At 45.0% G+C, this 107,147-nt stretch overlaps 4 protein-coding genes across 8 annotated transcripts; all 4 read left to right on the top strand.

Annotated features, from left to right (window-relative positions):
• The first annotated feature begins 1,283 nt into the window (after positions 1 to 1,283).
• On the top strand, positions 1,284 to 16,488 carry PYCR1 (pyrroline-5-carboxylate reductase 1). 2 transcript variants are annotated; one of them, XM_054977432.1, is made up of 8 exons: positions 1,284 to 1,367; positions 1,633 to 1,736; positions 2,703 to 2,773; positions 3,830 to 4,009; positions 6,400 to 6,621; positions 7,122 to 7,214; positions 7,650 to 7,813; positions 8,365 to 16,488. In XM_054977432.1, exons 2-8 carry the CDS (start codon positions 1,670 to 1,672, stop codon positions 8,504 to 8,506), a joined length of 939 nt encoding a protein of 312 aa, XP_054833407.1. In that variant the 5' UTR covers positions 1,284 to 1,367; positions 1,633 to 1,669; the 3' UTR covers positions 8,507 to 16,488. The 2 variants fall into 2 exon arrangements, with proteins under 2 accessions (XP_054833407.1, XP_054833406.1); XM_054977431.1 differs by lacking the exon at positions 1,284 to 1,367 and adding an exon at positions 1,383 to 1,466.
• A 7,479-nt stretch (positions 16,489 to 23,967) lies between these two features.
• On the top strand, positions 23,968 to 37,574 carry MAFG (MAF bZIP transcription factor G). Its single transcript, XM_054977346.1, has 3 exons — positions 23,968 to 24,050; positions 30,859 to 30,920; positions 31,004 to 37,574. The coding sequence occupies exons 2-3, from the start codon at positions 30,885 to 30,887 to the stop codon at positions 31,454 to 31,456; spliced, it is 489 nt and encodes a 162-aa protein (XP_054833321.1). The 5' UTR covers positions 23,968 to 24,050; positions 30,859 to 30,884; the 3' UTR covers positions 31,457 to 37,574.
• A 3,419-nt stretch (positions 37,575 to 40,993) lies between these two features.
• On the top strand, positions 40,994 to 58,240 carry SIRT7 (sirtuin 7). The gene is made up of 10 exons (XM_054977304.1): positions 40,994 to 41,123; positions 41,210 to 41,347; positions 43,768 to 43,872; positions 48,495 to 48,565; positions 48,697 to 48,769; positions 52,394 to 52,492; positions 52,579 to 52,815; positions 55,856 to 55,936; positions 57,231 to 57,337; positions 57,744 to 58,240. Exons 1-10 carry the CDS (start codon positions 41,028 to 41,030, stop codon positions 57,943 to 57,945), a joined length of 1,209 nt encoding a protein of 402 aa, XP_054833279.1. The 5' UTR covers positions 40,994 to 41,027; the 3' UTR covers positions 57,946 to 58,240.
• Positions 58,241 to 60,974: 2,734 nt separating this feature from the next.
• PCYT2 (phosphate cytidylyltransferase 2, ethanolamine) lies at positions 60,975 to 85,820 on the top strand. 4 transcript variants are annotated; one of them, XM_054975718.1, is made up of 14 exons: positions 60,975 to 61,107; positions 69,412 to 69,500; positions 70,631 to 70,792; positions 70,913 to 70,979; positions 71,319 to 71,403; positions 72,167 to 72,211; positions 75,941 to 75,982; positions 77,833 to 77,971; positions 79,088 to 79,170; positions 79,608 to 79,685; positions 81,506 to 81,571; positions 82,457 to 82,522; positions 83,270 to 83,358; positions 84,644 to 85,820. In XM_054975718.1, the coding sequence occupies exons 1-14, from the start codon at positions 61,025 to 61,027 to the stop codon at positions 84,768 to 84,770; spliced, it is 1,221 nt and encodes a 406-aa protein (XP_054831693.1). In that variant the 5' UTR covers positions 60,975 to 61,024; the 3' UTR covers positions 84,771 to 85,820. The 4 variants fall into 4 exon arrangements, with proteins under 4 accessions (XP_054831693.1, XP_054831696.1, XP_054831697.1 ...); XM_054975722.1 differs by lacking the exon at positions 60,975 to 61,107 and adding an exon at positions 61,417 to 61,436; XM_054975720.1 differs by lacking the exon at positions 60,975 to 61,107 and adding an exon at positions 64,449 to 64,538.
• The last annotated feature ends 21,327 nt before the right edge of the window (positions 85,821 to 107,147 follow it).

Raw genomic sequence — 107,147 nt, 5'->3', positions numbered from 1 at the left:
AGCTTTTGGTCCCCCTACCTAAAAATCATGAAGATCCACTAGGACCCATACTTTGGATCCACATTTTTGTGCCATGGTGGTGCTATGAAGTGGTGTACGCGTTTAGTGTGTGAGTGTTTACTATAGTCTGTGGTCATGGACATGATGAGCTATTTGATGAATTTTGGGTGTATCTCCATATATATCATGAAGACCCTTGGTCTGGATCAATATTTTTGCACCATGAAGCAGTGGAAGTGTGTTTTTTGTGTTTCATTCTGTGGCCATGGCCACATGGTGAATGTTGGGTGACTTAATGAAAAAATCATAAAGATCCATGTGGATCTGTGTTTTGGATCCATGTTTTTGTGCCATGGCAGTTCCATGAAGCAGTGGATCCCTTTTTTAAAATGTTGCTTCCTGTTGAGCACGATGTGATGATGGTTATGTTTTGTGGCAGTGAAAAACAGCTTAAGAATTCATGAGGATCCATACCTCAGGTCCAGGTGCTGTTGCTGGGCTGCAAATTGTTTTTTATGGTTCAGTCTGTGGACCTGGCTTTGATATGTTATTGGATTTTGGATTTTAGGGGGATTTTTAAAAAAAAAAAACCTAAAGGACCCGTGTAGATGCAGCTTTTATCTTTTTCCCCACAGGGCTGTTGTGAGAATAAAACATATAGTGTGCCTTGCGCTCCTTGAAGAAAGGGTGGGATAAACAGGTACTAAATAAATCAGTAGAAAACAGCAAGAGTCCAGTAGCTCATCCTCTACCACAAATTTTGTTAGTCTTATAGATGCTACTATACTTTTGTTCTTTTCTGCTGCTACAGACAGACTAACACGGCTACCCGTCTTGATCTAAATAAATCAGTCAAGGCAAAGTGCCTCAAAACTCCTGTTCTTTTTTCTATCTGACGTCTAGACAGCCTCCAGTCTTACCACCTCCTCTCCCCCTTGCATCTTCTCACAGTTTCTGCTCCCTCCACAGCTACTTAGAGGCGATCACACGCTGCTCCCTCAAGACTACAATTCCCAAGAGGGGGAGCGGCTCCGGGTCTACCTTGCCACCGGCTGTCGGAAACACCCGGGTGACGGCAGCCATTGCCGTCTGAGAACTCGGGATGAAAAAAGAAGCGATGGAAACGACCCCTCACGGCCTCCGTTCAGGTACCGAATGATGCAACCACAAACAAAGATTGCACCAATTGCTAGCTAGCATTGCGGCAGGGACCCGGTTCCCTAGCATCCGATTGGACGAGATGAGAGCGAGGTCGCACCCCCTAGCGTTCGGATTGGCTGAGTTGCTATCGCTCTGCTGCTTGGCCACGCGATCCCACGCTTGATAGTTTCCCCCACCTGCCGGCGGAGCCACGTGGGCAGCATCAGGTTTGTACTCAAGGGAATCGCTTGGTCCGAAGGGAAGGGGCAGTGCAAGTGGATCATAAAAGTGTCACCCCAAAGACAAGAGCTGCTGAAGAAGAAGAGGTAGGGTGGGGCCTTTAGCATCCTTCAGGGAAGGACGGAAGAGACAATGGGAGCAAAATGGGGCAGGAAAGAGGTGGGAAGTAGTGAGCGTCTGAACTGTGGTGACACGTTAAAATTGAGTCGGATCTTAATCTTGTATTTCTTCTCTTGTTCTCTCCACCCCCAGGAACTCGCCAAGTTCCTCCTTGGCAGTTGTTGAAATCATGAGTGTGGGATTCATTGGTGCTGGGCAGCTTGCCTTTTCCCTGGCTAGGGGTTTCACTGCAGCAGGTAGGCAAGTCCCAGAGTGCTCACAAGAATGGATATGAAACACTCATTGCAAAGCTCAATTTCAGTGGTTGGGTTTTTTTTTTTGCAGAAGAAAGAATATTAAACGATTAAAACTCGCTCTGGGTGTTAGTAAAATGTTGCCAATTATGTACGATGCCCAGTATTGCTAACTTACGCCCTTCTGCCTATCAGCCAGCATGACTTTTGGAGTGTTTTGAATACCACATTAAAGAGAAGAGCTTGACTCTGAATCTTATGCTTAATTTTAAATGGTACATACGTATGCTAAGTTGGTGTGTAATGAAATCCCACCCTCTCCAGAATAACTTGTTCCAACGTGAAGTATATGCATTGCTGCCAAAATGCTAATTGCTGAGAAACAGAGATGGGAGATATGCATTGTGTTTTTATTGTATTTAATTTTCTTTTGAAGTTAAATGTTCTGGTTGTAGCAACCTTGACCTGCGTGCAAGAGCTTGAGAAAAGCCTAAGATATGAGCGCACAGGTGCCATCTCACAGCAATCATTTTTCCCACTTTGGTGCACATAATCTCCTCATCTGGACATTCACATGAAATGAAGCAATACAGCCCAAATGCAAAAGACTCCATCTCTGAGTACAAAAAACCCACAAATATTGCAAAAGACAGCATGTGTCATCTCACAGAGAAGTATAAAGATCTTGCGGGTTAAAAGTTACGGCGTTTTCTCCGGGCATTTGCTGATTGGCATGCCCCCCTCCTTTATAGTAATGTAACCATTCTTGAGTTGCAAAGATGCAAGGGCAGAAAGCCACCCCCAGAATTAGCTGTCTGTTAAGGTGAGGGGTAACAAGGATCAATGTTCTTGTGTAAGGGAGGTGCTGAGAAGAGAGAGTGCAGATTAAGGAGGTGATACCACCATTAGAATAACTTGGCTGACTGTTGCCAAGTGTTAAACCAAAACTGAAGATTTGTGTTTTTCCAGGGATTTTGGCTGCTCACAAGATCACAGCAAGTTCTCCAGACACTGATCTTCCGACAGTGGCAGGACTGAGGGTAGGTTCTGGGTCCTGCAAAATCTAAAATATCTCTTATTCCCCCTTCCCCTGGATATTCAATACATGTCTCATTTCATTTGCACCAGGTCAGCAGCTGTCACTATCTGTGTTTTAGGAGTTGAAATTCCCACCAAGGTGGCCATTGGTATGGGTAGGGAGGGACTATGGCTCAGTGGTACAGCATTTGCTTTGAAGTCACAGGTTCAGTCCCTGATACGTCCAGTTTAAAAGGACCAGGCAGTAGGCGATGTGAAAGAACTCTGCTTGAGAATATGGAGAGCCACTGCCTGAATAGGTAATACTGACCTTGACAGACCAATACTGTGATTTCTATATAAGGCAGCTTTGAGTGTTTGTGTATGCAAATTCATTTCTCCATTGCCTATGGATAGAACAAGAAAAACTGAGAAATGAGCTAAACTACAAATTATATGCAAATGTGTATAACTGTAGCCCAGGGTCCTTTTTAGCTTTAAAGAGGCTTTGGGAGTGGGCTATTGATAGCTTGAAACAATGGGTGGGAGAGAGTATGTAGTCCTTCTTCCACCTTCTGTTTCCCTGCTTACCCCAAGTGGTTTTTCCCCCTGGGGAATTGGAGGAAAAGATTACACACATCCTCCTTTAACCCACTGCTTATCAATGCCAAATTGACCCTTCCCGAAGCAGCTTTTCAAGCTAAAAAGAGCTTCGGGTATTCATGTTTCTGGATGCTATGTGGGAATTGGTCCTAACCTTGAGAGAGTGAATAGTTTGCACCGGAAAGCGAATTGGGGTCATCCAGTCTCCAAAGTCCTAAGTTGCTGAGTTTGTAACCTCCAACGCTGCCTCCTGCATGCTGAGCCCATTTAATAGATAAAGGATAAAGTCCAGTGACCTCAATGGCCACTGACATACTGTGTGTTGAGATTGCCCTGTTTTCTGCAGTACCAAGTAAACAATATTGTACCCAACTCTTGGCTGAAGTCACGTATCTAACGTCTCGTGTCTGTGCTGTTTAAACTAGTTCAAGGAACATTTCACTTGTATTCAGTGGTGTGTGTGTGTTTTTTTCCAGAAAATGGGTGTGAATTTCACCATAAGCAACAAAGAGACAGTTAAAAACAGCGATGTCCTGTTTTTGGCTGTGAAACCTCCCATAATTCCATTCATCCTGGATGAAATTGGCACGGACATAGAGGATCGGCACATTGTGGTGTCATGTGCTGCTGGTGTCACTATCAGCTCTATTGAGAAGGTGAGAATCAATCAGGCCTGACAAATGCATTCAAGTTACATTGCTTATGGACAAGAGGAAACCAACAAACTGGCCAAGGAGATACGGTGACAGCAGTTCTATGTTTAAACATAGAAAAGAAGGGGTTTGTGTGTTTGGTTGTAGGAGCAAAAGGGAATACGTGGGAGAGGAGTGCAGAATTCTTCACCAAACCCAAATCATATCCATGGTTGGAGTTTAGGGGAGGAAAGGAACTCCAGAGGGTAATGGCAGCGGAAGAACGTTGTGCTGCTCTCTCTTCCATTCATCTTGCTTCAAAAATCGGCCCCTATCCCCTTGCGTGTCATGATTGGGACAGTTCTGTGTTAAAATACAGCCACTGTTGCATCTAGTCACCAGTCATGCGGTTTGCTTTCATTTCCAAGAAACTTTCAAATCTGTACAGCTTTTAAGAAAAAACTTAATGGCACTATACCTAAAAGGTAATCAAACTGGGAAGCTTAATAAGATGATCCCAATATTTCTTTATCTATAGCATGTGAGCACACGATGTCTTTCACATCACCCGCTACTGGTTCCTTTTAACTGGAGATCGAACCTGGGACCTTCTGCCTGCCAAGCAGATGCTCTGCTACTGAGCCACAGCCCGTTCACAACACCCCCAATCCCAACTCCTTAAAAGTAATTTCACTATCCAGCCACCTAAATGCTTAAGAACTTTGTAGTAATTCCTTCATGTCAGGAATGGTTTCTTGAACATGGAAGAGTGCAGAGTCCGAGATTCAGCCTTACAGAAGTAATGCAACGCATGCCCCAGCTCTTGCCTGGAATCCGCTGTGTTAGGGAAAATGTCGTGTCAATCATGTATGCGTAAAATGTGGGAACTTCTCCCCGGCAAAGTTCACAAGCTGCTGTCCTGCACAAGGCTCTCCATAAGTCTGCAGTTGTTTGCAGTTAATGCCTTGAAACCAATGGAGTCTGTTTCTGGATACCTTGGTGCTGGCGAGCTACCCCATGCTTTTCAGTGAGGCACTCTCAAATCTTTCCTGTACTTCCTCTGATATTGTGGATACCATTTCGCGCCCCCCACCACCACCACCCCAATAGAAATAAAGCTAATTTAGAGAGCGTATGCTGGGCATCAGACTTTTTTCTGCTACTGGCTACAGAAGCTTCTTTCCTAGTTTAACCTCAAATGTACGGCTCTCACATACCGCTCCACAGACATCTGATTCATTTGCCATGGGATGATTTTAGCAGTTTTTCACTGACTTTACAACATTGTCCTCCTGGTGTCTAGTCCTTCTGCATAGTCAGGGAGAAAACATATTCCCAGACGAGAGTAAGCTGTAGATCTGTGGTGTTCCTGTTGGCTTCCCAGGCTGGCATCTGATCTCCCGCTTTGTGATACAAAGTGGACTAATATTTCATAGAATCATAGAGTTGGAAGGGGCCATACAGACCATCTAGTCCAACCCCCTGCCCAGTGCACGATCAGCCTAAAGCATCTCTGACAAGTATATAGAATCATAGAAAGTATTTACAAGGACTTGGCTCATAAACGTGTCACTGGTGAAGGGAAGCTTTGGGTAATGGGTCTGGGAATTGTTCTGCCGTGAATTGGATCTTTCCTGAGGGTGTGTTCGCACAACTCATTCACATGTTGAAACATAGGATGCAATATCACTTGCTAGTTCTTTCAGTAAGAGATTATCAATGCGCAGCTGTTTGGCTGACTGGAGGTCTGAAGTTTCTTCCTCGTTTTTTCTTTCCCATTTGACTCTCTTTATCTTAATAACTTTCCAGAGGAGTCAGAGGTATTCAGTTCTTGAGTCTCTGAGCAGGCAACTGCTTTGTTATCCAAGCCAGCTGCTCAGTCACAGATTCAGATGCCGTAATGACATTAAAAAACATAAAAGGTTCAGTTATCCTGGTTGTAACCAGACAAAGAGGAACTTAAACTTCTAACTTAATTAAGAGGCAGTTAAAAGCTAGAGAGCAACTAATAGGGCTGTTTACTCATCGCCATCTTGCCTGCAATTTTTAAAGGTTGATTTGCAGAATTCACCAACCACATGTTGAATTTTGCAGAAGCTTGATGTGTATCCTCTTCCCTCTCTCTTTTTTTTTTTGGCTGTTGCTCGATTACAGTGAAAAGGCCACACTGGAAACAAATATGCTAGAAATATCAAACAGGCTAGTCCATAATATTTGCAATCAACAAATAAAGGCATAGTTCTGTGCATCGAGTCTGAGTTGATGGGGGTTCTATACTGCATCATTGCAGCGGGTGGGACTTATCCCCCCCTTGCATTTTCTCTGCCTCTTGGGAGCTTGCGGTACAAGAATTCATTTTGGCTGCAAGTTGTATGTAAAACGTTAATTTGCCTTTCCCGTTTTTGCATCTCAAGAAACTTTCTGCCTTCTGCCCCACCCCGAAAGTAATCAGATGCATGACCAACACGCCGGTGATCGTCCGGGAAGGGGCCACGGTTTACGCTACGGGGACTCATGCCGAAGTGGAAGATGGAAAGCTCTTAGAACAGCTAATGGCCAGCGTGGGCTACTGCACTGAAGTGGAAGAAGACTTGATTGATGCTGTCACTGGACTCAGTGGCAGTGGACCTGCTTACGTACGTGCCCTTTGTTTCCTCTTGTGAGGCAGAGAGTGCCTGGTAAAAATGCACAAAGCATGCTAGCGGGACTAGATGGTCACAGGAGATGGATCAAGCTGCCGTAGTTCTGCACTGGGGCTTCATCAGATCTCCAGAATGCCCTCAGAGCCAATGACTCCTAGATTGCTTGTTCAAATCCATCACAGGTCAACAAGTAGAATCCATTTTCAGCTGGTGTTTGGGAGGCTCTGCGTGGTAGTTTATGGCTGCCTTTTGGGTGGAAACAGGCTACAGGATGAAACTGCTTATTTGGGGCTGGGCATGTATGTGCAGCTGCTATTGGAGAAGATGATATTTTTGTTCTTTAGGGTGCCTATCCTGGCTCTTTTTGCAGAGAAATGACACTTAGCTAGTGTTTGTCCCAATAATCAAACGGGATAGCATCTCTTTGATTGGGAACTTCTCGCTTCCAGAGATTCTGGCCTTATTCCCCTATGATTCTTGTTCTGATTTCCTAGGCATTCACAGCCCTGGATGCCCTGGCAGACGGAGGGGTGAAGATGGGCCTTCCTCGCAGGCTAGCTGTCCGGCTGGGAGCTCAAGCTTTGCTGGTTAGTATCTTATTTATTGTTCGAGGCATGTTTGTTCTGCCTCTTGGTCCGCAATATACCGGTTAAAAATATTGTTCCAGCATTTTCATCTGAAAGAACTAATCTGAGGATACAGGTACTTTTTCATAATCTTCAAAACATGCAGTTTATCTAAGTGATTGTCTCGCTGCAGCATCGAGGGTGGAAGAAGGCACTGCAGGAAGGCCCAATTGAATGTAGTAGGTCGTGATTCAGACATGTGTGGTGCAAAACAGACTTCCTCCCAGTCCTTCAGATATCTCGCACACTGGATGCTCTTGCCTAGCGTGGCTGAATCACCTTGAGTGGTTTTCGTAGAAAGGCGCTTAACTAGTTCAGATGGCACGGAATACAGGCTAAAGCTGTCGCTGCGATTTCCCGTGAGCTTTTTTTTAATGCCTCTTTCCAAAACTGCAGGGAGCTGCCAAGATGCTGTTGGATTCTGAACAGCATCCCGGACAGCTGAAGGACAATGTGTGCTCTCCCGGGGGCGCTACCATCTATGCCCTGCACTTCTTGGAGAGTGGCGGTTTCCGATCGCTGCTCATCAATGCTGTGGAGGCGTCCTGCATCAGAACGAGGTATGCAGATACATGGGAGGCGAGGAGCCAGGGCTCATTTCGAGGGGGAACTCACAGGAACGTAGTTCTGGCAGTTCCCCAAAGAGGTCACATGTCAGGTGGCCCTGCCCACCTGACTCTTGGCCATTTTGGGCTTGTTTCAGCCTGGATTGGGGCCAAAATGGCCCGGATTGGACCTCTGACGGGTGGTGGATCACTCTCCTACTCAGCAGCGGCCCGATCCTGACCATTTTGGGCCCCTTTTCAGCCATTTTCAGCCCCTTTTTGCCATTTTGGGCCCAATTTCAGCCCTGAATGGCCAGGATTGGGTCCAAAACAGCCAGGACAGGTGATGTCAGGGGGTGTGTCATATGTAAATCAGTCATGCCAATTACACACTTCCGGTGATGGCAAGGGGTGTGGCATATGCTAATGCTTATGCTACTGGCTTATGCTAATGGCTTATGCTAATGAGTTCCTCCGGCTCTTTTTCTATGAAATGAGCCCTGCGAGGAGCAGTCCGCCTTTCAGCTCTGCCTTCCTATCTGCTAACTGAGTGTTTGCGCCAACAGGGAGCTGCAGTGCTTGGCTGACCAGGAGACGGTCTCCCCAGCTGCTGTGAAGAAGACTTTAATGGACAAAGTGAAACTAGAATCTTCTGCTAGCAAGGTCAGCCTGTTCAGCAACAAGAATCCTGGCAACAAGAAGTACTGAGGAGACTTCGGGCCTTCCGTAGCTGTGCTTTTTTCCTCTCTCTCTCTCTCTCTCTAGGGAATCTAGTTCTAGCCATTTGCGGGGAGCCCTTGGCCTGGATTCAGGGTTGCAGAAATGTGATTATCCAAGGCTAGTAGGGACCAACATTTCTGCCGGTGAGGGGCAGGCGACATCGCCAACACTTTCCACTGTTGGGGCGGGGGGTGAACATGTGCTTCTCTTTGTAGCAGTCACTACAGAGTAGTTCACATTTTTATCCTCCTCTTTCTCTGGGTATCCCAGAGGCAATCCATGTAGTTGTCCTTCTTCCATTTATGCTCACCACAAACTTGTGAGGTAGGTTAGAGATACAGTGGCTAGGCGGGTCACCTAATGAACTTCATGGCTAAATGGGGATTTAAATCCAGATCTCCTGGTCCCAGATTGATACTGTCTTTTACACTGTGCTCGGTTAGGCTGGGGAGCAAAAACTAGTGTTTAAGAAATCAGAAACTGGAACCCAAGCAGAAACCTGCAAGAGTTGGTTGCTGGTTATTGACTGTCTCGTTTTCATCACAGAACGGCTGTTGTCCAATCTGCACGTCATTCTGGAGCCTTGTGTGTAATCCTTATTGTACTTTGGCTGTTCCCTGTGCATCTCTAATCCAGCACCTACTATGCTCACTACAACAGTACAGGAAAAGGTTGCAGTATTGCTGTCTCTGCTCCCCTCCATCTTCCCCTACTCCATGTTGGCTAGATAGAGAAATTCTTGTGTTACAAGTGCATGCCCTATGAGATTACAAGACCGGAGTTGGCAAAGGCACAGCTCCAGTCTGTCACCGTAAGGCTGGTTAGGGAGTCATCCATTTTTAAATTGTTCCAGTTCATGCCAATAACAGTTGGATAACTGATTCAGCACACCTCTGGAACGGATTCAGTCGAGTCCTCGGGGGAGAAAAAACAATGAATAAAACAGTTCTGAATTGCAAGTTGCGATGGAGCAAATGGGTCAGCTGTTACCACTGTACCCATGAGTACTACAAACCTTGTCTGAAATAAAAATAACTAGATGCTTCACCTGTTAAATTTCATTCAGTTTTCCTGTAGTGTTCTCATTTCATTAAGTCAGGCTGCTCGAAGCACGTACTGAGTCCATATGGTTGAATGTGAAGGCGACGCAGGTTTGGCCGAGCGTGGAGTGCCTTTCCCTGAGCACCTTCCAACCAGGATCCGACTCCTCCTTGCACTGGGAGAGCTTGAATGAAATCTTAAGTACTAGTAGGGTAGACCAAAGGCAAATCCCTGCTTCTTGCTGTTAATGGCAGGTGTGCCTCTTGTATCTGTCAGCTCCACCTGAGCAGGGCCGGATCGAGGGGGGGCAGGGGGGGTAGTCTGCCCCCGGCGCCCCCAGGGAGGGGGCGCCGGGAGCAGCTGCCAGCTGCCAGAGGGCGCAGGCAAAAGGCAGCGCGGGGGGCTGCGGGGCCGCCCGCACCATTTGCCTGCCCCACAGGACAGGGGGCAGCCGGCCGCCCCCTGTCCTGCAGTGCAGAATGGTGCGGGTGGCAGCGCTGCCTTTTGCCTGCCCTGCAGGGCAGGGGGTGCGTGGCAAGCCGGCCACACCCTGTCCTGTGGGGCAAGCTAATGGTACAGGCAGCCTCGCAGCCCCCCGTGCTGCTTTTGCCTGCCCTGCAGGACAGGGGGTGCGCGGCAAGCCGGCCGCCCTGTCCTGCGGGGCAGGCGAAAGCAGCGCGGGGGGCTGCAAGGCCGCCCACGCCATTCGTCTGCAGGGAGGCGAATGGCACAGGCGGCTTCCCAGCCCCACACGCTGCCTCCGTTCCGCCCAGCATGATGATGTCACCGAAGTGACATCATCACACAGTGCGGGGAGCGCGCGCGCTGTGCACGTGTGCAAAGTAGCCAGCCAAGGGTTGCCCCGGGCGTGGGCAACCCTAGATCCGGCGCTGCACCTGAGGTATACTTCTGTGTTTCACCATCCTCCCAGAGCGAAGCCCCGCCTCTTTCCCCTCTCTCTCTAGAAATGTTAAGAGTCTATAGGAGGCCACTGGTACTGGGCTTTCTCAAGTTTTGGGAGTTTGGGCTTTATCAATGAACTGGAACAATTGCTGATGCCCTAGATGGGGCTAGAGCTTCCCTTGTGTAGGGCTCAGTAACAGAGATGGGCAACCGTCAGCCCCATTTCTTGCCTAATGCGTCACTTTTCTATTTACTGGCTCCAGTGTGTGTGTTTTCCTACTTCTTATCCCTGCCCATTCTTTCAGAGGTGCTATCTCTTGTACACAGAAAAGAGAAAAAAAATCTGCTATAGGCATGTGCTGTGACTGCGGATACTTTAGCTCTGGGAAGTTTTATGTGGAATACCCCGGAATCAGTCTTTCCGGACGATTCCTGTCGCATTCCGCAACTGATCTCAAGGTGCTTGGTAGCGGAATGGTGAAACTTCCTTTTGCCTTCTCAAGGAGAAATCCTGCCCTTCATCCTGGACCATGCCTCTCCCACCTCCCTGTATGCAGGTACTTAATTGAAAATCTGGCAGGGAGGAGGAGCAGGGAAGGGAGGCAATACAAGGGCCCAGAACCTAGAGGCTGCTGCCCTCTACAAGGGAGGAATGCCTACCCAAGAGAAGTAAGGCAGGTAGTAGTTCGACAAAGGTCCAGTTGCATTGACAAGGATAGCTTTGATTCAGAGTATACCAGCCACCAAAGCTATTTAAGATATTCAGAACATAACCCAGGTTGTCTTGGGTCACTAATGGAAGCTAATTGCAAGGTCATTGTTGGGTTGTGATAAACTGGGAATGTGGGGTTGGATCCAGCTTTTTCACTGAATCTTGGCCATTTCTCCTCCTTACTGTAGATCAGTCCTAACTGCCATTCATCCATGCAGGTCCCCATGATTCCCAGAATAGATATTTTGGGTGGTCAGCGGGGACCCCCCCTTCTTTCTCACCAGGAGAAAAGCTAGTTGGATCCAACTCATAGTACATTGCACTATGCTGTAGGGCTGTTCCTGGGACACTTGCTGGATTTCCTAGTCTCTATGCAGAGAGCAGTCCTATTCTGTGTCATATTCCTCTCTGGAGAATAAATTCTGTAGCCTCAGACTGATATGTGGACTATGTTTATTTTATTTCTTGCCATTGGCCATGGTTTTTTTTTTTAAGACTGGATAAGAGATTCCTCTTGCTTATACATGGAAACTCCATGACTATCTACAGCACAGAGTATCGTTGACTTTAAGTTTCTGATTTTTATTGTGTGAGGAAACCACATAACACCATAACAATACTTTTTAAAACCAGGGATGCCCACCGGTAGCTGCTTCTAAACCATGTAATCTTTATGAGCAATATATCCAGTCAGATTCATTATATTTAGAAATGTATTCATATCTGAAGGACCTATGTTCCTGTGTACCAGCTACAGCCTTTAGTTTGGCAGTTTTGGGGTGTTCTGCCACGAAATGTAGCCTATCTCCTATTGATGATGGTCTCTGCTTTTTCTGTGGTGCTCCCACTTTATGGAACTGGCTCCAAGGAGGTGGGTGAGGGACATCCACCTTGGCAATTTTAGGAGGTTCTGTAAGGCTATTTTATTCACCACAGCTTTTAATAGAGTGTAAGTTGCTTTCATTTTATTTGGTAACTAGTAACAAAGCCCATTGTGGGAAAAATTCAACGGGCTCTAGAAAGGAGAGAGTGGGCAGGCGGGCATTACCTCCTCTCCATGACTAATCCCAGCTGGGTAAAGGAGGGGGGCAGGCATTGCCACCTGCTCCGCTCCTGATCCCAGCTGGGTGAAAGGAGGGTGGGCATTGCCTCCTGCTCTGTGCCTGATCCCGGCCGGGTGAATGGGGGGCAAGCATTACCTCCTGCTCTGCACCTGATCCCAACTGGGTGAAGGGAGCGGGCATCGCCAACTGCTCCTCTCCTGATCCCGGGTGGGTGAAGGCGCAGGTCTTGCCACCAGCTCCACGCCTGATCCCAGCCTGGGCTTCTTGCCATGGCATGTTCTCTGGAGGTCTGGTTGCCCCATCTGGGCTTCTCTCCACAGCAGCGCCCTCTGGAGGCACATCAGGGTTGGAAGTGAGTTGTCTTGAATACGCTTAGTCTTTTATATAGTAGGATGGTGGGAAATGGGTGGTCTGTTTGTGTTTATATTTTAAATTATGTATTGTAAGTCATCTTGAGCCATGGAAAAGGACAGAATATAAATGATTAATTTATATAAATGTTTATATATTATATAAATATATATATCAAATATATAAATGTTTAAATAAAATAAATACCCTTTTTCATTCTACCCAATAAGGGCATCTGGGAAACTAGTAATTTTGCTATGCCCCTTCTGCTACAGCTTGGTCCAGTCAAAGATATCTCCTTACTTATTGTAGAGTCTTAAACATGTCTTTAGAGGTGTGAGAAGTTAGAGGAACTCAGCATACATGAGGTCAAAACTATGAATCTCTGCAACTTGAAATCATTCACTTAAACCTGCTGAAATCAGTAGGATCACTGCGTTGGGTCGGTAGCCTGTGTTTTTAAATATCTCTTACCTTGGTTAACATTGGAGTCATTTTTTGGCAATTTTGGTGTTTGTGTAAATTCAGTCGCCTAGTTGCAGAAATTTTTAAATAAAATTTTTGTACTGCTTTAAAATTTGTGCAATTACCTCTAAGGCCAGCTGTTAAAATTCCAGTAATTTTTAACCCTGAAACAACCATGTACACTAATCATAATTGGGAATGCTAAAGTGTTCTGTGTTTGAATTCTAAACATGGTATATGAGAAACTCCACCAGAGGGAGGGCTTTCATAATTTGGAAGTGTAGTATTTTAAGTCACTGCAAGGCTGAAATTCTAAGTATGCTTACTAAATACCACTGATCTCTGGCAGGATGTACTTAGCTTCATACTGCTTAAGTTTCATCAACACTGGTCGGTGGACAGGGCTTTGGGGCAAGGGTTTTCGGGGAGGCTGTGAGCAAGCATCAAATGGTTCTGCAGACTTTTTCTGTATTACTACAGCATTTGTGAAATAACAATACCAGAAGAACCTTCATTCTCTTCACCAGTAATCCCCAGAGAACCTTTTTGTATACCTTTTTCAGGTGGGAGTCCTTTCTCCTATAGTCCTTTTTATTATTGTTTGTAATACTATGTATAAATGCTGTGTTTGTCCTTCAGTAAACAGTAAGGATGAGATGTAGGTGTTTTCCACATAGTTATCTTCAATGGTTTTGGGGAAGTGGGTTTTTTATTTCCTCAAAGTGGGTTTTTTCTTATTTCCCCACAGCATCATCGTACATTTGTGCATCTCGGGGGGTTTCCCCAGCTTTCCCTCAATACTTCTCAAACCTGCTTTGCTCTGAAGTTTTGGGAAAGATCACTGTAAAACATGGATGGCTGCTCTGTGGGGGTGGGGAAAATTCAGATTTTCTTACCAAAATGGAAGCCATTTTCTGTGATTCTGTCCCCATGGTAGCCATTTCCTTCCCCTGTCATGGAGTGGCTTTTGATTTTTTAAATAATTGGAACTAGAATTCCATTGTATTGATATACTGTTGTACTAACATGTCTAGCAGTTTCTCTGAAGTCCCAGCTTTCTTCTTCTTTTAAAAAAAGTAACTCTCTAGCCCTTTCCCCTGTGGAGATATAAGGAAGAAGCCATATCTCCATAAGGGAAGGAGCTAGAGACTTTTTTCTTTTAAAACTGGAATTTTAAAGAAACTGCTAAACCTATTGGTACAGCTGTATATCGATACATCGGTATTCTGGTGCTGTTAAAAAACCCCTCAAAAGCCCTGGTAGTCAGGAGCAGGGGGTAGTCATTTCTGGGGGATTGGAACAGAGAAATTTGGAGAAGCCTGTCATGTGGAAGACCCATTTGCTACTATACTTTACCTATAACTGCACGAGCAATGGGGAAACTACAAAATCATGTCCCTGTGTGGAAGACACTAGTTATCAAGTCTTGAACCCACTGAGCGTCAGGTTTATTTCTGCTCTGCCTGACATCCTGATATAATTTCCCTCAGACTTCTGATTTTTGTGTTTCCTTGTATTTTTTTATATTCACATTTTTAAGCCTAAGGATCTTATGGGTTAACAAAGTTCTTACATAAAAATTACATAGTTAGCAAAATAATAGCTGCTTTTGAACACTGAAGTTTGAGTGGCAGGTAGTTGGTGGAAAATGCCATCAAGTTGTAGCCAACTTACAGCAACCTCTGTTGGGGTTTTCAACAGATGTGGTTTGCCATTGCCTGTCTCTGGGGCACCACCCTGGTCTTCCTTGGACGTCTCCCATGCAATTACTAACCAAGGGTGACCCTGTTTAGCTTCCAAGATCTGACGTGATTGGACTTGGTTGAGTTATCCAGGACAAGGAAGGTAGTTATGTAGGTTGAAATGTGGCAGGCTGGGGAGGAGAGAGAATTAGGATTTGAGTAGATGTTACAGAAACTTGGAAGTATTTGTGCATCTGTGAGTGCAGCAGCTAAGGGTATTTGTGCTGGTGTAAGGAAGGACAGATTATATAAGAGAAAATTGTGCTTGAGGGGAAGAGAGCTCTGGAGCACAGAGAAAGGGTATATAAAAAAGACCTGCGGAATGTACGAGTGTCCATTGATAGCCCTCTTCTTGCTCAAGATCTGTTCTCGAACTTTTCTCCAGCCTTCTCTTCCTGTCTGTCCTCCCCAAGGCCAGGACAGTGTTACTGCACCCAGTCATTGTTCTCTGTACAGTACAGAGAAAGTCAGCTTGATTTCCGCCATTACTATTTTTGTTGGTGTGGGTCTTGATAACTTGTCAGAATTCTATGGAATGCAGTTCTCATATTGTTTGGCAAAATCATTTGGCAAGGCCAAATTATGGGGCTATTCCTAAAGATTCCCTTAAACATCTTTTTAACCACTCCACCCCATCTTTCCATATTATGTCCCATTTTAACCAACAGCCAAATCTTTCTTTTATTATGTCTACCAAGTTTACATCTACAAAGTCTTTGCTATCCCTCTGAAGCAAAAATTCATACTGAACAGTTGTTCAATCCAGGTTATTCAGCCAGGTCGTATTATTTGGTTAAATCATAGCAAGCAAACCTAGTACAAATGCCTAGGCAGAATTAGTAGATTTGACAACAGTGAAATGTGCAAAACAGTGCAGTTTTAAATGGTTACATCCTTCTGAGTGCATAGAAACCAGCGGATTTCGAAGGTGTAACTGGTTAAGACTGTGTGCTTTAAGGATCTTGCACAAATCAGTAATAGCTCACTGGAAGTTCACTTGTAGGCACATTGTTAACTATGGGGGAAGCAGCATGTGCTTTGGACCCACACTGTGTGTCATCACAGACTGAATAAAATTTGAGAGCAAATAACCCAGCTACAAATGAAAATAAGTCACCTACCTCCATGATCAAGAGAGCCGCTCTTTGTTACAGCTGCAGCCTACCTTCTCCAGAATGTGCAACGTATGGCCATCAGCTCCTGAGCAAAGGTCAGGGGTTCTTTCCCTGGAAAAAGGACAAAGTACACTTTTCCGATCATCTTGGCTTAATTGGAGGAGCAGCTCAGTGGTATGCTCTACGGAAATGCTGATTACAAAACAGAACAGTTTTATCGTGAAGCTGTAGATATGCTGAGCTGGTATTTTCTCTAGAAGAGAGTGATTGCCACCTGTCCATAATGAGCACAATGTCTGCATGAATTTGGTGCGTTTTCATTTCACAGAACATTATTGCTTTGAAGGTTTCCCGCAGGAAGGAGTGCACCTAGGGGCTTAGTTGCCGAAGTTTCTTCCTCCTTTTGCACATACATATAAAAGTGCTTCTCAGTTCTACCCTTTCCTCTTACTGTGTTTGCTTTGTGGAGCAGAACATTTGTCTTTAAACAATAGAGTTGCTAGTCTTGAAGATGTCACTTTGTTACTTTTTCCTATGAGTACTTTTCTACTTCTAAAATAAAGGCATTTACATTTCATGCTTCCTTCAGTGACAATAATTTCCTATCGTTTAATTAGCTTCTAAAACTTTCACACATGCATGTGCAAAGTAAAATGGCATGACCTTCTCTTCCATGTCTGCTGTTGGAATGGATCCTGGGGAGAAAGAAATATGAAAACGTTACATCACAACTGTGCACGCTGATTTGGTTAGAGCAGGGGTGGGCAAATTGCGGCCCGCGGGCCACATGCGGCCCGCTACAGAGTTTTTTTGTGGCCCGCCAGGACAGTCAGAAAAATCCGCCTTGAACCGAGATTTTCTTCTAAAATTAAATGTGCTTGCAGCTATAGATGATATGAAATTAGCACAATAAATAAATTGAATAAAACTACCACTATTTTATTTAATTTATATTTATTGATTTTTATGATACAATTTATACCTTTTCTGAAATGCAAAGTTAACTAATGAATGCAATCATTTTAAAAGGTGCGGCCCTCCGCTAACCTCCGCTCCCACAAAGTGGCCCCCGAACCAAAACAATTGCCCACCCCTGGGTTAGAGGACTATGTATGTTATTCTTATGGCTCATAGTTAAAACATGAGAACCAAGACTGTGCTTCACCAGTTAAAGAATTTCTAGCCAACAGATAATCTAACTTTTAACAAACTAATTAATCCTAATATTTTCCCCTTCCCTATTATAATAACACTGCAGATCCAAGCCTTAAAATGTATGCTTTTAATGTTCAACTTTTTCTGATGAAGCAACTAATCATACTCAGTTCTATTTCGTGTGTTTACTCCTAGGAAAGTGTAAGATTGTACTGTAAGGTTGCAGGTGCATGCGTGTGTGCACATGCATGCAGGTTTACTTGAGGGCAAACTCTGTTTTTCCAACTTAAAAAAAATGGAAAGCCGCTATAAGAGGCTGAAAATATCTGTGGAGGAACCATATATCGCCTTGCCATGTGGACAAAAGGTAACTTTGAGGTAAGATTTTTATTCCTGTCAGAAGATATGGCTAGAAGGGGGAGAACATCTCTAGGTGTTCCTCAGTTAAAAGTTGTAGTGCCCAGGAACTACTTTGGTTGAGTAAATGGTTCACAAAGTTGAGTATAACATTTTATTTGTTTATTTATTGGATTTATATCCCATGCTCCCTGCAAGAAGGCTCAGGGCAGGTTTGGCCCTGACAAGAGAGCTCAATTTGCGCTTACTTTGATTTAAACATACACAAAATGGGTCCGTGCACATTTTGTTGACTAATCTCTCAATTATAATTCTTGGCCTAAATATAAGCACACAAGAACTGCCTTGGATAAAATGAAACCATCTAGTTGCCTGTTTTGTATTTAGCAGTAGCCATTTGGATAACATTGGGAAATTCACAAGCAGGGCATGATAGTTATTTCCTGTTCTTTAACAATAATGATAATAATAATTATGCTTATATACTGTTCTTCTAGACAGATTAGTGCCCTATTCATAGTGGCGAACAAGGTCAGCATTGTTATTATCCCCATAATACAGTTGGGGCTGAGAGGAGTGGCTTACCCAAGGCCATCTGCAAAGCTTATGGCAATAGTAATAGTAATAATAATAAATAATAACATTCGATTTATATACTGCCCTTCAGGACAACTTAATGCCCACTCAGAGCAGTTTACAAAGTATGCCATTATTATCCCCACAACAAAACACCCTGTGAGGTGGGTGGGGCTGAGAGAGTGCCAGAGAACTGTGACTAGCCCAAGGTCACCCAGCTGGCTTCAAGTGGAGGAGTGGGGAATCAAACCCGGCTCTCCAGATTAGAGTCCTGCGCTCTTAACCACTACACCAAACTGGCTCCCAGTTTGATTCAAACCAGCAAACTGGTGATTTCCAAACCAATCACCTAACCACTACACTACAGCAGGTCCCTCCCTTTGTTCTTAGTATCTGCAATTTGTACTGTAATGTGTTAATATAAAGGGTTTTGTGGTTGTAAAGCTTGTTACCAATTGGCTGGACTGTTCTAATGTGCTGGGATGATTATAAATATTTTAACATGTCAGGGACGATGAATAGTTTCAGGCACATAGCTGTGTTGGTCTGTAGTAGAAGAGCAAGATTCGGGTCCAGTAACACCTTAAAGGGTAACTGTGTTGATAAAATACAGGTGGTCTCATACAAGCACCACACCCTCCTTCACAACCACTGGCACTCATTATACTTACCACCCATCCTACAGTGAAACACCCCCACTGCAATACAACATACCACATACAGACTGATGGTAAAGGGGAAATTGAACATTCTGCTTACTCTCTACCATTGGTGAGATAGAAAGTACTCTGAATATAGACATCTGTTATCTAGTCTTCCCTTCTCATAACAATGACTTTGAAAGAGTAGGGGGGGGTACTACTGAATGCCAGTATGAGAGCCAGTTTGGTGAAGTGGTTAAGAGCGGCAGGACTCTAATCTGGAGAACTGGGTTTGATTCCCCACCCCTCTGCTTGAAACCAGCTGGGTGACCTTGGGTCAGTCACAGCTCTTCCAGAGCTCTCTCAGCCCCACCCACCTCACAGGGTGATTGTTGTGGGGATAATAAGCACTCAGAGTGGGTATTAAGTTGTCCTGAAGGGTAGTATATAAATCAAATGTTGTTGTTGTTGTTGTTAATGGAATTGGCACATTCAGACCTATCCCATAGAGAAACCTATCCCATTGTGTAAAGCTTAGCAGCAGACTAGGAGTCCTGTGTTTGAATCTCAGCTCTGCCATGAAGACCTGGTGACTTTGGGCATCACACACTCTCAGTCTCACCTACCTCACAGGGTTGTTGTAAGGATAAAATGGAGGAGACAAGAATGATGTAGGCCACTTTGGGCTCTCAGTGGGGCAAAACGCTAAATATATGTGAAGTAAATAAACAGATACATGTGAAGCTCTATTCTGTGAAGATCACTATTGCCTTTTCTGACTGGCAGTAGCACTTCAGGGTCTCAAACAAAGGTCTTTTACATTGTCTACAACTTGCTCCTTTTAATCGGAGATTCCAGCAATTGAACCTGGGACCTTCTGAACACAAAACAGATGTTCTGCCACTGCACTGAGCACAACCTCACCCACTAATATTACATACGTATCTGCCCTCAACTGACTCATTTCGACGCCAGCAAAGGGCTTTCAGGGCAAGTGAGAAGCAGAGGTGGTTTGCTATTGCCTTCCTCTGCAGAGTCTTCCTTGGTGGGTCTCCATCCAAGTACAGACCCTGCTTAGTTTCCGAATCTGACAAGACTGGGCTGTACCATGCTGCTTTCCCTCCTACCTTCTAATATTGTTAACTGGCAAATGAGCTCTGCTGACTTACTACATACAAAGAACTAAATGAAATCTGCTCCTTCCTGTTGTGTAGAATCAGAGGCACGCTCCAGCAACCATGGCAGGCTCCTAACTACATAGTGGAAGTAGCTTTCATTTGGTTCAGATAATTTTTAGCCGTGGTGATCCTGAAAAATCAGGGTGTCCAGGGCTTTTTTTCTGGGAAAAGAGGTGGTGGAACTCAGAGCAGAACCACAAGTGACAAAAGGCACAGATTGGACACTTGTCAGCTTCCCTCAAGTTTTGATGGGAAATGTAGGTATCCTAGTCTTGAAGCTTGGCTCTCTGACTGCTGTCCAATGGACTTTTCAACTGTCACTTGTCCAACATTCCACCAAGCTGCCTACATTTCCCATCAAAACTTGAGGGAAGCTGGCAAGTGTCCAATCTGTGCCTTTTGTCACTTGTGGTTCTGCTGTCAATGGGTTGCCAGCACAGGGGGCAACTCCTGGAGGGAAATGGTGCCCCTGGTACATGTGCATGCACAAAGTGCGCACGTGCTTCTGGGACCGCACAATGATGTCACTTTGAGTCAGCTGGAACAAGGGGGGGTGGTTAAAGTTTAAATCGCCCTCGGTAAAAATGGTCACATGGCCGGTGGCCACGCCCCCTGATCTCCAGACAGAGGGGAGTTTAGATCGCCCTCCATGCCGTGGCATGGAGGGCGATCTAAACTCCCCTCTGTCTGGAGATCAGGGGGCGGGGCCACCGGCCATGCATCCATTTTCAAAAGGTGCCGGAACTCCTTTCCACCGCATTCCAGCTGGGAAAAAGCCCTGAGGGTGTCACTGGTGAACATCTGAAAACAAAACTTGCATCTAACGAGAGAGCTGTGGCTCTCGAAAGCTTATGCTACAATAAAGTTGGTTAGTCTTAAAGGTGCTGCTGGACTCTTTACTATTTTGCAGCCACAGACTAATATGGCTAACTCCTCTGGATCCGAAACCAGTCATCAAAAACAGCTGAACTATGCAGGAAGACTCTTCATGCAAACTTCTGTAGTTCGACAATAACTATATCTCCAAAGGAGTGTTTGACATGAGCCAGAATTTCCTTCACATCTACTGCTTACTGAATTAAAAACAAGTCAAAGGTCTGACAATCAATGTGGTTTCTGCACAAGCCCCCTTGCTATTGTTTGCTGCGCTCCTACCTCCCTTGTGCTATGAGGCCACAGGCCGAGCACATTCCCACCGATGACTTCCATTCTAAACCAGTTTTCATGCCTGAGAGAATGGATGATACAGTTTGTGGCACTCAGCTGGTGAAACCTGTTCAAATTCTGGACAGTGAAAAGGACCTGGGTTCCGTTTCTCTTGGTCCTCTGCCACAATAGTTCCTGCAGTGCTGCTCTGTGCTGGGAGCATGCTGCAGCATTCTTATCCCAGGCACCTAAGCAAGAAACAGCTGTGAGAGCTACTTCCCTGCATCAGCATTTTCTGCCCAGACCTCGCTGCGCCCTGCAATTTCCGCAGTTTTGAGAAAGTGTAGACACAGCAAAGACTGAACAGAAGCGTGGAGGGGGGGAGAATTCCTAAGGGGGAAGGGGGACTGCAGAGTGGGCAGTAAAAACATGTACTGAGCTGTGGGTCTGGCTGCTCAGAAAGATGAAAGGGAGAGAGAGTTTTTCAAGGCTCATCATCCTCGCTGCTCCCCCGGCCTGTTAAGTCTCTCGTGTTCTATGGAAGCACTCTAATCCGCTAGTGATCCAACGACTGCCTGTACAATTCTTCGGACAGTGAGCCGCTGCCAAGTGACAGCTGCAGACATCAACAGATTTCTAGTTTTAACATCAAGAAGCCACCAGCCATCAAGGCTTCTATTCCCCGAGTGTCCCTGTATTGTTTCCAGAGAAAACCAGACCTGATCTAGCCCAGGCAATTCTGAACTTGCCAAGAGTCCAGCCCAGAGCTGATTGTGTTTAATTGAGGCGGAGGGTATTTTGGGATGTGGGAGTCTGTCAGGAATCAACGATTTGGGCTATGGAGAGGGGAGAAAATGCCTTTGACTGCCCAAAGAAACACTGAAAGGGCAGTAAGGGCCTTTCTGCACAAGCATCATCGAGTAGCAGGGAGATTGGAGCCGGAGGGCTCTGTTAACTGGGGTTAGTTGCAGAAACGCTGGGTGAATAATCACTCTGGTCATAAGGCCAGTGCTGCTAGGCAAAAAAAAGAAAAAGAAAAGTGATGAGCATAATGGTTTGGAAGTCTTTCGAGCAAGCAAGGCTGTCTGGCTATTGCAAATCAGTTCTGAAAGTGCTGGCTCAGGCTTGCTCCTTGTGGTGAAGTAGTGGAACAGGTACTGTACGGAGTGTGCTAATTAGCATGGAAAGAACTGCCAGTCATCCTGCAAAGGTATTTAGGAAGGTAGTCTAAGCTCTGCAGATCTGGATGGACCAGGTCCGGACTTGTCCTTCTGAGCTTTCAAGGATCTCTTTGGCTGAGTCCCCCATTGGACTGCTCTTCCTACTACCTGTTCCTACTGTGATTCTGCAGTTTTGTTACGTCATACAAGTCTGCCCCTCACCAGTTTAGCTGAGGTATCATTTCTTCAGCAGCGGAATTTAATTGGAGCCCAAAACGATGTCTGTTTACAGTACTTGGCTCTTCTCAGAAACGTAGAATATAAAAGAGAATCAAGCATAGGCAAAGAACACCCAACTCAGTAATCTTGTCTTTTTGCACCCATGCATCGCTGTTAGGGGGCAAAGCTTCCTTGAAGGTTCAAGCATCAGAACTCTTTTTAAAGAAACTGACTGTCCTGCAGAAAGGTTGCACCAAAGGGACATATGCACAGAGCAAGGGTGCTCCTGGGGGCTACGCCAATGGCACCCCCAGCTGCACCTGCTCTCTAGCACTGCCAGGGAAAAGGCGTAACAGGTGGTGTAGTAGGCAGCTGTGACCACTGGCAGTGGAAGGTTGCAGTTGGGCTGGGGAAGCATACACAGGTATGTGGAGTTACAAGGATAGGTAGGTAGGCAAGGGGGCTGTTAGTGGGCATGGTGTGCGTTCTCCCCCAATCCGAAACCCACCCAAAGGTGTCAGCTGTCTCTTGGCAAAGTTTCTTCTCCAAGGGGTAGAATGTGAAGATCAGAAATGTGTCCTTACCCGATGTACTCTGCAAACTGTAACTTCTGTCTAGAACGAATTGTTCAAGAGGGGAGCGTTCGCTCGCTCCAGAAGTGGACTTTGTGTATCTATTACATATAATCTATATTATTTTACATTTCATATTTGTAACGGCGCTTTCCCCCCATCGTGAAACGCGGAGGCTTAACTTTGGGTTCCTAGGAGGACTCCTGTCCAGACACCATCTGAAGAAGGGAGCTGTGACTCTCGAAGCTTACACCATGAAAATCTTGTTGTGGTCTCTAAGGTGCCACTGGACTCCAGTCCTACCAACCATACTCAGACCTCTTTAATGGCAGCAAAGTTGCTGCCTCATGGATCTTCCATCCATACCCTGGGCTATGCAGGAGAATGAATGAGCAGGCAGAATGGACGGTGCCACTCGAAGCTGCAAGCGGAGGATGTTATTTTTGAATGCTCCCCTATGTTAAAAAAAATACCCTCGAAACAGAAAACCAGCACAGCAAGCAAAGCACCGGGGCGGGGTGCAGAACCTGCTCCGCTCGTTTTCTATTTGCACGGAGAGGTGTTTATTTTCTTTTTTTTTATGCGAAGGAAACAAACAGCTGGAATCCACATCTGTAGACTGAAGTGGTGCACTCCGTTCCGCCGCCTCAAGCCTCTCGTAGCACCTCATTGCCCCTCAGGCACGGACGGCGCCTGGCGAGCTCTGCCGTCCACATTCCATACGGATCCACTTGCCTCTAATTTGAGCCCATAGCGGGGGGGGGGCAGGCGGGGATTTCAGCAGCGAGGTTGCACAGACGGGCCTAAGCCTGACACTGCAGCGCAGCCCACCCTGCAAAGAATTCCCGCGCTCGCTCTCCGCGCCCCGCCAACCCTCGCTTCTTTTCACCCCCCTGCTCCCTATTCCTCCTCCGACAGTTATTGACTTTAAAGAAAAGCCATCCACCGGGCTGGGCGCCTCCCCTTTAAGGCTCGGGGCGGTTGCGCCGAGCGGCTTCATGAATGGAGGCACGTGACCCAAACATCACGTGACGCGTCCGTGAGCGGCGGCGGCGGCGGACCCCGGACTCTCGGTCCCTCGGTGCGTGGCGCTCTCCCCCTCCCGCCCCGGCCCCCCGGCGGCACCGAGCGGAGGGTGAGCGACTGCGCGGGCGCCTCCGGCTGGGCTCCCCCCTTGCCGTCGGGGAGGGAATGCTAGCGCCCCCCCCTTCTCCACGAGGGAAGGAGGCAAAGGAAGAAAGAGGAGGAATGCGGGGGGGGGGCGGGGGGAGTCTGAGGGAGAATCGGCGCCGCTTGGAGCGGGGAGCGCTCGTCCGATTTCCCCCGGGGATTTGCGGGCCGGGGCCGGGGGGAGAAGCGGTCGTGGAGTTGAACTGTTTCTTCTTCCGTCGTGTTCGTTCTCGGAAAAGCGACTCTGGCGTGTTCTGGTTCGCGGGCGGGGTTGGGCTCGTGTCGGGGGAGAGCGGCCAGTTCTCCCCCACCCCCAGTGCGTTGTCTCCTGAGGGGTTTCGGGCTTCGCGGGTCCGGGCGCGCGGGCTGCAGGACTTCGCCCGGCGGTTTTCGCTTCCCTTTCCCTCTTCATTTCTTCCTCTCTTCATTTCTTCGTTTCGTTCTCTCTTCCTTTCTTCCTCTGTTCTTCCTTTCTTTCTCTCTCCTTTTCTTCCTCTCTTCGTTTTGCCCTGTCGACAGGTGGGTCTCGCCCCCTCCCCGTTTTTCTCGGGTGTGGGCGGGAGGCCTTCTCCCACGCGGTAGTTCCTCCCCTTCCCCTGGGCTGCCTTGGCTCCTTGTTCGGCAACGCTGGTTTTAAAGTAACGACCGTGACGGAGCAGGTGCCTCCCCCCCCCACTTGTTCTCGAGTTTTCTGCCCCTGGGGGTGGGTGGGAATTACCCCCTGCCCAGCTGTGCCCGCGTCCCTCTCCTGAGATGTGCAGCCATGTCTGCGAGTGTTAAAGGGCTGGCCGTGCTGACTCATCAGGTGTCTGGGGCGGGGAGGAAGGCGCGAAGCGTGTGCGGGGTGATCCTTGGGCATGGGGGGTGGGTGGGAAGAGCATGCTGGGCGAGGGGGTCTGAACGTCCCGTGGCTTCTCCTCCCACGGCATTCGGTGTGCGGAACCGAGACACTGCTGACTCATCAACATGAGGTCACCGCTTAGGTATATGTTGCACAAAGGGAAGGAGGGTATGCCAGGGACAGGTGGGACCTGGTAAAAAGAAAGGCCAGTTTGGAAAATGATCTGGGATTTGCTGACTCATCTTCTGACGGGGTGATAAGGCAGAAAAGGGTGCAGGTTGCAGGAGACGGCAGAGAATGGAGTTCCCTGGAGCTTCTGTTTCTTTCTATTTCATAGAAAAGAGTCCAGTAGCACCTTTAAGACTAACCAACTTTACTGTAGCATAAGCTTTCGAGAATCACAGTTCTCTTCTTCATATTTCTGTTTCATGATTCTCTGACATGTGCAGCTTTGTAAGCAGGTGTCACAAAGCCTATACCCATGAGCAATGAGAGAGGACGGAAGCGCTTGGCAGAACTTTATGAGAGACCCTTACAAAGTTTTTCTCTGTGTGAGTGTGAGGTGTTTGGGTTTTTTTGCTTTTTTTTTTTTGCAGTGGGTGGATGAGTTTTAGTTGCCTTTTACCCTTCTGTATAGAGGCCTTCTGTTTTGGTTTGCTTTATAGTTATTCTCCGTAAAAGAGCTCTGTGAAATGGCCTCTTCTGTTCTTGTCTGCACGTTTGACATTCTCAAGGGCTCTGTGAAGGAGGTTAGCATGCTGTCACACTGAAGGGCACAGAGATGCAGATTTGTTTGATCTGCCTTGTGAAGCTCTCTGTTGATTTGAGCGGCAGAGCACGTATGTGCAACAAGTGCATGCTGTCCTCTACTGAGTCCTTAGTGGGAAGTCCCCACAGCAAAGCCAGCATGAGCATGCCGTCATCTACAGTCACAGCTCTGGAGGGCAGCCTGTCCTCTGCCAGTCTGATAGTGAGGTGTTAGGAAATAGGCAGTCTAATTAGTGTGACTTTAGATGTTCGAAATACTGCCTTGTTGAAAGTTGGTAATGCTCTCTGTGTAGCGATAACTAGCCTAGGTCTGTTGTATTTCGACACTGGCGCCTTCACAGACTTTCCCTCAAGATATTAAAACAGTACATTTGGCAGAAACCAGAAAATATTCCAACCCATCCCCCTGATCTGTGACAGGTTAGTTCAGACCCTAACATATACATGCGTAGTATCCTAATCTCAGTATATTTTTTTTCTCAGTGGCACTGTTTTTTTGGTGTATGGGTTTTCTTTTTCTAATGGATCTCATAATGTAAGACAAGCTAGAATTCAGTGAATAGAGGCAAGGTATTTAGTAAGTATGCGTGGTTTAAAAATCACAGCCTCCATTGCAGCTATGTGTCCTCATATATGTGGAATAGTGTGGCACCCTTCTTCCTCCGTTGGATGAGCTGTGGCACAGGAAATTGCTATTCTGTTGGGCTTATACTACCAGGCAGGGGATGCAGCTGTCTTCCTTCTTATTCTAATGTCTTGGACTCTGCACCATGGACAGTGTATTCGCCACTGGCTATTTTTGATTACTACAATAACTGACCGGGTTTGTGGTCAATAGGAAACTAGCTTTACATGAAAAGAGCAGTGTGAAGATGGTTCTAAGAATGCGTCAAGTCAGTTCAGACTCCTGATTTATCTGTCCCGTCTCCCTTCAGTTCAGCTGAGGAAAAGATGCGCTCGTAATAAAAGCAGTGTGGACACACTTTAAATATAAGCACATTGGGGAGACTCTGCAAGCAGCCAGTCATGCCTGCTTTGAGGAAGTGAGATTCTTTGGTGTGACCACTTGTTGCTGGAGACCTTACATGGTAAGCATCTGCTTTCAAATTTCTCTAGCAAAGGGATCCGATTATGCACAGGGAGACTGTTGAGAACCTAAATGTAGGTGAGCTTCTGTAAACATGTGAGGGCAACAGTTTCTAGAACCATGTACCTGGAGAAATGTACAGCATAGGAATGAAACTGCTCTGTCCTATACCTGCTGAAAAATCTCCCACTGCAGGCTATCCTCCAGCTCCTCATCTTCATGCCCGTTTTCTTCCTCATCCTTTAAAGCAGGGCCTCCCAGTGATGGGGCTGTCTCCAGGCTGACTTTGATGCTGAAATGGGTGACGTCACCATGTTTACTCTAGTTTGATGGCACAGCTCTGTGAATCAGGAATGTTGAGAATGGGGCCTGTGTTGAATCATACACTGTGCTGTCAGCTCTGTTGTGAGCAAAGAATTGGCGGTGCTTGTGCTGAGTGCAGGACTTTTGAGTCCTAGCAAAATGTGTTGAGACTGCACTTTTCCCCTTTGCAGCCGTCGCACTTGGCACTTTCCAGTGTGATCTTTCTTCAGGAAGCTGTCAAAAAGCTGAGAAATCAGCAGTCTGGGGAGTTAGACCAAGTTTGTCTCTGTCTGGATGCCAGTTCTCTCTGGTTGTCCTCTTTTGCAGGCTGTTAATAAGCCCTCTTCTGCAATCAGTAAGTCGGGACTGTAGAAAGGCCCAGTGCTGTGGAAAGGCCCAGCTTATGAGTCTGGTCATTGAAAACAAAAAGTGCAAGTTTTGTTACTCTCCCATCTCTTAATTTCCCTTCTAGGCAGTGGAATCATACATTTTACCCAGGAGTAAGCCCAATTGAAGATGATTCTTTCTCCTAGTGAGTATGCATAGGATTGCAGCCTTTGCTGTTTAATGTAATCTTTATAACTTGCCCTGGAGATAAACTAAATGGATTATGGTTATTGTTTTGGAATTTAAGATTCTTATCCCTTAATATATTAGAGAGGGTTCAGCTGCCTCGCACTTTGAAACATCAGGCTTAGAGCAGTGTCCTATGTTTTCTTCCTAGTAATCCCTTTGTGCCACCTTCTCTCTTTCTTGATGTTAATAAATAACTGGGCACTTTAAGCTTTTAATTGAGTCTGCCCTGAGCTTTCTGTGAAGATCCTTGCTGAGAAGGCTGGGTTCTAAACCTGTATATTCTCTCCCAAGTTAGCATGTTCCCTCTAATTTCTATGCAGCATCACATGTGCCATGTGAAATTTCAAATACCCTTTTTTTGGTGATGGGTTCATGGACAAGACTGACCTTTTGTGATTTAGTTTTATTTTCTTCAGAAATTTTCACATTTCTCTTGTGCGAGTGCCAGCAAGTGGCCAGATACTTTTGCTAATGGGTTGTAAGAAAAAAATCTACTGTAGGAGGAGGAGTTGGGCTGAAAGCATCAGTGTGGTGATTGTTCTGTGAGCTGGTGACAGTCAATACTTCATTTACATTTCTGCTCCTCGGAGGCACATGGCTGCATGTCATTTTTTAGGCAAAGGAAAGCCAGGGAAGACGAAAGCAAAAGATTTTGATACTCATGCACGCCCTAGCATTTTTTTAACCATTATCATCATGACTTTTAAAACAGTTTCAGAAGGAGGCCTTTTATCGTGATTACTATTTAGAGAGGATGGCAGTGCTGCTGCCGCCCTAGTCTCTAAATTCAAGAGTATACCAATGTTGAGTTTGTTTTAATTGTCCACAGATTTCTAGAACAATGACTTCCAAGACTGCCAGCCTGTTACAGACAGTACAGCACAGTGAACTAAGTGTTTCTCCTTGAAAACCAGCAGCCAGTCAGAATCTTCTTGTCGGTTCCAAAGGCAAAAAAATAAGTTGGTGGGTCCCCTTATTAAGACAGTAGGGAGGGACCCACAGTGTTACAGTAAGGTAAGCCTTTAATCAGTGACCACAGCCATGTCCTTTGGGCATAAGCACTTTGCTTGTCAGCAGATTTTAGTGCTCTAGGAATAACTGAGTCGTTGCTTGCCTATTAGTGATCTTGGAAAGCGCTGAAGCCATCCCTTCTGGGGGTGCTGCTGGGGGACTGTTTCTTGGCTTTTGCTGACACTAGCTTGTCTTAATTCTCTGCTATAAATGTGAACTGATGTTTTATGCATTTAACAAACAAGAACATGGGCTGTGTGGGAGATGCGTTTATTATGCCATGTAAGTGCTGATGTGCTTGGTGGAAGGTGGATGTAAAGACATCCCCTGTCTGAATATACATAGTGACTCTTTTACCCCTGACACCGCCCGGGTGATAACAGCAGATGTTCTTCTTGCCTAGGGAACAACTGTGGTTTCTGAGTTGTTCTAGAGGAGCAGCTGAAGGTAGAGTACTTACTAATGCGAGGTATAGTATTTTTGGTTGAGGGGGGAGATTTAGGGTATGTGTGACCTACAAGATGCAGTTCATCTCTTGCTGGGATTCCGTGTCTTCTTTAGAAGATAATTAGCCTTGCATACAGTTTGAGTTTTAGTCTTAAGAATGGATATTGCTTTATTTGGTTGTGGGACAAGAGTGGGTAGTTTTGTGTTATTCCGAGTTAGCCACAGGAAACACAAGGCTGGCAAATTTGCTTCTTTCTAGATGCATCAGAATGATTAAAAGCAGCATAACATTTTGTTGCATAACACACTGAATGCCAAATTTTGCTTGGTGAATATGCTTCCTTTTTGTGATGCCCCTTGCTCGTTGCTGGTTTGAAACGAGAAAAAGTGGTTCCAATAACATTTTGGAGATGATAGTCCATTAACAAAGATTACAGCTGGTACTTGGCAGTAAAAATTTGCTCACAAATGTACTTATTGTCCCAGAGAGGTTATGTTCCTTGTGAATTGTGGTATTGTAATGCAAAATGTTATCCCCCTTAGACTTATACGCTGGACGTTGAAATTATGAAATCTGAAAACATAATCATGTGGTTTTTTAAATTAGCTGTCTGATTCCTGATCCTTAAGTATAAACTTGAATTTCCATGCTTATTTATGAAACCATAACTGTCTACAGTTGGCACAGATTTCCCTAGTGATGCCACATGTTCTGGAAGTTTGGAACAATGTGACATGAATACAGTAGTAAGCTAATGGAATGACTTTGCATAAATGTGCTTGACTTTTATAGCTCTACATTGAAAATGGTGGATGGGTTTATGGATCCATTTTTTTGGTTAGCTAGAGACAGATTAGAGTGATTGACTAGGGAGAAGTAATGATCTGATGATTGGAAACCCACCCAGGAAACCTTTCGTTTTATACTGTTTATGTGTTTATCCTTTTCTCCCCTGCTAACATGATGGTGACAAGTGATTAAAAAGAAACTGAGATTACCATAGTTCTGATCAAAGGAGGAGCAAGTTCTGCATTCAGCAGCCAAATTCCACAATCTGTGTTGTATGTTGTAGCCAAGCAGTTCTCGTGCCTCCTGTGTTTTCACCACTGTTATGTCCTCTTTTTCTCCTTATCTTTACTGTTCAGCTTTCTAGACAAAGGAACAGCTTAGATACGATAGGTCAGTTCATATGTACTAAGTTCTATCATATGTGCTGGGGGGGGCAGGGAATGAGAGCCCTCCATCTTTCTGAAGTCTTTGTGGTTCCTGATAGACCATTTAAGTTTGGACCACAGTATGGAAAGGGCAGAGGCTGTTGCTCTTTCCCTGCTGGGTTGTACTCTAAGGCGTGTTCTCTTAGCCAGGCTGCTAGTATGCTGAGTCAGCATGACTGGCTCGGCACAGCCGTACAGGACCCTGGCTGCTAGGCTATTTTTAAATGTAGTTTCATCCTGCTCTGGCTCCTCCCAGGATTCTTAATCCTCCTCTCCTGCCATCCCATGCTATTTGCCTCTTAAGTTTGATAGGGAGCTGTGGGACTGGCAAGAACAGAGGTGGTCAGGAGCTGTTGTAAGTCTCTCGGTTTGGCTTATGCTGGGTCAGAGCACATGGGAGCTTGTTCCAGCAGGGAGCCCAGCCGGCTTTCTCTGTCAAGTTGATGTGCCAGATAAGTAGTTATCTGTGAATGTTCTAAGAATTGTTTGGCAGTAACCTCTGACCTTGCATTCTGTTCCTTGCAGAATCTGACTGTGAAGGCTTGCGTGTTATGACGACCCCCAACAAAGGAAACAAAGCCTTGAAGGTAAAGGGACAAAACTGGGGCTTAACTGTGAATGCCCATTACCAGAACTCCAGTGATACATGTACTTCTGACTATCATTGCAGGTGAAGAGGGAGCCAGGTGAGAATGGGACCAGCTTGACAGATGAAGAGCTGGTGACCATGTCTGTGCGGGAGCTGAACCAGCATCTGCGGGGCTTGTCGAAGGAGGAGATAATCCAGCTCAAGCAGCGCCGGCGGACCCTGAAAAACAGAGGCTATGCTGCCAGCTGCCGTGTCAAGAGGGTGACGCAGAAGGAGGAGCTGGAGAAGCAGAAGGCGGAGCTTCAGCAGGAAGTGGAGAAGCTAGCCTCAGAGAATGCCAGCATGAAAATGGAACTTGATGCCCTGCGCTCCAAGTACGAGGCACTGCAGAACTTCGCCCGTACCGTGGCCCGGAGCCCTGTCACCCCTGCCCGGGGACCACTTGCTTCAAGCATGGGGCCCCTTGTGCCCGGCAAGGTTGCCACCACCAGCGTCATCACAATAGTGAAATCCAAAACGGACGCCCGGTCTTAGTGAAACGAGCACCGCCTGGGCTTGTGTGTGCAGGGCAGATAGGCACAAAGCTCATCCGGAATCCCCAAAGCACAACCCTCACCCAGAAGGCCCAGCCACACAGGCACACGCTGGCCTGCTTGTCACTGCAGTCCCCTTGTTTTTTAAGCTTTGTTCTGGTTGATGTGACTGATGGTGATGCAACCCTTCTGTGTGAGCAGAACCTTCCACCCAGGGTATTCTGGGAATAGAAGCTGAAGGACCTCAGTGTCCTAGCCAACGGGATTCTCAGCAGCATAGAATAGATTTTTGGGGCGGAATAACCTGAAAGAGGGAGGTCATAGAAAGTTGGAAGTCCTGCTGTCAGTTTCTTCTGATGATTTATACTATTCTTCCAGGATTGTGTGTCAGCTGTCCAATCTGCTGCTTGTAAATTGCTTGGTATCAGTGACTATAATGGGGATAGTTTGTGTAACCGTTTTTATATTAACATCCAGTTGCACCTCTTGTGTTTAAAAGTGGGATTCCTCGGGACTTTTCCTGAACAGGGAGGGAAGGGGCAGAACTGCAGTTCCCTGGTGTCTGTGCTGCAGAGAAGGGAAAGGAGCCAGGAATGGGCACTGTCTTGACCTGACTGTCAGGAAGAAGGCAGGCTGTACCGTGGTGACTACAGGCCAGTTTTGTGCCTAATGTGTTGCACTGAACAAGACCAAAATCACTAGTTGTTTTGTGTTTGGAGAGTATCAAGTGTCTCTAGTGTGATGGTTTACACAACCAGTTTATGTGGTTTAAATAGCCCTTTATTTAAGAGAGAAACATTCATTTTAAGAGTTATGAAATGATGTAAGTTTCAGACTTAAAATTGGACAAAACTTGTATTTAACAGTCTCCTTTTTATCCTGAGAGGGTGAGAATATTTGATTGTTGTATTCTCGGAGACGTTGCTAGTTTAAAAAGAAGTAGTAAATTTTAAAAGTTTCTCATTAAGTCTTTGTGGCTCCGAGGTTGGTTTTTATAAAGAATTATCAGACTTTTATTTATAAATAACATAGGGGAAAAAACAAAACAAAAAAAGGCTAGTCCTGTTTGATATCTTTTTGCAATTGTACCAAAAGTGACTTATTCTTGAACTCCTCACCTGCTTCTTTTGTGCTCCTGTTGTGTTGAGTTGTCTGTGCTCTGAGGTCTTGTGTGGCGCTGTGATGTGATGGTGCCAATGGCCAACTTTGCTGTGTGGGTGTCCTGTGAGCATTTTTTTTGTTTGCTTTTCCTGGGTTGAGCGCAGAGATTTTCTTGGGCATTTCCTATGGACATTCTGAAGGTTCTGCCTTATGGAAAGGTTATCTTGTCAGAGGAAATGGCTTCCCAGGTCACTGAAGCCTCTGAGGTCAGTCTGCTCGTCTAAGGTGTGATCAAAACTGCTTGATGACAGCTAGCAGAGAAGTATAGCATTCACTTGTGTCACAGCGCCCAGAGTTTGCTTCCTTAGTGATCCTGGATCTCTCCTGCTTAATAAAGATGGAAGTACATCCTAAGAAGCAGTGTTTAGAGTTGGCCTACAGATCTTATTCCTGTTGGTACACTTTTGGAGCAGGATGCTTCTGCTGCTGGTACTACAGTCATTTCCTTTTAATTTCCCTCCTTGGGCATATCTGGAAATGCTTAGGAAGGTGAGCTGGAGATGGCATAAAGGCTACAGACTCTGTGCTGGTCAGTGTGACCCAGGAAAGTTCAGCTTCACAATGCTGTCTTCTGGATGTTTAGAAAGTGTCACTGGAAGCCCAATCCCCAAGTTCTGTAAAGCGGCTCTGACTGTGCCTGGCTACCCTTCGACAGCTGATCTCTTTTGATGGGGAAGGGAGAGATTATACTTTCTATCCAGCAGCTGTTGGTGGTCTCCTTATTGAGGGGGGACATGTTGTACTCAGTATATATTTGTTAAAATTGTTACAGGTGGGCATTTAAATACTTAGGCTTTGCAGGCTAAACAGTTGCCTTCACCACCAGCATAGTAAGTGAATGGTGATGAGCTCTCAGAGAGGGTGGTAGAGAAAATGTGTTCAGATTTTCTTTCGCACATATTCTCCTTGTGCTGGTTAAACCATGATCACCGTCAGTTTTCTGACTGGTAGTAGTCTGATTCTCAGTTGTAGAATCTAGGTCACACATGTGAGGTCTAGAAATGTGCATGGCTGATGTTGGGCACCGCAGAATCCGGCTCTTTTTCAGGAGTGTAAAAATGCCGGCTTTCATGTTAACAGACTCTTGGGCCCTAATGGCTTCATCGCTGGGGAAAAGCTAAATGTATGTGTAAAGAAGGGTGTCAAATTCAAAGGACCTGGAGAGTCAGATCTACGTAGCAGATGTTCAGGAACAGCATTCAGTGGTTACACCAGAAATGTGTTCACCTCAGTTGAATGAAACTCAGTTCCTGAAAGGCCTCTTCTTAATGCCCACCCACTGCAAGACTTTCAGAGTCTGGACTATACCCTGGGCAGGGCAATACTTACAATGGAGGCAGGGAAGAAAAAGAGCTTTAAAAGAGGATTCGCTGCCAAAGTCCTCTTCCTGATGTCTGCTGGCTCTCCTTGAGTGCATGCATAAACCACCTTACAGGAGTCAGTGCAGGTTTTTTCCACTGTGGAATAAGCTCTGCTTCTCCCCATCTTCAGTCCTCTACTGACCTCTGAATCCAGCACAGCTTTGCCCCTTCTCTTCTGCCCACTCGTGTTTTGTGCAGATTTCTGGATTTTTTTAAAAAATCAGGCACTTGGTATGTGCCCATGTAAATGTTTATTCTTGGTGCTCTTGAAAAACAAAACAAATTGAACATGCTGCTGGCCAAGTAGTGGTAGTGAGGAGATAGTGGATTTGTGATTGCCAGAAGGGCTAGCCAGTTAGCAATCTACATCTGGATTCTGTTGAAAATAGAATTAGTAACTCTAAAGCTCCATTTAGTTCGGAAGATTGTACAAAAAAGCTGTGAAGGCGGATCCACTGTGAGCTCCCAGCTCAAGAAATTCGCTCCTACTCCACTGCTATGAACTCTTAAAATTGCAAGCTTTCCCTCACTTAATCTCCTTGTAAACATCCCAGCTAGCCTTTTGCCATGCCTTGGTAGGCTGGGGTACTTTCTGTGATGCTGTTTGTGCAAATGGATAAAGAGAAACTTGGGAATAAGCTACAAAGAAGGGGGGTGGGAGACAAAGGAGCTCTGGTGTGGACACAAACTTGCCTTGACTGAAGATTCCACCAAAATTCACAATCCCCACTTTACTTACTGTACATTTAGAAGGAACAGGTAAGGGGCTAATGTTGGGGGCATATGCTAGTAGCTCTTGGCAAGCCAGCAACTTTTCTTAATTAAGACCAGTAAGGTTTCTAGCTCTGGAAGTGATTGAGCTTTGTAGAGTGTCTTGGGGGTACTGCGGGCCATGTTGGGTAAGGGACTGCATGTTGGGTAAGGGAGAAGACCCCAGGCCGATAATACCTCTGGTTTGAAAGATTTAGAAACAAGTGTTGGTCTGTCTGAGGTTGCTGTGGCCCGAGCTTTCCTACCTTTCATTATTTCTTATCCCTCTGCCTTTAAACACACATTCCCCTTCATCCCTAAGTTGTGTATACTTTCTTCCCTCCATTGCCCTCTGCCTTCTAGGGCTTGCCAAAGAAATATAAATTCTGTGAAAACCAAACCAGTTGTAATCTGAGTAAGCAATATTTATGCACACTTGTCAGACTTGTAAAACCCAATAGCATGTAACATGGGCTTTCTGATCACCAAATTGAGAAGGAAGGGGTGGGTACCAAAATTAAATTTTAGGCCTTCTGATCCTCGACTTGCACAAAGGAGAGTCCAGTAGCCTGGACTGTTGAGTTCACAGATAGCAGCTCTATTCTTGCTGTCACTGCTCAAGAATCTGCCTCTCTGTTTCACAATGGTGTGCTTCTCTGTACTGTATTTGCTTACAACCCCAGGGAAAGCAGTATAATGACACTTGTGATCGTTCCATACTTTGGTATTTTAAATGCAGCTTGTGTGTTAATGTGGTTTGTAGGGCTCCCTTCCTAGGGCATAAGTATCTCCTTAGCAAAATGAACAGTTCAGAAATCCATGCTGGCTCTCTTGAAACTAATGCTGTCATGGTCATATAACTCTAAACAAATTTTTAACTGCTCCCTGGAGTTGGCTGGGCTTCCATTGCTGCTTCCTCCTAATGAGTTGTTTACTTCCCTGTTAGATTTCAGATAATGTTAGATGTCTCCCCATAGCAAATCTCCCTTTTAGAATTGCACCACTTGCCGCTTTCAAGGCCTCAGAAGTGTGTGGCTGTCTGCGGTCAGGTTTGTTGGAGGACGTTACAGGTGCCTACCCTTGTAGCGTATATCAGGCATGTTTGGCTCTGGAACATTTGAGGGACTGAAACTGAAATGGTGAATCTTCCAGCACCCAGGGACCTTTTGCACCTCCATCTTCTCCAACCCATTTTCAATGTGTCTGCTTCTAGTATTCCTGGGTTTTTCCTGTGTTCTTCCCTTCCCATCTCTTAAGCCCTCACCCTCGATTTCTCTCTCTGGTATATAGCATTCAGAGTGTGATAGTTCTTGTTTTCAAGGTGCTTGTTTGTTTGTTTGGTTTTCCTGCTGTGAAGGGTGTTGTGTTTTTATTTCTCATTTTTTATGGGGCATTTTGTTTGATGCAACAGGTGAGGGAGCTTTTCTTTCAACCTGGCTGCAGAGCAAACCTGTGAAATGTAATTCCGCCCACATGTGGCTGACTTGTGCTGGGGGTGGGGTGGGGCTTGTTTATGTTGTGGTGAACTGTGTAAAAGTGATCTCTTGAATTTTAAAATAATTACTACTTCCCCACAAAAAAGCAACAGGAACACTGCAGGTTAGGAGCCAGGGAACTTGACATCTGGGCACGGAGACTGCTCAGAGTTAGCAAATGAGGCATGTGCTCTTGGGGGCGAGTGCGTGCATGTGTGCGTGCATGTGCAGTAAGGCACTGCATTTCTGGTATTCCTTGTGTCCATATTTGTTTATTTAGTGACCCTTGTATATTTGGCTCACTCCAGAAAAGTTGCAGGATGGCATCTTATTACACCACCTACAAACAAAATCACCACTCTTGTATACTGATGAAGGGTTACACTGTGTCTAAATTCTAGGTAAGCTATAGTGGTACTTTGCTTTCCCTCCCACTGCAATATGGAAAGAATTTACTGGCAGATGTCTCAAAGCTGTCTTTGTCAGTAAGAACAAGTGCTATTTCACATGAATATTCCTTTCCTGTTTGGTAACATAGCTGCTTTCTCTGATAAAGCAAAAAGGGGCTGGGGCTGCAAAAACAGTATTGCACCTCCTCCGTACAGAGAGACCAGGAAAAGATAACAGTAAAGGTGTGAACTTTTGACAATTTCTTCCAAATAGGAAAGATGACTCTTCTCATCTCCCTACCCCATTAGCTGATGTATATAAGCTCTGGATGCTTGTGGCTGTTACCTGTGTGAATGAGAGAGACTGTGTAGGTGTTGAATGAGTAATCTCGTTCCCAAAGAAGTTAAGCTACTGCCTGGCTAGGGTAAGAGGAGCTGAGATCCCAACGTGGTGTGAAACCAAACTCTTAATTGTCCTCACCTGCAGTTTGCTCTGAGTATATTACACCCTTTGCCAAACTGGAATATTATGGTGGGAAAAACAGAGATGATATTCAGAGCACTTAATGAAATGGGCCGAGGGCAGCTTCTTCCCATCTTTAAAGTATTGAGGATGTGGTTCTTACAAGATATTGACGATAAATTCAGTGCTGCTTTCAATGTTTCTTAAAAAGGGGAAAGATGAATATTTTGATTTTACAATTCTCCAGAGCTAATAAAACTGGAGATAAATTCTATGTGCCAGGGGTGTAATAGCATATTGTCAAGTCCTGGAGTTCTGCTGTACAACAGTGGAGCCCAAGTAATTAATCAGTATTTATTGCTAAATTATTGTCCTTTTTAAATCTGTAGATATAACTGTTGGGGAATTTGTTGACACAGCCCCAGTGGAGGTGTTGTTAATTTATTTATGTATATAGTGTATGTTTGTTGATATGAAACATTCTTTATTTTGTATATGACCAATAAACATCTTTAAAGAGGCTGGTCCCTATCACGTTACTGACCAGCTTTGGGTTGGCAGATTTATTTTCCTGTGCTAATTGAAGTTCTTCAGGTTTTACTGTTGGCATGTAGTGAAGCTCTTTCCTGTTGTGAAAAACCAAAATGGTTTCCTGTTCCGAGTACCAGGGACTTCCCAGCTGATCAGTTTTAGCACAATACATATAGTTTTCTCTTTGTCATAAGTAATTCAAATGAGTGAAATTCTGTAGCAGAGATATTTTCCTTCTTACTGGAAGTGCTGTATTTTGTACTTGAGAAGTGTAAAGGAAGAATTACTTAGCATATCTCCTGGCATTCTGCCTGTTATATATGCCATGCCGTTACCTAATGTCATTCAGGATGGCACCACAATCCCACATATATTGTTTTTAAAAGAAAAGGGTTGTCCCCAGTGGGATGGAGTGTTCCCTCAATGTGCTTGAATCATTTATCTACTTTTAAAAGGTTGAAAAATATCAAGGCTATTCCTTCCCACACTGCTGTGTTTAAAAACATCTTTCCTTATTTTAAAAAAACTACTGTATTGTACGTCTGCTCTACACAGCTATTGCTGGAATGCTTATTAAGTTCTGTTTAATATTTCTTAAAAGGGGGGTATAAGGCTGTTCTCTTATGTGGGTCCAAGATACTGGGTCTACTGGCATGAGGTAAGGACTAGTGTATAAGTTGATGAATGAAATATAATGCTGTTTTTAGTTTCCTGGAAAGGTGGCTCCCCCCTCCCCCCATTCTCTCTTCAGCTGTGGAGCACTGCTAGGAGGAATAAGTTACATTCTAGATATCCACAAAAGGAATAGTTTGCAGATCTCATTTACAGTAAGAGGCAGTATCCAGCTTGGATATAATCTCTTCAAAGAAGCACACACAAAAAAACTTTTACAGAGCTATCTGGTTGAAAGAAGTTCAGTTGTTTTTTTAACGTGCAAAATGGTTGAAAGAATGTTCAATTCTTTTTTTAATGTGCAAATGATAATGGGTTAAGCAAACTTTTAAAACATTTGTAATCAGAATTTAAAAGCATTCATAAAGGTTCTTATGCTTGTAGTTAACCTTAAATTGACACATCTGCAATAATATTTCTCTGGTGTCTTGGGCTACAGTCCTAAGCTGTGGGACTTTTTTCTAAGTAAATCTGCACAGGATGCAATATAGGTGTCCTGTCCTAAATGTCAAGCATAATTAGTTATTTGATCTACAAGTTTGCTGATGGATTCTGATTTCAGGCTCTTTGTAACTTTGTTGGTGTTGAAATTGGCGCCTTACACTATTGAAGTCTTGGACACCCAATGAAGTTGCATCAGGATAAGTTACTGCCTTGTCTGCTGATGATGATGAAATGAAGATTTATTTTGGGGGCTACTAAGGCTGTCAGAACAGTCCATCAGCCTGTCCTAGTCTTGTAAAAATCCTTTCAGTAAATTCTTGAAGATGTACATTGAATGAGAGCGTACAATAGCTGAAAACACTAGGAATTTGCTGTCCAGCTAGCATACTCCTGCTTCATAATTTCTTGTTCTACATATACATATTTTCAGTCTGTTCCCTAAAGTCAATAAATTCTGAGTTATCTCAATGTTTAAGAAATACATAGCCAGTTGACCACTCAAATAATAGAAAAGCATTTTAAAGCACTAATTAGCAATGTAAAAAACCACATTTTTTCTAATTTAGCATCAAACAGCAATACAATAGTATGCAACTGTAATGAATTAAAGAACATCAGAAGAATCCTGCTGTATTCGCTGCAAACCTCATCTGGTCCAGAATCCTGTCTCCAACAATAGTCAAGAGTGCTGCTTCCAAAAATCTACAAAACTGGACACAAACTAAGCAGCCCTTCTTTGCTTTGTTGTTTCCACCACTCCATTCTGAAAAAAGCTAACAAAATTGTCTGATTCACGGGTACAAGCTTGAATGATGGAAAAGCAAATTTTGGAAAAAATGAAAGCTGTTTGGAATATTCAGCATACCTAGTATCTGACTACTGTGAGCAGTGGTGAATTTTCTTGCCTTTTACGTTCTTCATCTCCTGTTGGGAAATGTCTGCAAGTACAGCATTGACTTTAGTACTTTAGGTTTTGATTCCTTCTACATGCCCATAGGTCTAACTTTAAAGAAGGCAGCATCAAAGGTCTGTAGAACAGTGTAGGGATCATTCTTGGCTGGGGGCGTGTGGAGAAGCTGTGCTAATGATGCAGACATCTTGATACTTCCAGTTCAGAAAAGAACCCTGTTCAGGCACAAAGGAGAGAGACACCTCCATAAAGATAGATCAAGATGGGTAGCCCTGTTTGTCTGTAGCAATAGAAAAGAGCAAGAGTCCAGTAGCCCCTATAACACTAACAAAATTTGTGGTAGGGGATGATCTGTGATCTACAGCTCATTTAGATTCTGCAGGTATCTGAAAGCTCATACCCTACTAATAATTGTGTTAGTCTTATAAGTGCTACTGGACTCTTGCTCTTTTCTACTCCATAAAGATGTTATATAGTCGGCAGAACAGCAATCAAATAACAGGTGGTCAATAGGCTATTTTCTAATTGGCAGCCTATATCTGAGGTGTGGAATCTTCCACCTCTCGCGTGAAATTATAGGAAGAACTATTGTATAACAGCAGCGCAGCACAGGTTAAAATGTTCTGGGCATAACGACTCCCTGTGCGTGCGCGCCCCCTACGGCGCCAAGATTTATATTGGTGGATAAAGTAAATTGGCTGCAATTGGTTCTCCTCTGCAAAACTTTTCAGAAAGAACCTTTTCTGTTCACTAGCAAAATCAAAAAGAGTCCAGCAGCACCTTTAAGACTAACCAATTTTATTGTAGCATAAGCTTTCGAGAATCACGTTCTCTTCGTCAGATGCATCTGACGAAGAGAACTGGTTCTCGAAAGCTTATGCTACAATAAAATTGGTTAGTCTTAAAGGTGCTGCTGGACTCTCTTTGATTTTGCTACTACAGACTAACACGGCTAACTCCTCTGGATCTGTTCACTAGAGCCGGCTCATCCGAGGAGTGTAGGCTGCCCACGCCTGCCAGCACCACTTTGAGCGCGCCTCGTCACGCGGCAACGAAAGTTGTGAAGCTCAACTTGGACGGCGTGTGGGACGTTGTCCCGCGCCAGTTCTGCTCTCGCTGGACCCGGCCGAGCTGTTCCTCGGCTGCTGGAAGTCGCGACTCGGCCCCGTTCTTGTTGTCCTACAGCCGGGGCTGGGGAAGTGGCGTCGTTCTATCCTTCGGCCTCTCTATGGTGAAGCCGTTCTATACTTTGAAAGCCTCTTCTATGGTAGACCCGGAAGGTCTGGAATCCTCGCCTCCCTTGTCTCTGTCTCTATGGAACGCTCTAGCGTCTCCTCTCGTTGGTCTAGGCGGCCGGAAGGGGACGTTGCCGGAGCCACCGGCGGGCCTAGTAGATACCCGGAAGAGACGGAGGCGATGGCGGCTGGCCGGAGTTTGAGTCGCTCGGAGCGGAAAGCGGCGGCGCGCGCCCAGTTCCTCCGCCAGGAAGAGCAGCGAGAGCGACGCCGACAGGTAGGGAAGGGGGCGGTTCCCTCCGGCCGCCCTGGCGCCCCTCACGGGCTCCCTCACCCCTTCTCTGTCCTCTCGTTCGACGCCAGGTCGCCCGGATCCTGCACAAGCCGGTGGCCGAGCGGAGCCCCGACGAGGCCTTGCTTTTGTCTGGATGTCAGGAGATCGTGCGCGACCTGGAGCGGCTTCGGAAGAAGCGAGAGAGGCTGCGGCGCCGGCTGGAGGAGGCGAGTGTGCATCTAGCCTTATCAGCACGGCGTCAGTATTGCCGTTATGCGAGAGAAGCTAGAGCTGCCCCTTCATCCACTAGGAGTTACTCAGCTGCTTACTTGATGCAAGAGTCCAGTAGCAGCTGTAAGACGAGCAAAACTTGTGGTAGGGGGTGAGCTTTCGTGAGCCACAGCTCCCTTCTTCAGATACCATGACTTGATATGTGACTCTTAGGGTTGCCAACCACAAGGTGGGGCCTAGGGATCTCCTGACATTACAATTGATGTTCAGACAGAGATCAGTCCCCCTGGAAAAAATGGCTGCTCTGGAGGGTGGACTGTATGGCATTCTACCTCACTGAGAACCCTCCCCAAACCGTGCGTTCCCTGGGCTCCACCCCCAAATTTCTTAGCCCGGTGCTGGCAACTGTACCAGGCTGAAAAATCCCTCCATAAAGTAAGAAATCTTATCATCCTTCAGTAGCTAACATCTTTCAAATTTTTGCTTAGTGTGTGATCATGGCTTGTTTAAGCTGCAGTTCTCTTTTACGGATGTATGCTGACATTGTCTGCCTCCTTCTTGAACACACCAGGCTTCTAAATGTAGGTGTCGAAACTACAGGGAAAAAAACATGTTTATACCTTATTCAGTTGAAGGGGAGTTATTTGGTTTTCAGATGACACAAAGCTCATCAAGCAAAAGACGTGCCCATATGAAACTTGTCCTGCAAATTATAAATACTTTTGATCTCTGTTTTTTGAGGGAAGGAGTAGTTTAAGATACCTTTTCCATTGCAGCTTGGGATATTTTTTTCTTCATAAGGAAACATGTAACTGCTGGTAGATAGTCATTTTTGTTTGGGAAAAGTGTGGCGAGACCCTTAATATAGTTATTGCCACCTTTTCTGACATCTTTCAAGGACTTTAAAATTGGACAAGAAGTTCTGCTCGTTGTGCAGTTGCAGCCTAACTGCTTGTTAAGAGAAAGTACAGAAAGCCGGATAAGATCACAAACATGGAGCAAAGGAAAAAAACAATGGCTGGACCTTTTCTGTGCGCAGATTTCCCCTGGAGTTGGGAGCGGAGGGAGAGAGCCTCAGACTAGCTTTTTGTTCTTCCTTCTCTGTTTGCTTCACTATGATCCTCTCCAGTCAACAATTTTTGCTGGCTTGTTTAACCTTGCTTGCATGTGTCCTGTGCCAAGCCTCGTCCCCCCCATCCCCAGCATGCTACACAGACAACTAAGAGTTTAGTTGATGCTGCTTAGCAACCCAAAGCTCCCATCTATTCCTGTGTTGCTTTTTGGGAGGATGGGTGAGCCACAGCATACTGCAAGTGCCTGCATAGGGAAGGCGAGAAGTCCGTTTTCTGACTCCCCCGTTGTTTCCCCAAGTAGCCTGGGGAAAAGGCCTCATGCCTTAATTTTGTAAATGATAAAACAAAATGACTGCTTGCAGGATTCTTAGCAGTTACAGCTGGCCAGTGTTACATTGTAAATCTAACATGTAGTCCAGTTCCCAGGTTTTTATTTATTTTGATATTTGTTACCCACCTTTCTCCCCAGTGGGGACCCAAAGCAGCTTACAGGATCATTCTCCTCTCTTCCATTTCATTTTCACAACAACCCTGCGAGGTATGTACGGCTGAGAGAGAGAAAGAGAGCAACTTAGAGCAAAGTCACCCAGCCAGCTTCAGTTGCAGAGTAGGGGTTTGAGCATGGGTCTTGCAGTTTCTGCAAGCACTGTGCCGTAGCACAGTGGTGAAGTGGTTCAGCTGCGAATCAGCACTCGACTGGTTCGAATCCCACTACTGCCGTAAGCGCAGTAGATGGCCTTGGGTAAGCCGCTCTTCTCAGCCCCAGCTTCCCAGGTGCATTGTGGGGATAATACTAACTTGTTCACTGCTCTGGGTGGGGCACTAATCTGTCTAGAAAAGCAGTATATAAGCACAGCTATTATTATTTTTATCCTAGATTGATACTTCAACAGCTATATCACACTGACTCATTTTCAAGCTCAAGCTCATTCTGTGATTGTAATAACATATTTGAATAAAAATATGTTCCTTTATAATTACTCTTGATACCAGTGAAGTGATCTGTTTTTGTATTAGCTGTCTGGTTTTTCATCCTACTTGCTAATAACTATCCACCCTTCTTAGATAGTAGACCATGCCCCTTCCTTCACCTCTTCCTCTTACCAGTTTTCCTTCTTTCGAAAACTTGCAGGGGAGTGAGGTCAAAGCAAGGGGAAGACACGACAAGAGAAACCTGCAGCAGGCTAGCACAGCTACCTTTCTAGAATTAGACGTCCTACACAAGTGCATGTGTATGATCTGAGAAAGTGATCAGTGTGGTAAGGGGGCCTTAGTCTGCAATTTGAAGCTGTAAAATACGCTGGTTCAGAAATCATTTTAATCCCTTGTTCATCCACTCTTAGGTTTGTGATGAGCCCGAGGAGCTGAAGAGGAAAGTGAGCAAGCTCTCTGTAGCTGTACAGGGTGCTAAACACCTCATCATCTATACAGGAGCTGGCATCAGCACGGTAAGGCTGTGTCAGAGCTCTTCTACAGTCATCTTTCACAAGATCCTGTTGTGGTTAAATCTCCTGCAGCTAGTTGTACTTTGATGCAGCCGACTGGATTCACACCACGGTAACATCAAGACTTGTAATGCATTCTGTATAGATCTCCCCTTAAAGTCAACTTGGAGACTACAGCTGGTTCAGAACTCCACAGCTCAATTATTACCAGGAGACAAGCGGAGCATGCATATTAATCCCATTCTGCAGTCACTCCGTTGGCTACCCACCAGTTACAGGGCTCAGTTCAAATTTTTGGCTGCTCATATATGCAGGACTGCCTATCTCCCTATGCTCCCCCAGGGCAGCTTTGTTCATCTGAGCAGGACCTTCTACAGATACCACCTTGCAGTTGGTCTAAATAAACAGCTGGCCATACATGTGCATTGTCTGGGGTGGCCCCCACCTTATGGAATGGCCTGCCTGGAGAAGTCAGGAAAGATCCCATTCTTGATGTTCTGCAAACTGTTTAAAACTGAATTGTTCAGGAGGGTTTGTTTTACTAATAAGGCTGTGCTGTAAAAAAATGGCTCTGAAAGATCCTTTGGTAAAGGGACAGAGACTGTAGACTATACTACTGAATATGGTCTGTTGATTTAGATATGCTCCTCCTGAGGAGTTTCCACGGAGTTAAATACGTCATGTTTACTTATGCTTTGTTTCATCAGTGTTTCCCTATATTTGAATTTATGCTCGTTTTCAAATTCTGCTACCCATACCCTATTGTATCGTTCATTGAATGTCTCAGCCATTGATCATATTGACTGGCGTTGTGTAATCTGCCTTGAGTCTCAGTGAGAAAGGCAGACTATAAATAATATAAATGAGTGAATAAATAAACTTGCCACCAGAGAGCAGCCTAGTTCCAAAAGGCAAAGAAAACTGGAGGGAGTTGTTTTTTTCCCCTCCTTAGGACTGTTAGCTACTAAAGAGAGACGCACGGTAATGAACAGACCAGCCAGGGGCCTCTCTTCTTATGTATGTTTTTTGACTGGGACCCCCTATAGTTTTCTTTGCCTGTTGGCAGGGTTGCCTGCAGAATAGGGAGAGCTGGTTCATTCTCATGTAGTAAGGGTAGTGTGTGGCCTGGCAGCATGGAGCTTCAGCAGGACATAGATGCTATTTCAAGTGACAAAACAATGGGGTGGATCCTCTGAATTGTGAGTGGAACAAGCACACAGGGCCAGATCTTCCCCCACCTTTGCACAGAAGCCCCATGAGACCCCCTGAAAAGCCAGTGCTGGGGAGAACCTTGTGGATAATATACTAAGAAGCACAGCGGGCTGCACAGAGGAGGGGAAATCAGCAAAATAGCCCGCAACGTCCTTTAATGCCCACTGACATCTTGCTCCACTATGCTTCCTCCACTAGCAGAAGGAAGGAGGTGGGATGATTTTGCCTCGTTTCCCCCTTCACTGCAGCCCGTGTGCTTCATGGCATGTTTGAGGCTTCCCTGATCCCCAGAATTGGCTTTTGGAGGGCCCTGGAAGGATACTGTGGAGAAAGCTCTGCTTCTCCCATGGTTAGTAAGATCCAACCCAGTTCTCCCCTCTTAAATAAGCAGTTTTTGAACTTGTCCTATGTGGAGTGAGGTGGACTCCTCCCAAAATAAAATTCAGAGAAGTGACAGAATGAAACAGCTGCCATGAACTTGGATAACAGGTGGTAGGTAGTCTTACCATTCTGGTATTACTTATTTAGAACATCTTTTCACTGCTTCTCCAAGATCCTGCCCGAGGTGGCTTGCAAAATAAAAATAGTAAACAGAACTTTAAAAGATATTAATTAGAATCCAGCATTAAAAACATAGCCCAGCATAATAACCATAGACCATAAAAACACAACTGACAGCTTAAATAAGTTTCTGGAATAAAATAGTGTTTATAAAAAAAAATCAACCCCTTATTTAAAAGCCCGAGTAAACAGAAATGCTTTAGCATAAAGCCTAAAACAAGGTAAGCGCCAGCTGAGCCTGAAGGGGAACAGAATTCTCTAAGTAAGGTAGGTAAAGGTAGTCCCCTATGCAAGCACCGAGTCATTACTGACCCACGGGGGGACATCACATCACGATGTTTTCTTGGCAGACTTTTTGTTACGAGGTGGTGCCTTCCCCAGTCATCTACACTTTACTCGCAGGAAACTGGGTACTCATTTTACCGACCTTGGAAGGATGGAAGGCTGAGTCAACCTTGAGCCAAGTACCTGAACCCGGCTTCCACCAGGATCGAACTCAGGTCGTGAGCAGAGCTTGGGCTGCAGTACTGCAGCTTACCACTCTGCGCCACGAGGTGCGACTACTGAAAAAGCCGTCCTTGTTGCCACCCATCTCACTGGGAGCAGGGCTTATGAGCTAGATCTTAACTGGTGGGCTGAACAATATGGGAGGAGGCAGTCTTTCAAGTATCCTGGCTCCAGGCCATTTAGGACTTTAAAGGTAACAACAAGCACTTTGAATTGTGCCCCGAACTTTCAGCACTGGGGTGATACCATCCCTTTATCCCTCCCCAGCAATATACCAGCTGCTGCACTTTGGACAAACTGAAGTTTCTGGACAGCTTTCGAAGGCAGCCCCACTTAAAAGCATGTTACCATAATCTAACCTGGATGTAATCAGAACATGGTTCTCTGTGGCTAGATCAAGCTTTTTGACAGTCATATCTGGTGTATCAGCCAAAGCTCATAAAAGGCCACAGAGTTGGGTCTCCAGCGTTAGGCCTTGATCATCAGAACCCCATAGCTATTAACCTGTTCCTTCAGGGGCAGTGCAGTCCCTTCCAGGACAGGCTGTCCAGTCCTCAAGCAGCTGTGTCATTGACGAGCAGCACCTCAGTCTTGTCTGGATTGAACTTCAGATTATTAGCCCCCTCATCCATCAGGGACATCAGCATGGCTTGTGGGAGGCAGGCCAGAGTTCTCTTGGAATTACAACTCATTCCAGACTACAGAGATTGGTTCCCCCGGAGGAAATGTCAGCTTCAGAAAGCAGACCCTTTGTGGCATCACATCCCCACTGAGTTCCTTCTCCAGGCATTGCCCCCAAATCTTCAGCTATCTCCAAAGCTGGAATTGGCTAACCTACATTTTGGAGATGGATACATGTGGAACGTACATACTGATTTCAGCACCTCCCGTGAAAGCACTCTTAAATGACCAAGTGCAAATGAACTATGACTGTGAAGTCTGTGTGTGCTGGATAGTTACCTGGTATCCTCTGGATCAAATTTAAGGTTTGGTGTGAGGGTTTTATTCAATACAACAGCCACCAGGTGGCACCCGAAGTCATTACAAAGGACGCTAATTTGGATGTCAAGGTATTCATCTGCCCGGTTCTGAAAGCTTAAGGGCACTTAAGTCTCTGGAAGAGGCGGTGGCAGTTTCCGTCAATTCCTCCTCCCCAATGAAAACCTCTTGCTGATGATTCCCAGAGGAACATTTTTGGAGGCACAGTGGGGGTGGGTGGATGGAAAAATCCTGCTTTGCAAGATCTGCTGTTTGTTGGTCATATGTCACTGTCCCTGCCACTCACTAGGGAACAGTTAGCATCCTATATGGACCCAATTGAAATTGTCCCTGAGCCGAACTACATATTATGCTATTTGAGTGGCAAACATCTTGGTTCTGCTTATTTGAGATTTTGAAGGCTCCTCATCCAAAAGCTGCCCTTGCAAGAAGGGAAGGTTGGAAAGACATGAAGCACCTGTTCATCCCACCCTGTATTTCCAAGGAGGTAGCTGTTCTTAAACACCTCTTTGGCAAAGCAGTGTGGGCGTGGGGGAACAGGGCAGATTACTTGTACAACCTAACAATGGAAGGAGAAAGCCAAGCTAGCCATCAGCTTCTTCCCTTCGTCAAAGAGCTGCTTTGTCAAGGATAAAAAGAGTTTTCTGCCACATGAAATATTAGACTAAATGTGGCATAATGTTTCATGGATTACTGGAGACTATTTCGTGAGATGGATGAAAAATGTCCTGAAGTGGCGTGCACGTATGTGTGGGGTTGCAGTAAACCGTGGTGTCAAAAGTCAGTGAAACGCAAGAGATTGCTGCTATTGGGGCACAAAGCTTCGTTGTACGCAAGATACGTGACTATTCACAAAAGCAGTAATAGGTGATTTGTTGAGATTATTACAACGAGGCAATCTTCTTAGACTTGTTAACTTAATTTAACACTCCATAGAACATTGTTCTCTATTGAGTCCTAACAAGGAAGAATTAATTAACAAGCAAGACATTATCTCATTATCCAAACAACTTGTGCCGAGCTGCTTGCCATGTGAGCCACCTCGTGTTGCTTGGCTGTATCCCAATTTTGGGATACAGCTACGGGGCTTACTCCTGGGCTGAAAGAGGAAAACGTTGAGCAGGTTTCTTAGGCAGCATTCGTCATGAGATGTGAGTTTGTGATTAGGACCTTGTACTCTGGCAGGTTTAGGGTGATGGGAGTGGAATTAGTACAGAGTAATCCAAGAGGGGACTGAGGGGTTCGCAGGGTCTGTGGGAAGTGAGCCGCCCACGGATGTGGATAGATTACGTTAATGCATACTTGAAAACCCACTCCTTTTTCTCTTGTGTCTCCTGGTAACACAGGCAGCTTCGATCCCTGATTACCGAGGTCCAAATGGGGTGTGGACGATGCTTCAGAAGGGCAGGAATATCAGGTAATCGGGCACTGGCAGCGTATAAAGGCTTTCCTCATACCTGGGAGACTTTCCGAACTTCAGTGGAGAAGTCGAAACCCGGCCACGTGGAATTGGCTAACGATACTATTGTACTCCTTTCTGTTTGTCAGAGCTGCAGATCTGAGTGAGGCGGAGCCCACGCTCACCCATATGAGCATCGCCTGCTTGCACAAGCACAAACTGGTAAGAGCCTTTCTATGTCAATCCTGCCTTCCTACACCTAAAGGGGAGGTCAACTGCAGGAGCATACCTGGCTATTATCTGTGAAGGCATTCCTTATATTCAGAGATGGTGTGTGCGTAAGGGGGGCTGTTCTTGTGAAATATGGGAATCATTGCACGTACAGCACTCCCTCCCTCCCCAATCTTACTGGGGCATTTCCCATAGAAAATCTCAAGGTACAAAAAGGCAGTATCAAGGCAAAGAAACCGATGAAGAAGAAACGAGATTCCAGTTTTGGGGGAATCTTTCCAAGCCTCCAGCTTCTTGTGCAAGAAACCTGTTGTCGTGGTAAAATAAGGACCAATACTGCCACGCTGGGTTACTGCTGGGCTTATTATGGTCTTTCAGGTACCTTTGCTCAGGCTCAGAGAGTTCCTAGATTAAGTGAATCAAGGACTGGTACGGTTGCGTTACCAGAACTGCTATTTTTATAGGGGAAATTAGCAAGCAGTTCGGCTTGAGCTCGCGCAGATCTTTAACCAATGTATACCAGAGTCAGTCTTTCAGATTTCTCAGGCAAGAAAGAGGAGGCTAATATTCAGATAAATAATGTTTACTAAAGTGTTGCATGTGCCTGACATAGCACTTACATTCAGCAGACATACAAGAACTCAGAAATAAAGGTTGGAAAGAGTTACAGAGACATTTGCATTAGCAGGTTTCCACTTGAGATGTATGGCAGAGAGGCAATATGTACCTGATCACATCGAGAAGCAGAGTTTCCAGCAGCAAGGGTGGGGATGGGGCGCAGAGCCTGGCTGAGCCTGGCACTGGGCACGGCGCCAAGCACCGAGCACCAAGCGTCAGGCAGAGCCTGCTTAAATAGCCGAAATATGTCCTGAGGTGGGAGCCCTTCGGCCTGCCCTGGTCTGGTTCCCAGGATGTTTTTAACAAAAGATATGATGGGCCAGTATTATGACTTTGATGGGCCACTTTAGAGTCTAATTGTGTGATAGTGACACCTTGAGAAGGGACAAAAGGAAGGGAAGGAGTGCGGGGCGGGTTGATTGAATCTAACAGGAAGCTAGACTGTTCTTGATGCGATCGGCTCGGAATGTCAATGTTCGATGGGCGTATTGATAAGTGTCCATTGTCCGCCCTGTACAGTCGGCACGTCACTCCCATCCCTGGGCTGCTGCAAGTGATCTGCATATCAGGGCGAAGCATAGCTTTGGACGTGACAGGAGCCTTGCAGTGAAATGGTGGACTCGGGGAGAACCGTCTGTAGTAACTGCCTGTTGCCTGAGAACATGGCTGCCCTCTGGTTAGCTGTCTGTGGGCTCGCTGGCATGCTGCTCTGGGTATTGAGGCAGACCCAGGACTGTTCTGCGGTGGCTTCCCGGTGGAAGCGGGCCAGGGGGCGCCTAGTCCGTTTCACAGAGACTCCTTCCTGCTTGCATGTCATTGCTAGCTGCCAGGATCTGGGCCCAAGGTACAGTTCATGCCCAGCATAAGGCATGCAGCGGGTCTCAGGGCAAGAGAGAGACAGTCCATAATCCAAGGAGGCAAAGAGCAGGCACAGATAACAGAGTCCATAATTCAGAAGGCAGGAGGCAGGCACAGGCAATCAGAGTTCATAATACTGGAGGCAGGAGGCAGGCACAGGTAACAGAGTCCATGATTCTGGAGGGGGAGGTTGGCAACAGTTGAGGGAGCTAGTTTTTACTCATTGCAGACTGGTAGAGTCATTTTCAGCCACTTGTGTGCAATCCTTCTAAAACATGTTGCAGGTCAGGGGAGTGAGTGAGTGTGTGTGTGTTATGTGCCATCAAGTCACTTCCAGCTTATGGTGACCCTGTAAATTAATGACCTCCAAAACATCCTGTCATTAACAGCCTTACTCAGGTCTTGCAAACTGCAGGATGTGGCTTCTTTTATTGAATCCAGCCATCTCATTTTGGGTATTCCTCTTTTCCTTTTGTCTTCCATTTTTGCTAGCATTATTGTCTTTTCCAATGACTCTTGTCTTCTCATGATGTGACCAAAGTACGATAGCTACAGTTTTGTCATTTTAGCTTCTAGGGAGAATTCAGGCTTGTTTGATCTAGAACCCGCTTATTTGTCTTTTTGGCTATCCATGGTATCCGCAAAACTCTCCTCCAGCACCACATTTCAAATGAATCAACTTTCTTCCTAACAGCTTTTTTCACTGTCCAACTTTCATATCCATACATAGTAATGGGGAACACCATAGTTTGGATTATCTTGATTTTAGCGGTGTGACACGTCCTTATTCATAAGGATCTTTCCAGGTCCTTCATGGCTGCCTTTCCTAGTCTCAATCTCCTGATTTCTTGGTTGCAGTTTCCCTTTTGGTTGATGTTCAAGCCAAGGAATAGAAAATATCGAACTATTTCAATTTCTTTATTGTCTACCTTAAAATTCCTCAGTAGTTATTTCTTCTGTGTTGATGTTCAGCTGTAATCCTGCTTTGACACTTAACCTTCATCAGTAGTCGTTTCAGATCTTCACTATGTTCTGCCACTAATGTGATTTCATCTGCACGTCTCATATTATTAATATTTCTTCCGCCAGCTTTTGCTCCACTTCCATCTAAATCTCCTCCAGCTTTCTGCATATAGACTGAACGGATATGAAGATGATACTCATCATTGTCTGATACAATGATGTCATTTGGAAACCATTCTGTTTCCCTATATTCTGACTTAACAGTATCCTCCTGTCTGGAGTGCAGGTTGCACAAGAACAGAATAAGATGTTGTGGCAACACATAACTTTCAACACTATCCATAGCTATTTTCATGATCCAGATCAGGGGAGATATTGCATAATAGCTATTTTCATGAAAGGCAGCTAAAACTCTATGGTAGGAGTCCACTGTTGTGGTGTGCTAGGTGTAATGTGGGTAAGACTCTTGGCACACTGCTTTTTCCAGGGTCCTGTAAAAGACTAGAATGCACAGTGCACATTGCTGGGGCTATATAATATAAGATCTGCTGTGTATTGACTGCTGAGTCCCTGCATTAGCCTTTGTTACACCCTTCAAAAGCAGGCATAGCTATTAGGAGACTAGCCCCTAGTTCTGGAGGCTGTGAGCGTCCGTACCTTGGTTCGGCTTGTTAACCTTCTCCTATTGTGAATGCAAAGCAGTGCGGTCCATAACCCTACTTCTTGAAGCCCGCTGGGTGACCTTGGGTCAGTCACAGCTTCTCGGAGCTCTCTCGGCCTTACCCACTTCACTGGGTGATTGTTGTGAGAACGATAATAACGCACTTTGTAAACCGCTCTGAGCGGGCATTAAGTTGTCCTGAAGGGCGGTATATAAATCGAACGTTGTTGTTACTATCAGTGCCCAAAATAACAGCCCGGACTGTGATGTTCACCTCAGCTGGAGATACGTTCGCTGCTTGTAACTCATCAGATTACTGCATTGGCTCCATGGTCTCTAAATAGGAATTTAGAGTGTAGATATTCTGCCCCACCTGTTCAGCAATGGGAGAGAAAGGGAAACGTTTGGCTAGGTGACACGAGAACTTTGCAGCCCTCACCTTGAGTGCTGACAATGGAAGAGGAGTCTCTTGTCGTCAAACTCTTTATTATTAGCCCTGCTTACTTTCCTTCTAGGTGCATCACGTGGTGTCACAGAATTGTGATGGGCTCCACCTGCGCAGCGGTCTCCCTCGGGAAGCCCTTTCTGAGTTGCATGGGAACATGTACATAGAGGTGAGCACTTGCAGAGGGCAGGGCCTTAGTGCAGTGTAACATCTTTGGAGTACTAATCGGGAACCTGTGCTTCCACTCTTTGCTAGGTCTGCACGTCCTGCGTACCCAATCGTGAATACGTGCGAGTGTTCGATGTGACGGAACGCACGGCCCTGCACAGGCACCACACTGGCAGGGTGTGCCACAAGTGCGGGGCACAGTTGAGAGATACCATTGTACACTTTGGGGAGAAGGGCATCCTGCAGCAGCCCTTGAACTGGGAGGCAGCAACAGAGGCTGCAAGCAAAGCAGATGTAATCCTTTGCTTGGGATCTAGCTTGAAGGTAACCCTTGAGAGAACCTCTTTAGTGGCTGGACTGTTCTGGCATAGCTGCTGTTAGTAGACATTCCGCTGTTTGTGTGAAATGTTTCCACCGTGATCTTAGAAGGGAGGAGGAGATCTGAAAGACCAGCAGTTTGCGATTTCAGTTTACAGCTTTCAAGGTTTTGTAGCGAAAACAACTACCTGTGTTAATTCTCCCCTTCCTGCTAAGTCAGGATGAAGGTTGGTGAAAACAGCCATACTGGTGGTCAAGAGCAAGAAAGCCCATTAGCTTGAAAAAAACAGGAAGGAAGTGATAGGGGAATTTTTAATAGTACTCTGCTGCCAATTTATAAGTTCCCCTCTCGCCACTTATCCACATATATTTCAAGACTCCAAGAAAAAGCGATTCCAAAAGAAAAAATGGGTTTATTGTTTATAGAATAAGCCACATGCCACCATTTCTGGTAGAAATGTGTAAGGACCAATTACATTGAAGGGCTTTATATACCCTTCAGCACCGATTGTTTACAGAATAAAAGAAAAAAGGTTAATACAAACAATTCTTCAAAATTACATTTCCCAGGATACATGGCACCCAACAGCCTTGATTGCAAAGCAAAAACAAGAGAGATTGTTGACAGTTGGAGAGAACATTCTCTCCTCAATGTAGGGCCAAGTCGACCTACAGCCTAATCTTCTAAAACGTGGCAGAAGGAATTTGCCTATCAAGGCAAACTTTGCCTCCCGTGTAGGTGTTTCGCTTCAGTGGTGCTCACATAGGTCTTTAGGTGAGGGGTCCTCAGAAAAATCCTTCTACCGGAAGCCCGAGTCTTAGAAAGCTTGTTACTTTCCTTACAGCTAGAATAAAGGCAATAAACAATATGAGACAAACAACAAAATGGTTTATGGCCTATACAGCCTGATGTAATTTGAGAGGAGGTTTCCAAATAAAGTAACTTTTCTCTTGTCCGGTTGGCCTTTGCCTTCCATGTAAATGAAGCTTCATGCAGGGAGGGGGAACTTATGGCCTGCTCGTGTAGGAAGTACAAGAGTAGTCTTTGACCCCTTTAGACAAGCGTAGTGAGTATTCTTTTAATTTCATTGACGTTTTCTGCTCCCTTAACCTATAAGTGGGTGTGGGAGCTCATTTAACGCGGCATGTGCTCTGATGAAAGCTACTGTTGAATAGACTCTTTGCTTATCTGGGAAGGACTTTAATGATAGAAAATGCAATTCTTGATGTTTGTACTGTAGTGTGTCCTTTACCTTGGGTCAGCCCTCCTCTGGCCATCTTGCATGGTCTGCTTTTTTAATAGAAACCCTGTCGTCCATCAATTGTATGTTAACGTTTATGAATCAAGAAGTCTTTTCTCAGGATCTCTTGAGACTTAAAAGCAGGGCTTTTTTTCAGGGGGAACGCGAGGGAACGGAGTTCTGGAACCTCTTGAAAATGGTCACATGACTGGTGGCCCCGCCCCCTGATCTCCAGACAGAGGGGAGTTTAGATTGCCCTCCGCGCCGCTTGGCGCGAAGGGCAATCTAAACTCCCCTCTGTCTGGAGATCAGGGGGCGGGGCCACCAGCCATGTGACCATTTTCTCCAAGGGCAACCCACTGAGTTCCACCACCTCTTTTCCCAGAAAAAAGCCCTGCTTAAAAGTATAAGTAATCTGTATCAAGTGATCTCCTCCCCTATAGAAGTTTTTATTTAAAAGGATAGGATATGACAATAGAAAGTGCTTAATAAAGCTTATACCAGCAGGAGTTGAAATTAATTTGAAACTTATACTAACTTAAACAAATAGTACATTTAAAAATTAATTTATAACTTAAACAGGCACTACATTTAAAATTGAGTTAAACTGATAAAAATATAATAAAAAGAATTTTAATAACACAACTCAGTTGTGTAGTAAATCTCCTTCCCTCTCCTTGGTTACTTATACAAAATTTAAATATTAGCTATTTTACTAATCATTCCCTCTGTTTCATCCTTTTATCTTTATGCTAAGTTTGGTGTAATGGTTAAGAGCATGGGACTCTAATCTGGAGAACCAGATTTGATTCCCCACTCCTCCACTGGAAGCCAGCTGGGTGACCTTGGGTCAGTCACAGCTCTTCCAGAGCTCTTTCAGCCCCACCCACATCACAGGGTGATTATTGTTGTGGGGATAATAATAGCATACTTTGTGAACCGCTCTGAGTGGGCATTAAGTTGTCCTGAAGGGTGGTATATAAATCGAATGTTGTTGTTGTTATTCATGTTAGTACTGGCCTAAGTAATCAAAGAAATCCCTCCATTTCCCCCAAAATTCAGCTTTTGGTCTATTATGTACATAAGTAATTAATTTGTTTATTGAGACATATTCTTGAACCTTATCCATCCACCCTGACACCTCAAGAGAGGCATCTGCTTTCCATCTCGCTGCATATATATCAAGAGATCCAGAGGAGTTAGCTGTGTTAGTCTGTAGTAGCAAAATAGTAAAGAGTCCATTAGGAATTTTAAAACTAACCAATTTTATTATAGCATAAGCTTTCGAGAGCCACAGCTCTCTTCGTCAGATGCATGACGAAGAGTGCTGTGGCTCTCGAAAGCTTTTATGCTACAATAAAGTTGGTTAGTCTTAAAGATGCATGTGTATCAAGTGATTCTGAGTGTGCAGTTTTGCTTAATGGTATAAGAGATGCTGTGCTGGATCAGATAGAGGTCCTCATCTGTTATGATGTTCTTTGCAAGAATCCCAGGAGGCAGCAGTTCATCTGTAGACAGTGGTCGGTCCACCTCTTATGTTGGCCATCTGTTTTTTGCTTCTGTCTTGTATGGGTCCTGGTCATTTGCATTCTTTAGGAGTTCTGTTTACATATAAATCCTGCAAAACTCTCTGTGATATCTGAATCCTGGCCCTGAGATTGCCCCTGCTTCTCCCTCTTTCCGGGCACTGCAGTTGATACATTAATTTAAAAATGAACCCTCTTGCCAGGTATCTGACAGCCTAAACTCTTGCTTGTTCTCCAGCGCTGATGAATGCTTTGGTTACATTGTCCTTCCTGCAACAGGTTTTGAAGAAATATCCACACTTGTGGTGCATGAGCAAGCCACCCAGGAGCCGCCCTAAGCTCTACATTGTAAATCTCCAGGTGAGTTTGAGCCATATAGTATATGGGCAGAGCACTTTGCTCTGGTTTCAGGTGCCGTATGATTTTAGTGGCTTCCATATGATTATCAGGAGGGGCCATAGCTCAGTGGAAAAGCAGCGTTTTGCATACAGAAGGGCACAGTGGCATGAGTCTGTCTGCTGGGGAGGCTGAGGCTGGCGAATTGCTCAGTAGTTCCGGGCTGCAGTGGGCTATGCCAGTTGGGCATCTGAATTAAGTTCAGCGTACAAAAAGGCCTCCGATCAATCCTTGACACTTTTCCAGTTTTTTTAAAAGCATCTCAGGCAGCAGACATGGGGAAAATACTTTTGAGACTTTGGAGAACTGCTGCCAAGCTAGACAGCCCTAGGCTGGGTCGACTGTTTGTCTGGCTCTGCTTTATGTTTGTATGATGCATAAATTTGGATGATCTGTGCAGGATCACTTCTGTTTTGCAATCAGAATCTACTCGTCTTGTTTTCTCTGCTGATGATTTAAATATATGCATATTTTTATATACACTCATTTTTAATGCCGAAGTGCTGTGAACTGCAAAATCCTGAAGCAACTTAAGGACTTTTTTTCTTCACCCTCCAACAGTCATAGAGGCTATCCAAAGTATTCTGTCTGATAGTTGGTCGAAACTAATTATGCAGTGAGCCATGTTAGTGTGAGATTAAGTACACTCCCTTGTGCTTTAGGAATTATGAAACACGACTCGATTCCTGTTTCTTTGGAATAGGACTAGGGCTTTTTTTCAGCCGGAACTTGGTGGAACGGAGTTCCAGCACCTCTTGCCCTGGGTGCAAAATTCTAAGGGGCGCTGTTTGGTGCTGCGCAGAGATTCAGCATGAGTGGCTGCTCGGGAAGGGGAGGCTGGATCATTGTGAGGAATGGGTCTCCCCAATAGATATGAGGAACTCGCCTCGGCTGCCCTGGGGAGGATATAGAGGTGGGGCTGGAGAAATTTTGCTCCCAGGGCAAAAGTTCACAACTATTGTGATAAGTATTATCCTACTGGGTAGTTCCTATCTCGTTTAATGACCCACCCCCCGCCACCCCACAAGGTAGGGGGTTCTGTCTCACAGTTGATGTAAGCCCATAGCGCATGAAAATATTATTTCAAAAATTCCATGTGTTCCTCCCTCTTTTCCCTCTTGAGAGTTCCACCACCTCTTTTTCCAGGAAAAAAGCCCTGAATAGGACTTTTTTTTTGGCAGCCTAAATGACTCTAACTTGGTAGCTGTGCTAGGTCAGTTGATCCATTCTGCGATGGTATTGCTTGTTCTATTTACAGTGGACGCCAAAGGACGATCTAGCAGCCCTGAAGCTTCATGGGAAATGTGACGATGTGATGAAGCTCTTGATGGAGGAGCTGGGCCTTCCCACCCCTTGCTATGACAGGTCTGCAGAATTCTGGCCTTTAAGGGTTGTAAGCTCATGCTTGTTTCTTTTCCACAGTGGCGTAGGAGTTTTCCCCACAACCTCCTCCAGTGGTTAGGCTTATTGCATTTGCTTACACAATGTTACACACCTATAATTAAAGGCAGTTCTTTGGAATGTTTGGCCATAGGGTACGTTTGCAATGCAAATGTTCTCTTGGGGCAGGAACTGGTCCTGACTCCTGAGTAATCGCCAGGTGGTTTGCTGCCGTTGCAAGACATTGCAGTCCAAGGCCTGCTTTGCTGTGGTGCGTTCCGTCACATCTGTGTTCAGACACAGGATCGATGCTTGGGAGTCAAAGCAGGGAGTGGGAAATTCTCTGGCAGAGCTGAAACTTAAACATGGCTTATTCTTCCTCTGTCCCTAGAACAAAGGACCCCATCTTCTCTTTGGCTACTCCTCTGCGACCCGAAGAAAGCAGCAGCCACAGCCGGAAACCTGTGGCCCCACCAGCAAGTCTTCACGAAGTGCAGCTGGGAGAGCAGCAGCAGGTGCCTGCGGCCCCCCTCTCCGGCGGCTGGTTTGGTAGGGGCTGTGCAAAAGGCACTAAGAGGAAAAAAGCCTCTTGATTACGGCCCTGCTCAAAGAGGACACTAGATTTTTTAACCTTGGGGACCAATTGAAGTTGCTAAAACCAGGACAAGAAATGTCTTCTGCACTCAATATGATCAGGATTGCTGGGTTAACTGGAAAAACAGCTGCTATTTTCATAGATGTTTTATATAATTACTCACCTTATGAACAAGTTGGAGGCCAAAGCCTAGCTTGGCTCCTGCTGCATAAGAGGAGGTTGGCATTTGATACTCAGGGCTGCCAATTCTTAAATTACAGAAAAAATGAAACAATAAATGTCTTTCTTGGAAAGTTGGTTTTTCTTTTAGTGTTGAGGTTCCATGGTTCTGCCACCCATTTTATTTCTCTGTGCCTGCTGAGCCTGGCTGTATTGGAGCAGAAGCTAGCATATCAATTGGGGATGTGTTTTAGAAGATGCCCTCTGTATCAGGATGAGCATTATTGTGTGTGTGTGTGTGTGTGTGTGTGTTAGTGTAGTAGTTAAGTATAGCGGTTAAGAGCGTGGGACTCTAATCTGGAGAACTGGGTTTGATTTCCCACTCCTCCACTTGAAGCCAGTTGGCTGACCTGGGGTCAGTCACAGCTTCTAGGAGCTTTCTCAGCCCCACCTCACAGGGTGTTTGTTGTTGAGGGATAATAATGACATACTTTGTAAACCGCTCTGAGTGTTAAGTTATCCTGAAGAGCAATATATAAATTGTATTGTCGAAGACTTTCATGGCCAGAGAACGATGGTTGTTGTGGATTTTCTGGGCTGTATAGCTATGGTCTTGGCATTGTAGTTCCTGATGTTTTGCCAGCAGCTGTGACTGGCATCTTCAGAGGTGTAGCACCAAAAGACAGAGATCTCTCAGTACCAGGCCCTGACACTGAGAGATCTCTGTCTTTTGGTGCTACACCTCTGAAGATGCCAGTCACAGCTGCTGGCAAAACGTCAGGAACTACAATGGCAAGACCACGGCTATACAGGCCGGAAAATCCACAACAACCAATATATAAATGGAATGTTACTACTACTACTACTACTACTACTACTACTACTACTACTACTACTACTATTATTATTATTATTATTATTATTATTATTATTATTATTATTATTATACAACTGTAATAGGAGCTCCAGGTGATGTTTTACTCAATCCACTATTCTCCAGGGGTTTTCTTCCCCATGAAAGTCCCATTTTTTTCTAGGTGATTTATTGAGAGTGGGTTTTTTGTTTTTGTGTAGAATGGAGACACAATTTCTGTGGCATGTGCAGTCTATACGTAACTTTTTTTGCCATGTTTTCAGAATGACTTGTTTCGGTGCATGTTGAAAAGTGCAGTTCTCTATCAGCCTCCAAACTATTTACTGCCCTCACCATTTTTTAAATAATTGAAATTGGTGCTATTACACAGTAATTTATTGCCGTTGTTTCTTCCAAGAGATGGTGTTCTTGATGTCACGATGAATAGCACTGATTGGTTTAAACTGTTAAAAAGAAGATGGCTGTTTCTGCTGAAGGGGGAAGATAAACTTGTGCTCAAAATGGCACACACCTGGGCATAATATCCAACAAGCTGTAGATCCTCCCTTGTGATTCTGCACACTGCTAATGCTGGAACAGGAAAGCTTTGAGTGTGGAGAAGAATCCTGCTGTAACAGTGGCTTCCATCTGCTCCACAAAGCAAATCTTAACTTCAAAATTAGTCCTCCGTATTAGGGCAATGCTGCCTGCTTCACAAGGACATCATGAGCAATTACAGTAACAGATTTAAGTTTCCAGGAAAGGTGGGTGAAAATGCCGTAAGTCCAATTGCAGGGGAGGGGGGAGGACGCTGCCTGAAAATGCTCCCTGCTGCATGTGGGAATTGTTCTATCCAGTTTTGACCCACCGCATTACATTAATATGCCGGTAGTTCCAGTGGTCACACACGATTGCACATTGCAGCCGACGGCCCAGGTAACGGACTGCTTCCTCAAAATACCCTCGGACCAGTGCTGTGATTGCCCTTTGGCTGAAGTTGACTCGCTGTCCCATACCTTGTTTCACTGCCCAAAGCATGAACTAGCCAGCAGCCAGAGACAAAGACAGAGATCTCTGTGTCAAACAAGTTGTCAATATATTGTTGAAGGCTTTCACGGCCAGAGAACGATGGCCAGAGGACAAACTTGTTCGACACATAGATCTGTCTTTCGAAAGACAGAGACAAAAGAGATCTCCCAGTGTCAAACTTGTTTGCCACAGAGATCTCTTTCAGTCTTTCGAAAACAAAGATAGAGATCTCTCAGTGTCAACAGAGATCTCTGTCTTTCAGTGCTACACCTCTGAAGATGCCAGTCACAGCTGCTGGCAAAACGTCAGGAACTACAATGCCAAGACCACAGCGATACAGCCTGGAAAATCCACAACCATCGTTCTCTGGCCGTAAAAGCCTTCAACAATATATCGACAATAAAAATGTTTATAGATCCAGAGCAGTTAGCCATGTTAGTCTGTAGTTGCAAAATAGTAAACAGTCCAGCAGCACCTTTAAGACTAACCAACTTTACTGTAGCATAAGCTTTCAAGAACCACAGCTGTCTTCGTCAGGTGCATTTGACAAAGGTGTGTGGTTTCTGAAAGCTAATAAAAACGTTGCTGTCGGTGAACAGAAGCAAGCACTTGTCTTCTTAATCTGCCCTTCATGGCGGGCCAGGGCAGAGGCTCGGGACCTGAAAAAGCGCCCCCCTCCCTACGCCTCATAGTGGGCTGAAGGGAGGCGTGTGTTCAGGAGCGGCACGGCCGCGCTGCTCTTTGGTGGCCTGCGTGTGGCACAACCAGGGGGGGGGGGAGTGCAGACGCCGCCCAGGAAGCCTGGCCAGCTTGCCTCGGGTAGGGGAGTGAGATTCGGAGCCCTTCTCCAGGGCCCGCGGCTTCCACGAGGGGCGGAGCAATTGTGGGGGCTCCCCTTTGTCACGTGACCGCTGATGGCCGCGTCCTCGCGCGCTTCAGCGCGTCACTGATCAGGTGACGGGGGACGGTCCTGGCTAATGACAGCTGGAGGGTCAGGGCAGCAGCCGGCAGTCCTGCGCTCACTCGCTACTTAGAGATGCTGCGGAACGGGTCTGCCGGGGCCGCCTCCGCCCCCAACGGCGCTTCCGCCCGACCCGTGCGCGTCTGGTGCGACGGATGGTGAGTGAGGGTCCTCTTCCCCCCCCCGCCCGTAATACCGTTACCAAGGAGACCGAGCCGGCAGTTGGGACGCCTCCCCCGATACTCCCATGACAACGGCCGCTGGGTCCCCCTTCCTTCGCCGTCCGAAACGTGCATCTCCATGGCAACGGCCACGCTGCTCTCGGCCTTGCCCGGGTGCCGGGCTGCTCAGCTTCTGCTCTGGGCAAGGAGCCGCGCAGGCTCCGCGTCCTCCTGGAGGGACGCCTGAGGATCCAGGACGCAGAGCGGCATGTTCGCCTCCGGCCGAGCTGGAGGCCCGTTCCTGCAGGCTGTGGAATTCCGCCAAGGTCAGCCTGGGCCGGAGCGCCGCTGCGTGTGCCCCGCTGGGGAGCCAGCTCTGTCGGAGGGCTGCCTCCCGAGGAAACGCGCCTCGGGTAGTGCTGCGCTCTTGCGTTACGGGGACGGGGGAGGTGTTGGGGGAGGGCTGGGGGCCCCCAGCGGGGCTTTGCCGCCTGCCCAGCTCCATCCGAAACTCCTTTGGCTCCTTATAAGACAAGCGGCCCCGTCCATCCCGTTTTCTTCGTAGATGGGGAACTCTGGGGCGGGCGTAGAGATTTCTGATCTGGCATGGAGATAGATGAAGATGTTTGTCTGTCTGTCTAGCAGTAGAAAAGAGCAAGAGTCCAGTAGCACCTATAAGGCTAATGAAATTGGTGGCAGGGCGTGAGCTTTCCTGAGCCACAGCTCGCTTCTTCAGATAGCTGCCACAAATGTTAAGTCTTATAGGTGCTACTGGACTCTTGCTCTTTTTTTACTGATCTGGCAGCAGCTCTCCTTGCGCTGCCGGCGGGGCTTGTAATGATACGGAGCAGGTGCTTCAGGTAGGCGGCCGAGTGTGTTGGTCTAATCCGCCCAGCTCTCAAGGCCCCACTACTGCATACTGTTCGCGGCTGGCCTGATCTTTCGACCCACTCGCAGCGCCTGCTCAGCAGGATCCGACTGCAGCGGCACCTTACAGGCCCCCGAGACTTTCAGGGTGTAAGCTTTCGAGAGTCAGAGCTCCCTTCTTCAGTGCTCGTTATCTGAAGAAAGGCGCTTTGACGGTGGAAAACTTACACCCTTGTGGGGGGGGGGTTATCCTGCTGAGCAGTAGGTGCGAGGGGGTCGAAAGATCAGGCCAGCCAGGAACAGCTTGCAGTAGTGGGGCCTGGATTAGATCCATCCCACTGCAAGGCTCTTTGCAGCTGATAGTTGAACAGTTACTGAATAATCTGTTGCTGCCGTTAACTCCTCCTCCCCGCTGATTGCCTTGTGCCCTGTAGTGAAGACATTTAAATGTCCTAATAAACAAACCATCCTAAAGGAACTGAGTGTTCTCATCTCGGTGCCATGCAAAAAGGACTTTGGAGTTTAGGAGGATTATAAACTTCTTCGCTGAGAGTGTTGTGCAGGTTCTCCTGTACCTTGGAGTTCCCTCATTATGAGGTGGGTCTGTTTGTTGGCCCCAATGTGACATTTGCTCCTGGTTACTGCCAAGGATCTCATTTAGCCTAGATTGTACCTTATTGTCCTGGGCTGGGTTTCATATGCCCAAGCAAATGTCTTTCAGGTCCTTCCAACAAGATTGTAAATGGGCAGGGGAGGGTAAAAGAGGCACAAGTGCATCTCTGCAGGAAGTGGTGTTAGGGCACACTGTTCTGGCAGTTCAGAGCTTTGCACTAAGGGCCCAGCCATTCTAGTGCCTCCTTCCTTTTCTAACTGATGAGAAATGTTGGCTATGTGAGTTCTGTGTTTTGATATCTCTTGCATAGTAACTGTTCTCATCTTGGTGCTGCAGAAGGGTTCAGGAACCCTGAACAGAATGTTCCCTCTTGTGGCTTGTTCTGTTCCTGCCTGATTTGATACGCCTGTGGGTACTGTACGTTCTGTCTGTTTTATTGCCTTTATATCGTGCTTTAAATGTCCGCTTTGTGTAAATAATGCCACTAATTGCATACTGGTGCTTGCTTCTGCTTGGATGTAACTTATTTAAAATATTTATACCTTGCCTTATCTCCTCCAGCTCAAGGTCACAAATCAACAAAATGTGCAAGGACACAAAAACATCATAAGTTTCTAGCAACAGGTTAAAAATAATACACAGAACCACAATACAGACGGCTAAAAAACAAAGCCAGCTCTGCTCGAAACAGTTTACCCTCCACCAAATGCTCTTTGCAATAGCAAACACTGTACATACTTTCCTGAATGCAGTAAATGAAGGCGCCTACCGCAGAGAAAACCCATGACCTAACTGTTGATAAACAATCCTAGGGGAGGATGCCGCCAGAAGAAGGCTGTCCAAGGAATGGAACTGGCATATTGAAAATGAAGTAACAGACTGAATCATTCAGCAGTATCAGTCTATCAAACGTGTGTCCCAGTCTTCCACCCAAGAGGGGTTGTCCCACTTTCTCCCTAAACTTCTTTGTGATAGGCCTGAAGTTGCCCAGAAAACTTCACGGCTGAGGAGGAATTGGAACCCAAGTTGTTTTGATGCAATTGAATCCCTTAATGTAGCACCACTCTAGGTTGTTCTTGTCCTGCCCTCCATTCCCTTCAGAGTTCAGTTGGTAATTGTATTAGACTAATATTGACAGCATCAAATAAATGTTTTATTAGTGCTTGGTAGCATAAATGCCTTAGGAACATGTGGTTTCTATGCTTAGTTCAGAAGCGGTTGATTTATACAGTTCTGTTAAATGCGAACTTCTTTCCTACCCGTCTTTCTATCAGTTTGGTTAATGAGCTTTAAGAAGTGGGGATGGACTATCTTGCAACAGTAGGGTGATGAAGAGTGTAATCCACATGGCTTGGTGTGGAACAGATTGGGCATTGCCAGTTTTCTTTAATAATCTCAGTTGCCTTGTGGGTAGATTGCATTTGTTGCTATCACACTATTTCAGGATTTGGGTAGTACAATTATGAGCCTTGATGGTGAATTCCATGAAGAGACAGCATGGTTGTTATTGAAAGAAGGCTGTTACCAGAACTGCTATTTTAAGGGGAAATTAGCAAGCAGTTTGGCTTAAGCTAGTGCAGTTCTTTACCAATGTATACCAGAGTCTGACTTCCAGAATGTTCACGCAATAAAGAGGCAGCGACTAATTGATACAAAATGTGTTTACTAGGATGTTGCATAAGCCTACAATAACACAAACATACAAGAGACATACAAGGGCTAAGAAGTAAAGGTTAGAAAAAATAGAGCCGTTTGCATTTGCAGGTACCTGCTTGAGATCGATGGAACGGGGTGATACTTCACCTGATCACGGCGAGAAGCAGAGACGGTAGCAGCGAAGCGGGGCAATATCTAATGCCTGCACTAGATACGCAGAGTGACGGTCGGGGGTCAGGAGAGGAATGGCGTGCCCGGTCGGGGTCGGGAGAGGAATGGCGCGAGCCTCATGGTAGGCAGAGCGTGCTTAAGTACCCAAAAATGTACCCTGAGGCGGGGGCCTTCCAGGTAGTTCTCAAGAGGGGAAACAAAAGCTTGATGGCTCTATAACTACAGCTAATGGGCCACTTTAGGGTCTGAATGTATGATTGTGACACCTTAAGAAGAGGGGACAAAGGAGGGGAGGGAGAGCTGGGCGGGTTGATTGGATCTGTCAGGAAGCTGGAGTTGTCTTGATGGGATCTACCCCTGGAATGTGATGGCTGTATTGATATGCGTCCATTGGGTGTTCTGGACAGTTGGCACGTAGTTCCCATCTCAGGGCGGCTTCCAGCGATATGCATATCAGGGCAAGGCTGGACTCCGTGAACAGGATAGGAGCCTAGTCTTGGAATGGCAGCCTCAGAACAAACTGTCCATGGTGACTCTCTGCTGCCTGGGAACATGGCTTCTCCCCTGGCATGCATCGTGGGCTGGCTAACAGGCTGCCCAGTGGCGAGGGCAGACCCAGTGGCCGTCCTGCGAGGAGCTCCCCATGGGGACTGACCAGCGGGTGGTGCCTGGCCAGGTTCACGGAGGGTCCTCCCAGATGGCAGTGTGCTGCTAGTGGCATTGTTCCAGGCCCAGGTGGGGTTTGTGTCCGAGGAGGCAAGAAGCAGGTGTTGGTGACACAGTCCATAACAGCGGAGAGGCAGGGGGGCAAGCATGGGCAATGCTGCCCCTAACAGAGTTCTTGGCAGAGTCTTGGAACAGCAAAGCAGGAAGCTGACATAGTCCATAGCAGACTCCATAACCGGGGGGGGGGGGGTCACTGGCAACAAGGCCTTGAGCTTTAAAGGAAGTTTTCTTCTCTTGGCCAGAAGCAAATAACTCCAGAACTTGTGACTAGGAAAGTTTTTGTAGGTTTGGATCTAGCATCTTGCATGTGATCCCTTGCATGTGTACATGCTGGGATGCATAAACTGCTTGTATGCAGCTCTCTGCCAGTCTTCGTTGTTGGTTAGAGAAGACGGTGGGAGGGATGAGAAATGGCTCCGTGTCATCGGGGTAACTGTAGTCATGTGGCCATTGAAAGGTATTCTTGGGAATGCTGTCTCCAAGAACTGACCTAAGTTGAAGTGTGACAGCTGATACGATACTCCATTAATAACTGCTTGCCTGCCTTGAGCCTGTTGCTACATTATGGGCTCAAGTCGGATCACATCTAAGGAATCAATACCATTTTCATTATTGTTAAGTTGTAACTCACGTTGTCATCGTTTTTGCTGTCAAGATACCTGTATTTTTAAGTGCTAGGTATCTTGGAAGTATTTAGCAGCCAGATTTACACATGCTACTTAGAGCAATTTCCAGCCCTTCTCCTACTGTTGGTACGAAGAAAAAGTCAGTTCTAATTGCACAAATTGGCTTGTGAAAACATGCACACTGAACTGGATTTGTTCAAGTTTTTAATTAATGACCTTGCAGGAAGATTAACTTGTAGTTGCATTTCAAGCATGTCATACGTTCCACTGCGTGGGTGTCAGTCAATTTACTATGATGATACAAGTGCATTCTTTTTAACATGTAGAGTGGGATGTGGTTTGGCTGACATGTGCAAATGTGACACACGAATTCATTTGCTTCTAACAAAACAAGATCCCTTCCTCATTCAGTGCTTGTGAGAGGCTCATTGACTTATGGAATGCTTTCCTCTTCTGGAATGTTTTTCCTCTTCTGCTTTCTTAGTTCCTTATTAGCAGGAGGGAAGCTGCATCCAACTGCAGTGCAAAAGTAGCCATGGAAGACCTAATACTTGAGTGCTTTGTTTGGTATGCAGTCCCAAGGAGACAGTCCCAATGTGCCTTCCAGAGCTGACCACTTGTCCTTTGACCAGACTTGTCCCTCTGACCAAACCCTGCTGTCAACTTTTACCCGCCTCAGAGTTTCAGATCTGACATTTCCTCATATGTCATATGCAGAGGGGGAGAAATGTCAGGAAGTAAGTTCAGGGAAGGGTTAAAAGCCCCATATCACTTCTGTATTGTACATCTCCCTCTTCCAAGGATCTTTTGCGCTGAAGAAACAACTATCAGGCTTAGATTACAGATGACTATGTTGTAACAGATAATTTGGTCCTCATAGTGTACTGAGATCATTTAATAAGGTAACCCGTATAAAAACTTGTTAGTTCTTTAAAAATGTACATGGAATCCAAAATTCTTCATAAATGACAGCCTGGTTTGCAGGTGTGTTACTGGTCCCAACCAGAGACCCATTAGCACAGCAGAAGGCTGTGCAGCCATTGCTGCACCTGTAGATGCTGTCCCTCATTGGAAAGGTGAATAATTGGGGTGTGCATAATGAAAAAATCGAGCTGAAAATGCACACAGAAATGCTTCTTTCGGCTCATTAAAGCAACTTCTGGAACAGCAGAACGAATTCAGGAAACAAGGCTATAACGACTCCCACCACCACCACCACCAAAGTTTGTGTGTTTCATTTCAGTTCTTAACACACAGAGACCACACAGGCAGCCCAGGTGGTGGTGGGCCGTCTGGCAGCATCTTGATTTCTTTAACAGTAAATCTGTCTCGACATCATACAACCAATTGGATCCAAAGAGGAAAGACTGAGCCCTTAGCTTTAACTTCATTGGTGAGAAGGGGATGTGCACCATGCGCATGGGTGCATTTTTTCTTCAGCGTTTCCTGGGCACTGGCATTGGCATTGAGTAGCTTGTAGGGATCAAATCACAAAAGGTTTACCTTGCGCCAGGCAGGGGAGCAGTAGATGGCACGGTGCCATCAGCACTAGCATTGCCATTGCCAATCACCGTCCCTTTCTGTGCATTTTTACACACAATGCAACCTAGAGTTGAATGTTTTCATTCAACTCTAGGTTAACAGCTTTAGTTGGAAAGGGAGCCAGCAACTTGTCCAGTCTCCCCCTTTTACTAGGGAAAAAAGAGGGCCATCCTCCCTCTATTTCCCTTCCCACGAAGGAAAAATCCACATCTAGGACTCCCTTTCTGTTCACTCTTACACACAATGCCAAAGGCATATCTAAACAGGGAGTCCTAGACTGCTGCAAAGCAGATTAGGGTGAGGAAGATTTGCATCTTATCTTGGGAACTACAAGGCACAGGGAAACATGGTAGAACAGCAGGACTTGAAGGTAATAATTTATTGCCTTTGTCACTAAATCAGGGTTTTAAAAAAAAAATTCACTGAGTTGTGCCGGTTGACAATGGAGCACTCTCCTGCTTGTGTGTCATGCTGGTGCCGCTTTAACACTCCCATTGTGTGCACTCGCCATCAGTTGCTTTCTTTAGGGTCCATTGTTGTGGGGGTTTTCATGTGCTTGAAGAAAAACTCATTGAATCAACAGATTTTTGAAAAATGCGATTTTTCGTTAAGCATAAATTGAGCCTCGTTTCCCCAAGTCCTCCCCTTGAACAATGTGTGCATGTGCAGCCCCCCAACACTCACTGTGATGTGTGCCTTCCCCAAGCATCCTTCGGGCTCTGTAAACACAGAACGCTATTGTTTCATGCTCTCAAACTCAGTGGGTCGATGGTTTAGAAGGGAGGGCTGTGTTCTGTGTGATTTTGGTATCATTGCATGTAAAAACCGCTGGCCCGGAGCCTCATCTCTCCACCGCACCCACTTGAAAAGAACAGCATGCAACTGCGCATGTGCAGCCAACACCTGTCTTGTGTGTGTGCAAGAAGTCAAAACACATGAAAATGGAAAAAACCAAATGGATCAGATCTGAGCTCTGGCACTGGCCCACCCAGAACAAACCAGTAATGGAATGCGCACCTCTAGTGAATAAAGCAGGTCAACTCTCCCCACCCCCTTCTTGCCAGACATCTGTCCTGGTGGAGAAACAAGAATTCTTGCAATTACTGCAGGTTTTAGTATCATTGCATTCTTCAAATGCAAAACAAGTTAGGACTTTCCACTTGTGGCTTACTCTCAGTCAAGTTTCTATAAACATTTGTGACATTCTAGTGTACTGTAATTCTTTATTATACTAGGGGAACAGGCATCCCTAAGTCATGCAGATAATGTGGTAATGGGCAGAACTTCGAATGAAGAAAGAGAAAATGTCTGTTTAACAGGAGGGCAGTGATGATAACTAGGAATAAAGCCATCTGAGGAAGTGAGCTCTGACTCATGAAAGCTCATGCAGGAATAGATACTGATAGTCTTTAGGGTGACAATGAATTTTGGTTTTGTTTTCCTAGGAATAAGCCATACCATGCACTTCCCGGTACTCTTCTTTGCACATATGCACTCCCAGCACTTGCACAATGATGTCACTTCCAAGAAGTGACATCATCATTACTGAGCATGGAATAGATACTGATAGTCTTTAGGGTGACAATGGATTTTGGTTTTGTTTTCCTAGGAATGGTTTTGTTTTCCTAGGAATACCATGCACCTCCTGGTACTCTTCTTTGCACACATGCACTCCCAGCACTTGCACAATGATGTCACTTCCAGGAAGTGACATCATCTTTACTGAGCATAGGTGTGCTCCTGGGCTTTCCACGAGGCAAATTCAGCCTGTTTAGGGCCAAAATTGGTCCTAGCGAAGTGCGGGACCATGTCCGTGGCTGGGCTTGACGACATCACTTTGGAAAATGCCCCACCGGAAGCAAACCCAGTGCCTGTTTTTCTGGGTGCCTGCTGGAGGTGGGTGATTGCCAGGGGATTTGCTATCACCCACCAATCGCCAGCCATCAGTGGGCAATGGGGCAAACCCCTGGAAAATTGTGTGCCATCAACAGGCAACTGGGAAGCCTACTGTAGCATTCTATGAATACTGCAAAAGGAGAGTTTTATGATAAAACAACCAGGCCAAGCTTTTCACACAAACTTTTTTGTATTTTTTAATAGTTATGATATGGTGCATTATGGACATTCCAACCAGCTGCGCCAGGCTCGTGCGATGGGGGATTATCTTATTGTGGGAGTCCACACAGACGGTAAGAATATGGTTTCACTTGTGGTTATTTCAGAATCACCCTAATAAAAGATGCCCAGATTCCTTTCTGAAAACATGGTCATAGCAAATTCCTTTCAGCGAGCCCCTACTAATCTCTGTTACTCTCTAAATCCACATGGAGTTCACAGATTCTGGAGATTTTTCTGAATCTTGGCCTATATTAGGTTGAGTCTAGCTGGATTCAAGCTAGGAATCAGTACAGTGGCATTGTAGTAACAGGGCTAATTAATGCAATTGTTTTTATCAATTTTCTCCATGCAAGCTCTCTTATATTCTCTAAAGAACTACCATCTGAACACATTAAACTTTGCAGTGATAGTAAAGTCCTAATTTTCTAATTGCTGGTGGTGATGAAAATGTTACCATAATTTATTTGTAGCTTCATGAGCAAGTCTGCATAGAGTTTTATGGGACAGGGAGAGTTAGGAAATAACAGAAAATTGCAGTTAGACGAGGGGGAGGAGAGGAATGGTAAATAACAGGTGGAGGAGTTAAGGATTTTTATTAAATCCTGTCCATCTGAGGAGAACTGTTTTAGAAACGGGGGAAACAATTACTGTGTATTCAGCTGGTTTTAGCTGAAAGAAATTAGACTTTTTTTGTAACAGTTAAGCGTTGTTTATTGAGTCTGCTTGGTTAAGATCTATGGCAAGTGCTACTGAATATTGAATCTACTGAAAGCGGGCTTTAGAAATAAAATATGTCTTGCTTGATGAGACGAAAATTCTGGCTAGTCAGCACTGTCTCCAGCAATGGCTGGCCAAATGACACTGGAATATTGACAAGGTAAGTTTTTATTACAGTTGCTCCCCTTTCTTGCTTGTCTTCGCATCTGGTAATTGGAAGTATATTCTGAAGATGAAGAAAGCAGAGGGAAATTAAAGTACTGAAGCTATACCATACTGACCACTCAAAACCCTGCCCAGACTTCTGCTGGCATTTGAGATACCATCTTACATTGATCACATTTTCCCAAGCTTTTTTTTGCAGCTATGAGGTCTCGAAAATAAAAATTAATTAAAAATTGAAAATAATTATTGTAGTAAATGCCAAAGACGTCTAAAATGTATGCAGGCCTGATAGTAACATTTTGCTCTTCTTAACCCTCAGAGGAGATCTCCAAGCATAAAGGTCCTCCCGTCTTCACACAAGAGGAGAGATACAAAATGGTGAAGGCCATCAAGTGGGTGGATGAGATCGTGCCAGGAGCTCCCTATGTTACAACACTCGAAACTCTGGATAAATACAATTGTGACTTCTGTGTACACGGGAGTGAGTATATGAGCTTTTTGTAGCCAGTCATCTGTATGTACTAACAGTGGCCAGACTCAGTGGAGGATTTTAGAACCCTTCAGTTTGCCAGCACCAATTCGATGCTCTTTTTCTTTGTAGATGACATCACACTTACTGTGGATGGCAAGGACACTTACGAAGAAGTGAAGAATGCTGGGAGATACCGGTAAATCCCTTCTTGTTAACTGATGCTGCCCTGCTTGAAATGTATGCCAAATGTCAGAATACTGAGGGGTTGCTAAAGTCATACTCATTTTGTTTATTATAATTGTGACTGTATCTGTGGCTCCCAGGTGGGCTAATGTACAAATGCTGATCAGGCCCAAATGGATCAACATCAGGTTTTTTTAAAGACAGTTCCAATGTTCTTGTCTTCTGATTGTCCGTAGTGTGCCTCAGGAATGTTCTCTCTGCAGTAAGGAAATTCAAAGTTGAGGGTGCTGTGGGCTCTCTTGAGCAGCGCTTCCCAGAGCCCCGGTCTCACTCTGACCTTGTCTTATTGCAGGGAATGTAAACGCACTCAGGGAGTGTCCACCACAGATCTGGTTGGCCGTATGCTGCTCATGACCAAGGCTCACCACAGTAACATTGTGAGTCAAAAAGAGGGACAGAGAAGGGTGGGGGAGAGGGAGGCTTCTTGCCTCTATTGGTTTCCTGTGGTACTCAGGTCTTCTAGTCTAAGATTGCTTGCTGGGCAGGTTGCAGTAATGTTTCTAGGTTCTACAGCCTGTCTGGGGAAAAGCCAGCAGACTGGTATCTGCTCATCCCTGTGGTATGTACTAGGACCTGAGCTGCTTGGCAGAAGTCTTCTAGGCACCAGATGCCAAAAACAAAAAGAAGCATATGCTTGATGAAGTGGCCTTTGAAATGAATTCAGAATGGTGCTATTAGCGCTTAGACCTTGTGTACTGTGTGGGTGAACTGGTGAGGAGGGAAGAGAGAGGACATGTTGTTTGTATGGGTCACCAGATGGCAGTGTTGGGGGATTACAGAAAGGGAGTTTGAGTGGGTTGCACAGAAGGGGGGATGCTATCATGGCATGTGTGTGGCGGTGCCAGGTTGTGGCAGTTTCTTATATGGGTAGTGTGATCAGTTCTCCAAAACTACACTTGAGAGTGGACCAAAAGTATCTGATTTTGAAATTTCACTTTGTGCCTCGTGGTTGAAGATGAACCCCAACAATGTCCTACACAACATCTGTGCAAGTTTCAGTTGAGAGCTTTTCTCAGAGTGGGTAAATCTGAGTGATGACATCTGTGCCTAATCTAACGCAGAATTTACCATATTCCTTTCCTGAATTTGATGGATCCAGTGAGAATTATTCACCCTTTACATACACCATTTTATTCTCAGGATGAAGATATGGATTATCGGAAGCACACAGATAACTTTGGGAAGGTAAGGGCTCACTTCCATGTTCACAACTTGAGTCTTGGCTGGGAGAGTGTCCCTGTGATTTATGTTACTCCTTCCCAGGCCTTTTTTTCTGCCGGAACACGCCGGAACAGTGTTCCAGCAGCCCTGCAAAGTAGTCGTGTGTTCAGGTGGCCCTGACCAGCTTGTGATGGAAAGGAGTTCTTTAACTCTCGCTCTTTAGCTGGTTGGGGGAAGTCCCCCCCACCATCTGAAGAGCAGGGGTTAAAAGAGCTCCTTTCTGCTTGGCAAGCAGTGGGAAAGGAGCTCTTTAATCTCCACTCTTCAGCTGGTTGGGGAAGCCCCAAACGGGCTTTAAACTTCATCTAAGAGGAGAGGGATTCCCCCCTTCCCAGATGAAGTCTTCTCCCTCCCTTCCTTCCTTTCTCTTTCTTTCCATGTCTTTCCTTCCTTCTTTCTTTCTCTTCCTTCCTTCCTTCTTTCCTTTCTTTCTCTCTCCTTTCCATTTCATTCCTTCTTTCCCTTTCTTCCTTTCTCTTTCCTTCTTTCTGTCTTCCCTCCCTCCCTTTCTTTCTCTCTCTCTTTCTCTCTCTCTCTCTTTCTCCCTTCCTTTGTCTTTCTTTCTCCTGCAGGGAGGCAGCCACGCCATGCACGATGATGTCACATTCTGGAAGTGACATCATCGTGTAGTCCTGGGAGTGCCATCTCCTGCCAGGAGTTACCCCAGGTGAGAGTTCCCCCACCTCTTTCCCCAGAAAAAAAGCCCTGCTCCTTCCTGCCTGGTGGTACCCTGACCAAAACTGACTTCACAAATGATGAGGGGAAAAGGACCTGCTCATGGTTGAGTTAATTGTAGATGCTCTACAGTCTGTTCATAATCAACAATTGTATAATAACCCTAATCTGACAATTCCAGACTGATCACGAAGGGGGCTGAAATTATTGTAAAATCTTGGGAGAAGTAAAGGCAAAATTTCTTTCTTGATATAGGAAGCTGTGGTATGGTGGATCCTAGACATAACAGTTTGCAACGCAGAAGTCCCCCATATGCCTGTGAAGCACTTACACTTTCCCCATGTCCTTTTGTTCCCCTCCGTTGACCACTATGTTGAGCAGGACTTAATTTCAGTTCAGCCAGGCTGGAGATGATGAATAGAGGAGATGAGAGATCCAGAAATGGAATTTGGGCGAGGCTGTGTGTGTGTTAAGCTGCAACTGCTTTGACTCCTGATCCAGTGGCAAATCCAGAGGCACAGAGGGAAGCTCCAGACTGCAGCCTGAGAAGCGTAGCAGACACACATTCTTTTGGCATTAATAGTTTGCTGATTTGCCAAGGGAGTGTCTGTGTGCTGCTTCATCTTTGTTTCCTGCTCCGTTGGCTTGGCTACTTATTGAGAAGCACTTGTAAAAGGACAAAGATCAAGTCGGCGATCAAGGGACTTCTTTGGGGTTCACTACAAATAGATTTCACTACAACTAAAACCCTGTTTAAGCAGTCTGAATGTACTTTGAATTCTTTCACTGTCTGGCCTTTTTCATTTATACAATGGAGAAGATTATGTGGGAATATTACTGTGCCATGCCAGACCTGCTTGTGTTCTCAATGCACTAGAACTGCCTCTGGCCTCAAAGAAGTTTCTTTTGGCATCACAGTTGCAATCTAATACCAAAGTAGTGTTGATTGAACTAGTTGTACAAACACTGCCAAGTCCTGTCACATGGGGGAGCTAACATTCCATTCTGCTCTTTGGAATTCTTCCTGGTGCCAGTAGTAGTGTGTGTGCGAGCGCGCGTGTGTCCTGCATGAGAGAGAGAGAGTCCCCCCCCAAAAAAAACTGATATATCAGAGCCAAGCTACAAGTGACACCTGACACAGGTTGGACACTTGTCAGCTTTCCTCAAGTTTTGATGGGTAATGTAGGCATCCTGGTCTTGCAGCTGTAATGGAGAGCCAAGCTGTAAAACCAGGACGCCTACATTTCCCATCAAAACTTGAGGTAAGCTGACAAGTGTCCAACCTGTGTAAGGCGTCACTTGTAGCTTGGCTCTCAGAACAATGGAAGGGGGGAGGTAGAGTCTGTATGGAAGCGTATGGGGAAAGCTTTTCCAGTTTGTTAACTTATATACTCATTTTGGAGGTAGTGTTATCTCTGGATCTCTCATTAGATACTATATCAAAAATCACAAGTATGAAAAAAAGGATAGCAAACTAATATGGAAATCCAATGTAGTTACGTTTCAGTAAGAGAAATATGAATTTGAATAGGAGAGCCAAAATTGATTCATATGGTATTTTAATCATTTTGTTTTTTTCTCTAGCTAAAATCTTTGATAACAGCTTTGAAGCCTCACTTTCAAATTCAAAATAGCCGACTTGTATAATTCAACATTCTCTCAATCTTGTGCACTTTTCCATTCTGATTGCAATTTTAAATATTCTGTTCTAATATTTGAGAATTCCTTGTTGCCGTATACTACAGTTTTGCTTCCTGAATCTGAGAACTCAAGTATGTTTCCAGTTGCCAATTTTTGAACTGTTTTGTATTTTTAATAAATGGCACCCCCTACTGTGATCCAGCTGACCTCTGAGGTAAAATCAAAACAAAAACATATATTCAAACTCTCCTGGATTTCTTGTCTATTCTTCCTTCTGTAGAAACCAGTTTTCATGTCTCCATTACTATGGAGGTATACCCTCCTCGGCTATGATCTGCCTATATCCCTAGACTAGATCTTAACCTCCTGAATTTTCATCATAATAAAGGGGGGAGACAAGGAAAAAACCTGTTCTAAAGTAGAAATTATTAGGTAAGAAATAAAGAAGGTATAATCTTGATATGTAGGATTTAAAAGGCACTAAGCTTCTGCAGGCTGCATATCATCGAATAATTTTCAGGACAGATTTGGGCAAAGATTTAATGTTACCTGTCAATGAATCCGTGGCTTATATCACTCTCATAAAAGTATGTCCTTTAATCTTGTCTCTTTCTTCAAATGGAGATTTATAAAACTTGACTTGGTCAGTATGGGGTCCATGCACACAAATAAATGTTGATTTTCGACCTCCACAAAAACAATTCAATATCACATGCCTTTCTAATTTGTTCTATAACACAAGTTCAGCACATTTTAAAAAATCTCTTAATTCAATTGTAACACCTACCTTTTTAGTGAGACTAGAAGCTGCAAATACATCCTGCAACTTCATATGCTTAGATAATGTTCATGACATTTCCTAGGTTGGGCTTCTTGTAGGAATAAAACACCTACCCCATATTTCTTAAGCACCATGGAAACACTACCTTCTCTTATTAGGGTAAGCCCCGTCACATTTACTGAAAGAACCTTAGAAAGACCCAATCCAACGTATATGACTTAAATCAGATATTACCATCTTCCAATGAAAGCCTGTTTCTTCTTGTATTTATGATTGCTCTAATTCCTTCAGTGATTTTTGAGCATCCTGTCCTATTTACAAAAAAGTTAAGTCTAAATGGGGTGCCCCATTTACTTGATATCTTTCTGTTGGAGAGGCTCAGTCAAAAATGTTAGACTGTGTCTTCTAGACAAGGTACCCAGATAAAGATAATTCAAAGCTCACATCATGTTTTCCTGTATACTTAAACCTTTATTCTTCCATATATTCCTTAATAAATTTTTTTCACTCAAAGAAAAGCTACCAAGATATCCTTGGGTTCGTTCAATTCTTTGCTGTTTTAAACCCACTCCTAACTGCCCCATCTATTCCAATAGGTGCCTGCTTGGGCAAACCATGATAGTCCGACAGTACTTTCTGTAAGTAACAACTAGCTCACCCTTCTCCGCACATTCTGGGAATCCCTTGGACTTATATAACTCCTAAATCCATTCTGACCTTCTTCTAAACTGAGCATAATATTATCATAATCTGATATCACCTTTTGCCAATATTTCTCTTGCTGATTTAATTTAGCATTTAATAGCTTATTCTCACCCTTTAATTCCTCAGTTCTTTTCTGTTGTTCATTTATTTTAGTATACAATAGGGTTATTTCTCCTATAAGATCCTGTAATTTACTCTATTTTCTCCTATTCTTCTATCTGTTTTGGTTAATATTTTCTCTAACTTCTGGGCTCTTTCCATTGACTTCTGTATAAGTCTATCTTCCAGGTTCTTGAGTTCCTTAGCCAACACATTGTTAAAAGACTCTGCCAGACAGTGTTTCCATTAATTTCTTTTCAAAGATTAGTATTCTTCTTCCTAGCCAAGCTTTCAAAAGTAATTAATCCCTGATTTGTCCTTCTGTTAATGAACCAATCACCTCTTTCACCTCATAAATAATCAGTTAATATATATATTTAAATGCTTATAGATTCAATTAATATGTATAATTACCATGAAAGAATAATTAATTCCAAAATATTTGCATATCTACATTTTTTAAAACCAAACCATCAGAATCTGCATCATTACTCAATACTCAATCAGCAACAATTCAAGTAAAGAGTTACATTTCCCCTCCAAATCAGCGTCAATCTTTATTAATACCCCTTTCACACTTAAGCACAAAATAATCTTAAGGGTTCCACAAATTCATTATTGATCAGTGTTCATAAAATAAATGTAGTCTGTCGAGACATGCTTCTCAAATTAATACCTTATTTCAACTAAGCTGAACTTCACATAAGAGGGAGTACAGTTCTGATGGTTCATCAAGCTGGTCACAGTCGTGAAAAGCAAATGGGGTGGCCCAGCTCCCAGTTGGCTCCAAGGACAGTGCAAGCGTAGTGTCTTCAGTGGTATCCTTTGCATCTGCCTGCAACATGTGCCAGAGGCACAGCCTCTGACTGAAGATAAAGGGTGGGTTGGCTGACCCCTTTCTTCTGGTGCACCTGACAACCGGTCTCCTCTGCCTCCACTCCCTAGAGGGAAGACTCTTCCTTTGCAGCACTACATTGTCAGTGAGGCTCTCTAGAACTTAGTGAGACTGTCAGCTTGCTCCGAGAAGTATCAGAAGGTGCTTATTCCTCTTTTGGTGCTCATACTCGAGCACTTCACATTTTAATAACTCCAGTCAATATAATTTTATTAAAGAAATCATGATAAAATTGATCTGTATTTAATACAGTTAACATACCAATGGTAAGCACATTATTACTAAACAGCCAGGGCATTGGGAGAGAAAACTGTTCTTTTATTATGTGATTGGTTCAAAAATTTTGAAATGGGATTAATTTCTTAATGGAATAACTGACCAGTGTAATATAATTCACTGAGTAGACCATTGAAAAATAGAGCCACTTAGAACAATTTGTGTAAGCTTTCCCCTTCTGTTTCTCAGGTTCTTATACATTCTTTTTCTCAGATTGATCTATAGTTATCTGTATTATTTCTACAAATGAAAATGTATATAGTTTTAAAAAACAAAGTTTCCAGAAGGTTTCCTATCGGTCTTTCTACCTGGTTGTGGTCTTTGCTAACTCTGTTACTTATGAACAGTGCTCTAGATTAGAAACAATATTTGATATTTTGCAGACAGGATCTCTAATGCTGGTAAATAAGCCAATATCAGTGATGGAAAAGAGAAATAACAAGTTGGAGCTAATGTAAGATGTATCTTTTCCGCCCAAGTGGAATAATATTTCAGTTGTGCTCAATTCTTCAGGGTCCTAAAGGTCACAGCCCCTGGACTGGAGTCTCTCAGTTTCTACAGACATCCCAGAAGATCATCCAGTTTGCCTCCGGCAAAGAGCCACAACCAGGAGACACCATCATCTACGTGGCTGGTGCCTTTGACCTCTTCCGTATCCTGAGTCTGCTGCTTTTTGGGAGTGGTGGTGGATTGAATTGGGAGAGTGCTGTTGAGGGACATTAGGGCCCCCTCATCCTGAACCTCAAGCCTCAAGGAGTCTTCTGTTCGTTGCAAGTAGCCACAAGTGAGCTTTAGTTGCCCTTCCTAGAAATTCTAATCGCATGCAGTTCCTTGGCTCCTTCCTGGATTTCCCCCGTAGTAGAGAATGTACTTTGAGCTGTGGCTCTTAGCAATCTGCCACATATTAAGAAATCAGCCCCATAGTATACCCCTTTTCATTTCCTTTTCAAGGCCATATCCGGTAAGCATTTTGTACTGGGGTAGTTAGCCTAGCCTAGGGATGTCAGATGGAAGTAAGTGGCCTGTGATGCTCTGGTGCAAATTCCAAACTCCCCATTGTCCTGCTCATAGTGATCTTCAGGAAAGTGAAATTTGTCTAGTCCGGTCATATGATGCAGCAAGGATGCCTTCCTCTGATTAGACTGGGACTGACGTCACAAGAACTGTTGAGGGGAGCATTATGTCCAGTAAAGGGATATACTCAGACCTAAGACGTGCTATATCTTTCTTCCTGTTGAGCAAGCCTAACTCTACCCCCACCCCCAGCCAGGCACGACGAAGTAGTAGATATGCTTATAAATGATTCAGGGGCTAGTATCGGTTTTCTGCCTTGCCTCTGTCCTCAGTCTTTAGGTAGTGCAGCACGAACATTCAGTTGAGAATTCATAACTTCATTCATTAAAGAAAAAAAAAGCTGCAAAACTGCTGTAGATGACAGCGTGTGTTACTTTGTGATGTTGCAAGCGGCTGCCAATCAGTGCTGTGCTCAGCTGGTTTCTGTTACCAACTGGCAGTACTTATTTCCCTTGAGCTCCATGCTGGGCAAGGAATTGTACCTCAGCAAACAGCTTGGTGCGTCTGCTTCCATAACCATCTGACTGCTCCCATAATGTACCCTTATGTGCACTCAAACTCAGATCCGTTGGACTATCGCAGCAGTTGCCGATACCAGCAAGAAGAAAAGCATATGGTTTGTGAGAAACGAGTTGCTTTTCATCCCTCTGATTGTGTGCCACGTGATTCCTTCCTTAATGTGTATATCCTTCAGACATTGGTCACGTGGATTTTCTGGAGAAAGTGCACAAGTTGGCAGAGCAACCCTATGTCATTGTGGGGCTGCATTTTGACCAGGTATGTCTCAGTGCCATAGTACCTGGGCCCAGGGAAAGTAGAAGATTACTTAATTCTTCCTCATCTGAGACCAGCAAGGCCAAACTAATGGTGTAACTCAAGTTGGGTTGGGAATTCCCAGATGCAGCTTACAGTCATGTATAACTGAGAAGCTGACATTCCGGAGGGGATGAGCGGAAAACGGGGGCCCCCACGGTTATTTTGGCTTGGGAAAATGGCACAGGAGGGAAGGTTGAACCCTCTCTTTCCTCATATCACATTCCTGAGCTGAATTTGGCCCCAGAACACTTGGGAACATTAGTTCCCCAGTATTATGTGTGACTTCAATTTGGGGGATCTCCACCTCACCTCGTGTCACACATATTGTCTAGGTGAGCCCTGTTGGTCCTACGGTGCCTTATTTGTGCTGGTGATGATTTCTGTGCATTCATCCACAGGAGGTGAATCTGTACAAAGGCAAGAATTATCCCATCATGAATGTGCATGAACGAACTCTCAGTGTTCTGGCTTGCAGGGTGAGTATGCGGCCCGGCTCTGCCTCTTGAGAACTTACTTGCTCCTGCCATGTTGAAGAGGGTGCCATCTAAGCTAGGGCTGACTTGACTATGATGGGCGACGTCAAGGACACGGCAGTCGCTGAAGGAAGTGCTATGAACTGTATAGCAGCTGGATTGCCTGCAGAATGAGTTCTCCAGCTCAGCACTAGAGGTCATAGTGTCCAGACTGCTGTTGTGAAAATATACTGCTACGTCTTCCCCACTCATAACATGAACAAAGCAAAATGCTCACACCATTGTCACTGAGGGAGGAGAACTGCGGTGCATTTCTAATTCTGGACACGTTCTTCAACCTCAACTCATTCTTCAACTCATTCTTTCTGAGTTGAATTGGGATGAGGACGTTTCTTCAGGGTTACTAATTCTTCAGGGTTTGCAGTCTATTGGGGTCGAGGGGGTGGAATGCCAGGAATACTTTTTCCTACTCATGCTGTGTGTCTAGTTTTTTGAGCACTCTCAGAGCCAAAACACACGTTAAGAAATACCTAGGTTCAGCACGTGTTCTCTTACCTCAAGGTTTGCCGGGATCTGTAGGCATCCTGGAAGCTTAAAGTTTAGCATTTACAGAGCAGCAAAAAGGGGAAGGGAAATACAGGCGCCTGTATTTTAAGCTTTAAGCTTCCAGGACGCCTTTAAGCTTCCAGGACGCTTACAGATCCTTTAAGCTTCCAGGACTTTAAGCTTCCAGGACCCCTACAGATCTTTAAGCTTCCAGGACGCCTACTTTAAGCTTCCAGGACGCCTACAGATCCCGGCAAACCTTGAGGTAAGAGAACACGTGCTGAACCTAGGTATTTCTTAACGTGTGTTTTGGCTCTCAACCAGTGTTAATTAAAGGACTCCTAGTGCCGTTCATGTTATATGGTAATGCTGAGTAAGTGATGCCCAGGGTGTAAGAGTTTTGCACTAAATAAAAACCCGTGTTCTGCAATGTGGTATTGGAATAAATGTTGCAGAACTGAACTTCTAAACAATTTTCTTTCCGTCCGGCTGCAGCTTCAGAATAAGGATTTTTGAAAATTAAAATAACGAAGGGAAAATACAGATGGTAGTCACAGGAGTTTAATAGGTAATAAGTGTGTGGGGTCAGAGAAACATAGACTGGAGTTCCAGTTGTGCTAAATGCAGTTCCACTGATGTCCACACAAAAATTAAGAATTGCCCAGGTTTATTCTCCCATACCAAGTTAGCAAGAAACTGCTGTTTTGTGAACAAATCTGAGATTCTCCAAGAAACTTAATTGACTTTTCTTTATATTCCATAACTGAGAGCCAAGCTAGACGAACAGATTTTTAAAGAGTTGGGTCAACTTGAGTTTCCTGCAGCAAAAACAGCTTTGGGGGAATAGCTGTTAAAAACAAAGAGCTTGTGCGGGGTGGGGGGGACCCTCTTCCCACCCACAGAGGCCTTCTGAGGCTGTTTGGGCTCTCCTTTATTTTTTTAACAGCCACTTACTTTTTAACAGTCGTATGGCTGCGGAAACCTGAGTTGGGCCTGGGGAGCCCAGACCCAACTCTTTAAAAACCTGCATGTCTAGAGAGACCGTGATAGTTGTCTCAATGTGCAAATTTCCAAATCTCTGTCTTTTTAGAATGGCAGTCCTATTGGCATGGACCTAAGTTCTGCGTCAGTCAAGGGTTAGCAGAAGTTACCACTGCAGATGTGGCCTAGTGAAACTTCCCAGTGCTGCAGATATTCTTCCCAAACCTTTAAGTTTAGGATTCAGTAATGGGAAAATTGGAGTCGTCATTAGATTTTTTCTGTTTTTCCTTCTCTAGTATGTTTCTGAGGTGGTGATTGGAGCACCTTATGCAGTCTCTGCTGATCTGCTGGATCATTTTAAGGTGCGTGTGGTCTCCTTTGAGTAGAAGTGTTTGTGTGTGACTTCTTCCAGCAAATCTGTGTCTGTGTATGTAGTTATGCACATGTTCAGAAAGCTCCAGTCAACAGGACATTGGAAACTGCACCTTGCTTGATCTAAAGCAGGGTGTGTGCTGTTACTGCCATTGAACCATAGCAATGATACCTTCTTTTCTTTCATTTTAAGCACTAGTCTTAATTGAGGACTGATAGCTTTATAGGCAATGAGACGTCATGAGGGATCCGCTTTCAGTGTAGCCAGTTTCTTTCTGGGGGTGGGGGCGGGGACAGATTAAACCTGCATTTAAGTGGATACACACAGACTTGAAATAAAAAAGAACAATTTAAAACTGTTCCCAAACTGCTTCAGACATGGGAAGAAGGTGTTCCTCTTCATGTATGCTATCCAGTAGGTGTTCTAAACAATTGCATCAAAACGTGCACTCATTTGTTAACAGCAGTTCTAGTTATGCTTCTGGGTGCTGGCCTTGGCTTTTTCTAGGTATTGTTTGGAGCACACTGGAAAAATCTGTAAAATTAGTTTTACCAGGGGCCATCCTGGGACAGGTAAAAAAAATGAATGGTGTGGTGCAGGCAATGATAGTTCTACAATATCCCCTCTAACACTGAAAGGCTATCATCTCTGCGTGGCCTGAGTACAGATCCCTGTTGGATAAGGTGAAAGCTTTTGCTGTAAGGAAGGTGACACTGCAATGAGAAATTGCTAACGTCTTCTGCTTCTACCATAGTAACTTTGCTTACACTTCCGGGAATATTTGGAGAATTTTCCCTTTGCCTCTAATACATCCCCGGTGTTTAATGGGAAATTAAAAATCAGAGGGTGATGACAATATTTGCTTCTTTTGTAGGTAGATATTGTATGCCATGGGATGACTGAGTTGGTACCAGACAGGGACGGTTCAGACCCATACGAGGTAAGAGGTTAGGAGAGCTGAGACTCTCTTTGAGCCAATGTTGCTATTGATACTCCTAGCTGAAATCAGGGCCGGTGCCACCATTGAGGCAGTGAGGCGGGTGCCACGGGGCCAGAGGGGGTGCTGGGGGCGGAGGCGCATGCCACAGAGCTGGTGTGCCTGGCCTGCAGCCGCTGCTGCAGTTGGCCAGCTCCGCACTGCTGCCGCCGCACACCCCCAGCCAGGCGCAGCAGCCGTGGGCCAGGCACAGCAGGCGACTGGGGCAGTGTGCAGAGCACGGGCAGCCTCCTCGCACCGCCCCAGCCACCTGCCCGCCAATGGCCGCGGCTTTGCTGCGTGATGATGTCATCATGCAGTCCGGGGGGCACATGCGCTGTGTGTGCACGCATGGGAGGGTGGCCACAGGCGCCAGAAACCCTGGTGCCGGTGGTGGCCGAAATCACAGTACACGGCCAGCAGGCATGTTTCCTTCTGGAAGGGATGTGTGGACAGCAGGATGATACAGGTATACGGTTGTTGTCTTCTGTTGACAATTGATCTTCTGTCTCAGTGACCAAATATAAAGCTTTTGTTGTGATGGCTGTAGGAACATGCAGGTCCTTTCCTACAGTAATCATAGTTACATGGCCTGCTTTTTCTGCAGCTACAGCACATACATACAGCCTCTTGGCTTTTGAAATGTATTTTGGAAAATGCCCCTTGCTAACTGTTTGAAAGTACTCTTGTCCTGCAATCTCTTCTCTGTAGGAGCCCAAGAGACGTGGTATCTTCCAGCAGGTGGACAGTGGCAACAATCTCACCACGGATCTGATAGTGCAAAGAATAATTAAGAACAGGTTGGCTGCCCTTGATTTGGGCATATTTTGTGTTTGTAGTAGGACCTCTATACTTGTGTGGGACAATCTCCCCATACTGCCTTCCCAAACTAAGCCGGTCTTATTACCAGTGAAACACCATTGACAGGAGAAGGAAGGAACTGTAATTAGACAAAAAACAACATATGTCAACAGTAACATTTTTGAATGCTGAAAAATAGGTCTTCGGACCGGGTTTTATCCTGCATAGCTCCCCTCCCCACCCCCTGCCATAATTTCTAGTGTGCTTTGATGCCCGGCACACAATACTGCTGCCGCCTTGCCCTGTGCCATTCCTGAGAATGACTGTGTATTCAAAATTCTGTGAAAGCTCAGATACACTAGGGAAACCAGAATAAATAATGCAAGTATGAATAAACCATGGATGTTCACCCAGTTTTCATGGAGCACTGAATTTGAGTTTTTATTGCAAAAACTGGAGCTACTTCCTGATAGCCACCTTTCTTCCTCTGCTTCTCTGTATTAATCTGGGGCTAAATTAATGTGGCTAATCAGTACACACGAGACAGACTTCATGTGAAGAGCACTTGATTGGTCCTGCAGTCATTGCTGGGAATGGTAGTCTAACCCTTCCCCGCTAGCGAAGTGGATTTTCTTGCAAAGAACAGCCGCTCAACTGAAGAGATTGTCTTTCAAAGAGCTTCTCTCAAAGAGAGACTTGATTCTCTTTCAAAAATCCAATCAGCTGGTTTTCCTTCAGCTCAGAGACGGAGGTGGGGTGGAGGGAATCCAAGCAGCGATTTTCCCTGGGAGGGACTGGATTTCTCTTGTGCTCGCAAAACATCTCGTTTTTTTTCCTGTCTCTTGTTACATCATTCCCCATTCCCCCCCACCTCCATCCCAAGTTCTCAGAGGATTTTTGAAAGAGAGAAACGTTGAGCGGATGTTTTTTTTTAACTACAGTTCCCAGGGATCATTGCAGGATCTGACACTTGCCCATGAGTATTGTGTGTTTTGACCCTAAGGGTACGAAGGAGCCGAGCAACTGATTTTTGGCAGTTGGGCATGCTGGTTGGACTAGTGCTTGAAGAACTACTGCTAAGAATCTCATTGAGGCTGATCCTTCTTGCACTGGGGCTTGTCTCTTAATGTTTCCCTTTCTTTGGGTTTGACATAGCCATATGTCCTCGTTTCTTTCAGCTGTTTCAAAGAGGTCATTAAAACTGACTCTGACTTGGGGAGGGTAGATAAATACTGCCTTACTCCTGGAGAGGTGAGAGTCTTTTGGATCTTTTGGTCATTGCAGGTTGGAGTTTGAAGCCCGAAACCAGAAGAAAGAAGCAAAGGAACTGGCTGTGCTGGAAGCCATGAAAAGAAGAGAGGAGGGCAAGCAGACGGCAGCTGTATCGTGCCAGGAGGACCATGAGAGCTAGCATGGGGAGGAGTGCAGCAGAATCCTCCCCTCCTGAAGCTGCAAAATTTTCCTGGAGGACAGGATACTGTTGGCAGCCGCAGCAAGGACTGTGGTCACAATCCTCCTGGCTTCCAGTGCACGAGCTGCATTTGGGCATTCAGGGTGCTGCTGCTACTTAGCCCAGGCCCACTTCCCACAGGAAGATTTTTAACACTGCCCTCCCAATAACAGGTTTTAAATCCTATTAACATAACACTATGTGGTTTTACCTTCTGACAGTTTCTGACGTATTAGAGCTGGGGAGTGAGGATCGTCTCTGCTCCCCTTCTTTTTGATGCTTCACCTTTTACAGCATCCCTCTAATTTCTGTCTGCCAGACACAGTTTTGGTAACCTTTAAAGTTCTCCTTCCTGGCCTGGCTCATTGCCTAAAGTACAGATGAGGGCCTAGAGTGCTCCTTGGGGTCGGGCCAGATGCCCTTCGCATTTGCCTGGAGACTGGCCACTGCATTTCCCTACTGGGCACAAAGAGAAAAAAGCGGTATAGAGCCAGCCTGCTGCTGATTCCACTGCCTTTTTTTGAATCTTTTCAGTCTGTTATTGTGGATGGAGTTTAGACAGCCTCAGGCTTCCCCACTGACAGACTGCGTCCTGCCTCTTCTGTGCTCAGGCCATGTTTGTTGATAGGTTCGTCAACTTAGCAGCAGCATGACGAGGCTAAAAAACTATATATTACCACAGCATAAAAAGAATGGTGTAAGTGTTCTAAAGATCTCATTGGGGCTAGAGCTGCTTCCTCTATAGACCTGGCCCACTTGAGGCTTCACAGTCTTCCACACTGGCCTTGTGGTTCTTTCAGAGTGGGACCGAGCCCAGCGCACTTTCCATAATATTTACTGCTTTGTACAACCAAGCCAGGTGTCGCTTGACTGAGGCCCCTTTCCTCACACGTTGCAGGGAACACATTGGGGTTATGTATAAAGATCGTGTCATTTTCTTCACCGGCAGGCTTTTTTCTATCAATCGTATATTTTCAGCAGTGGAAATTAATAAAATGTTGATAACTTGTGCATCAGCGAATATTATTAAGCTTAAAAAGTGTTGAGAAGAGACCATTAAGACTTTTGGTCAAACCAGCTATGAAAAATGAATACTCCTTGTGTACATGTGAAGATCCAAGAAAGTTTTTTTGGGGAAAAAACCAAGGTGTTTTTTTCCTGACACCTTTTCCCCAGTTTTTCCAATGGAAAAAATTGAAATTGGGGGGAATACTGAAAAAAAAATCCTTTGAACTATTTTTTCTTTTAGAATGGATGAAATGCTTTTAAAGACAAAGTCGACATTTTTATAGGTATAGGGGTCTTTCATACAGGTTATCTGCTCTGTGTTCAAAGCTTTTGGGAAGTGAGTTTTTTCCCTGCTTCCTCACAGCATTGTTGTGCATTAGTGTACCTCCATGGGTTTCCCCAGCTTTTCTCCAGTCTTTCTCAAACCTACTTTGTTCTGAAGTTTTGGGAAAGACTGCAGTAAAACCAGGATAGTTGTGAGCATGGAAAAATTTGCATTTTCTGGTCCATGGCAGCCATTTTCCTCTGTCCCCATGGCAGCCATTTCCTCCCCCCACCACTAGGGACTTTTTTATTTTTTTATATTAGCACTAGAATATAATCATATTGATATACTGTTATACCAATAGGTGTAGCAGGTTCACAGAATTGCCAGCCACTACATATTGTTTTTTAATCCAAGATGTATTTCTGCACCTAGGATACCAAATCTTCATGAGGAAAGTATGCAGGGCATTCATTGCTTCTTGACTGTTGCATCTCTTTGGTTGTCTTTTTTGATCTCACTCTTCCGCTGTAGTTGACCTTGTCACCTTTCCTTCAAACTACTGTGACACACAGAGCCACAGACTGGGTAACATGTAGCTTATCTTGCTGGGGACGGGCAGGATCTGAAGCAGGTGGGGAAGAAATCACACCAAAGCCATGTAGGAAAATTCTGAAAGTTGTGTTGAAAAGTGAGCTAACTCATAGTCACAGAAGGAAGAAGATAGCATCCAGTTGGAATTATGTCTAGTTATGCAGATGTTACTATTATTACAGCTTAAATTTATTGTGAATTCAATATAAAACTGATCATAGTTTAATCAGTGTAGTATGATAATATGTTTTACGTGATTTGTAATTTATTTCTACCACTCTCATACTTTCTAAACAAATCACTTCTTAAATTTGGCATCTTCCAGACAGCCTTACTGCCTGGTCAAACGTGCTCTAAACTCATGTGTGATTGGGGGAAATCCAACTCTAATGTCTGACCGCATATGGTTTGGGGGAAGGGAAAAGGGCTTCTGTGTGTGTGTGCAGAGGTAGGTGTGGCTTCCTCTATCCAGCTTGCTTTCTTAGGGCCAAGCTACAAGTGACGAATGACACTTGAACGGCAAGTGAACAGACTCACGTGTATTCCTCCCTGTTCATTTGCCTTACATTTGCACTCCACTCGATCACTACGTGGTCAAGTGTCATTCGTCACTTGTAGCTTGGCCCTCAGATAGAAAAGAGCAGGAATGGGGTCCTTCTTATGTTTGCCCAGGAGATGTGTGGAACAGGAGAAGGAGATAGTCTGCCTGCCGTAGCTCTCTTCTATTTGTGAAAGCAAGCTGGGTGAAAAACAGTGCAGATGAAGCTGCTTCTTCCTCTGCACTCACACACGGAAGTGCTTCTTCCTTCCCCCAACCCATTTTGAAGCTGAGTGCAGCAGTCACACGTTAAACACAAACAGTTGAGGTTTCCCCCAAGTCACACATTGAGTTTACAGCATGTCTGACCAGGCCCCTAAGTGTTCAAGTTTCAGTTCCCTTTCTTACTTTTTAAAACAATCATTTCCTCACAGATTTGTGGCCTTTCCCTTGTTGTTTTGGTTTTCTCTGTTTTTACTCCTTTCTGAAACCTGTTTTCCTCCAGTCATTTCTTCTGAAACATCTTGATTTCAGTTTTTATCCTATCTGTAATGCGTGTCCCATTTCTCATTGTTCCATCTACCTCACTATTTTGTGAGCAGTGCAGGTTTTTGAAAAAAAAAAGCATGTTAGTGATATCTCATGCAAGCACTAAAAGTACCGTCAACAATCAACAAGAATGTTGGGAACACAAGCAGCCAATCCTCTCCTCACACCCACCTGAACGTTTCTTCTAAAAGCACACCCAAGCACCTTGCCTAAGAGCCATTTTCAGTCTCTGTGCGCGCTATGTCGCAGCCCCTTGACTCTTCAAAGGGGGCTGGAGTGGGAACAAGAACAAAATACACTACTGGAAGTCAAATCCTCACCTTCCAAGGTAACGGGAACAACCACTGGTTCCTGCTAACTGACCCTTAGCTTAGAGTCCCAAGGAACAAAGTCTCCAGCCATAATAGGTCAAGAAGTCAACCCTGCAAGCTAGGACACCTGCAGCTTGAATTTCACAAAAACAATTACTTGGTAGCTGTAGCCAAATAGTCCAGAATACTGGATTTAGATTTAAGCCCCCAAATCCAAATAACACTACATAAGTATAATTAATAAACTTTATTAAGAAGTGATGCAAAAGATTACAAATATAGAAATTGTGCAAGATAGAAAAAATAAAGCTAAATATTATAAAATACCTAGGGATTCCAGGAGCCCACTGGTGGTGGCAATCTTCTTGCCTGGTAGGAGGTAGGGGGCTGCCAAGAGATCGCCAGCCCACCAACAGGCACCTCGGGAGCACACGCGGTGTGTGCGCTCTTTGGAGGGGAGCTCAGCGATGTCATGGGCCACAATTAGCCCTGAGCAAAGTGCAGGAGCATGCTTGTGGCCAGTGTGATGACATCAGTTCCTAAAATGACATCACACAAATACTGGGAGCACGTGTGCATGAAAAAAAAACAGACGAGGCATGAGGTAAGTGCCAGGTTCCCCACACCCTCCTGCTGGGAGGGTATAGGGACCTGGCAACTCTAAAAATATCGTATAGGCTTTGATCCTGACACAGATGTTGCCTTGTCAGACTAGAAGCACACAAGACCAAGTAGAACTCCAGAGTCCAAAATCCAGAGGCAAGGGTCTTGGACTGACAGCTAACCTAGTAGCCAGTCTAGAGCACAAAAAGGTGTGCGGGGAGCAGGTATACCACTAGAAGCAAACAGCAGCACAAACTAGAATGAAGACCCCTACTTTATGCCAGGTTGCCTGCAGCATGGCCTGATCCTGCTTGATCTGACTAATCGATGGGTGTTACTGTGGGTCAAGCTACAAGTGACGAATGACACTTGCCTGGCAAGTGAACAGACTCGTGTGTATTCCTCCCTGTTCACTTGCCATTCACTTGCTCTACACTTGATCAAGCGAATGGCAAGTGAACAGGGAGGAATACACGTGAGTCTGTTCACTTGCCAGGCAAGTGTCATTCGTCACTTGTAGCTTGACCCTAAGACCATGTGATCACATTCCTCTACAGCTGGAGCATCTTTGAAATCAGAGCAACTTACCCTCGCCCATTGCTGGTGGTCCCTTTTGTTGATTTCTGCAGTGGGCTTACTGGACATCCTTCCAGAGGCAGGACACAAGGGCGCAGGTCATGAGAAGCACCTTGAACCTCCTCCTCACCCCAGACGGATAGCAAGTCAATAGTTTTCCTTTCTCTCCAAGACACCCCTCATAATTTCACAGGCTTTCTTTTTAGCATGCAGTGTGTCAAGAAACTGCCCTCTTTTTGTCCATTTTGTGGCTTTTCAGATCTTTCATTTAGGCTTTTTGATCTGGCTACGCTACAGATGACCTATCTCAGGAAAATTAGTCACTATTTCTGACAAGTTTTTCTAGAGCTTCTCTAAGCTCACAGAGTGCTCCCACTTCCCCTCAGTGCAAGCCAGTCCTTCCCACCCAAACCTCAGTCTCTCCTTTGCTGCCATGGAGGTTAGATGTGTTTGCTTTCCACCTCAAGATTGGTTATTCTCAACAGAACTGTACACTATCTCAGAGAGTATCACAAACATACCTTAATCTGGCCTGAAAAAATAAGCATTGTTAAATCCATGTTCATACCACAGTATCTATTTTACTTTAGAATGCTCCCCATTATGCTATAGGATAGCAAGCTACAGAAAAGCAAAAAAGCCCTCAACAACTTTATATGGGGATATAAAAGACATAGAATAAACCATAAAATAATGAAACTCCCAGTCAGATCAGGAGGCCTTGCTATACTAGACCTCGTGAACTATTACAAAGCAGTTCAACTTGTAAATCTGCTTGTCTATTTGAATGCTCCAGATCACCCTGACTGGCTTCAAATTGAGAGCCTTTATATTTGACCAGCTAATATCAATGAAATAATATGGAACCAACCTAATGAAAGATCAAATCAAATCATACTAAATGAATTTCTATATAATGCATTGAGAATCTGGGATAAAGAGTGGAAATGGTTGGCTCCCGGCATATCCCCCTTATCATCATTCTTGGGGCAACCATGGTTTAAACCAGGCTTATAAACTAACTTTCAATCTCTGGAGAATTCTCCAAACTACTAGATGACATCCATAAACGTGGCACTATACTCAACAAATCACAATTGGAAAGAGATACAGGCATAAAACTCCCTTGGTACCAATACTTGCAATTGAAGCATCTATTAGAAACTCAGGATATTAAATCGGATCTTAGACACAATTTAACTCAGTTTGAACTATTACTGCATCACGGCCCTACGCATCAAAAAGGTCTAGCCTCCAAAATTTATGCACTATTAAACTCAAAGGATGGCAAATCTTTACTTCCATACTAAGTCAAATGCTATAAAGACTGCAACTTTACCCTAACAGATACCCAGTGGGAAAACATATGGGAGTCAAGAACCCTCAATTCTAAAGCATTTAACATCAAGATTCTCTCTTTCAGGCAACTAACATGATGTATATAACACCACAACAACTTTTTTGTATTAATTCACACAATGTTTTATGTTGGAAGCAATGTGAGGCAATAGGGTCTTACATCCACTATTGGTGGAACTGTCCCAAAAATCCAAGCCCATTGGGGGGAAATCCACATCTATAAAATCACTGGTTATATGGTCCCATTGTGTTCTGAGACAAACTTATTGAAACTTTGGGAGGATCCTACTATTCCATATATTAAGAAAGACCTATTTTTTTTTCTTACAGCAGCCAAAACTCTGCTTGCTACCTTATGGGAAAAACCTGCTACATCATCAATTAGTCTCTGGTATATGAAGTTATGCGAGATTTTCATAACAGAAAAGATGGCAGACCATCTAAAGACCATTCATAGTTGTCAGTTTCAATCTTCGTTTTTTAATTGTGGTACCCATTTATAGAATATATGACCAGTAATGACCACTCTAACACAATTGTTTCATTAACTATAACTCAGCATTCTATAATATCTTGTATATATTGTCTTATAATGTTTATCAGTCCTCATTACTTGTAAACTTTGACTCGAAATACTATACTTGCACTTTAATTGTTAACCGTTGTTTTATATTGTTAAAATGAAAAATAAAGTGTTTTAAAAAAGATTGGTTATGCCGGGCATATCTTTGTTTCTGTGAAGAAAAGTTGATGAATAAGAAAGAAAATTGTTTCTGTATAATGGCACTCTTTAAGAATGCAGCGAACGTGGCACAAAAATGGCTACCTCAGATGAGCACAACTTGTGCTTTATTTACCTGGGGGATGGGCACCATGTCATGACCTGCAGGGTCTGCAAGTACTTCACCTCCAATGGATGGCCAGACTTAAGACAGCCCTTTACAAGAAGGCTTTGGGGGCTCCTGAACAGTTTCCAACATGTGGAGAAATGGAGAAGGTTTCACACCTGCTTCCTCCTCTTCGGTGCCACCCATTTCCCCATTAGATCCAGCCCCCATGTCAGAGCTGAGATCAGCATCTTTGGAACTCCCTCTAAAAAAAGCCAAAAAGAAACTAAAGCATGCAAGTAAAAATACCCCTGGTCGTAGATCACCTTGTAAGAAACATAGGTCTGACAGGACAGCTGGCTTGGGTTTCCCACTCCTCTGCATACTCTTTCTCCTGCAGAAAGGCTCATGGAATTGGGAGCTCTCCTCAGAGGATGATATGGTTTCTGTCCCTCCCAAATCCCTGCCACTATCGCAGGTTTATAGGGGACAGAACAAAGCGACTCAGAGCTAAGCTACAAGTGATGCCTTACACAGATTGGACACTTGTCAGCTTCCCTTAAGTTTTGATGGGAAATGGAGGCATCCTGGTTTTACAGCTTGGCTCTCCATCACAGGTGCAAGACTAGGATGCCTACATTTCCCATCAAAACTTGAGGGAAGCTGACACGTGTCCAACCTGTGTCAGGCGTCACTTGTAGCTTGGCTCTGAGGGACAGAGGGGCCAGGGTCAAGCGCCTAACCAACCCTCGCCTTTTCTATGGGCACCTCTACAATGGTTCCCATATCCACATGCACTTTTGTTGATGTGCTACCCACCACGGGTACTATGGAACCCTGTACAGTCCATGGATCCAAAGCAAGCATGGGCTTCTGTGGTTCCAGCCCCTAGTTTCTTACCAGTTCCTTTGTCCACCTCCGTTCCAATGCCTCTGTCTGAGCACACACATGATGACTCTGACACAGACGATGATTGGACTCCTGGCAGATCTGAATATGGTTCCGATGTAGCATCAGATCCATCCCTCAATGAAACCATAGGGGATCATCGTCCTCCTTCTCCATCAGATGACCTTAAATTATATCTTGAGCGACTCATCAGAATGGCAAATGGTCTGTAAAGGAAGATAGGAGACATACACAGGAACGGTTCATGTAAAAACTTGCAGTGTGGAATGGCTGTTCCAAACTTGCTGTGATCAGAGGCACCTTGGAAGTGAGGAAAACCATGATCATTGCTGGTTTCTGGAAAGACACTTTTAGCAGTGATGTTTGAAAGAAAGGATTCACAATCTTACTGGGGAAGACCCTATTACAAAAACTGTGACATGCTGTATCAGCTCTGTAGTGTTCATGCATGTAACCATGTGTGGCATGATTAAATATCCTTTTTTCTCCCTTCCTCACTAAAGTGGTGTGGCCGCCTTCTAACATATGGAAGCATTTCCACACTTCAAATGCTTGTTATAACAACAACAACAACAGAGTGCTTATATACTGCCCTTCTGGGCAAATTAGTACCACACTCAAGAGCAGTTAACAAAGTCAGTGTTATCATTTTCCCCACAATACAGCAGGACTGATGGGCAGAGAGGAGCCACTTACCCAAGGCCACCTGCAGAGGTCATGGCAGTAGCGGATGTCAAACCAGCAGAGTGCTGGCTCAGAGCCCAGGCACTTAACCAGTATGCTACAGCCACTTAACCAGTATGCAAACATATATTTCCAAATGCTACCAGGATGACCAAATACATCCTTACATATAGAAAATGCACTGCAGACATTAAAATTTCTTTAGCATATATCAGGTGAAAGACAGTGGATGTAGCATCGAAAGGTGTTGATCCCAAAGCCCTGTTTCTTCTATGTTTGTATCACAAAATGTTGCCCAGTCATATTCGTCTGGTGATGGTGAAATGGTATTTCCATAAACTGCATGCAAAACACTTCCCAGAGTAACCTTATTCATAGATAAGGTGACACGTGAAGATTTTAAAAAACTGATCAAGATCTTGCAAGAGCTCGCAATGAATGGAAATGTCATCTTTCATGGGTCAGTGTGTGTAAACTTGTGTCCTCTGTTGCGGCCAGCCTGTATGTGTAAATTTAAGCAGGGCTTGTAGCTGAGGGTCTTGATTTGTGCTGAACATCAGATGTGCTGATAGATCCCTGTCAATTGGGGTTACAGGGTCCACCCCGTACATCACTTTCTCATCTATATTGGTATCATCTGGAATCAAGGCAGTCAGTAGCGCTGCTCTGGACAATGCATCTGCAATGAGCATTTCTTTGCCAGGAACACATTTGGGAGTCAAGTCCTACTTCTGCAACTGGAGAATCATGCGCTGCAGGCATGCCGGAGCCTGTCCAAGAGGCTCGGAAAATATCGCTTCAAGCGACTTGTGGTCTGTGTATACCAGTACCAGTACCCCATAGATATACTGATGAAATTTATAGTGGCAAATACTATGGCTAAAAGTTCTTTCTCTATTTGGGAGTAATTTTTCTCTGCTGCTGCAGAGCTCTGCATCCTATCAGAGACAGGCACCCAACCCATCTTTGAAGGCATCTATTTGGATGGTTAATGGCTTGTTAGGGTCATAAAACTTGAGTACAGGTGCTGTGCATAATGTGCTTTTAGATCCGGCAATGCCTTGTCTTGTTCCCAGGACCACTGCTGTACGACATTCTCTCGGAGCAAGTACCCAAGTGGGGCTTTCAAGGATGCTTCAGGGAGCTGCTGTAGCACAGTAGTTAAGTGGTTTGACTGAATCAGCACTCTACTAGTTTGAGTCCCACTACTGCCATGAGCTCAGTAGGTGGCCTTGGGTCAGCCACTCCTCTCAGCCCCAGCTCCCCAGCTGCATTGTAGGGATAAAAATAACACTAACTTGTTCAATGCTCTGGGCGAGGCACTAATCTGCCTAGAAGAGCAGTATATAAATGCTGCTGCTGCTGCTTGGTTACATATTGTGCAAGGAATCTGACCATCCTCAGAAGTCTCTGCAGGGTGGGTTTTTTTTTTTTTGAAAGCTCAAGTTTTCCAAAGAGCTGAAAGATCAGAATAAGAAGTGTCAGAGACTGATTCTGCTTAGAGGCTTGAGATACTGGTACTTTTCTTCGTGGCTTCAAAACTTCCAGAAATGTGTGTATTTGTGATGCACCAACCAGAGGCTAGTGTCTCTGCTTCCATGTTGGGGTAAAAATGTGGTGGTGCTGTTCCTCCTCCTGCCTAGTATGTGAGGCACATCTTTGCACTAATCCTCCGGGTTGTGTCGATATCTCCTACAGGAATTCGCAGTAATAACTGTCAACACTGAAAGTACCTGTCATTACGGAAACGGTTTAATCTTTAAGATGGGCATGGAGGAGTTTTCTAAGGATAACCCTTAGAGAATCAACAAAAGTGGCCGGAGTCCCTTCTATGAGGGAGGGAGCGGGAAAGGAAAAGGGCCAGAATCCCAGGCAGAACCTGTAATGGCTGGAGTCTTAAGAACTTCAGAGATGGGCGCAATCTCCCGATAGTATTTTTTTTAAATTGAACTGTAAAGGACGGCAAATTTGATTACAGTTGTCTCATCTCTTTCTTCACAGACCCCTTTTTTTTCCTACTTGCTACTTTCCCTTCTGGGTAGTAATAAGAGAAGTGATGTTTTTTAAAAAACGGGCGGTAGGGAAAGGACTAAGCACCCTCTTCTTCTTGCCACTGCTTGCATTAAATTCAGAGTCCCGTCCTCTGATGCTGTACTTTAGAGTGGGGAAAGGGATAATGTCCTGAGATCTGATTGGGCTCTTATCATTGCCTTCTAGAGAAAAGGAGTGAATTGCCAGCACTAGTGCTATGATCCCCTATAACTACCTGAATCCTCTTTGGAAAGTATCTGAGTTTAGCCTTGTGGCTAGTGGGAAAGAGCTTTTTGGAGTATATCCAGTATTCAGAAAGTGTTACTTTCTCAAAAGACAAGTATCTGGAAGACGCCGGGTGGAAATTTTGTGTGAATATATTATTGTAATATTTTGTGTGTTTTGTTTCTGCTGGTTAATGTGGAGTTTTAAATATTTATTAAAAGTGCATGCCTTTACTATAAGTAGGAGGGGAGCTGGATGGGTGAGTTAAGTGTGATGCGATTGGATAGTAGCTGTATCCTGCGGGGGCAGAGTGAACTGCAGTGGGAGAGATGTTCTGAGGGAGAAAGGGGAGTAGTGGGTTGCTGGAAGCTGAAGAAAGAAGTCTGTGTGTTGTTTTTTGTGGATGGTATTGGCCTAATTGGCAACTGAGAGAAGTAAGTCTTTGAAACTTAGAGTCAAGCTACAAGCAACGCCTTGCACAGGTTGGACATGTGTCAGCTTACCTCAAGTTTTGAGGGGAAATGTAGGCGTCCTGGTTTTACAGCTTGGCTCTGCATTACAGCTGCAAGACCAGGATGCTTACATTTCCCATCAAAACTTGAGGGAAGCTGACAAGTGCCCAACCTGTGTAAGGCGTTACTTGTAGCTTGGCTCTAACAGTGAGACCCTAAGCAGATTTACTCCAGTGTAAGCTCACTGATTTCACTGCAAGTCTGTTTAGAACAATTAAAACTAGACTTGTACCTATCTTCCCACAAGCAAACTAGTATTCTTAGTGAAACCATTATGCTTTTGAACCACCCTGAAACAATTATGCATATATACTTGTAAATAAACTCTGTTTAAATAAAACATCTGTTTTCTTAAGAATGAAAGATCCCCTTTTGTCTCACAGCCACCTCTAAATGCTGGTTGTTCTATCATTCTACTAAATATAATTTAAGCCATCCTGTATTTAGGGTTTATTAAGACCTCTACGGTAAGATCCTTTGGTAGCGTTTGGGAACATCAAGGAAGTAAAGGAGGCAGCACAATACAAGTCACTTCAGAGAAAAATGAGGATAAAGGAGATAAAAAGGAGATAAAGGAGGAGCCATTATAGATGTCACTCATCAGGATAGAAAGAAAGGGGGCAAAATGGTACAGTTATGCACTTATTTTAGAGAGTCCCATGAAAGGCTTGAATGTTTCTGTTTGAAGGCTATTTTCAGCAAGTTTGCAGCTATATCCTAAACACAGTGCGTGAGAACGCACCCTTAAAATGCACTAAGGGTGTTCCGTGTGAGATACAGGGATTGTCCTCCTATTAACAGAATTTAAAATGATATATCTAAAAAATGTCATGTGTGTTGTCAGGAAGTGTACCTGAAGATATATGAAAGCACGATACTTGAATTATACATTTGTCATCTGTATATGTCAGACATTGCATACACTTTCTTTGGCTTGATCTACACCATTCTCCATGAAAAACTCCATGCAAATAAACATTAGCACGTAAGGTGGAGTAGCTCTAGTCCAGCCCTTCGTACTGTGCTTGTTTTCCACTTACAGAGAACTCCCACTGAATCTGATAGAGCATGCTATATAGCTCATTGGAAGGCCTATGAAGCGGCAATGATAGTGGCAAAGAAATGTTATTTTTCTGCAACTATCACATCATCTGGTTCCTGACCATTCCAAGTATTTAAGGTATCTTGATATCTTCTGAGTTTTAACCGAGTTACAGTGACGGCTTTTGACTGGGTCCTGGAACTGTGAAGGCTGCTATTTGTGCGCTGGATCCTTGTCCATCTTGGCTGCTAAAATTATGCAAGGATCAAATAAATGAGCCCTTGATGTCTATGATAAATCAGTCACTAGCTCAAGGCCACTTCCCTCAGCCACTCAAAGAAGCAGCTATCCATCCACTTCTTTAAAAAAATCGCTAGACCAAAATGAGGCAGCCAATTATTGCCCAGTCTCTAAATCTGCCCTTTCTGGGCAAAGTGATTGAGAGAGCAACAGCAGACCAATTCCAGGTCTTCTTGGATAATTCTCATGCTCTGGGCCCTTTTCAATCTGCTTTCAGGCTGGGCTGTGGGATGGAGACAGCTCTGGTGTCTTGAGTTGATTACCTCCCTGTGAATGTAGACAAAGGCCATACTTTGCTGTTGCTCCTCCTCCTATCTGTAGACTTTGATACCATAGACCATGCCATCCTGTTGAGGCATTTGGAGGCAGACGTAGGTCTCAGGGCATGTGCCTTGGATTGGTCTAAATCATTCTTCATGGAACAGAATCATAGGGTTGCTGTTGAAGACCAGCTAACTTCAGTGTGAGAGTTATCTTGCAGGATTCCACAGCACAATCTTATCCCCCCATGTTATTCAATCTCTTCATAAAGGCTTTAGGAGAAATCATTTGTAACTACAGAATTGGATGTCATCAATATGCAGATGACACACAGCTCTATATATCTCTATCCAGTTCCCCTGGTGATGTTGATCATGTTGTACAATTCTTTAGCCATTGCCTGACAGCTGTGGTCAAATTGCTGAAAGCAAATACATTGAAACTGAATCCAGACAAGATGGAAGTGATGCTGGTTGGGAAGGCAGAGATCCTGAAGACATTGTGGTCCCCACTTTCAATGGGGTCAGCTGACTCTTGCAGACTCAGTTAAGAGCATAGCAGTTATACTAGAACTAGCTCTACTAGAGAAGCAAGTTAATGCAGCTGCAAAAAATGCCTTCCACAAACGCAGGCTAGGCTATATGATGGCATCCAAGCTTGACATGGGTGACCTGGCCTCCTGGATCCACAGCACAGTATCACCAAGACATAAATACTCTAATGCCCTCTACATAGGTCTCCCCTCAAAGTCAACTTGGAGACTCCAGTTGGGGCTGAATGCTGCTGCTCGACTATTATCAGGAGGTAAGTGGGGCTGCCAGGTCCCATGGTGAGGGGAGAGGATCTTCTGCTCCCAGCTTCTGCCCCCCCCGCCTGCCTCCACTCACCTGGCTAGTGGGGTGGGGGAAGCCCCCAGGAACAGGCCTGGGTGGCAAAAAATCTTCTGGGCCAGCACGCAGCAGTTGTGCTCCCACTGGCCGCAATGATGTCACTTCCGGAAAGTGATGTCATTGTGGCTGGCATTGTGGCTGGCACATGTGCATGAGGTCATCTTCCCGGTAAGTGCCAGGTTCCCCCCATCCTGCTGGGAGAGTAAGGGGACCTGGTAGCCCTAGCTCCATTCCCACCCCTCCCCGACCCCATCCCCAAATATCCAGGAGTTTCTTCAGCCAGAGCTGGCAATCTTACGGCATGGGCCAGATTCCTGCTGGTCTCATTCCCTGGCCTTGTCCAGTGTTATCTTCTTCATTGGTTTTCAGCCGCGTTCCATGCCTGTTCCCACCTCTCGCTTGATCCTGACAAAGTGGCACTTATGCCCTGGAACTCCAGTCCTTCTGAGCTTCCCTTGTTTGTTTTTAATCTTGATCTTGTTACCATTTTTTGAATTAATTTCTCTGAAATTTGAGACTCCTCAGGGCCCTGCTGCTTCTGCAAAGAGAGAGATTTGTGGAAAGGGGTTTGTCATCAAAGGCAAACAGCTCAGCCTAAAGTGGCAAATCTACCGCAGGCTGCGCATTTCCATAGGAAGATGCCGCTGCTGGCTTCCAACTGCTTGCAATTGTTATTAAAAAATGTCAGGCTTATTTAATTTCTGCCCTCCCAGCCGCTTCACAGCCTGGATCTGGAACTTCGGCTCTACTCAATTAGATGCAATGAGCAACGCCTGGCAGAGCCAGTTACTCACAAGCCCTTATTGCAGTTTCTGATCACAGATCCTTCTGCATTTTACATCTTTGCGTTTTCCAAGTGCCTGTGGGTCCCTTCCCCCCTGTGCTGGGGTTTGCTGATGGGTTGTTTCTCCCTTAGGGAATGAGAGAAGAGGGGTAATGAACTTGGAGTTAGATTAGAGGGAAGGTTCATGAATTTCAAATTGAAACTGTTTACTGGTTCCTACCTCAATAATAGCTTTCAGGCATGGCAGTCGTTGCTTGCTTTTAGGAACAATTCTGGCTCTAGGGTTGCCAACCTTCAGGTGGGGCCTGAAGATCTCCTAGAATTATAATGTCCAGATAGGGTTGCCAGGTCCCCTTAGGAGGGGGGACCTGGCACTCACCTTTGCTCCACCTCAAGAGTGACATCATCATGCAGGTATGGGGGCACATGCACGCGCTTTGCAACAGGCCAATTTGGGCCCCAAACGGACCCAATTTGGCCCATTTGGGACCCAAATCAGCCCACTGCAAAGCGCGAGAGTGCTTTCGGGGCGGCACCAAGGAGGCCTGTTTCCCCGCCTTTCCCCCTGCCAGCCAGATGAATGGGGGTCAGAGGGTAGGAATGGGAGATCCCCCAACCCCACTGGGAGAACCTGAGACCCCTATGTCCAGATGACGGAGATCAGTTCTATTGATAAAATAGCTGCTTTGGAGGGTGGATTCTATGGCATTTCACCCTGCTGAGGTCCCTCCCCTCCCTAAACCATGCCCTACCCAGGCCCTGCCTCCCAAAACTAGGCCCCACTTCCCAAATCTCCAGGAATTTCCCATCCCTGAGTTGGCAACCTTATTTGGCTCCATCTAACCAATAGTTCACTTCCTAGCCTTATATCTTCCTGCCCTTGTGGTTTCTTCATCTTCAGTTTCCAGTGAACTATAAGATATCAAGAAGCTTTGAAGCCTCGTTGTTAGAATATTTGCCCTGGATTTTGATATGATTGGAAATTGTCTGTGTATACAGAGAAGACAGCTCATTGTATAGCTGTATGGGAGACTGCTTCCTCACCTCCTAATTCTGTGCACTGAACATAGAAGCTCCAGGAATCAGGCAGGTGGGACACATCCCTTTTTTGTTTTATGAGACTTCGTTTTCAAAAGGCCAGGATTTCTAATCTCTGGGTTCATCTCTGGGATGTACGCAAGTCCACATCATGAATTCCAGACTCAACTTAAATACAAGTTAAGTTTATTAGCGCCTGTCTAAAACTTGAGAGCTAGCTACCTAGACATCTCGGTATAGCATCCATTCAGCTTCTCTCTGTGGCATACTTGCATCATGGTCAGGGCTTGGTTGAAGAAAGCAAAATATCAACTGTTTGTCTGTCTTTGGGTGAGCTGAGAAGCCATCTTTTCAGGACTCAGTGAATCACCCGGCAACTCAAGAGCCAATCAAGGCCGACCTATTAATTGGCATTTCAGCTGTGTGAATATCTAGACAGTGAACATAGAACCTTTTTGAGAACAGTTTCTTCAAGGTTACATCTCTGAGGAACTCAGAGACTGCTCCACAGGTATTACTAATCAGCTGTGCAACCACATATTTGAACTAGGCCACAATCTGACAATGCTTACAGTTCTGAACCTAAGTCCGGCCATTTCTTCCAAAGACCTAGTCTCAGGCTACAACTTCCTTACAATGGCATCTGCAGTTCCACTCACGGCTAGAACTAGTGTGTCCAGATCCCTTTACAGACCCGGCAGGAGGCCCCAGCATTAGAGATGGGCACGAACAGGAAAAAAACCGAACATGATGTTTGTTGTTCGTTGTCATCCATGAACAGGAACTCACGAACATGGCCCTGTTCTCGAACATGTTCGTGGTTAGCTGTTCATAGGGGGCAGCAGGATCTCCAGCCATCATCCAAGTCAAGATCCCTACTGCACCACTCCCAGAAACCTCACCTGAGCAGGCAGGAAACCAGGAAAGGTACCAATAATAAATAATAGCTTGGCCCCAGAGCCTGGCAGCAGCCCTGAAACTTGAAGGGGCAGATCCCTACCACACTGTAGCAGGGTTTCGTGTTCCCAAGAATTGAGACCAAACAGAATCTTCAGGAAGGAATGATGTTTATTGCCGGCAGAGCTCAGTGTGGCTATCACCACAAAGAACTGAGCTCCAGTATAAGGAAGCAACCTCTCTGATATAGCACAGCTTACAGTTACGTCACAGAAGGTGGTCATTCACTAGCTAACGGTTATAATTTGTTTATCATTATCTAGCTCCATCATCAAGATCATTGCCCCAGACATGACCTTTCCTTAGTGCGGCATAAATTCAGACATATTCTCATAAATCATCAGTCTTGTCTTTTAAGCAGTCTATTCTGAGATACACAATGCTGTAACTTCCTCTTTTCCCGAGCTACAAGCTTCCTGTTTCAACAGTATCTAGCTGAGTCAGCTTGTCAGCTGTATTTTATACTGAAGAAAGATTTACCTAATCCTTCTAAATGTTAGTTAATCAGAACAGTATTATAACACTTATTAGTTAATAAAACAATTTCCTCGGTCCTAAAACAACTTCCTTGGTCTACATAAATTCAATTAGCTAAGAATAACAGACAGTGTTAAATTTAAGCAAGAGACAAGCTGTTTGAAGCAAGCTGAAAGTGATTAGAGAGACCATTGTTCATAACTATTGGCTATGTGTTAAATTTACCAATTTCCTCGGCTACAACACCACTCCCAGAAACCTGACCTGAGCAGGCACCAGGAAAGGTACCAATAATAAATAATAGCTTGGCCCAGAGCCTGGCAGCAGCCTTGGAACTTGAAGGGGTAGATCCCTATCCCACCACACACAAAGAAAATTCAAGCTCCAATGCACTCTTTCTATCAAAATGCCAACAGCAACTGTCTCTCCACTGTCTACAAAGTCAGAGCTGGGAGCCCCCTGGTCTTTGCTCCCTTGTTGTAACAAATTTGGAGTTCCACATTTGAAAGGAAGACCTGCCTATCAAGCTAAATTGGGCTTAGATTGGGGTTTCCAGGGCAACAGCAGGAGTTCAAACAGAGTTCAAACAATCCCTGTCTAAGTTGCCAAGGGAATTGATTGCACGTGCCAGGCTGTCTGGCTTGATGAACAGCGAGGAACAAGGCTTGCAACGACCACTTGTTTGTTTAGAATGGGGCCTCAGAAACAGCTTGTTCGTGAACAGCAGATTGGGCTGTTCATGGCTTTTTAAAATGCGTATTGCTGTTCATGTCCATCTCTACCCAGCATGCTTCACTTGCGTGCGCTATGTGTGCACAACCCCGCACCCAACGATGACGTTGCTTCTGGGTGACATCATCGTGTGGGTGCAGGAGCATGTGCACACTTTGCAATGGACCAATTTGGGCCTCAAACAGGCCCAATTTGGCCCATTTGGGTCCCAAATCAACCCACTTCAAAGTGCGCACACACTCTCAGGGTGGCGCAACATCACTCCCAGGACTAACATGGTTCCACTGTCCCCAGGAGCATGCCCAGGAGTCCCGTTCCCAAACCCTTCTCCCCCGCCGGCCAGGTGAGTGGTCACAGGGATTGAAGGGGAAAGTAGGGGACCCCCCAACCCCACCAGGGGAATGTGATCCCTATCCGGAACCTGTGCTATAATTGCCAGAGGGTTTCAACAAAAATACTGGACACACTTGATTTTTTAATTTACTTCATTTATAGGCCCTCTTTCACGCTGTGACTTAATTAGGGTTGCTGAGTCCCCCCTGGCAACCAGCAGGGAGCAGATGGGGGACTTACCTGATTGCTGGAGTGGGATCTTGCTGGTGACATGAGAGTTTTACTCAAATTCCAGCGAGTCACCCAGCGTGTCACCACTGCTGATGTTTCCACCATGTCCCGCCATTTTTTCCCCACATGCCAAACGAGCAGTAGTGGGAAGCACCCACTAGTGGTGGAGGATCCCCTGGCCAGGGGAGGATAAGCTTGCTGAAGGTGGATTACAACATTTTAAAAACACTTAAATTAGATAGCAAGAACCTCCACTAAATATTGCATTAGGGCTAGGCTAACAGCATTGGGAAACTACAACCTTCCCACACCTCTGCGCAAAAGAATAAATGGACACAAATCTGACATTAAAAATGGCAACATCCAGAAACCAGTGGGAGAACACTTCAGTCTACCAGGACATTCCATCAAGGACTTAGAGGTCACTGTAGTTCAACAGAAGCCTTTCAAAAACAGAATCCAACGGGAGGCTGCTGAATTGGAATTCATATGTAAATTTGACTCAGTCAGGCTTGGATTGAATAGGGACTATGAATGGTTATCTCATTATCAGAAGTAACTGACTTCCTAAACAGAAGCAAACTGATCTCAATATCAGAAGCTACTGTTTGCATCTACTCCTCCCTCCCCTCTCTACCTATATATCTGACCAGTTTCTTCTTGCCCTCCATACATCTGACGAAGAGAACTGTGATTCTCGAAAGCTTATGCTACAATAAACTTGGTTAGTCTTAAAGGTGCTATTGAACTCTTTTTGATTTTATAACCTTCCCATCCACTTAAATCTCTTTTCTGAAAACTATTAGTTTGGTCCCATTTATGAGTTAAAGTCACGAGTTGTGATTAATTTAATTTTCTCGGCTTTCCTCATTCTATATAAACATTTTAGCATTTTGCACTTTAATCATGTCATCCAGATATAAAATACCACTGAATTTTCTTTGAGGAAATTTCGTGGTTTCTTTGACATTCTGTAGAAGAGCAATGGTTTGTGTTAAGAGAGGTGGGGCTGAGATGGAGAGCAAATAAGGACTAAAAACTCCCCAATATTCTTTGAAGATTTTCCTCATTGTATCACCAGACTGTATACAGCCAAGTAAAAAGAAAATAGTGATGGGTGGGGGGTATGGACACTTGCCACACAGTATAACAGAGATACGCTGAACACAAATGGATGTTGGAGATATAAAACATTAGGAGTCACTCACTGTCAAACATTCTGTTAGTGTCAAGTTGTTCTTCCTTTCTGGGAAAAAGGTCTTTCACTGCATTAGTGTGGTCTCTAAAACTATAATATTTGTTTTCATTTATAAATGACTTGGTCTCGCCAGGATTTGAGAGCTTTGCTGGTTGCAAAGAAATGGATCTTACGTTTTAGAAAATTTGGAAAATCCCAGCAATTCAACAGCAGCTTGACGGGTTCGTCCATTTGGTTGCGCAAGAGCAAGAGCTCTTCAATAAGAGGGATAAGCTCAAACAGGGTTTAATACTGTATGTTCACCTTACCTTGGGTGGCTTGGTGGTAGCTGAACTGTGATAAGAATTTCTCTCTTTTTTTAAAGTGTGCATCTAAGATTGATTTTATGAGAACATGCAAGTATGAAAGGATTTGCACAGAAACAGACTCCCCCCTTTTACTTATTGGGAAAGTTTCTGGTGCACTGCTAGCCTGGAAAGCCACATGTGGCCAAGAGCAAGCCGAGCCAAGTGGCCTTTGCAGCGCTGGGAGTGCTGCAGAGTCTGCTGGTGAGGACTCAGAGCCAAGCTACAAGTGACGAATGACACTTGACTGGCAAGTGAACAGACTCGTGTGTATTCCTCGCTGTTCACTTGCCATTCACTTGCTCTCCACTTGATCAAGTGAATGGCAAGTGAACAGGGAGGAATACATGTGAGTCTGTTCACTTGCCAGGCAAGTGTCATTCATCACTTGTAGCTTGGCTCTCAGTTCAAATTCCTGAAAGGCCAAATGGTCAACATTTCCCCCCAGACAGGAGAATTCCCTTTGCAGGAGTGGTGTACTTTGCAAGTGAGTTTTGCCTCTCATTGTTGAAGACAATTGTTGAAAACTACCCAATATTCTTTGAAGATTTTTCCACATTGTATCACCAGACTGTATACAGCTGGTTTCTGAAACACATTATCGGTATCTGTACACATTATCTGGTTTTTTAATTCAAAACTGAGAAAAAGTTGATATTGATTCAGGATGAAGTGAGAAGAGCCTTCAAATGGAAATCTCTCTCTCTCTCTCTCTCTCTCTCTCTCTCTCTCTCTCTCTCTCTCTCTCTCTCTCTCTCTCTCTCTCTCTCACACACACACACACACACACACACACACAAAGAGGCTTTTCACAGTGCAGTCTTACGGAGAGTTACCCTTCTAAGTTCACTGAAGTCAATAGCTTTAGAATGGTGTAACTCTCCACAGGATTGCAGTGTGAAGGTGCTGGGACTTCTATCATCTACAAATCTTAGGTAAGCTGCTTCTGTGGCTGAACAAAGCCATTCAGAAACGTGGTTAAAGTTCTCTTTTTCCATGAAGAATTTTATTGTGTCTGTTAACAACTCACCTCTGAGGTTTGGAGTTGTCAAAGTGATCTCCCTCCTCTACTCTTCGCTGCGCCCCCCCCCCTCCGGTGTATCTTGTCTATTGAGCTGTAAACTTGAAACGCCCATGTTTTACTTTGATTTAAATACTGTACCCCTCAGTAGGTTTGCATCTCGCATTTTAATTTTGTTTGTATGAAATGTTAATTGCTGTGAGCCCCTTTGGGAGATGGCTTTTGTATGAAAAATATAATAAAAGTTGACGACAGGCAGAAAGTCTCATGAAGCAAGGTATCAAAAGACTGTATAAGCTGATGGCAACGGAATTTGACATATCTTGAGGTAGACTTGTTGGGTGGTTTGTCACCTTTTAAACTCAATCTGTGCCCTGCAAACATGGCTGTTGTTTTGCTCAAAGTAGGCAAAAACACAATTCTATATCTTATACAAGTTCATATTCTCTCCCTGCTTCAGTGCGCTCATCCCCTTTTAATTAGCCTACCTCTGTGTGGAATTCTTCTTTTCAATACTTTCGGGACCAACAAGAAGATGAATGTATACTCTGTGGGCCCCTTCTTTTAGCTGTGGAATAGCTGATGTCTCCTAAATACAGTGTTCCTTAACGAAATTTCCTCATGTGCTATTCCATGACTAAAATCTCTGGAGTCTTCTATTCTGCTGCTTCTATTATTCAGTTTTTAAAACTGGGGCGCCAACAAGCTGGCTTGCTTCTGCCAGCACTCTTTACTAGATAAGGCAAAGGGCCATGTTTCTGACCCCATTCTTTTGATTACTCCCTTCAGTGCCAGCACATAAAATTACTGCTTGTCTCTTTTAACTCGTATGTTGGAAATAGTAACTATTTTCTTTCTTTCAGATTGCCAACACCGGGTTCCCATTCTTTCTAGGAGATATTAACAGTTAGGATAACCAGGGGTTTTTTGGTACCTTGAAGACCAACAAGTTGTCTTAAAGAATTGTTCTCTATGATGACACAGAACTAGAATTCCCAGGTGTCCGGTGGTGGCGGGGAAACTCTTGGGGGTTTGCCACCTCGCTCACCAACACGCCAGTAGACAGCAGGAGGTGGCAAGCTCCTGGAGCTTGCTCACCACCGGCAGGCACCTCAGGAACATGCACCGTGCACGCGCTCTCAATTGGCACAGCAATGTCTCTTCCAGAAGTGACATAGTTGCGCCGGCTGCAGGAGCATTCCCGTCCTTCATATGGGGTCAATTTGGGCCCCAAACAAGCCAAACCGGCCCAGTATGGATGTGCGATGATGTCATGCTGCCAGTATGAGGTAGGGTAGAGGGACCTGGCAACCCTATACAGAACTCCTGTCTATTTTTGCTGCAACCAACTAACATGACTACCTCTCTGGTGTTATTATGGTTAGGAGGTCCTTGTCAATCCTACACAACTAGAATCTGTGTTTCTTCCTCTTCTTCTGAGTGCCTCACCTCATCCAGAATTGGGAGTGAATTCAGTGCCACCTGGGAATACCTGCCGTTACTAATGCTCTTCTCATATTCTTTTAGGGGTCCCTTGTGAGGAAAGACTTAGCCAAACTAGATGTTAGTAAGAGTGAAGCTGTTAGCAACATTCCTCAGGGGGCCTCTACACATCATTGGATATTGCACTGTCATTGCACTATAGCTGTCATTCACAACTGGATTTTCCATCATGGACAAAACAATCCCGTAGGTGAATGCCTGTGGTAATCCAATGCTAGCACAATATCCTGTGATGT

The sequence above is a fragment of the Eublepharis macularius genome, chromosome 4 (assembly GCF_028583425.1).
Source record: "Eublepharis macularius isolate TG4126 chromosome 4, MPM_Emac_v1.0, whole genome shotgun sequence".
NCBI lineage: Eukaryota > Metazoa > Chordata > Lepidosauria > Squamata > Eublepharidae > Eublepharis > Eublepharis macularius.
This window is presented reverse-complemented; position numbering and strand designations above follow the sequence as displayed.

Coding starts and splice junctions, on each gene's coding strand:
- PYCR1 (XM_054977432.1), top strand. CDS start 1,670: ATGAGTGTGGGATTCATTGGTGCTGGGCAGCTTGCCTTTTCCCTGGCT. Junction 1,737..2,702: donor TAGGGGTTTCACTGCAGCAG/GTAGGCAAGTCC, acceptor GTGTTTTTCCAG/GGATTTTGGCTGCTCACAAG. Junction 4,010..6,399: donor CTATCAGCTCTATTGAGAAG/GTGAGAATCAAT, acceptor TTGCATCTCAAG/AAACTTTCTGCCTTCTGCCC.
- MAFG (XM_054977346.1), top strand. CDS start 30,885: ATGACGACCCCCAACAAAGGAAACAAAGCCTTGAAG. Junction 30,921..31,003: donor AAGGAAACAAAGCCTTGAAG/GTAAAGGGACAA, acceptor CTATCATTGCAG/GTGAAGAGGGAGCCAGGTGA.
- SIRT7 (XM_054977304.1), top strand. CDS start 41,028: ATGGCGGCTGGCCGGAGTTTGAGTCGCTCGGAGCGGAAAGCGGCGGCG. Junction 48,566..48,696: donor CAGAAGGGCAGGAATATCAG/GTAATCGGGCAC, acceptor TCTGTTTGTCAG/AGCTGCAGATCTGAGTGAGG. Junction 48,770..52,393: donor GCTTGCACAAGCACAAACTG/GTAAGAGCCTTT, acceptor CTTTCCTTCTAG/GTGCATCACGTGGTGTCACA.
- PCYT2 (XM_054975718.1), top strand. CDS start 61,025: ATGCTGCGGAACGGGTCTGCCGGGGCCGCCTCCGCCCCCAACGGCGCT. Junction 72,212..75,940: donor ACACAGATAACTTTGGGAAG/GTAAGGGCTCAC, acceptor CTATTCCAATAG/GTGCCTGCTTGGGCAAACCA. Junction 81,572..82,456: donor ATCTGCTGGATCATTTTAAG/GTGCGTGTGGTC, acceptor CTTCTTTTGTAG/GTAGATATTGTATGCCATGG.